General features: G+C 41.6%; 3 protein-coding genes across 10 annotated transcripts in view; 1 reads left to right on the top strand and 2 right to left on the bottom strand.

The window, feature by feature from the left end:
• Positions 1 to 16,771, top strand: part of LOC119493159 (aminopeptidase O (putative)) — a 92,273-nt gene extending 75,502 nt beyond the window's left edge. For both annotated transcript variants that reach the window (XM_037778285.1, XM_037778284.1), the window contains 4 exons: positions 83 to 199; positions 6,945 to 7,031; positions 7,139 to 7,287; positions 16,145 to 16,771. In XM_037778285.1, the coding sequence (XP_037634213.1) occupies positions 83 to 199; positions 6,945 to 7,031; positions 7,139 to 7,279 (345 nt within the window). In that variant the 3' untranslated portion in view covers positions 7,280 to 7,287; positions 16,145 to 16,771. The remainder of the gene's footprint in view (positions 1 to 82; positions 200 to 6,944; positions 7,032 to 7,138; positions 7,288 to 16,144) is intronic.
• Positions 16,772 to 24,330: 7,559 nt separating this feature from the next.
• On the bottom strand, positions 24,331 to 60,000 carry fancc (FA complementation group C). Of its 3 annotated transcripts, none has more exons than XM_037778991.1 (17): positions 59,818 to 60,000; positions 59,542 to 59,644; positions 53,866 to 54,092; positions 48,122 to 48,209; positions 47,850 to 47,944; positions 40,558 to 40,665; positions 40,403 to 40,467; positions 39,605 to 39,769; positions 39,297 to 39,444; positions 34,162 to 34,217; positions 33,893 to 33,992; positions 32,381 to 32,456; positions 31,000 to 31,102; positions 28,046 to 28,054; positions 27,503 to 27,677; positions 25,515 to 25,727; positions 24,331 to 25,085 (listed from the first exon to the last, which is right to left on the bottom strand). In XM_037778991.1, the coding sequence occupies exons 3-17, from the start codon at positions 54,061 to 54,063 to the stop codon at positions 24,777 to 24,779; spliced, it is 1,908 nt and encodes a 635-aa protein (XP_037634919.1). In that variant the 5' UTR covers positions 54,064 to 54,092; positions 59,542 to 59,644; positions 59,818 to 60,000; the 3' UTR covers positions 24,331 to 24,776. The 3 variants fall into 3 exon arrangements, with proteins under 3 accessions (XP_037634919.1, XP_037634920.1, XP_037634921.1); XM_037778992.1 differs by lacking the exon at positions 28,046 to 28,054 and adding an exon at positions 30,942 to 30,948 and having other exon boundaries at positions 27,503 to 27,679; positions 59,542 to 59,611; positions 59,818 to 59,970; XM_037778993.1 differs by lacking the exon at positions 28,046 to 28,054.
• Positions 60,001 to 78,425: 18,425 nt separating this feature from the next.
• Positions 78,426 to 141,156, bottom strand: ptch1 (patched 1). Of its 5 annotated transcripts, XM_037777629.1 has the most exons (25): positions 140,890 to 141,156; positions 135,931 to 136,341; positions 133,667 to 133,859; positions 115,792 to 115,981; positions 114,930 to 114,999; positions 114,692 to 114,783; positions 112,232 to 112,430; positions 111,965 to 112,086; positions 110,132 to 110,279; positions 108,289 to 108,420; positions 107,943 to 108,098; positions 106,732 to 106,830; positions 105,682 to 105,807; positions 101,892 to 102,010; positions 100,626 to 101,280; positions 98,949 to 99,258; positions 97,470 to 97,612; positions 92,763 to 92,946; positions 90,460 to 90,740; positions 87,538 to 87,675; positions 87,293 to 87,435; positions 82,269 to 82,368; positions 81,824 to 82,180; positions 81,187 to 81,733; positions 78,426 to 81,102 (listed from the first exon to the last, which is right to left on the bottom strand). In XM_037777629.1, exons 2-24 carry the CDS (start codon positions 136,099 to 136,101, stop codon positions 81,188 to 81,190), a joined length of 4,674 nt encoding a protein of 1,557 aa, XP_037633557.1. In that variant the 5' UTR covers positions 136,102 to 136,341; positions 140,890 to 141,156; the 3' UTR covers positions 78,426 to 81,102; position 81,187. The 5 variants fall into 5 exon arrangements, with proteins under 5 accessions (XP_037633557.1, XP_037633558.1, XP_037633556.1 ...); XM_037777630.1 differs by lacking the exon at positions 135,931 to 136,341; XM_037777628.1 differs by lacking the exon at positions 140,890 to 141,156 and having other exon boundaries at positions 135,931 to 137,291.
• Positions 141,157 to 144,179: the final 3,023 nt, after the last annotated feature.

Below are 144,179 nucleotides of genomic sequence, written 5' to 3'. Positions count from 1 at the left end.
ATCCAATAATATGTCTCAATATATTTTATGAGGTTGCATAAGTCGGCACTATTAATCTCATGAATTGTTTTTGTCTCCTCAGGTGACGTCGGAGCAGCTAGTGATGCTTTTGGAGCTTCTGCACGAGGAAGAGGAGTTAAGCGTGGCAACAATGCGCGCTCTGCAGAGAACGTACAACCTACAGAATCGAGACGCTGAGGTGAGACCACACACACGTGCAAATATTCACCCACACACACACATGCTCAGACAAGTGAGCATATGCATCCAAGCCAATCCATGATATCTTCCTCCAATAATGAAATGTAGACGGTCTCCTCTCCCTTTCCATCCCAGGGCTCAGCGCTTAGTAATGTGTAGTAAATTCTGCTGTAACAGCAGCTCTCTCCTTTACAGCCACCATTACTGACTAAATCCCACAAGTATTCGCTTCATGTTTTAGTACTGCACAAAGTTCCTTAATGGTACTATTAACAATGTTTGTGAGTGTGTGTGTGTGTGTGTGTGTGTGTATTTCTCGTCCGTGCTCTGCAGCTGTGTGTGTTGGCTGCTGAAGAGTTCTTTACCGTACAGCGCCGCCTCTCAGTACAGGAGTGTGAAAACACAGCTGCGGCAGAGCCCGTAAACTGTCCCCGCTAACCTCGGTCGTTAACACATGGCTCGTCTTGAAACGAAAAATTTGATACATATTTAGTCTTTTACAAGTTCTTATTAATTATATGAGCTGTTTTGTTGGGGCAGTCACGTATATAATGGGGCTCAGATGTTCTGCTGTACGGTTATTGTATTGAATCCAAGGACATTTTTTTTTTCTTACAAATAAAAAAAGTTGCACCCAATTTACAATTTTGAACGTATTTCTGTCAGTTTATTAGCTAGAAGTCAGTTCTTGATGTCATTGTCTTGTGTTTAATTTTAGTACGTAACCTCGCGGTCAACAACCCGAGGCCACTTTGCGTTTGGCCTCGGGTCCAGCTTTAGGTTCAGGCTTCCTGGCAGATGAAAGTAGATTTTCATCTGCAATTTCCAGGAAAAACTTTCAGTGTTGGCTAAAAATACACGGGGCCATTACGCACATAGTCATGCATGGAAACACACACTTTCTCTTTCTCATACACAAACATACACACTCCTGCGTGCACCTGTCTAAAGGCAATGGTCCCGTCCTAATGTTGGTAATCTCATTCAGAAGAGGTTAATCACCTACATCTCTCCTTATAAATGTGGCCATTTATTCTCCTCTTTCTCTTTCTCTCTCTCTCTCTCTGGCTCCTGGTCTGATTGCATTCATCTTCTCGCTCAGCTTTTCTTTTGTCTGGTACTGCATCCTCTTCAGATGAATGATCTGCTTAAAATTCTTGGACAAATGCAAGACTGACCTCACAGTTTACCTCATAGAGCAGGAGAGCTTTTCAGAGTGGATGGATATTTGGATTATAAGAGTGATTCTCATGGCTTTAAAGAATTGCAGTAATGTATTAACTCAGAATGCATTGTGATAAAACACAACATAGATTGTTCACCCTATAATAGAACTGTATTATCAGTTAAAATCTCTTCTGATGATGATTTCATATGACAGACTTTCCTGATTTAATATTTTATTAAACCATTTTATAATGTATTTTCTCATTACTACAACTTAAAGCAGCAGCAGGTATAGGATTGGGAACGTTTGTGACCCGGCAGCCATGTTGAGATCAGTTGAGGAAATACCAAGCACCGCCCACCAGCCGGAGCAAACCCTCTCATTTTACAGCTAAACAGTACACTACAAGATGTTTCTGAAAACATTTTACACCAGAAATAGGCATTACAGTAACAGGATATAAATTAATATTTGATCGGGGCTGCCTAGTTTGACCGTTGGAATGCTCTCTCTCTGAAATGACCTGTGATTGGCCAAAGTCTCCCGTCATGGGCTAAATGTTTTAAAGCTTGAAAACAGAGCCATGAGGAGGTGCAGACGTCTAGTTTTCTCTCAGAACACTTGAATTACAAAATGCTGAAAGGTTATTGTGGAATTTTTGCCCAATGATGCCAAAACCATTCTGCCTACTGCAGGTTTAATCTGGTGATAGAAGCAGTATGCTGTTACATATTGTTTCACCACCTGTTAGTTGCTGAGCATGACTCTCTCCAAGCATATAGTGATACGCTGTTCAGTGAATGTGATAAAGAAGCTTGTATCTGGGTTAAAGGTGCTGAGAAGACTGGCGTGCAAGCTAAAGATTCTGTGTGTGATTTGCGTGAGCGTGTACACGATGGCGAAAGGAAATATGTGGCTGACCACACCACTGTGCGTGCAGTGGGGACTGCTTAGTGAACGGTGTGAGTGACCATGAATATGTGTGTGAGTGTGCCTGTGAGCCGGAGCATGTGTTTGCATGTATGAGACAGGGTGCATGACTTTTCCCATTCCTTTCATATGAGCCTCATGTGATGCGAGACGCTGCGTGACTCTACGTCTGCATGTGCATGTATGTGCGTATAGGGTCTCACCTCTCGGCTAGACTACTGTAACTCTTTGTGTAACTTGTCCTCGGCGTCTGCAGTTAGTACAGCCGCTCGTCTTCTCACTGGAAAAAGAAAACGGGATCACATATCATCAGTTTTGGCCTCCCTCCACTGGCTTCCTGTACGTTTCAGGATTGATTTTAAGATTTTATTGCTTATTTTTAAGGTTTTAAATGGGCTGGCGCCACCTTATCTAGCAGAACTCTTCATACATCTCCATACTCCAGTTAGAGCACCAGTCGACCAATCAGATGCTCCTGGATGTTCCCAGAGCCAGACACAAAAACAGTGGCGACCAAGCCTTTGCTGTGGCCGCCGCCAATCTCTGGAAGAGATTACCTATTCATATAAAAATGGCTCAGACTGCAGAAAGATTTAAGTCGCTAAAGACCCACCTCTTCTCGTGAGTTGAGCTTAACCCTTTGATTTCATTTTCTGTTGTGCTGCAATTCTTTTACTATAATTAGGGATAAGACAATATAGGATTTTATTGCGGATCAACGTAAAAAACACGCACAATAAGTTGTTCGTGGTGAATAACCTCACATGAGTGACTTGAAAAAGCTGTCTAGCTCGCCATCATGGTAGAGAAGTGAAAAATAGCGCCTGATTTAAACAATACAGGAATTATCATGTACGAAAGAACAGACACAATATTTTTTTTTTATCCTTTATTTATGCAGGGGTATCTTGTGATTTATGATGACCTTATTCAAGATTGTTTGATTGTTTTTCCCTAAAAAGGATGTTCACAAAAAAAAGATGTGTCCTATCTGTGATGCAATAAAAAAAAAAAAATTTAGATTGGAAATTGAAAGTATAGAGTTTTAAGCGTACTTTGATAATTATCTGGATAATGTCAAGAATCGCAATTATTTTGCCCATTATTTGTGACATGAAATTTTCATATCGTCCCATGCCTAACTATTATTATTATATATTTTTTTATATTTTTCTTCTGTTCTTTTGTTGTTTGCTTTCTATTTATTTGTATTTGTATCAACTGCAGTTTTAAATGTGCTATATAAATGAAGTTTGACTTGATGTGTGTAGTTTCGTGAGCGCGTTTCTGATTTTTAGAGGGCGTACATGCATGCTTGTGTGTGTCGAAGGTCGTCTATCGGTCAAGCACACAGGACACATTGTCTGTTTCGTGCCCAGGTTAGGCTTTGACTCCTGCAGTGACTGGAGACTTCCCTGGACCACATCAAGTCTGGTTCCACAACAAACTGTGGAGAATTAAGAATAAACTAAGGAGTGTCTAGGAAAAAAAGCAAAAAACTCAAGTTTATTTGTATAGCCTTTCATCACAATGACATTCTCAGTGGGCTTCACAGACTGGAAACAAAAACAGCTCCTCAAGTGAACAAGAAAAACTTCCCCCCCAAACAAAACCCTCTAATGGGAAAACTTGAGAAGGATCACCGAGGAGGGAATCCCCTTCCAGTCCCAATAGGTGCCACTGGGCAAACGACTAGACAGGAAAACAATAACAGCAGCTATGATTATATAGTGTCATGGAGCACGGATATAAAAGTAGAGCCGAAACAATGAGTTCATTAATCGATTAGGTTGAATGACAGAAAATGAAAATATTTTGATAATCGTTTTAGTAGTATTTCAAGCAAAGATTTCAAACATTCCCCAGTGCAAGCTTGTCAATTGTGAGGACTTGCTGCTTTTGTTGTCTTATGTGATAGTGAATTGAATATCTTTTGACAAAACAAGCAAATTGAAGACGGCAGCTTAGGCTTTAGAAAATTACAATTGTCATTTTTCAATACTTTATGACATTTTAGAGACAAAAGGAATTGCGAAAAACAATTTATGTACACCGTTATGAATATAAATTGTTGGTTGCACCCCTAGTTGAAAGGAAAGTTGAGGAGGTTGATAAAAAAGTTAATGCTGTTTCCACTTTTTATTGCAGTTATTTTTGATTCAATACAATTTACAGTATATTTCCTCTCTTCGGCCAGAAAGTCAGTATATAAGGCTGCGTTTGGGGCGCCCAGTATGTGGACAAGTCAAGACTATACCGTAACACTGCTCTTTCATCTTTACTCACTACATGCTTTTGCGTGTCTGTCTTATCTATCAGATTCTTCGTTGGTCATGGTAAGAGCGAGCACACACGGAGTACGTTATGTGTCGGAATCGGTGGTGGTGGTGGTGGTGGTGGTGGTGGTGGTGGTGGAGGCTGAAGGAGGGGCAGGAGTGCAGTAATAAATGAAGGAATGTCACCGTGTTATTGCATGTGCTGTCAGAGAGAGAGGCCCAGCGAGAGGAAACCGAGTAAAAAGGGGGGTAAGGAGAGGTGCACCAGGCAGCTGCTCTGCCCCAGGGCTCTCCCCAGGAATGTAACCCAGCGCAGGGAACAGCTGCTGGGGCTACGCAGGCCAGAAGGGCAGGGCTGGCACCAGAGGGTACACATACTGTACACACTTGTGCACACTCCCACATTCATGAATATAGACACACACATAGCCTTGTTCCCATGTAGGCAGACGGTACCAGAGTGTGGTACACTTACCCTTTTGCTTTTTGTCATGATTTGGGATTTTTGCAGCCTTCCAGAGTAAACAGAGGCAGACAATATATGGGCAAAGGGAGATTTTAAATTTGGATGGAACTAGAAAGCCCTTCTGAGACCAATTAATCTCATGTTTATTCAGTAGGTTTGCGGAGGTAACGTGAGGACTTAAATGTGGCTGTTCTAAATGGAGCATTTCCATTGTCTTGCTGCATAAACAGGTGGAGGGCAACGCAACATTTCTGGCACAAACAAACAAAGCAGAAACTCCTATTAAGAGTGTGAACACCATCGCACAGCGCTCAGGTAGATCCATCTCTAGAATGCTACCTCAAAATGAGGCAGAAATGCCCAAAGCTTGAGCTGTTGAAAAAGAATCAATCACCCACGCTTGGTCACTGTACTCTCCAAAGGACCAGTTTATTATCCTGAGTGTGTGGAGATAGTTATAGAGGAGATTGAAATACCCAAATACCCGAAAAAACTATCCGAGGGAAACTGTCAGGCTTTAAAGTAGTGACGGTGCTTTAAAAGATTCTTCATCTGGGTTTTTTTATCGCTCTTCTGCCTCTTTTATCATCCTCTGTCTGTCTCCTCCACAAGAGTCTATCCATATACACATGCACGGTGTATCCACGCACACACACACACACACACACACACACACACACACACGTGCACGCTCATAGCAGATGATGAAGGATGATGGCTGAGGCAGGGACAGAGGCAGTCTCTGATCTCTCCTGTAACCGCGGCAACAGAGCTCCTATTGATCCTCTGGGAGAAAGGCCAGGCATTAGCTTTCACACACACAAATACACACGTACAGTAAAAACGCACCTACACACATGCACGTTTTCAGAGAATTAAATATAACGTTTAAACATGAACTTTAGATTGAGACGGTTTCCTTTCTAAAACAAAGTTCACATCTGTTAATCCTCCGATTAATGAATCTATTCGTTGTCGGCGGAGCAGCCTCCAGCTTTGTCTCTCAGCATGTCAGATGAGCCGTGACGGTGTCTTTTGTTACTGGCATTGAGGGAGACCTGTTCGCATTCATGTCTGAGTGCACCGGCCAAAAGCATAACAATAAAAGAATCAGATTATAAATCTTTGCCATCATCTGCTTTTTTATGATTTTTTTTTTTATTAGTGATATAAACTATGTTTAAGAGTAATTTATCCCTTTAACTTCTTATTGTCTGTACCAAGAGTATAGAATACACGGTGGTAACGCTTTCATGTGGTTAGCTTTGAATGAACAACATACACCAGTGACCTCATATAACTACAGACATAACATCATGGACATTTTAAAGACGGATATAGGCAGGTTTAATGTATATCTTTAGTTAGAAGTTAGGTTTTTTTTTAAATGCCTATAATTTTTTTTTCTTTGATATCTTGTCTCTATGTTGGTCCATGTTGACAACATTGTGCTTCCGTTTAGGGCTGGGCAATATGGCGATATACTGTATATCGCTAGGCCTATATTTATTACTTTGTTCTCTATAATTTCACTTAAAACTGTTTCATTTTGAACTCAAGTTCCTAAAATGAGAAAATGCTCAGTACTTTTCATTTGTCAAGTGTTTAATTCATACAGAAGTATACAAAAACAGGCATTACCATGTGGTTATTTCATATAGACTATTTATTTATTGAATTACCAGAAAGCATGCTGTATCATGATGAATATCGTTATCGACATATGGAATGACCTATATCAGGATAGAAGATTTTGGCCATATCGCTCAGCCCTGCTACCATTTTTGCTCTTAAATAGGAGATTTTTCATCTCAAGGTCAGATTTTAAATAATTAAATGAATATTTTTGTTTCCGATTCCATTAATAGTTGTTGTATATGTTTGCCTCTGTTTTGGCTTCCAGGTCCAACATAGCTGGTGTGTGTTGGTGGTCAAACACGCGTATACTCGCGCTTACGGAGACGTGGAACACTTTCTAGTTCATGGCCAAGTAAGTAGACACAACTGTTGTCCTGTATGATACACAAGAAACACTTTTAAAACTCTGATTCAACCTGAGAGAAAAGCCTTTACAGTTTACATGGCCCTGTGTTTCAGGCTATGGGTGTGTATCTGTACGGGGAGCTGATGATTCAGGAGGACCCGGAACAGCAGGCTCTGGCCCGCCGCTGCCTCTCATTGGTCCAGGAAGAAATGGACCAATCGGCACGCAGAGTGGTGGAGAAGATGGTCCTGTGACATTGGAGGTGAAGTCTCATTCTCAGTTTTTTCCTTTCCCTCGTGTCGACCATGCTGCGCCTCATGCCATTTTGTGTCTAAAGTTTCATCCTCTTGTTTTGTACTTTTACTTATTTTATTTCTTCATTCATGTCTCTGCAAATTAGTGTAACGTTGGTTTCATCATGATTCACATCAAGAGGTCTCTTAACAAGCTGAATCAGAAAAGTAAAAATACATTTGCGTAGGTTTTGTGTGGGTGTGCATGTCATGCTAATTATTGTTACTCTTCCTCCGTTCTTTACTTATTTCTACACATTAAAAGACAATATTTCTATCTCATATCTGACCTTTTAGCCTGAGGTGGCGGCCGTAAAAGAAAGCTTTGTGTTGGATTGATCCTGATTCCCTCTGCCCCAGCGGACAGTCCACACTTGAGTCACTTGGCTACCTATACTTCACATTCCTCTCTGATCCCATTGAGTGTGTGTGTGTGTGTGTGTGTGTGCATGTGTGTGTTTGTAGACTCAGAATGGGGCCTTTTCCGTGGTTTCTCAGCAGCGCCATCAGGATGTGTTTGTCAGAGAAGGAATTTGGGAATGTGTTCCTCAAACAAACGAGAGAGGGAAGAAAGAGCAAGAGAGAGAATGGGTCAACGAGCGTTTTCAGAGGGGCTCAGGCCGGTCTTTACTCGATGTGGGGTGATTTTTATACTGTTGACCCTGAAATTCCTCCTGTGTGTGTGTGCGCATTGAGCTTTTAGACGATTCAGAAGAGTGAGGGGTTTATTGGTCTCACACTAAATGAAGGGAAGAGAGAAATTTATGGTTTAGACGGACAGACAGAAAGAAATGGGAGGGGGAGAGAGAGCGGAAGGGAGGACTGGAGTGAAGACAGGTCTCTTTGAAGCTGCTGATCTTTTCATAACAGTCCTGCTATTACTGACACTAACCTTTGAATAATGAGAGCAGGCAATTAAACGGATCTTGGCTCCACAATTGAACTATAGTAACCCAGCTATTCTTCAAAGCTTTTAAACAATACAGTGAGTAATATACTGTGGATCAAATGCTACATATATAAACAAACAAAGATATTCAATTTATAATGATGTAAAACAGAGAAGAGCAGTAAATCCTCACATTTGAGAAGCAGAAATGTTTGCCATTTTTGTTTGAAAAATGACTTAAACGATTAATCAGTTGTCAGAATGGTTGCCAGTTAATTTTCGATTCATTTATCAACTTAAAGGCAGGGTGGGCGATCTTTAGAAATTCTCAAGAATACTCTAGATCTTTAAAAATGATCCAGCCGAAAAAACGAGGCCAGTGTTGCCCACTCTTTTACAGTTAAAGTAGCTAGCGGCACTAGCTCCAAAAGTCCATAAATCTAGCCAGAAATTTGCCAAGTCGGCAACATTGAAAGCCCGTCCCTTCAGGCCCCCCTCCAAAGCCACTCCCCCGCTTTTGATTTATTGATTGCTGTTGGGATGTAATGAGAATTTCAACACATGTAACAAAAAATGTCTCTAAAATCGATTATGATTCCGATTTTGCTGAACTTTGATTGATGTAGAGAAATACATTATATCACCTTTTCCAACATGAGCCAGATCTGCTTCAAACCAGTCCCAATAGCACGGAGAAATCATAAATCAAAAAAATCTCTCGCGTGAAATAACCACAATCATTATAACTTTGGCAGAAAATTGTGTTTTCACGTAGAACCCATCACTCACAGGCTCATTGAGAAAGTAAGCTTTAATTTGGCCAACTGTATCTGACTTTACATGAATTTTAAGTAAGATTTTAAGATTTTGGCTAATTTTAAGAGTTTATCAGAAGTAAGAACGTAGTCACGATATAACAGGTTGCACCATACAGGTTAGTAATGTACAGTTAAGGTTCAACTTAAAGTTTACACTGGTGTAACTCATTTCCTATTAAAGGAACAGGGTGTAACAATTAGCGGGAATTGTTGGCAAAAATTGAATATAATATTAATAACTATGTTTTCTTTAGTGTATAATCACCTGAAACTGAGAAGATGTGTTTTGGTTAGCTTATGATGAGCCGTTTATATCTACATGATGAGCGGGTCCTCTTCACAGAGTCTGCCGTGTTGCTCCGCCATGTTTCTATGTTAGCCCAGAACAGACAAACTAAACACTGTTAACTTTTCTTGCTTGGGCTGGAGTCGATAAAGTTGCTGTTGCCGCCGCTCTCTCTCTCTCTTGCTTCACCACTCTCTTCCCACATACACACACACTCTACACACTGGCTCTGCTCCAGATGGCCTACGCTACTCTCACAACAGCTGGTTCTAGAGAGGGCCATTCCCGTTTTTGAATCGGCCACCGTTGCTCTTCCACACACTTAGCATACTGGAGAGGCTTCAGTTTTAGCCCAATGATGCCAAAAACTTGTTACCTACTGAAGCTTTAGGCAAAAAGGTTTGGAACAACTGATCTAACACCCGCCCAATCCAGCATAAGTATAAGGTTAAACAAGGTGCCTGTGACCTTGGTCAACACAGGCTGCGTCAAAAGGAGCTGCTAAATACTTGTCCGCCACGTCAACCTGAGTGACTTACAGCGCCAAATCCTTTTTTTAGGCCGTGACCAAGCCACTACAAGACAGGCTTTTATCTTCAGACACACACACACACACGCGCATACACACAGACAGACAGCTTTATGCATTTGCACAGGATGTGAAAGGCTTTCTAGACAAGTGCTTGGCATCTGGCTCAGTCCTGATAAATCTCTTTGACACACACACACACGCACACACACATACAGCACACACATATGTAGCGTCTATCTGTCTGTGCCCGCCGATCTTTTGTCATCATCCTTCACTCCCTCACTACACCTCCCTGTGGAGCCGCACTACAAGTACAGGAGGACTGAAACGGAACAGCTACAAAGAATAGAAGAAGAAAGGAAGCATTTAGAGATTTATATCCTAACTTTTACTATTGCTTCCCATTGGACTGAACCAAACAAGCCTCTGTAAACATCAATGGATCACGCTGGTCAGCTGAGCTCAGGTCCAGATCTCTCTCCAATTAAAATGATGGATGAAGCAACCTCCTCACTGCTTTTTCATATTGCACTGTGGGGAGATGGATTGATGTTTTACTGCTCAGTTTGTGCGCCCCCACCATCCTTTCTTAAGTAGAGCAGTCCTCCCTGTACCCTTTACACCCTCGCACCCTCACAGACACACACACACACACACTCAGACTCACCACAGTACAGTGGGATTAGGCTGAGGCGGGCTGAGAGGGTTTTAACTGAAAACAACATGTCTGTCAAGGTGCACTCCCTGCTCTGTGTTTTTAAACCTAAAAAGCACAACCCTTTAAAGGAGAAGGGTGGTCTCCCCCCGTCCTTTTTCTTTTTTCGTTTCCCCCTCCCTGCTCGCTCCCTCGTTCTTTTCTTCCCCCGGTACATGCCTCTGGAATCCCTCTTGATCCGCTTAATGAGGGGCATATCGCCGGGTTAGCCGAGCGTGGCGAATCGGAGAGGAGGAGGAGGAGAGGGGTAACCAAGGAAATAGTGTGAGAGAGAGAGAGAGAGAGGGAGTGAGGATCTACAGGTCTGGTCTTTTCATGACTGCGCTCTGACGGCAGACGTAAGGGAGAAAGTTTGATTTCTAGGTGGCGCAGGTTAGCGCTGGGCTTGAGGATGTAGTTAGACGAAGAATGGAAAAAAAAAAAAAAGACAGAGAAGATCTTGTTCTTTCATGTCTGGGCTGTGAGGGTTCCTGGCGTGCTGATTTGTGACTTATGATAAAATCACATTGCCAGGGATTACCACACAGCCCTGACCCAGCCGGCTGCCATGGCAACCACAACCCCCTCCCTCCCCCTAACTACACACATAATCATTCATTCCCCAGAAACTTAAAACTAAAGAAGACATGATTATCTAAGAGTGTGTGTGATTGTGTTTGAGGAGTTGATGATTTGATGATTTGGAAGTGCGGAGAAGGAAAAGGGTGATGAGGGAGCCAGAGGGCCGTGATGTTTTGTAAGAGTGTATGTGTGTGCGTGTGTGTGTGTGTGTGTGTGTGTGTACATGTCAGTCCGCCAGACAGGTTTTGTATCCTCTCTCCAGCCAGGCACAGAGCTTAGCTGATTGGTGAACAGTGATTGATTTCCTCTTTGTTCACAGTGGCTAAGTTCTGCACCTGAGGAGAGCATGACCCTGACAAGCAGACAAAGGAAGACAATGAATGTGTGCGACAGAAAGAGAGGAAAACCAGAAATGTTCTTTTAACTTTTTACAGTGGGTATTTGTGCTTTTGTGTGAACACAGTTGGGTTCAATTATCTAATGTGTGTTTATACATTTCAGTCACAGAGCTCCTTCCCCTTAACTGTTTTCTCGCTCCTTAACCTGATTGTCCTGCATCCTCTTTCACTTCTTCCTCTTATCTCATTTCACTCTGCTGCTCCTCCCTTTCTCTTTGTCCGGCATTTTCCTTCAATTTGGCGTAGGTCGAAATAACTCTCCTCTCTTCCAGCCTCACTTGCATGTCTAAAAAACTTTCCACGGAAACCCTCTCACTCAGAATTAAACGCACAAGCCTCCTCACAAATTCAAAAACGCTGTGCAACATTGCTAATGAGCGCCGCTCCACGCTCTCCTGCTTTGCATGTTGTTCTTTCCCTCTTCTTTCATCTTCCTTCCTTGCTCTCTACTTCCACCCCTCTCTGCTTCCGTCTCCTTTCAGTTACGTAGTTTAAAAGATAATGCCGCAGACGGTGCCGGTTTGCACGCACTGTAGTAATTGTAGCGAAGGTGATAGCCAGGTACCACAGGAGAGAGACTGTTCTTTCAGTACTAATGAGGCCTGGGAAAGACCCAAACGCTGCTTAATGCTGCTGACAGATATTTCATCAATCCGGGAGCAGTGGCTATACCATCATCGCCCTCGTCATCATCATTGTCCTTCATCTCCACTATTCTGTCTTTCTTACAGCAGACTTCGGTGCGTCCCAAAGTTATACTGCATACAAATTCTATACAGTATGTGTTAAATATATACATAGTCATAGACCTGCCCTTGAATCCCCCGGACAGACTGTGCATAAGTGTAAAAATACTTTAGGTTCATTATGAAACTGTGGCGGGTCTACGTCATTAATGGGAGACACTGGGCTACACCAGACCAGCACACAGTCTTGAGGGGGCAGTAGACTATTTACATATTGGCCACAACATCTATGTCACTCAGAGCTGGAACCATTTTAATTGGATGACGATTCGTAGTAGACGGTAATAGTAGTATAAATAAATGCATTTTATTTTTTTTTAAAGATGCAGTTTTATTTATTTATTTATGTATTCATTTATTTCATTTATCAGCCCTCCCTGTGATCAGCGCGTATGAAACCGAGAGGACATTTTTAAACGTGCACAGTAGGATGATCGTATCGTATGTTTTTATGATTTTTAGTAATGCTTTACTGGGTTTATACAAGAAAAAAGTCAAACTATTCCTTTAACATGACTGTTTAATTCAGACACAGCAGGGTAGCTAGTTAAAAAAGGTTGACGAGGCCTGCAGCAAATCAGTGCTCAAAATCCTCCTTTAAGTACTTAAAGTGCTCCAGGTTTTAAACCTCAAATCACTTTGGCAGTGAAAAGTGCATCCCCGGCTGATACGTATTGATTTCTGATCTAATCTCAGCCCGAGGAAGATACAGAGATCCATAAAGCAGACAGATTCTCACTGAACACCTTTCCACACTGTGAAAGAAAACAAGGCCGAGGCGTCAGAGGATGGAAATCTTGCAACGACTTTCAGAGCTTGCCATCATTTAGGGATGTCAGTTTCACTTTATTGGGACAATTAAGTGTTTCTAAAGTGGATTTACTGCACGAGATATATGAGCTTCAATTGTTTTGTACCAGAGAAACAAAAAGGCTGTGATCCTGTAAAACACCCACTGATGACAAGGAAAGGCAGGAATTGTCAATTGGGTCACGCCACACGCTTTGTTTCGAGTGTTACAGAGTGTACTGAGAGAGGGTTCCCAAATTAGTCACGATAAGCTTTAAACACAATAAAACTAACCATGTAAGGACAAACTTTCTCCGAAATATTATCATGCAAGTTTCTGCAGTGATCAATCTCAGTCTGTCTCACTTGTCCCAGGATTTGTTTTGGAACTGTTACACAACAACCTCCATTTGCATGTTCCTACCAAACATGAAGTTTCTCTGAAAAACAAATTCCTACTAAGTGCATTCATCATCCGAGCTGTCAATAACTCCGGCTGGACTATATGCAAAGAATAAATCACACTTTTAAGTTTAAAATGCTGACCCATCATGACTTCCTGTATAACCTCTGCTATAATGTGGGTGTAGTCCGCTAATTGTAATGCAAAGCTATACCGTTCTGGACCGATCACTCCCTAATCAAAACAGTGACAGATGGCTGGAAATGTATTTTAGAACTGGTCTGCCTTTTTTTTTTTGGCAATCAGAATAAGAGGCGTGAGGAAGTATTATAGCGCTCTATATTCACGTCGACAAAAATGGCGACTAAACGAGGACAGATGTGTGAATTAGAAATGAGGGCCATGTGGAGCCTGCCATTTTTAGACCTATATTTAGGGCCTGTTAAAAGAGTAATGACCATCAAAGGCCTGTAAAAGAGAGGAATTGCCATCAGAGCCCGTATCTAAAAGGTGATTTATTACACTCTAATGGGAGGGAAATGGTGCTCTGCACATAAAAGGACAAAGCAACATTGTATAAAGACACCCAAAATAAACGGATTTGGCCCACAACCATCCACACCTTCTTCTCTACACACAAACTAAACTTGACTGATCGTCTCTTTAATGTCAGTTATATTTTAGAGAGCTGCTGTATTAGATTCTGTTTCAAAGTATATTGGTGGAAACGTTTTCAATTTTAAGCGATGCAGTATGTATGCACACAGAAGGTGCTGGAATGTGATTTTGATGGATTTATAGTTTGATTTTTTATGATCGGACTCCTGAAATAGTCTCATAGACTTTTTTTTTTTATGCCAACAATGCACCAATCATTTTTGGATGTCTCCCACCATCCAGCAGTGGCTGCTGACACTGTGGTGGAAGGGTTTCTACCGTGTCAACCACACCTTTCACCAGCTAGTGAAATCCAACAGTCTCAACAGTTTAAATGAACCTACAGTCGTGGGGTTTCTTGTGGGTTTGGCAAAGCGGAACGCTGCCTGACACGCAGTCTGAGTTGGCATTGCTTTTTGCTTCATTACAGACAAAAAAACAAAACAGAAAAGTATGTGTTCACAGCTTGCCAGTGCTTCGTGAGAAAGAGAGAAGCAAGATATGGGCTTGGTTTCCTGTGCCTACTGAGCTGAATATCAGTCCTATACAACCACTGGCTCAGTTCAGCAGGAACAGGAGTCCAGTCCACTCACAACCGATCCAGAACTCTCAACACAAGCACTGGTCTCAACAGACTTTTAACAGATTATACACGAGAGCCGCTGTTCTACTGGAGGTTTTAAGGGTTTTGTTTCACAATATTTCTTTTCAGGATTTGAAAAATGATCACATCCATGGTGGTACCACAGTTATCACACAGCATGTGTTTTGGTGTCAGATGAATTTCACTATGTTTCAAGAGATTACTTTGTATAATTCCCTGCATTTAAAGGATATATCTGATTATAAAGATTATATCTGTTTCTGAAACGATTTGTCGATTAATCCAGTGGTTCCCAACCTTTATCCTCAAGGGACCCCTTTTCTCTCATTGAGTAATCTGACGACCCCTGACTAAGTGACAATTGATGGATATTTCATATTATATTTAATGCATAATAATAATGGTGAAGAACAACTGATGAACTGTACAATTAACCCAAATAGTGAACACAATAACAGGAAGTTTGTGTAAAATTAGCAATTTGGATGAATGAGTTATTTTTTAGGAACTTTTAATATAATCCTCTGTAATACCTACTTAACAGGCTTTTTTTTTTTTTTTTTAACAAATTCAGTGTTTTCTTCTCCCTGACACTTGGCCATTGTTCTATTATCTCTTTGGTTGTTTTAACTGTGTACTTTTTCTAATTTTTTAAGTTTATCTCTTAAATAATAATCCGAACTTCTTCACAGAAATTAATGAAATACTGAAATATATAGGCCAACTCTATATTTAAAAAAAAAAAAAGTTCAAATCAAGAAGGCCTCGCCACCCCCGTGAAGCTTTGGCGACCCCTAGTGGGTGTCGGATCCCCCAGGTTGGGAACCAGTGGATTAATCCGTCAGTTAATTGCCATAAAATTGATTGGCAACAATTTTGATAATTGATAAATCTTTGTGAAAGTTTGTGTTTTTGTCTGTTTTCTACGACTGTAAATAAGATATCTTGGTGTTTTCAACTGTTTTACTCACAAAACATTGATACGTATTAGCATATATATCGGCAGATTAATATGTAATATACAGTATGTTTGCAGTAAGATGTTAGAAATAGTGTCGGCATTGCATAGTTTGTCCACCAGAGGGTACTGGAAAGTTTATTTTTCAACTGTAAAATGTCCTGCTCAGTTCTTTTCTTTAATTTCATTTCATTTAATTTAAGAGATCCTTATCAACAACTATATTGATCTATTTTTTTATCAGATTTTTAAACTCAAATATTGGCATCCGCCTTCAAAACCCAGTATCTGTCGGGTTCTGTGTCTGCGGCTAAACAACATCTAAACTGGATTAGTCTAGACTGAACACACACAGTATTCAGTGTTTGCATTCACATCAGGTAGATACCAACAGTTCAACCAGAGGATTGTAGTAGACACCTACTAAATGTTCTGTAATTCTCCAATCTGAACGTATCTTTCTCTTCCAGGTTGCTGACTACAGACGGAGCTGACAGTACGGTGGTCCAGAGCTCCCCTCCTCTTCCTCTGTAGGAGAGGAGACGCTGCAGAATCGCTCAGCAGTGTGAACACCAGACGTCTGCGCTCTTACTCTACAGCCAAGGCCAACTGGCAAGGTTTAGAGCACAGCAGCTCTGTCCATTCAGGTCTAAAGAAATAACCAACAACAATACAAGCTGTTCCTAGTGAGAAGCACATTGTTGCTGTGGTAAGAGAGAAGAATTACATAATTTCACCTGTTTGATAAAGACTGGGAAAAGAGAGACATTTCATGGATGGAGACACTGCACATCCATCCAGGTTTAAAGGCCCTGAGGTGCTGTGTTTAAGTTCTGTGTGTGTGTCTGTAGGTGTGACTTCATGTCTGTTTAGTCTGAAGCCGTGATCCTGTGACTTTAGACAGGAAATACTTTCAGGTGAGTCACATTTTTATACATAACAGATTACTTCACTTTGTCCCGGTGACGACACTGGAAAATATACAACCTCTCGGGGCATTTCAATATGTGTAAATTAAAGTTTTTTAAATGCTGTGTGAACAATGTTTTTTTCTTTGTATATTTTTTTTAAATAAAATATTTTTTTCTTAAAATAAATGCATGACTTTTTTTTAAGCTTATTCCATCACTGAAGGAGCAAAACCTGAACATCAGTTAGTACCTCACGCCTATTATACAGATTTTATATGCAACTTGGCACAAATATTATAGCCAGATTAATTTATCAGATTTCATAGACATCCGTCTGGGTATATTTTTTTGTTCATAAACCCAGTGAGGAAAATGTATGTTAAATTTCTGTATTAAAAAACTGTATACTACTGTGTGATACTACACTACAATTCCCCTCCAAGAGGTCAGACATTGACTGCAATATCTACTGATAAATAAGAACAGATTTATTTTTTGGACACACTATACTGACTTTTTTATGACATACTATACTATGACTTTTTAATGACATTTTTATGCCTCTGCGTGGACGACAGCTGTGGTCGGAGGCATTATGGTTTCGGGTTGTCCATACGTACGTCCCATTCTCATGAACGTGATATCTCAGGAATGCCTGGAGAGAATTTCTTCAACATCCACTGGGACTCAAGGATGAACTGATTTTGGAGGTCAAATGTCACTGTGACCTCACAAAACATGTTTTTAGCCATAGCTCAAGAAATCATAGGCTAATTATGACAATTTCACCCTAGTGTCTAATAGGATAAAGTAATGATGACATTTTGGACAGACATGGACGTAAACTGCAACTTGACTGGTTGGCGGAGGCATGCAACCACAAGGTTGTTTCATAGTTTTTATGCCATGGTATATGTCTTTTTTCAACAAACTATAACATGAGGTTTTTTTTTCAACATACTATTCTATGATATTTTTATGGCATACTATACTATGAATTTTATGACTTTTTTTTTACATACTATACCGTGATTTTTTTATGGCTCTTTTTTCGATATACCATACTATGACTTTTTTTATGACATTCTATCTGTAGATATTATTAGTTTATCAGAAAACCAAGATGTTCGAATGATGTGAAACTACTATGTAAAAATGGGAGTGCATTTAAAAACGTTTCTGTAGATGACAGCAACAGGGGGGGATTGCTTCAATGAGAGGACTACAGTGTCCCTGAGATAACCATGTCTCTGTGATGATATATATATATATATATATATATATATATATATATTTACATGATATTTAAAAGGCCAAAATGTACAGGATTGTGATTAAGATCAGGGGTTAACAGAGGTTGCAGAGGGATTTGAATTAAATTGTTCTGATTAGTAGCAGAGAGGGGTGTGATAGGAAATGATGGTGGTTATAAAAGTGAGTATACCGGTGGGTCCCGTTCAGGAGAGCTGCAGAAGTAGAGGATGGAGCTGATGAATTAACATGTTCTACCAGGAAGGACCTGTGGAGGGAGCTGTCATGGGAGTCAGTGTGCTGAGGTTGTGTGGTAGGTTAGAGGAAGGACTGCACCGCACCATGTGCTGCAGGTTAGACGATAGCATTTGGATAGGCCTAGCCGTCTTGTTGGGATGGATCCCGTCTCTTTTAAACAGAAAGACGATCCCAGAACGAGGTTAATCATCAACAAAGTCCATGTTGCGAACAGAGGAGACGAAGCCCAAGGAAGACCTCCTGAGCGTCTGATTAAGGCCCTCTTTCAGCATCTTCTGGTGGTCCTTCCCGATGGTGGAGCGAAGAGCCGCCCGATCAACGCTGGCCACAGGTGGAGAAGACTCCAGGCAGGTGGATATCATCCTGCAACGGTGAGTCAGCAAGTTTGCAGTCCACACATATAGCCATAGTAGTTTGCAGTCAAAGTGTAAAACAACACGATGGTAAAAAATGGCTGCTGAAAAAAATAGTGTTAAAAGTGGGTTTTACTTTGGCCGAGTGGAATCCATGAAGAGATTTCCTGTAGTTTGATTTGATCGATCACCAATGTCCACAGGACAAGATCAGTAGGTCTGATGATGTATGGCTCGGTTCAAAGCAGGAGTAACAATTGTCAGGATTAAAAAGACAAAAGACAAGAATAAAAGACATGACTTTTTTTTCTCGACATAGCCTACTATACACGTTGGCTGCGTTACAAATCACATACTTTCTTTTTACTCGTAGTTCATACATGTATGTACTGTTGCATGCAGTATGCATACAATTGGGACACACTACTTCCTCATAGAGGATAGTGAGTCAGAATAGCCGGAAAAGCTTCCTGGCTTGTATACTGCAAAAAGCGACTGAATGTAGTAGGACATCCTGGTATTTTTGGCATACTGCATTTGCCATACTATGTATTAGGACATACTGAATCTTTTTCTGGCAATAGTATGGTATTATGGGTATTGGAAGGCAAAGTATGACTATTTTTTAACGTAATATACTTTGACTATTTATGCTGTTTTTAAGCGAACTATACTATGAAACTTTATACGACATACTACAGTACCAAGTCTTTTCAATATACCATACTATGACATATTTATGACAGGCTATACTATGACTTTTTTGACATACTATCCTATGGCTTTTTTTTTTTTTTTTTACTTTTTCAGCATAATATACTGACTTTTTTCGACATTTTTTATGACATACTAATTAATTTTTATGACTTTTTTCGAAATACCATGCCGTAACTTTTTTTTAGGACTTTTTTCTCGATACACTAACTGTAGATTATTAAAATGATCACTGGATTTTTAGAGTTTATCATAAAACCAAGATGTAAAATGCATTTAAAAACTTTTTCTGCAGATAACATCAACCCTCCCGATGGAGATGGGTAAAATCAGGGGGGGTCGCTTCAAATGGAGGATTACAGTTTCCTTGAGATAGCCATGTATCTGAGATGATGAAAAAAATATTAAAAGTAATAAAATCATGACATGAAAAAGATTTATTATTTAGGGATCTGATATTTAAAAGGCCACAATTTACAGGACTGTGATTAAGAGCAGAGGGTAACAGAAGCTGCTGAGGGACTTGAATTAAATTGTTCTGATTAGCAGCAAAGAGGTTTGCTATTGAGCGTGCTGCAGAGAGTCTGTGAAATGATGGTGGTTATAAAAGTGGGTATACTGGTCCTGATAGCAGGAGTAACAATAGGCAGGATGAAAAGACAAAAGACAAGATTAAAAGACATGACTTTTTTCCCCCACACACTATTCTATACATTTTTTTATGACTTTTTTCGATACTATATTATATATAACATAACATAATATGTAATATATGTAATTTTTTTTTTACGACTTTTTATATATTCTATACAATGACATTTTCTTTCCATGCTATACTCTTGACTTTTTTGACAATTTTCAACATACTATCCTATGACATTTTTTTACCTTTTTTTTTTTACATACTATATTATGACTTTTCTTTCGAAATACAATACTATGACTTTTCATGAATTTTTTTCAGCATACTATACTATGACTTTTTTTTCCCAAAAATACTATGCTACAATTTTTTTTTACAACATACTATACTATGACTTTTGTGGTATATTTTCAAGTCTTGCACAAAACAGTGAGACCCCTAATTGTAAACTTATGAGTAAGAAGCATGCGTGGAGACATATGATCATATGATATGACCGGGGGCTGAAAGATAACATGTAGGACAAGGGATCCATACAGGGTCATGCGATATGTCCAGGAGCTGGAGGATATACATGTAGGACAAAGGAGCCATTCGTGGTCATGCGCTCAGCTCAAGATGTAGCATGACATGAACACATTATAAGGAGGTGCGAGAGCCCCGAAGTGCAGGACTTTCAGATTTGACTTGAGACCTCCGGACGCTCTAGACGTTCGTTATGACATTTGTTGCTTGTTTGTAATAAACTCTATTACACCAGCAAGAACAGTGTCCGCGGAGCATCCTTTCTCATCACTTCAACAGCACTGTCGCAGGAAAGATACGACACTTTTTTCAACATACTAAACTGTGACTTTTTAGCAACATACTATACTATGACTTTCATGATTTTTTTCGGCATTCTATGCTATGACTTTTTTCATGACTTTTTTAACATACTATGACTTTTTTTTTTTACATACTATAATAGGACTCATGATTTTTTTGACATACTATACTATGACTTTTTTTGACATACTACACTATGACTTTTAAAACATTTTTCGACATACTACTCTATGACCTTTTCGACTTTTTAATGACCTTATAATTTTCTTCAAAATACTATACTATGACTTTTTGTCGACATACTATTCTAGGACTTTTTTATGACGTTTTATAATGACTTTTGTTTTTTTTTAAATGCCATACTACTCGACATACTGTATTATGACTTTTTGATGACGTTTTCAACATAGTATACAATGACTTTTTTCGACATATTATACTATGACTTTTTTTTTTTCAACATACTATACTATGACTTTTTGTCGATATACTATACTATGACTTTTAAAAAAAATAATTTCGACATACTATACCATGACTTATTCTATACTATTCTATGACCTTTTAATGACAATCATTTTTTTTCAACATACTATAATATGAATTTTTTTTTCCGACATACTATAGCATGATTTTTTCTTCTTTTTTTTGCATACTATACAATGACTTTTTATTTTCGACATACTATACTATGAGTTTTTGTCGACATACTATTATATAACTTTTTTATGACTTTTTATTTTTTTTAAATACCATACTATGACTTTTTTCGACATACTATACTATGACTTTTTATGATTTTTTTCGACGTATAATGACTTTTTTCAACATATCACTGTATACTGACTTTTTTTCGACATACTATACTATGACTTTTTTATGACTTTTTACAATTTTTTTCCAAATATTCTATGAATTTTTTTCGACATACTGTACTGTGACTTTTTAAAAAGTAATAAAAAACGTCTTTCACGGTTTTTACCGTTGTATCTGTGTAACTCAGCCAAGCCAACCAACCTCGAGTACTGCAACATGGCGGCGCTTTTGTCACAAAAGATGAAAGGGATCTTCTTTTATCTTTTAAATGCTGACATTTGTCATGTTTGTTATATAATAGTTCATTGAGTGGAAATCCATTTAGTAAACCAGCTTAACGTGGTTGAACGTTTTATTTCCACCTAACGTCATGATCTGTACCCCAGGGATGTACACTGCTCTGATGGATGAAGGTGTCTGTGTGACCACGGCAGAAGGCTCCTGGCTATTTCCAGCAGACGGGCTGAGCGCATGCCGCCCTGTCGGTTGATGCACACTGCCGCTGTCATGTTGTCTGTCCTCACCATGACATGACATGTCTGTTAGCAGAAGAGCAAAGTGCTCCAGCACTTTCAAAACCGTGGCCAGCTCCAGGCAGTTTATGTGGAGGGATTGAGGATTCTCCCATTTTCTACCCACAACTTGAGAGTGGCGCAATCCACCCCATCCAGAGAGGGACGCGTCCGTGTACACTGATGTGTAACGTCACTCTCCCGAAGGGAATCCCTAACAACAGAACACAGATTTTCCCAGTATGGTCTGACTGCAGTGAGGGAGGGATGGTCAGCGTCCCATAGGGACAACCACACGGCTTGCTGACATCATACCAAGCAGACGCATCACTGACAGCCCCGCCATCACTCTGTGGGCGCAATGTGCAAAGAGTTTAGCGCGTCCAGCCTGGCTGGAGACAGCTTTGCTCTTATTGTGGCTGAATTCATATGGGTGGGGATCGGAGAGCTCTTCTGCCAGTTTATGGCGAGATCCAGTGTTTGCAGGTGCTTTACGACTTACGCTGTGTGGAGTGCAGCTTTCTCCTGGCAGGGCGGCCATAAGGATTAAGTCTTCTAAATAAGGCAAAATCTCTTTCCTGCGCAATGGTTCCAGCGCTGTTTCCATACACTCGGAGGAAGTGCACGAAGCCAGAGCATAGACAAATGGTAGGCCATTGTACGGGTGTTCTATTCCCTTAAGGAGAAATGCAGGAATTTTCTATGTTTGGGAATGACTGGAATGTGGAAATAGGCCTCTCTCCGGTCGATGTAAGTGAACCAATCGCTTGGACGCACACATGTCTGATTGTCAGCATGTGAAAAGGCTGCTTCATAATGCATCTGTTGAACAGAGACCGGTCCAAAATCAGCCTCATCCCACCTGTTTTCTTTGATGTGAGAAAATAGTGAGAATAGAACCTCTCGTTCTCCTCTCCTGGGGACCAAGGAAATCGCTCCCTTCCCCAGAAGCTCCGCCAGCTTTGTCGTCAGGGCCGTTATTTCCACCTGAGATAACATTATTCTTTGGGGGGGGGACTGGTGAACTGGAGCATGTAGCCTCTTGAAACTAGCCTTGACATCCATGTATCCATGGATAGCAGGCTGTGCTACTCTGAGGTTAGACCTCTGCTTCTTGCAGATGAGACGTGGCGTGGAGGAGTGGTCCAAACAGCCCATCGGGGGATATGGGATCATCCAGCAGCTCCCTTCTGATTTGGGGGGAAGCTGCGACATGTGGAGCCAGATCGCTGCATCATCGTCTACCATGCCATAATTCTGGATACCGCCACAGTGGAAGCCGTGTTGATGGTCAGGCGGAGGAGTGGGCTTGTGCCTGCCAAAGAAAGATACCCTTGGGAGCAGGATGGATGCCAGGATTTGTACCAGGGAAACCCCTTTTCCGTGTCCCTGTGGACTCTGTTGAGGGCTCATAACGAGACACCGGCATTCGTAGTTTTCCGGGTCGGACAAAATCTGTGTCCGCGAAGGGCCGGAGCTTTAGAAAGCGAGGCCACAGCGCAGGACGTCTAACCGGTGGCTCCTGCTAGTAAACATTTCCACGTAAGAGGCCTTGAGCAAGGGCAGGTTGTTCTGCAAGCATCACGATGCTTCTCAGATCTGCCGCTGGTTTTTATGATGCCTGGCAGGTCTTGAAAAAGCCGCGTGCAAATGATGCAGAGGAGGAAGAGGCCGCTGCTGCTGGGTTCCTGGCTGCGGTGGGGACGAAGAAAGCCGCAAGCACGAGGCTCCGTATCCCTCATCATCAGCCTTCAGTGCTCCCAACGGGGAGAAGGGAGAGCCAGGAAGAGAACCCACTATGGAGGGAGCTGAGCCAGCAGACTCGTGCCCGTCACAACGGCCCTCATCCAGGATCTTGCAGGCGAAAATGTCCAGCTTGTCCATTGGCAAGATACCCCGACGGTCTACCCAGCTGTCGTCCCCGCCACCTTCGACACAAAGAGCCGTGAGGGCTTCCGCTCGCCGCCGCAGCTCCTCCGTAGGCAAACGAACACAGGACTGGCAAGCAGCCTGCGGAATAAGTGCTAGCCCAGCGTGAACAGCGCCAAGGCAGCTAGGATGAAAGTCCGACGGAAGGATGTAGCCAACACGGCAGCCAGCAAACAGACGGACACCACTAGACCTCATCTCCCTTTACTTCTTAACTTGTTGACTGCTTGATCGCTGGAGAAAAAATGGGAGCAGAAGTAGTCGCACAGCTGTTACAGTACAAGAAATGTAAATATACAATATGCATTTGTTTATATTTCTGTCCACCTCCAGTAGTCATTAAGTATGTTATGTAGAAGCATAAGCAGGGTATTCTCAAATGTTTGGCTCCAGTGGTAACTTTACATGTCTGCACTTAAAATGATGGATCAAACACTAAAAGACAGTCAGTTTCCATTTTTATAAATAATGCAGCAATTGAAAATATACATAGATAAAGAAGTGACATTACATTTTATAGTCGGAATATGTTTTTGCATATAAACAAAATATACACAATTTAACATTTCAACACATAGTATTTATACGAGGATAATTGGGATTTGGTTTTCCTGCCCTCCAAATCTAAATGTCTTTCTGTGAGCATGTGTAACGTGAAGGATTTATATTGTGAGACAATTATGAGTGGGAGGACTCTGACACATTGTACGAGCTGCCGCTTCTTTGCAGTGTGATCTGTCACTGCTTAAGTGTCCTTGTGGGCCTGGCAGTTGTGGTGTGTGCATGTGCGCGTGCGTATAATTGTAGCCTCTCCATAATCTGTCCTCGCTGTGCAGTTTTGACACACTCCTGTCATTGCACTGCAGCATGTCTACACAAGAGCGTGGCTATTTGTCATTCTGCAAAGGTGCCCTGAAAAAACCCTGAGCCGAGGATGAACTCACTGTTGTGTGGTTCTGTGCAGTCATATGTGTGTGTGTGTATCCCTGCTCACTGTTAAATACTGTGACAATGTGTGCTTGGTTCTCGGCAGGGCTCGATGCTACATGCGTATGTGTCAGTGTGTTTTGAAGTGCCTCGATCCTGAGATGAACTCTGTTAGTGTCACTTGATAAGCAGCCTCCTTCGTTTAGTCTGAGCTCCAGTGAGTTGAGAACACACGCTGCTTCATCAACCAGACCAGACCGATACACCACCTGGACTCGCACACAAAGACAAAAAAAACATATTGCTTAACTTGTTATATGTGATATATTATGATATAAAATCCAACAGCACTATATCATTCTAGATATGTACTTTAAATTCATCTAATAATTAGAGCCCATTCGACATCCAAAAATCAAACTGTGGTGTACATAGAATGAGAAATTTTGTTTGAAAAATTAGTCAGGTAGAAAGGAGGGATTCCCATGCACCATTGATATATTTTTCTATCTTTTGTAATCCTTAAAGGACCAGTGTGTAACAATTAGGGGGATCTATTGGTAGAAATTGAATATAAAATTAATAAGTATGTTTTCTTTAATGTATAATCACCTGATAATAAGAATCGTTGTGTTTTCATTACGTTAGAATGAGCCGTTTATATCTAATTTTGGGGGGAAGAAAACAGATCTCCTCACCGTCCGTAAAATCTCTGTTGATCCGCTCAGCGTTTGTTGGAAGAAAACAGCAAAGTTGACTAAGAGGTTGAGGATCAATAATGGAGACAGTGATGATTGCTGAGGTTGAGGTGACAGCAGAGTGACCAATGACTGCAGGCGGTCAACAGGAAGTGGACGAGCTATGACCAAGAACAGGGAGTGTAGGTGGTCCCGTGCTTCTTTGGCATGTACCTGGAAACACAGATCACATGATAAAATTATGGTCAGCTGTCTTTATAGACCACACTGGAATCAAGAAGCATTGCTTTAAGTATCTTTCCAACAAATAAAAATCTATAGATTAGTAATTCACAAATGATGAACAAAGACCTATTGTCTCCCTAAGTACATGTATAAAATCATTAATGATGCCAGTTAATCGTAAGATCGTAATGGGAGAGACGGTGGCGACGACAGCGAGTCTCCCAGGGTTATGAGAGGAGGCGGACAAACAGGAGACAGGGAGATGAAACTCAGGCCAGCTGGCCAGACACTCACTGAGAAATCAATACTACATCACCCTTTTCACCCAGCTGCCCTCCCTCATCTGTATCTCTCTCTCTCTCTCTCTCTCTTCGCCCCAGTCTCTTTTTCTCTTGCTCAGATCATCCATAATTTATTTTTTAATGTGTTATTCTTCTTTTCCTGTATTTGTTCTATGGCTTTCCACAACAACACATCTGCCAAGAGCAAATAACAGACCATCCACATTGTTATGTTGTTGAGTTATGATACTGCACATGCTATAGACAGACTGAGATTATATCCACACGACTTCCTTCTCCAGTCATATCAAACAAAGCTCTGCACATCAATAGTGTTGTTCTTTACCATTTAGCTACAGCAGTGTTGCCAATGCAAGAGCAGCAACAAGATAATACGTAAAATGTCAAAATAGGTTTCCAAATTAAATGGTTATAAAATAAGATCACGATAGTGTCGGGCTGCACGATTATGGCAAAATGATAATCATGATTTTTTTTTATCAATTTTGAGATCATGATTATTAGCACGATGATTCATAGATTTTAGGGACAAACTTTTTTTATTGCATTTTCACATTTTAAATAAACTGAGCGCTGCTTTCACTTCCATGTTGTGCTACTTTCCAACTGTCACAAAATCTAAATGTTATCCTTTTACTTTGTTATTGTCATGTCATTTGATAATTAAGTGTCTGATTAAGTTAGTTGTTCCAATTTTTTTTAAGGTTGTTCCTCCACGGCTTATTTTGGACTTGCAGTTGTTACAAATTACAGCTTTATGTCTTCTTTGCTCACGCTGAAGAACTTCCACATCAACAGCACGTTATGTGTGTGTGCGTGTGACGTTACTGACTGTGCTGCTATGTGCAAGGTAAAACCATCATGTGGCGGCTGCACATGTGTGTGTGTGTATATGCAGATATATGAATATGACACTGCTGAAAATCGGCTGCTGATAGACGGTGCATCTCTAGCTGTTAGTTTAGGAAATGCTTGATTTTCTGCAGCAGAGTTTTCTGTGAGCAGAGCATTTTAAACGTAAGTATCGCAGTCGAACATGTTCATTTAATTGTGGAAAGCCAATCGTGATTGCGATTGATACTCGATTAATTGCGCTATAGTGGCTCTATGAAGCTGGGCACCGGTGTTTTGAGCTAAATGCTGAAGTCAGCATGCTCACAGTGACAATGCAAAAACATGTTGATGTTTAGCAGGTATAATGTTTACTATGTTCACCATCTTATTTTAGCATTCTAACCATTTCTAATTAGCACTAAATACATGGGAATATCATTAGGTTTGTATTTGGTCATAAAGCAAAGTAGTAAACAAGTTAAAATGTTGAATGGTTGGTGACTAGGAGGAAAAGTCAGGATCACCAAAGTCATGGGATATATCCTCTGGGGACCATGAATGTTTGGACAAGACAAAATAAAGAAAATCTAGATAAATTAAAAATAATTTCTCTTTTTAAAATCTTACCAGCTGTAGTGCTCTGTGGTGCCCCCTGTTGGTGGGGTGGTGGTAGAAGGTCAGCAGCCACAGGAGGGGGCCACAGTCCTCAGGCCCCGATGTCACCAGTAGCTGGACAGCCACCTGCACCCAGTTGGCACACTGAACCAGCAGGAACCAGGCCTCGAACACATTGTGGTGCCCCCTACAGGACAGGAGGAGAAACTGTGCTCAACACTACAGGTAGAGAGTTGTCCAAACACGTCTACTAGACACCCTGGGATCTAAAGGATTTTTCTGTGCAGCTGCTGCAGCGGAAGTTCGTAGATAAATGACACTGCAGCAAACCAGGGAACATAATTATATGAGCACATGCTGCATGAACTGCAATTAAAAAATGATCTGAATAATTTATAGCAAAAATCACCAATTATCTTGAGCTCAAAAATCAGTCTTCTTGACCATGGTGCATTGCAGTATTCTGACAAAAAAAAAGTCACAAAAGGGTGCACTGGTAGCTCACCGGGTAAAGTGTGTATCATTAAAGGTACAGTGTGTGGGATTTGGCGGCATCTGGTGGTGTGGTTGCAGATTGCAACCAACTGAGTACCACTCAGCTCATTCTTCCCTGTCCAAGACTGCGGTAACGTGAGCCGCAGAGTGCAAAGCCATGGTAACGGTGTTCGCCTTGCTCAGAGGCCTTCATTACTACTTTAGGAGCAAAGGAAGTCAGACGGCGGCTGGCGGTACCACGGTTTTGCACTCTGCGGCTCACATTACCCTTTTCCACAAGCATGTCAGAGCCATGTCAATTATGGTAGCCTTCAGGTAACATAAAAACACGAAGAGACAGTGTTTGGTTTTTCCGTTCTGGGCTACTGTAGAAACATGGCAGAGTAATATGGAGGACTCCGTGAAAAGGACACACTCCCTATGTAGATATGAAGGGCTCATTCTAAGCTAACGAGTACACGATTCTTAGTTTCAGGTGATTAAACACTAATGAAAACATAATTATGAATATAATATTCCATTTCTACTGATAGGTTTCATGAAATGTTACACACTTTTCCTTTAAGGCTGAGTCCAGCCCAGGGCCCTTTGCTGCATGTCATCCCCTCTCTCTCCCTTTCATGTCTGTCTCTCTCACACTTAAAATAAAAAGCAGAAATGCAATTGAATAATCTTTTCAAAAAGTACTGATGAAGGCCACACGTCAGCAGATGAAGTTTTACATAACCTGATTTTTTATATTTACATGACAACTGCGCAATCTGCTGAGGAAGGCTACGAGATGGGGCTGAAAACTCCAGAAAAACCAAGCAAGTGGACTTTGTGATTATGATTATTTTGTCAAGTCAATTATCTTTTTTTCAATTTCAGTTTGTAATGGTAAGTTACAAACAATGCATGATACTGGAAGTTATAAGCTCACAGTGCTTTAAACAGTAACAATATCTATAAATTAAGGTGATTTGGGCGGTCTAATTTAGTTCCTATATAGCCTGGCATTCCAAGGTATGTATGTGAACATGTACAACTTTCTCTTTCTCCAATCCCTGCCCCAAACTGTTGTTGTAAAATACAGTACAATTGATAATTGTCAGCCCAATAATTTACACTCAGGTTGTTGTCCAAACAATGAAAATAAACTAACAGCATAAAGGAGAGAAAGGGGAGGTGTTTTAATAGATTTCGACGAATTGCCTATGAAACACATCTGTGATGTTGTTTCACCAAAGTTTTCATGAAACGATCTGGTTCCCGGTGCGCCACACAAACCCTCTAATAACAGGCTGCCTGGGGTCATTTACATCATAAGAGCTTTATTAATGAGCCACAACTCTGAGTGGCTGCCAGTAATATTAGTCCTGCCCCCACTGACAAGAACAATAGATGATCAAAGAGAGACAAAGCTTTGAATTTCAGAATTAGATACCGAATCTCATTATTTGTTCCCAGTTGTGACATCACACTGAGGGAAAGCTGTGATTGGCTCTTTCTACTGGCGATACTTCATCACATAAAAAATGTATAAAACAGTGATCAGGATCAGTTTTATGCTTTTGTAGCACATAAGTAACATCTCAAACTACTAAATCCACCCTAAATCTAGACCAGTTTTTTTTTTTTTTGTCTAATACCACCTATTTACAAGCCATGCCCATTTACATTTATAATACTTATAATACGCTCTCTTTTCAACCAGTACTGCAAGATGTGGAATGCAGTCCTGCCAGAAACGAAGCAGGGCACAGAAAATGGGATAGCAGAAATAAGAACATGACTAGAGCAGAGATGATTAGTCAATGCCATGAGTCAAGATTTCAAGCAAAAATGTCCAATATTTCCTCTCCTATTGCCTGAAATAGAACTGAGAAGAACTGAAATAAAGGGGAAATCTGATAGATTTGGGTGTGAAAACCTTTTTTGTACTTTTTGGATTCTGACTGTGGTTATATGAACCCTGACTCTCTCCTTTTTTGTCTTTGGTTGAGCCCAATTGTTTCTTCTTCTACCTTCTGGTTCCAGCTTCCCAAATACAAGTTTTTTTTTTTCTTTTGTATGATAGCTAACAGAATATCTTTGTCGTTTTGACATTTTTTAACCTTTGCTCTGGGAAATTGCGATGGGCATTTTTCACTATTCTGACAATTTATAGACAACAAGACATTAATTAGCATATTAATAAATAATTAGAATAATTGTAAGTTGCAGCCCTAAAATAATAAAGGGAGACAGGGAGACTTACTGTAAAATGTAAAAACAAAAGTGTGCTAGATTGCAGGATGGACTTTAGGGCTAGAAAGAGAGTTGCGACAGAGTGAAACAGAGCCACACAGCTGCAACAACGAGACTATCAAAGGACTATCTCTCTCAAATATCCCTAATACCATCATTAGGGCTCTCATCCTCATCTCCCCTCTTTCATTTTGGCTCCCAGATACAAACAGCAGCACCCCTTTGCAGAGCCCTGGCAGCTGCATCCTCGCTCGGAGCAACACAACATACTACTTTTCCACCGCTGGCTCCAGACAATGTTTTGGGAATTTTGCATGGAGCTCCAGAGTGGAGCGGTGGTGGGGATAATGGGCCCTGTTAAAAACCGCAGCTGGAGGGTATCAAGTCAGCCGTCTCCATCTCTAGGACACCAACTTCTTTCTGCTTTTTATCTAAATCCGTACAACCAAGGCTACTCTCTGTTTTTCTCTACTTCATGCTAATATGCTTTCCTCTGTCCACTTCCTCTGGTTCTCCTTCTGCTTTCCATTTCTCACTCTTATTGGGCTTTCAAACACTTGTTTTCTCGACAACTCTCCTTCCCAAGCTAATAGCCTCTAATAAGCGCTTGGAGGAGCAATGCAGTTCACCAGGACCTCTCTGCTGTGATGCAAGGGGAAAATACCCGACTATCCACCCCCTCAATGGCAGCTAATGGAAATAAGAGCACCACACAGGCATTCAGTAGGGTGGTGGAGGCAGACACACATTAACACATTCTCTCTGTGAGCCTTCCTCACTCTAACCTGGTGCTGCTGTCTCCGTCTCCTTCCTCTTCCTCCTCTGTCAGTCTCTGTAATGAGCTGCTGAGCCAGTTCAGGTGATGTCTCAAAGCCTCCTGAGGCATCTCTGCAAGAACAGAATCAGATATACAGACATAATGATTACTTGAACCACATATATGTACTTTTTTACAATCAATTAGTATTCACAAATTTCAAAGCCTATCTAGTCAGTGTTAAAGGAATAGTTCAACATTAGGGGAAATACATTTACAGTATATGCTTTATTTCCAAGAGTTAGAAAAGAAGATTGATACCACTCTCGTGTCAGTATGGTAAGTATGAAGCTAAAGCCAATAGCAGGTTAGCTTAGCTTTGCACAAAGACTGGAAACAGAGGAACACACAAGTATTTTACAAGCAGAACTGAATTAATTGCATTTACTTGCAACTACTTTTTCCTGTTTTCAAGCTATTATGTTTTATTGCTTAAAGGGCTAGAGTGGTGTTTGTCACACGCCACATTGTTCTGTCAAAAATAACTCCGCTACCACAAACCAAATGTACTAAAACCCCACCTAACTGACAGTTCAGGTTGACAAACAAACTTTAATAAATATTCCAAAAGCTTGATAACTTGATTCAGGTGTCCCCCTCACGCTAAGTTTTAACAATGCCAGGCTAAGTCTTAATTTAGAACTTTTTCAGAGGAAGCACAAATAATGATAAGACCTCAAATCTTCTACTTTTCACAGTCCCCGGTGAAAAATTGCCCTTCACCACATGCGCACACACACATACACAGTAATAATTAACTCTGAGTTCTGGCTGAGCTCCAATGTGTCCCTAAATGGCTCCATTCATGTAAATCATTCCTGCCTACAGGCCAGTCTGGGCACACACTGATAAGCACTGCTCCACCGTGCCCCTGCACTCACCTACTGCGCATCCGTTCAACAGTAAAGATTCCCATACATAAACACTGATGATGCATATTCAGTATAGATATAGATTCTTCTTAATGAGAAGAATAATAAGGTGCATTAGTGTGTGTGTGTAAGACGATCAATGGTTTGCTATTCATAACAAATGTAGCTTGTATAAAACAAGCAACTCATTTAACCTCTGTATAGATTTCATGAGTAACGACACTAAGTATAACTTCTGTTCCAAATTATGTCAACTTTGATATTTGACATCAAACACTTAACACAGTTGTTAACTAACTATAATCGATTCGCAAGAACAAGACACACAAGAGCCCATTCACTCTGCAGCAGGAAAACTCTGTTGACACTCAGTTAAAGAATACCTGATAGACCTTTTCTTACAATACGGGGTTTTGTGCATTGTGTCAGAGTGAAATATCCACGTGCACACGGATGAGAGTGTATGTACACACTGACCTGATGGCCGGGTCAAGAGAGGAACCAGCAGACCCTGAGGTGACTGTGGGAACAAGGCCTTCAAAGAGACACTCCTCTGAAACAACACAAAGCACACATTTTCCTGAGCTTCATGAATGTAAAATCATATTTACCTTGAACTCATGCATCACTGTGCTCTGAAAGCCTGAAAAATGACATTTTGAATGGGAGTCTGTGTAACGGTGATACAGTAGGTGCTAAGGTGTAATGTAGCGTGTAATAGGTAGCGTTTAGCGCACTGTGACTACAGCCATTAAAACCGAGTCCACTTTAAATACACTGTAGCACTGCCATCTACTGGTTAATAGAGGGGAAAAGGAGTTAAGCTATATTCAGAAAACAGTATAGCAGGTAATACATCAGACCTACGTCGTGACACATGTGTTTGACAGTAACGGCTGACATGTGAGCATCAGATAATTCCCTACAGTGACACAGGATGTGTTGATGCAGGTTCCCTATATAACAACAGACTGTATTTAAGAAAATCTGTGGGGGGCTGTGAGTTTTTAGTAAAAGTGGAAAAGTACATAGTGACACATCAGCTTTAACAGCTCAAAGTGGTTTCCCCACATTGCAGGTGTTTTATTTGTACAAAGTTATTACCCGCAAATTGATGATTTAAAAGCGATTTGCATTTCTTGTCTACGAGGCAGAGGTGTGAACCGTGGCGTGTGTAGTGAGTGTAGCGAGCTCCCAGCTGGAGATCAAGTGATAATGATGTGGAGGATTCATCAAATGTTAAGTGATTTTGCCTGCAGAGGGGAAGTAATTGTTCACCGCCCTGAGTGTGCATCTAAGCCTGCGGCATAAAAGTAACCATCCTCTTACTTCCAGCAAAGACAGTGGATAAGAATAATTAGACATCTGTTTGTTACAGTAGGTGAAACTCCCGTCTTATGTTGCAGTACTAAAGAGTAATATGTTTGAATTCCTTAATCACAAAAGTTATCAGTAGTATCATTAACACTGCAGCATCTTGATAAAACAGTTGTCTCTGCTGTTTGTAACCACAGTGAACTTCAATATTTTGTATTTCATCACCTGATAAGAACTGTGTTTTTGCACACAATGAAGGCAAAAACAGATATTGGTGGAGTATGGAGACAAGAAAATATTATTTTTGTGTCTCTTCATACAATAATCAATGGATGAGACTTTGAAAAATTCTAATATTTATTATATTTCAGTTGATGATTAGCCAATCAACATAAAATGTACGGACAAGAATTCTGATAATCAACTATCCATTTTTCAAGCACAATACAAAAATTTGCTGCTTTTCTTTATTTTCCATGATAGTAAACTAAATATTGTTGTGTTTTGACGGTCATTATTCACTAGTTTATATTTTATAAACCAACAGCTTAATCAATTAATAAAAAAAGGGGAAGACTAATTGATAATTAAAATAATCGTTAGTTGCAACCCTAAAAGAAACAAATATTTAAGTCAGATTTTCTGATCTTTTGTTGAGAAGTCGAGGCCTACCTGGTGCTGCAGCAGTGCCAGCTCCCTGAGGAAACAGCTGGTAAAGGTTTGGATGAGATACTTAACAGACTTGTTCCCTTCAGCTTGCTTAAGAATGGACCTGTCGGGCACACAAACAATTATAGCGTACTCTGTTGCCACACATTAACAAACATACAGAAATACACACTTCAGTGGAGCAAAACATGTTACATCAACCAAAAACACAACACACACACACACACACACGAGCATCACAACAACCTCAAAATGACACACTCAGCTCTCACCTGAAGATGTCGTTTACAACCAAGAATATGGAGCAGTGCAGAGCACAGGCTTTAGGCTGGAACACACAAAAACACAATTTATAAACTCTGAAAAACTGGGTCACTTCATAGATATTAAAATATCAATATATTACCTATCAATTACAAACTAAATGCATGAATACACAAGTGTTAACCTCGAATAGTGTCCACTGGGTGTCACTGCTGCATCGTCTACAAACCTCCCATTGAGCCACAGTTCTTCCCTGTTCTCACTCTCTCCCCATTAACCACTCACTTTACCACTCTGTCAGTTCTTCCTTCACACACCCACACTCACTCTCTCATCTCTGCCTAATGCACACTCATCATGTGTTTTAGATTTAACACATTCTAAAACGCCCCAGCGTAAACATTTAACAGCTGTACTGTTCATGTCAGCCTCTCTCTCTACATGTTTATATATCTTCTCGTCCCTAATTATCCTCCCAGCCCCCCTCCAATTTAATAAAGGCACATACGCTTCACTATAGGAGAAGCAAATGAACCTCACAGGCTTTAATCCTGCAGTATAATACAGTAGAAGTAGAGCTGCCCCCTCTTAATCCATTAGTCAACTAATCGGTCATTTTGGTTTTAGCTGACTATGATTTCTATAGTTGTTCAGTCGTTTTTTTATGCTTTTTTCATGCTGAAAGAAAGCTATGAGCACATCTCTGGTAAACACAAGCTTTAAAGTGGTGCTTTTGTGTAATTCTTTGTAGAGAAACTCAGTTTTACAGATCTGTCGATTAAATCAATTAATCGATTAGTCGACAAAATCGTTTGAGTGTTAGATATGAGTAACCTTTCTATTTATTTGACTTACTCACAGCCATTGCAAATCCTGCCATCTGTGTCAATAGTTAACAATCTAGTAACCCATATATTACAATGCTCTTAGGACATCAATGCCGAATATGTACCAATAACCTACAACCTGGCTCTGTAAAGGGGCGTACAACAGCATTTTCCCCTCCAGTCAAGGCACACATGTAACATCAGATGTAAATGTAAAAGTGCCAGAGTAACAGACCAATTAGAGTCTTAGTGAAGTCAATAAGAACAAACAGCTCCACCCAGTGTTTATATGATGTAATTACAATGTTCCAACATACAAATCAAGTGCTTTCATACTCAGTTTTGACATGTCTGTTACTTTTTCTTGTCCTCTCAGGTCAGAAAACAGCATTAATCAAACAAAACGTGCTGTGCATGTAACCGTTTGCGTGTGCATCCGCAATACGTTGGCATACGGATTATGTGTGTCAGTGTGATTCTGCCTATGTGGGGTTGCATGCCAGTGTGCACGCATGTGTGCGGCTTTCATGGTTCCCCCTAGTGAAAACAGATGGGTTTTTTGAGCGTCCTCCTCCATACCTTACCACTAACACTTCAAGGAGGGTCAATTACAGCACACAACAAACATCCTGTTTTTGGTAGTAAGGCCCAGGAAGTGAGTGTTTATTGTTATTGGGCCTGTGTCTCTCACTGGATCACAGAGCGGTGGGACAAGCCAAAACGAGGAATGTGAGCATAATTTCATGTTTCCCATTTTTTGATTGCAGTTTAAACAAGTGAGTGAAAGGGAGGCGAGAGGAGACACAAGCCAGTAGGCTCACACGCCTTTTTTTTTTGGTTGCTCTTGCACACGTGTACACCAACGGAGACTCGCATGCACAGACACACGTGTGAAACGCACATCCAACATCCAAACAACCTGAAGGCTAAGTGAAACCTAAACGTATGCCTCCCACCCTCTTAACGACAGACACGCTGTACCAGATGCAATTTCATAAACAAAACATGGTGGCTGGAGGCATGTGTGTGTGTGTGTGTGTGTGTGTGTGTGTGTGAGGGTTTGCATGCACACATGTGCATGTGAACTAGCAAGGTGATAAAAACAGAGGTCAATCAGGTATGGATGAGAGGGTTATTAACAAATAGATCCATGACAGGAAAGTGAAGTAAACAGTCTACGATTGCCTTTCTGTTTCTCTCACGCACGCCGATACACACACACACACACACACACAGTTAGTTCAATTGTTTACAGAACTCCGCTCTCCAACATAGTTGCTCCTCAGGTGCAATCAATAGGCAGGCATATTCCTGTACATGCAGTGTTAGTAATTGATACACATGTACACCAGTGTGTTCCAATCTATCTTAATTTTTGAAAACAGTTCCTAAACGGAAAAAAGTGTGCATTGCTAGCCTGTTATGTACACAGCTCAAGTGGACCATCACTCTGGGAAAACAGGGGTGACACAACTGACAAACTTTACCCAAGTTAACATGGGGCAAACTGTTAGGTAAATTCTTTCGCTGACATTTCTTGCTACCAAAGGCAATCAGTAACCGAGGTAAATAGGATTGCATTCATAACTGTACACACAAGGTATTGCATTTCTGGGCACAGACATTCAGCACAAACAATTTGTAGAAAACATGTCTACATAGATTAATCTCCTCCCTTCCATTCCATTTTATGTCATGCCTACTGAGTGAATAATTACTCTATAGGTCTAAATTGTGAAAAACATTGCAATTTAAGTGTTTTGGGATTTTCTTGAATTGCCTAGTTTCAGTGACACATTCAATTATTTCATTGTTTTCATTGCTTCTCATAATGGCTGCACTAATATGTCAAACATGTTCCTGGGGTACCACTTCTTAAAAACCATCTGATAAACCATTGCAACACAATTCACAATGGACCTTATTAGTCCATGAGCCAGTGGGTTGGTCATGCCAATTTGGAGTGACCAAGTCTCATGGTGATTTTTTTAAAAGGTCTATGTTCCTAGTGTGAAAATGCATGATAGCATTGCAGCAATGGTAGCTTTCTATGTGCTATCACTCCTTTTTTCATCTTTCCAACATTAAAATATTTCCATCAAGAAATGCTATTATTGTTGTTAGTCATAATATATCATGTTAAAGCTCTTTTTGTGCTCTTTATGATGGGACTATCCATAGGCACATCAGATCAATATGAAGTTGGTTATAAGGGCATTTGTAGAGGCATTCAGAATTTGTCCATTTGCAACTTTAGAGGTCAAAGGTCAAAATCGGTTGTCCTCAGTGTAATGAAAATGTGACTGGTAGATACTGTAGATTATAGTTTAAGCTTTACAATGACATATGACTTCATGATATTGTGTGTCGGTTACCCTCATTTATACTGGATCTATGTAAAATGGCGAAAAAAGATGGAAAAATGTAAATGATGGAAGGATGAAAAAATGACGAAGGCACATAGAAAGCTATCATTGCTGCAATGCTAGCATGCATTTTCCAACACTAGGGACATAGACCTTTAAAAACATCACAATGAGACTTGGTCCCTCCAAATGGGCACGACGGCCAAATTTTGGGGGTTCAGGCTCATGGACTATATCTATAAACCGTGACAAGAGCGAATTTGTGCTTAAATGAACATTCCTGGCCATTTTTTACCATATCACTTTATATTATCTTGAATAGGTAAACCAGCCATGTCGAAGTATGATAAATCAAATAAAATTTAAGCAGAATTAGCAAGCTCTCGTTTTTTCCTCCCATCAGTAAAACAAACAGAATGTTCGCTAGCCTTTCATATTAGATTCAACATTATAAGTAGGCTACAATTATCTGAACAATACGAACATTCAGCCTCCCTCATGTGGCTCAAAGATGTACTGCAGATATAAACCTGAAGGTGTATTGCTGATACAAATCTTAAGACTATGGAAGAAATTCTGCAAATTTATTTGGCGACCCTAATAAAATCTCTTTGGGAATGATTGTTGTAAATTATTGTTGGATGAAAAGCAGTCCTTGGTGGCCGAGTGAGAAGAACACAAAACACTGCTGGTAATTTGATTGCATTGTAGTAATGAGGACATCATCTTCAATAGCTAGTCTTAACAACCTATAAATCAAAAATCACTTCTGCCTTTTAAACTGGGCATGATCTTATGTTATATGAAGTGAGGAGCGGCCAAGGACTCAAGTGACAGATAGTTCAGTACTTACTCAGCACAGATGAGGCTGTGTAGCATATGCCAAATGATGTGAGATGCAGTTTAGAGCTAGCCAAATGATGTGAGATGCATGCAGTGCAAAGCCAAATGGTGCAAGTTAGCCAGGCAAAAACAGTCAATAAAGATCCACCAAAAAAGCGATGGAACGCTTCCAAGAACAATACATACGAAGACATTACAGCCGCCATACGTCATAATAAATGAGCGGGCCTTATATTCAAACTGTTTGGATTCACAGTTTACAAATCAGTTCAAAGTGGAGCTAAAAACATATGGAGTGCGCAGTGATTTCTGATGTGAGACTAATTCAGGGCAGATGGGTCAAACTATGTACATAACAAACCCATTTAAGAACCGCAATATGTCACCAATTTATCAAAAATGCTGCCAGTTCATCAAAATGCCAAAGAACAATGGCACGACATTCTACACATTTCTCTCCAACTCTAACTGTGGGGCCATCATTAGTTACTCAACAGTATCACAAGTGGATGTTCAATATTTTTCATATACTTAAGATGTACTCTTGTGATTATATCACAATTTCAGCTCTCCAAATAGTATACTGCAGTACAGTATACTTTGGCCTTCAGGCCTGGCTGTCATGGACTAATTCCTTTCCATAATGATGGTGTCAAAGTAGTTGTTCAAATATATGATATTTAAATCATGGGTACCGCTGTGTACTTTCCTAGACATAACTTGTAAAAAGCTGGTTTGAAACATAACCACACATTTCACCTATAAACTAAACTAGAGCTGAAATAATCAGACGATTAATTGGCAACTATTAATATATCCACATTAATTAAATTTAATTAATTACATTTAATTTGATTTGAATTTTTAATTTTAATTTTCACAGTGTTTTGACATTCAATGAGACTATAGAATTAATCAAGAAAATCAGCAGATTAATTGATAATGAAAATAGTCGCAGCCCTAAAGAAACTGAGTATATCTGCTGATTAAACATGGACAGAACACATATTTTTGGTAAATTTGATCGTATCACGGAAGTACATGACTTTATCCTTTTGGAATTGTGATTTTACCGAGTCCTCACTCCTCAACAAAAAAAATACCCACCAGCAGTGACTGTGCCAGTTGCTTCTGTAGTGTTGACCCTGTGTTGGTGAGAACACACTCCAGCAGACTGAGCACTGCTTCCTCCAGGCTGGACAGGTTGTGATACCACAGAGAGACTACTGCCTGCTCCTCCAATGACAAGGATTGGCTGGAAAAACAAAAACAAAAAAACAACACTGACATTATCATCACATCTGAAATATTCTAGATATAAACAACATATGTGTTTTGACACAACATAATAGAAAAATATCTTGAAAACATATTTTACATCCTAACAGGAACTCAGCCCCTGTGTGTTCCCTTACCTGGAGTAGGCAGAGCTCAGAGCATCCAGGAAGTCTCCACTAAGTGCTGCCCTGACACAAGTCACTGGCTGCTGCAGCAGTGCACCAATGAGAGGAGCAGCCTCGGCACAAGTGACCAGGGGGACACAAGCCTCAGATGTGGCCAGAATGTTGTCACATGAACACCTGCACAGATATAGACAAAATCTATTAGTATTATCTGGAACTTCTTATCCTGCTTGGCCTGCAACGATAAGAATTCTTATCTCGTGGGGTCCTAAAAATGTGTATGCTTTGATCCTTTCCAGCAAAATGAACTATTCGTGTATTTTGTAAAATGATTTAAATTGACTTAAAGGGCCAGCGTGTAGCATGTAGAGGGATTTATTGGCAGAAATGGAATTTAATATGGACCTTTAAGACTTGTATGCTGACAACATTATGTACCACCCTGTATGCTAACTATAATGTTGGTGGGGAAAACTTTATCTATTGTGGAAGCTATTTTCCAATGGAGCTGCCAAATCAGCCACTATTTTCATATGTATTTTTCAAACAGAAAAGCCAAGAATTCTGTTTCCAGCATTTTAAATGTGAGGATTTGCTTTTGTCCTCTGTTGTATGGCATTGTATATGGAATAACTTTGGGTTTTGGTGTGTAGGTCAGCCAAACAAGACATATAAAGACATCTTCTTGGGATCTGGGAAACAGTTATGACCATTTTTTTCCCACTATAGCTTGACATTTCATAGATCAATTAATCGAGACAATCTGCAGATTAATCAATTATAAATATAAAAGTTTCTTCTGTGCTATACCTCTGATTTATGTCGCCCAAAGAACTGCAGCTCTTCCCAATATTTTCTTGCAGCAGTGCCACCATCTGAAATACAGGAAAGAGCATATATGTCGACATAATTATATACAGTATGTCAATGCAGGCAATAATCAAACAGAAATAAAAGGCTTATACCTTTCTCAGAACTTTGAGATGGTACTCTGTAGGTGGTACACCAATCCGCCTCATTAATGTCGACGCTGCAGCATCGTCTTCTTCTGTAGCAAGCTGACACAGCACTTTCTATGGGAGGGTAGGCAACATAATGTGCAGCAGATTATAGGCACTTTATGTGTATATCCATAACAGTGGACAAGACTTTAATACAATCTGCCCAAAACCCCAAGATCCATAACATCAAAGCTAATTAGTTAGTGGAATATTGGATGACTCTGTTGGCGTCACATCATTTGAACCACATGAGTGGAGAAAAGGCATTCCAGTAAGCGAGAATGTATGGACAGCATATGAGCAACTTCAGAAATGAACATTCTTTGTTACGGAGGGCCTTGGTGTTTTACAAGCATTTTTCAGAAGGGGCCTCATCATACACTGATAAAACTAGACTAATAAACTCGGCTGATTCTCGTTTGTGAAAAAAGCGAGTCATAATGAGGGAACAAAGGGAGGTAACACTGGACTCATACTGTAAGTCATAATGTTACAAGAGTGACTGAATTGCTTTTAAATCCCTTCAACATTACAATGAATAAGATCAGTCAAAAGCAGAAGAAAGGTTGAGAGGCAGACGTATTTTGTGTTTCAAGGTCAACATTCTAGGAAATAAAAGATGCCACACAGCATTTAGTTGTCTCATGATCAATAAACTGAATGTTTGGCAAGGATTTTGTTCATCCATATTCACTCAGAAGTGCGATGAAAGCCCAAAGAAGTGTTACTTTGAATTATGGATTGATGTGGACTGTAGAAACAGTCCTCTCCATCTGACCACAATAAGATGTTTCACTGGTACAAGTTGGAAAGTGTGATCCAACAGAAACAGCCAAGACCTCACATCTTCAGCACGCATTGGTTTTTACAACTCCAATGAACCGAAAACAGAAACAACCACACCACTAAGAGTAGTCTAAAAAAGTACGAATCCCTTTCAAACTGCAGATGAAAGGATATCAACACAAGATGAGGAGAGAAAGAGATTGAGAGAGGCACAATATGTAAAAAAACAAAAAGTGAAGGATAAAAAACAAAATACCAGGCAGAGGAGCGCTGCACTGCTGTTGGTGGAGCTGTGTGGTTTCTTTGGCCAGGCTCTACAGCACGCTAAGATGCTTACCCTCCACATAGTCTCACAAAACAACCCCAATCACTACCATCTGAGCGCCCTCAAACTCTGCACATTGAGTACATACAAAACCAATCACACTTATCCCACCCTCGGTAAGGAGGCACAGTGGGGCTGGGGGATAAGAGAGGGAAGGAAGACTGGTTAGAAGGAATGGCAGAGAGAGACTGGAACGCACTGCGATGGCTGCATTTAGAGCTGGGGGGAAAAGGGTGTGGTCACCAGAGGAATGGGATGAAGGGCAAATGGATAGATGGATGGCAAATACTTTAGGTCAAAAGTCATCTTTCTCTCACAGAAAAACAGCAACCGAGCTGGCTTTGGGGGCTTGGACATGCTGCTGCCATAGAAATTATCCCTCCATAAATCTAAAATTAAAACAGAGAATGTAGAAAAATGCACAAGGCAAAGACTTGGGTTGGTTTTGATGGGTGCCTGTTAACAATTACTAAACCATGATTGAATTCTCCCAAAACCAATGAAATACTCAAGTATAGCCTCAGATGTTCAAAACAGCAGAGACAAAAAGAGAGAACTTGAAATGAGGGAAAAGAGTTCAGAAAAGTCAGGATGATCATGCAAAAATAATGAAGTTATAAACAATGCTGCATTGACACTGTGTGCATTAAAGAAAAGTTTAATTTCAAATAGTGCCTTTTCCTCCTAAATTAAAGGCCCAATCTATAATCTTTTGAATTTTAGGTATTTCAACATACATAATTAAAGAGCAATTTGTGTGTTTCTCACTTAATTAAGATTGAAAATGTAGGTTTTACTACATTTTTTATAAATACTGAATCTCAACAAACCTTTAACGGCATCAGAGAATATCCAAAATATTGATTTAGTTTTTCACAAGTGATAGTTCAAGTATGTCGCAATAATTTGGGGTTGATGGCTGTTTCCAATCCTGTGTTTTGTCTTGTTTTTTGATTTCTTTTTAAGTGGTTGCGGGCTATCCTTTTTGCATTTGGGTCAAACATTGTGCTTTAGAATAAAAGCAAAGAATCCAAATGACATCAAATGAGTATAATTACTTTAATAATGAAAGTAAATCTCTGAGATTTAAGGAATTGTTCGACATTTTGGGAAATAGGTTTATTCACTTTCTTGTCAGGAGTTGGATGAGAAGATCAATACCACTCTCATGTCTGTGTGTTAAGTATGGAAGAGGCGTGTAGCTTAGTTTAGGATAAAAAGACTGGAAGCAGTGGGAAATGGCTAGCCTGGCTCGGTCCAAAGTTCAGAAATACATCAACAAACAGTTTATCTGTACAGCGTCTACTCACAGTAACAACAAGACTCACAAGACGATGTTCACGGCTTTTGGTAGCTAAGAAATAAAAAACACAGATTGTCATTTTTATATTTCTCTGTGTACAGCCGAGAAATAAGCAAATTTCCCAAAATGTCGAACTATTCCTTTAAGTTAAAGGAAGAAATATAAATAATAATTTCAGTATGTCAAATTTACTGAAAGAGGGATGCCACCCAAGAGGAAAAAGGATTAAGGGGAAACACTACTGTCACAAAGAGACTTTCATCTCCAAATTAAACAGTGTAGCCGCCAAAGTGAGCAAAGAGTCCAAAATATGTTTCGGAAGCATAAAGCTGCCGCAGTAGCTCCGGGGCCTACCTGTGGTTCACCCTGTTTGAGTCAGTAAAGATACACGCCAAAGATTAAGCTATCAAACCATCCATCCTCCGGCCCTCTAAAATTACACTCTCATGCTTTACTTATCTGTCATCTCCTCAAAGATCATGCCATGTTGCTGCAGCACTGTGTGGTCCCCCTGCTAGTACAGGATGTAGGGAAACAGACCAATTGAGCTAATGACTATCTGACATAGCCTGCAGCTATGTGGCTGTACCCAGCATTCATCAAACCCAGTGAGAAGACTCAGATGTGAAGAGGAGAGGCAGACAGGGAGGGGTGAAGGAAAGACGCGAGGGCAAAAAGGCAAAACACTCTGCACACCATCACAATTTAAAGGGTAAAATACATGTGGCTACTAACAGCATATACAGTAGCAGTAAAGCACATTTTTGCACAAATACATATGCAAGCACATGCACAAACTTACACTAACACGGTATTTAGGTGCCATTTAGCACCAGACCCTCAGTCTATTATGGAGGCAGCAAGAAAACAATGTTGGGGAGCAAGATCAGACAGGGCTAACAGAAAACAGGCTGCATTCTGCATTCCAGGACAGGCAGTCCAACACAACACAGACACAGGCAGAGACACAGAGACGGACCATCTCTGGTCTAAAACCATACTGCTCCCCCAGAAGGGATGAGCTGCGGTGCATAGGTTTTTTTGTGCTCCCCGCCGTTCCTGTCATTTGTGGGTAGTGGAAGCTGCTTTGGAGAAGAAGAGATGGAGAATGAGGAGAAGCTGCAGAGTTGGTCATGAGTTTACTGTACCTGTGCCCTTTGGACACTTTCATCCAGTAGTGTCCTGCATGCAATTTTAGAATGAGTGAACTCAGTAAACCCTTCAACTCTGGCTGTCGGTGCTGTACCACAAGCATTCAGCTACAACTACTATACAATGTTAAAAAAACAGTTTGAACCTGAACTGTTTTTAATGTTCATCAAGGATGAATGCAGTCATTATTTGAGTAAGGGTGAATAGAAAAGAAGATATTTTTAAGGAGTTTTATCCAAGCGGCAACCTCCGATGCTGAGAAATGAAGCCAGTGCGCAGGTGCCAAAAACAGTTAATCGAATGGCCACTTGGGGCTGGCTCCAAAAGCGAGTCAATCCCCATAGACCCCCATGTTAAAATGCCCAAATTTACAGCAGAAATAAACATGTGTACAGCCTGGTACAAAAAACTATTTTGGGTCTCTATTCTTTCACACACACACATACGGACATTTTGGGTCTTTTCCATTGATGTTGGTGGTGCTAACAACTGGTTGCTATGGATATGTACACTCACCGGCCACTTTATTAGGTACACCTTGTACCTAATAAAGTGGCCGGTGCTAGTACAAGGTGGTCTTCTGCTGCTGTAGCCCATCTGCTTCAAGGTTTGACGTGTTGTGCGTTCAGAGATGGTATTCTGCATACCTTGGTTGTAACGAGTGGTTATTTGAGTTACTGTTGCCTTTCTATCATCTCGAACCACTCTGCCCATTCTCCTCTGACCTCTGACATCAACAAGGCATTTTCGTCCACACAACTGCCGCTCACTGGATATTTTCTATTTTTCGGACCATTCTCTGTAAACCCTAGAGATGGTTGTGTGTGAAAATCCCAGTAGATCAAGCTGTTTTTTAAATACTCAGACCAGCCCGTCTGGCACCAACAACCATGCCACCTTCAAAGTCACTTTAATCCCCTTTCTTCCCCATTCTGATGCTCGGTTTGAACTTCAGGAAGTCGTCTTCACCACCTCTAGATGCCTAAATGCATTGAGTTACTGCCATGTGATTGGCTGATTAGCTATTTGTGTTAACAAGCAATTGAACAGGTGTGCCTAATAAAGTGGCCGGTGAGTTTATATGCTTTGAGTGACAGGTGGGTGTCGTATCAGGTCGTTAGCTGCTAGCTAACTAACTAGCTAGGCCTGCCTCAGCTCCACCTCTTTGCCCAAATTTGGATTAGTTGGGAGTCAAGGAGGGTGAAAAGAGGAAATACCACGCGTCATATCTTTGGGGTACAACACATGCGCAGTAAAATCTGATCTGCAGTCCCCGAAATTGAGCCAATAGCAACACACGACCGCAGCTCCAGTTACACTGCGCATGTGTCATACCCCAGAGCTCAAAACCATGTCCCAGCCTCTTTCAATAGACCTTGTCGGGAGTTAGGCTGTGTCGTCACTGCTAAAATGGTGACGGCCAGGACCACCCACTTTGAGCTTCACAGCGGCTCTTCAGAAACTTATGGGTGACGTCACAGAGACTATGTCCATATTTTATACAGTCTATGGTTTTATCTCAGTGATTTTTCAATAATCATGGTTCTCCTGCTATTTGAGAAAGTAATGTACACTGTTCATAATCTTAGCAAAGTTTATTCTCTCACCAAACCTGAACTGTTGCTGCCTGAAGTCTAAGAAACTCTTCCCTCCTACCACAATCGTCCCCTTCCAGCAGAAATGAACATGGTAAAAATAGCTTTATATGCAAAGATAAAGTGATTCACATAGGGATTGAAGTGGCCAACACCAACATAATGATATATCCCTTTTACTAAACATTTCTTGATTTAAAAAAATATATATAAATGCACATGTAATTAAACATGTAAATCTATACACCATCCCAACTTTCAGACATGCACCTCACGTGCATATATACAGACATATGCCCACAAAAACACAGACATACTGTAGACACAAACACAACCGTGCACATATGCACTCCGCTTCCCCTCCTACGGGTCAAAGACCATCTGGCAAATTCAAGGTTTACTTTCAAGGCACTGTTTTAATTAGCAAGATGTTTTATTAGATGAGAAATTAATCAAAAGAATACAAACACAGTTAATCTGGCAAAAATGTGAAGGTTCCACAGTGTTTATCATAAGCCATCTGTGTGAACCCTCTCAAAGTTGAAAATTGCAGAATCTTTTCTTCCCTCTGTTCTCTTTCCCTCCTTTGTGAGTGTGCGCCATGAAAACACAGCGAGCAAGATCAACTAACCATAATATAAAGGCTGATCCTTTTCTGGTGACAAGAGGCAGTGAAACCGTCAATTTTAATTTGCTTTGAAAATATGTTTTACAGTTTTGGGCACAGAAAGCTTAGACTAACAGAGACCCAATCTACCTCATTCATCATCCATGTCCCATTGGAGAGGAGATACAGAGGGCTGGCGAGAGAACTCCTATTAAAAGTAAATTAGACAGAAAATCTCTTCAGCAGCCCAAAAGCAGTCAAAGACAGATTCTTTTTAGTTTGTTGGAGTATTTAAGGGATGATAATCAGTCTTTATGTCCAGTCTTTCCAGAACTAATTAGGACATAAACAGCAAACAGATCAGGCATATGAAAAAGCCATATGATGGACGATTTGTCTACAGCTATATTTCAGCTTTCCTCAGTTATGATTATGTCTTTAATCTCTATGTATCCCCACTAGGTGGGTCCATATGACCAATGAAATGACACGCAGCAAGGACAGATGACTTTATGTGGCATCATAATTGACGATGTTTCTATAAGCTAGGTTATGAGTTAGCTGCCATTGTCAGAAATAATCACTAAACAATTATGATACAAACAAGCATATGTATGTCTAACAAAATATTGTTTATAATCTTAAAAAACTTCACTCTTTCATCAAACTGTTGTTGCCCAACTCTACCCGAAGCAAATAAACCTTTACTGTACCTCCGACTGTATCTAAGGCTGGGTCTTGAGCTTTAACACTTTCTTAGTACGGACCAAATTGTGTCTCTAGTATCAAATATCGAAAATGTCTCGTACCAAAACTTATACTAACTTATATAATTATTTTGTTAATTTCAGACTGTACTGTATTTAAGCAAAGTTCTTGTACAGCTCTGTTGTGTCAAGACAAATTTGATGCATTTTTTAAAACATTTGGCTTACTATAAAACATATTCTTCAGCATGAGGTGACAACAAAATGCATCATGTACCAAAACGGAGGTTTATCTATTGGGACTGGTATCAAAATATTTTAAATGATGCCCAGCCCTATTACTTCTTTTTTAAATACATATTTCATGGAAATCTTATCCTTCTAGAGATGATAGAAAATAAGGCTAAAGAGAGATCGGGAATGACGGTCAATTAAGGTCCAACCATAAACAGGTCAGGAATTTTGCGGTTTATGTTTGACGCATCAACCCCACGGGAAATCTGGGCGCTACAGCCCTATTTCTACATTGATCCTGAATTTAACTACAATTGCTGAGATGAAAAAAAAAAAATGCAGTTCAGAAAATGCCCAGTTACTGCACATGCAGAGATGAAGTGAATCATAGGGATTGAAGGTGGCATGTTAAAGCAATCACAGAGATCATATTTCTTAAAGCTTATCCATTTTTTTACATTTAAAAAATTGTTAATATTCTAAGTCTACCTGATTTACTTCAGTCTAAACTCTCTATTAAGTGAGATAGAGAAAGTACAGTCCATACCTGTATCCACTGGTTGGCTTTTCTTTCCACAGCATTGCCTGGATGCTCCGAGTACAGTCTCCACAGACACTGGAACAACAGCCTTCTGCCTGTAGCTGCAGACAACAAGACACCATGGATGGGAGATTTCTGATTTAGTATAACACCCCTTAAACAGATTATACGCATCAAAATGACTCATTCTTGTAAAGAGACTATCATTAGTCTGGACCTGATCCATCCTCTATTTCCCAATACAGATGGAGTTGAAGTTTTTCCAAAGGTGCACTCACCATCAGCAGTGACATAAGGGTTCCAGCAGAGTCGGCCAAGAAACTGGCCTAGGAGGGGCAGCCTCTTCATGGTCTCTGTTGTGGAGCTCTTAGGGACAGAACAGAGACAGATTTAATAGTTTACATGTTTTTCATTTTGAATACTGTTACACCTTTGAGCCACCTAGCTTGGACTAATAACTTAAGTGGGTTAGTTCTCTGAGACATAAACAGTAATATTTTGTTTCTTTCCATCTGGCACATAATCAGGCTCAAACATGACAGAAGTGGAGCCAATACAAAACATAAAATCTCTCTAGAGGTTTGCACGTCCTCAATTCGTTTCATCCTTTAACCTAGCAACCTTGTGTGACACAACACCAAGCATTAGAAAAAACACGAGTCTACTTAATAGCTGAGGATATTGAGTTGAATAGGAGACACATCCACAGGTGCACAGTAGTAGTGCATTACTCATGCATCACCTTTGTTTCCCCCTATTTTGGTAATGTCACAGTTACAACCATAGTTTCAATAGTGAGAGATACACAGTGCAGAACAGGGCTCTCTTCGGGGGTGCTATACCTGTGACAGTTTAAGTATGTGTGTGTGTGTTTGTTCTTCTTCATCCAGCTCAAAAAACAGACTATGCGATTTGGTTCCCCTCACAGCCAATTAAAACATCCAGAAGGTTTCAAGTCAGAGCAAACACTATATTTATGAACCTGAACAGCCTTTAATCCTGGCTTTCTATAAATTTCAGTTTGGAAAATGTGAGATTTTTGATTGATTGAAAATTTTACACTTAAGGTTTAAAAAGATTCAAATAAAATGTCAGGGCAGCTCACTGAAACCAATTGAAAACAAGACTTAGTGTGCAGTAACTTGAGTGTGACTGAATACCAAAAACAGCACAAACAAGGACCTAGTCCATGTGGAAAAACAAGACTGGAACTAATCACACTTCTTATTATTTAAAACCAGAGCCAAACAAAATGTGACTATTTAAACGTGTTTGGCTGTTCAGTAGAACCAGGACCAACTAATTTGTTGTTTCTAGTTTAAAATAACAAAACAGCATATTTGTCAGAAAGTGACTTGACAATATTTGTGCTTCTCCAGGGCTGAACACGCAAATATTCAAGTCAAGAGACAAATGCCTTCAGTCTGAATGAAGACTTTTTCATTTTTGATTCAGGAGAACTCTGTAAATACACAGTTGTACAACACTGGTTTTGTTCCATCTTATTACTTTTCTGGGTGTAATATACATGGGGGTTTCTGGGTGAGACACATTATTTTTACAATAAGATGACTGCGGTGGGACATACGAAACAGAGAGCAGATCAAAAAGGTGACATATTACTTAAATTTACATGCATGTCTGCACATGTGTGTCTGAATCATGTTTATATGCATTTACAGTATTAGTTGGTATTTATCCCATATTTAAAGATTGTATCATACATTTCACCTCTGAGCTAATTAAACTATAGAGAACCGCTTTGATGCAGAAGAAGCCCACACAAAGAAATCTGACATAAGCCAGTTGTAATTGAAGCAGTGTGCTGTAGCTCAACCAAAGATGATTTGGCTTACTTCACTGCCATGTACACACAGTGGAGTTTATGTTGTTGGCTGATCAGGATCTCTGGTGATCTTTGATCAGTGGTTCTCAAACTTTTTATGTCATTCACCCTCCTATTGTAGCCTATGCAGTTAAAATATTTCAAATAAAATAGATGGATAAAATGTTGGTCATGGATCCGAATTTAAAGTGTCACACACTATCAGGGGGTAGGGGCACTCTGTCATTCATTGTGAAGGAGACAGACTTACTCATGTGCTCGGGTATATTTTCATTTTACACAATATGTATATTAACTGTAACATTCCTAAAATAATAATAATCTAATTATATAACTTATAATATTTCGAGAAGATATTAGTTAAAATTTTCCTATGATGGTTGTTTCTTATAGTTCAGTCGGTAGTCCTAGTATGTTAAATACTGTAGGTTGGTAGGGTGGGGGTATACTTTATCGAACCACTTTTTTTATTGACGTGATTAGGATGTAATGTGTCAGCTGCCAGAGTTCTCAGACATAAAATACACACTGGTCTCTCCTCATCTCCCATCGCTTTAATTATTATTTATATTTACAGTATATACATTTTATTTATGGTGTTGTTGGATTGCTGCTAGACCGCCCCGTTACAGGTGCAGGCGAGAGAAAGGTTTTTAACTGCAGTAAAACTGTTGTTTTTGAAAGGTTGAATGATGAAAAATATGGACTGAAGCAGAATATTTCATTGGATCTCTCTTTTTTCAATACATTTTTACTTTTGGACTGAGGCAATTACAGAGACGGACGGAGCGCCACGTCGCTCGCTCTGTGTGTGTTTGAGAGAAGAGGAGGGAAGAGAAGGTGGAAGGTAGGCTAATGTTTCTGTAAGTTAAATAATAATTTGAATGTCAACGTTATGAATGAAGCTTTGAACTACTTGGTGCAGCCCTACTTGGTCATATTTTCTTTTGATTACACTTTATATGTAATGTTTTGGAGCCAGAATTGAACAGCAATCAGCAGTACTGTAGGGGGTATTTGTGAGTTAGGAATAAAAGAGGAACAGGAAAAAGGGAAGAAGAAAGTGTTTTAAGAATTTCTGAGAAGAAATCAAGATGGGAAAAAAGGTTGCTGCAATGCCAATATGTATCATTCTTGCTTAATTCACCTTTCATCAGAAATAATCAGAGAGCACTGAGCAAACATGGAGATGCCTAATTGTAGCATTGGATAAAAGGAAGACGTTAAGGTAACTTTAGGCCTATATGTTCAAAAACAGCACCAGACAGACAAGGGGATTAACTTGACTCACTCAAGTGGATGAGATCACCATTAATGGGAAGCAGAAAGGTAATAGGCCATGTAAGGTCTCTCTAAATGCCCCCACAACAACACCACCAATGCTGTCTGGAACACAGCCCTAACACTCTTCCTTCCTATCAATCCAACAACACATGGTAAACGTTGTGTGCGAGTATACATGTGCATTTGTGTGATGGTGATGCAACTAAAAAGGAATGTTCGTTTACAATAAGACCTTTAGTAATGTGTTGTGACTGCAGGAATGCCCATAAGAATGAGCAATCGCAACAGAATGTAATTATCACTGACTATCAGGACCAAATAGCCTTGTCAATGTTGTCCTTAATTATAAATGGGCTTTGAGACAATGTATCTTGACTTGATTAGGGACAGACATCTCAGACAGAAGTGACTGATTAAGTACGAGCCAGGGAGGCAAATGCGACAAGTTTATAGACAACTATGTAGAGAATAGTGAGGAAACACTTCTGTTCTTCCTGACATCACGGAAACCACAATAGCCCTAACAATAAATAGCAAAGTTACTATGGTGAGCTAATAAATAGACACTTGTTGACGTGTTTTGTCGAATTCCTCACACCCTGTGTCCATTTCACTTTGGGCAGCAGGATTTTCCAATCAATTCCCTTGAGGAGTGGTGCAATACTGCAGCAGTGAAGTAGAAACCAAACAATTAGGGGAATCCTATGGTGACTGTGCACAATCACACAGGCAACAGACTGTGTAAAATATGGACATAGTCTCTGTGACGTCACCCATAGGTATTTGAAGAGCAGCAGAGGAGACAGCTAGCAGCTTGCAACCTGATACGATGGCACCTACCTGTCACTCAAAGAAGCAACGCCCTCAGTATGCCTAACTTAAACCTTTAATATAATTTAAACAGGTGAATTGTATAAAAAAACACCTCCTGTACAGTTGTCGTGAACGGGGTATTAAGCAAAAACAAAAAAGGCTGTAAATATGTTTATTTCTTCTGTAAAGTTGGTCATTTTAACATGGGGGTCTATGGGGATTAACTCGCTTTTGGAGCCAGCCTCAAGTGGCCATTTGAAGAACTGCACGTTTTGTACTTCTGTGCTTATTTGCTTTATTGCCTGGAGTTAAGAAGATTGATACCACTCTCATATTTGTCTGTTCAATATGAAGCTGGCTCTGTCCAAAACTAATAAAATCTGCCTACCAGCACCGTTACATTTGACAAATTTACAAGTCATATCTCATTTGTTTAATCCATACAAAAACTGAAGTGTAAAAATGGAAATTTGTGATGTGCGGGAGCATTTCTTAGCTGAGTACAGTGATTTTCTGAAATTCAACCTCACAACGATGACAAAACTCCAGGAAGTTACTGTGCCCAGAGAAGAAATAGTCTGACAAAATACCCCGCCTAAAATGGCAAATAGCCATTCTACACTTCAGTTTTTATACAGATTTATCAAGTGAAATATAACATGGTAATTAGTGAGCTGTAGAGGTGCTGCTAGGTGGATTTAGTTACCTTTGGACAGAGCAAGGCTAGTTGTTTCCCTCTGTTTCAAGTCTTTATGCTAAGCTAAGCTAAGCGTCTGCTGGCTCTAGCTTTATATTGAATGGACAGATATGAGAATGGTATCAATCAAACTCTCAGCAAGAAAGCAAATAAGCATATTTCCAAAAGATATCAAACTTTTATTCTAATAAGTGCAATATTGAGAGAGGAACACACTTGTCTAACCAAGTGTAAACCTGGAAATTAATAATAACTAGAAGTATTTCTCATCTTGGGCCATAAACCACAGGAAAGTTGTTAAATCATCAAAGGATGCAAAATGCTGCCAAGAAGCAGGCTATCTTCAGCTGGTCTTTTATGAGCCCACTGCCAGTAAAAATGATTTCAACCCAATTAAGCTATATCATTCTCTTGTTTTTTCTTTCTTTGTATCCGCTCCATCATCCTACACATGCTGACACCTCTGCATGACGCATACGTGGAACAATGCTAACAGAGAAGGAGACAGATAGATAGAAATAATAGCCAGTCAATGCTTGACCTATAAAAATATATGGCTAGTTGCCGAAGTGGAGAGGAAGAAGAAAGTAACACAGACAGAGACACTGAGACTGATTCTAACCATCACCAGAGTGTTACAGTAAAACATATGGACTGTAGAATCACAAATGAAAACCTGCAAGAGCACCGTGACTGTAAGAGTAACAAGAAAAAGATTTCTTACGTGAGATAAAGAGTATTGTACGTGAGAGAGAAATGTGAGAGAAATTTGGTAATAAAAAGCAGAAAGACAGGAAGTGCTATAAGGGAAAAGAGCTGGAAGGAAGCAAGGCCGCAGTAACACTGAAATCTCACAGTCCTGCACCCCTCCTGTCCTCTGCCCCCTTCCCAAATTTGCTGGACCTGATATGGGGATACATTAGGTTAGCGCTGGAGGTCCCAATGCGGCTATTACCTGACTAACTCAACACTGCAGCACTGCCAGCCAGACATACACAGCCTCTGCACAGCACAGTGCAGCCTCTGTTAGTAGGACCCTACCAACGCTGGACTTACTATTCATGCCCTGGCTTAGACAGAGAGCGAGCGTGTGCATGTTTGTACGAGTACTAGACGTGTTGGTGTCTGAATTAACTTCAGGCGGCTGTTTAGCCAAACTGATTCACTGATCTAATTTATTTCATTAGGTAAGGTGTGACAAGACTGTAAAACAGGCCGCTTAGTGGATATGGACCATTTTATTAGACTTAACAGGCATCTGGGAAATAAAAGTGTATATCCAAATCTGTCAAGACTATAAATCTCAGAGCTTCCATTGCATTGTGACAAAGTTAAGAATATATTTGAAGCCACAAGCTCAACTTGTCACTACATCTGCTCACCACGTTGTTGATATGTGTGAGGAGTTGCTGGAGGAAATCCCTCAGTCGATTCAAGTGCTGGCAGGTGTCTTTCCGAGTGTTTGGGCTGTCAGCCTGGCCCCAAGCCACTGCTTTGTCCAGCCAGAACTGCATCTCCTGGACGTTCAACATGGGCTCTGACGTCTGCTGGAGCTGGATCAGTGGCTGCAGCTGAGACATTTAGCTGCTTGTCCAGGTGAATGTACTTACTGCAGGTGAGACAAAGAACAAGGCTGTCATCAAGCCCAAGGATAACGCACACAAAGAAACACAAATATTTTATCATCTGTCCTTAATCATCTTTACTGTACATTGTGATCTTGACTTCACATAAAATGTCATGTATAATAGCAGCATCCCTAGATTTCTTTTAATGAAATTCTGGGTTTTTCCAAAGTGTTTTATAGCCAACTCGCCTCAAACAAAGACCACCTCCGCTAAAGGTGCCTCGTGGAGTTTCTGACCACTAGAAGACTGCAAGCTCAATAATGGATGTAAACAATGCAGGATTTAAAATATATTTTTACATTCAACATGTTTGTTAGACCTTAAGGATACACGCAGTGTAATTTGGTGAGAAAGGCTGTAAACAGAAACTTGTACATACGTTTAAAAAAATACTCCACAGGGCAACTTTAACTTCAAGGAAAGAGACCAAAGGCACCATTTCACACAGTAAGTGCAATCTATGTAATGAGTGTTGCTATTGTTAAGGTCATTATCTACCAACTAAATCAAATATATGCTACTACTACTACTACTACTACTATTATTACTACTACTACTACTACTACTACTAATAATAATAATAATAATAATAATAATAATAATGGTAAAACACAATCTGCAACTCTTTTGGAAATGATTGGGCATTAGGGTAGTGTCATTAAGATAAGAAAAGTTACCCTCTTTATTGATCCCCAGCAGGGAAATTAGATTGTTGCGGCAGTATAAGGACAGAAATAAATACAGATAGGCTAAGTATAAAAAGTAACAGAAATAAATAACAGGTACTTAGACCAAAATATATATATAATATATAATATAATAAAAAAAGAAACTATACAAGAGCATTTTGAGTTTAAATTATATGTTAAAGTGACAGTGGTGTGATTAATAGAAATAAATCATCAGTCAGTACAGTCTTACCCAAAATAAATGTTATTGAACCTGCATTAACTATAAAGTGTAACCATAAATAAAAACACAATTTTACAATATTCCATTATGTGTAAATAATTATTAAAATTAAAGAAATATTTAACAATAGCCTATACAATAAAACATTTCTGTACTGACAATCTATTTGTGTATCTGCCAAAACATATCTTGATAAACCAACACCATCCTGCCAATGTAATTGTTGGGCTCTACTTTATAATGTGCATGTGTGGCCCACATCAACCCCCTTTTTCTATTAGAGCAGAAGTGGATAATACAATGGAAGCAATATTAAGTGGAAAATAAATTGAGGCATATTGTGGTAATCTTGTGTTAAACTCTTATTACCACAATCTAACGATTAAACTTTTAAGCTCCAGGCATTCAAGTCTTCTCACACACACACAAACACACACCCATGAAGTCCTACTGAGAAATAAACAGCACATTCTTCACCTTTTATGATGATGGAGAGAAAAACGTGGGGGGGCAGATCACAAGGGTGTGTGTGAGGATGTGTTTTTGTGTCTGTATATAGCCTGAGAATAGTGTGTGTGTGTGTGTGTGTGTGTGTGTGTGTGTGTGTGTGTGTGTGTGTGCGTGTGCGTGTGTGTGTGTTTGTTGTTTTTTGCCATAATGACAGGTCTGTGTGAGACACCACAGGGTTGTGTTTTATGATCACCTCGTTACACATGATTTGTTTAATGTCTTGCCATCATCTCTGCTGGAAAGCCCCTATGGCTCGCTGATGTGAATATATAAATACTCATTTTCGGGGAGAAAAAAAAGCTCAACCAAATGAGGAACAAACGCCTCTTGTTGACTTGTGTTGGGAGCTCAGCATTTAGTAAAGCAGAGGTGGAAAAGAACCGTATGTCGAATACCTAGTAACAGACAGTCACCCACAATCTCTATCACACACAGACAGTTACATGAATACACAGGCATATATACTGTACATATACTGTGCTTACACAACTTTATTGGCGCAAATGCATGTCATTCAGGCAAAAAAATATATATATATACATGCACATGAACACACATGAAAGTAGTTCTGGTGTTGGCTGAACATATTCTGGAGCAGGAACGAGATGTGACGGGTCAAATATTATCTTTGAAGATTTGTTAAACTAAGCTTGTGGACTTTGGGTAAGGGTGAGTTTGCTGTTCCAATTATGAGATTGTTGACATTATTTCAGTATAATCAAATCAGTTTAACATCACTTTCTACAAATTTACTTCAGTATGTTATTTAAGAACACCTGATTAAATGAGAGTAATGTAAGGGTTGTCTCAATAATAGCCATAAAAGGAACAGTTTTGTCCAACTAATTTGGGCTAATGTAATTATATAGTTTTTCTTCATCATTTTGCCCCTCCAAGGCAACATTTATCACATGCCCACATGCAACCACACATCAACACATACCTGAATAAATGAGTGGAGAAACAAACAGTACAGACGCATCCAAACAGGGCTTATGCTGCGGCTTTCCTAGTCGCTAGATCTCAACAAAACTGAACACCTATTGGAGATTTTTGATCAACATGTTAGAAAGTGCTCTTGATCACCATCATCAAAAGACCAAATGAAGGACAGAATGGTGTTTCAATTGTCTAGTAGAGTTACCAAGACTTGGAGAATATATGCAAAGGAGCCGTTCTGGCAGCTTGTGATGGCCCAACATCAACTAACCCCTTACTAAAGTTGCAACTGATGGATAATTTAGTCTTTAAAATGTCAGAAAATAGGGCAAAAATGCTCATTACGGAGGTTGCATATAACAATTATTTTCATTATGATATGGTCGATTTATCATTTGGTCAATAAATGTCAGGACAAAATTGTGCAAAATGCCAATCACAATTTACTACAACTCATGGTGACATCTTCAAATGTCACAAAGGGGGTGGGCGAATCGATACGAAATATCAATACTACCAATACCGATGTCTCGTGTGCATCCTGACTAGTTATTCCGACAGACACATGACGGCTGAAGAAAGAGGAGCATGTTTGGAGCTATTTCACAGCTGTGAATGTTGATCGAGGGCAGTTTGTGCTTTTTTTGTAGCTATTTGCCCTAAAAAGTTTTAAAACATTCATTATTTTCAACAAGTAAATGTTTCCACTTTGTTTATTAAAAAAAATCTATATTTAATGTTTGCACATTCAATTTAAAATAAAAAAAACAAACATATTTTTGTTATATTCCTTTAAAAGTGTCCCATTTTTTATGGTAAATGGTAAATGGACTTGCAGAGGCTGCTATGCAAGGTGCCAACCTGCCCATCAGGATCTAATCTAAATACTCATTCACACACCAATGGCACAGCCTTCGGGAGCAATCAGGGGTTAAGTGTCTTGCAATTGGAGGACGAACTGCTCTGCCTCTGAGCCACAGCCGCCCCATGCATGCATGTGATAAGTAATTAACAGTGGAAAGCAACATGAAAGTACATAAACCAATTTTACTGATAAAAGTAATTGGAAGATTGGCATCAATATCGGCAATTCTGGCCCTGTATTACTTGGCAACGGATCAAACCCAAATTTTGAGGTATCTACCAACCAACTTCAAATTGCTTGTTTTGTCTGACCAAGAGACCAAAACCCCAAAATATTCAATTTAACAACACATAACACAAAGAACACCATGAAACCGGAAGAGAATGTTTGGCATTTGTGCCTGAAAAATTACTTAAATCATTTACCAATTATCAAACTAGTTGCAGGTTAATTTCTGTCAACTAATTCCTTTAACGACTAGTAATTTCAGCTCTACTCATGGCAGCTTCCCAAAGTCCAAGGTGGAATATCCAGATTGCTTGTTTATCCAGGAAGCTGTCCAGGACCCAAATATACTCAGTTGCAGTGGTGTAAAACAGAGAAAAGCAGCAAACCTTCACATCTTGAACTTCAGATTGTTATACATTTTTGCTTGATAAAGTACTTTTTAACAGTTAAAGCAGCAGTGGGTAGAATTGGAGCAAATATGATTTTAAAAAGTTATTTTCATATCCTGACAGTGGTGCATGAGAGGTATTTTGAAAAAAATCATGTGCCTCTGTGTCCTCCGGTGCTCCTAATGGCATCTGCAAGATTTCACAGACCGGAGGAAAACAACCAATCAGAGACGATCTGGAGTCTGCCGTCTTTGAGCAGCTGCTAATCACTCCCGAACTCCAATCAAATGGTCAAACTAGGCAGCGCTGATCAAATATGAATCAATATTCTGTTACTTATTTCTCGCATAAAATGTTTTCAGAAGTATCTTGTAGTGTACTGTTGAGCTGTAAAATGAGAACGTTTGCGACCCGGCAGCCATGTTGAGATCAGTTCAGGAAATACCAAGCACCACCCACCAGCCGGAGCAAACTTTCTCATTTTACAGCTAAAGAGTACACTATAAGATGTTTCTGAAAACATTTGAGGTGAGAAATAAGCATAACAGTAACATAATATTAATTCATATTTGATGAGCGCTGCCTTTTTTGACCGTTTGATCAGAGTTTGCAAGTGATGTGCGGCTGCCTCCGCTGAATGAACAGCAAATAGGAAACGCTCTCTCTCTGAAATGACCTGTGATTGGCTAAAGTCTCCCGTCACGGGTTAGATTCTTTTAAAGCCTGAAAACAGAGCCATGAGGAGGTGCAGAAGTCTAGTTGCAAAGGAGCTGACGCTAAATGGAATTTAGCCATAATTTTTTATTTTTTTTTATTTAATCAGCCTTAAACTTTACCTTTGAATGACTGTTTTTCTGTGAAAGAAAAAGATACAAATAGTTGAGATCACAACCATATCTTAGATCATCGGAAGCAACAGGAGCCTAATTATGATGTGTCGGTCGCGAACGAGCCGGCTCAAAGAGCTGGCTATTTTAAGTGAACGATAAGAGCTGGCTCCAGTCCGAGAGACGTTTTTTTTTTATTATTATTAATTCAAGGCAGCATGATAGGACGATCTTCTCAAATCAAAACAGCGCTACATTTGGCTGAATTATAAAAGGCAGAAGTGGTAAAATGAAGAGCCTTCTTGGTGAGCTGAGCCAAATGATCTGGCTCACTAAAAAGAGCCTGAATTCCCATCCCTACCTGTTTCCCCACACTCACTAACTCACCTATATAACATAACCAGAGGAAAAGCAGCAGAATTTGAAAATGTTTGGAAACCTTTGTTAGAGTTCCTTGGACGTCAAAGGGCACAGTCAAATTGAAACTGCTGTGTGTTGCTGAGTACTGTTAATGAAATTGTTGTGTGTTGTTTTTTTTGTTTGTTTTTTTGTTCTTCTTCTTTGAGGTATTTATTTATTTTGTCTTATCTTTTATTTTATTTGTTAGATAAGTGAAATGCATGAAATGTCATGTCTCTCTTTCTTTAAAAACATTTCATTGTATAATTTAATTATTAATATTGTTAGTCTGTCTGTATGTGTATATATGTATATATGTAAAATTCAATAAAAATATTGTTTAAAAAAAACAAAAACTTACCTGTATAAAACGTTGAGGTGCAACAACTTCACCACACCACAGGATGCCAGTATTTCCTCCACTGTAGCAGCTACACAACACAGTAAAACACCATGTCAGCTCACTGTGAAGACACAAAACAACTTTAAAATACACCTGCTGTACGTCACAGTGTCGAGTTACGTCACGATTCCATGAATGCTTAGCAACCGTGACTTCAGCTGTCAGCTTGTTAGCAAGTTAATCACTCTACCGTCGTGTAAATGTGAGCTACTGTAGCTTCAAATGTGGACTTACATGTAAACAAGACGTGCAGCCATCAAACTGAAATCTTCACAGAGCAGAAGTCAGCTTTATACTTTCATTATACATGTCTCTTGAGACAAGAAGACACACGTTTGTCCCGCAGATGTGACCAAACTGAACTTCCCTCTTCTCCCGGGGTTCCGTGTATGGAAGAAGACTATTGGCTGAGAGATCGCGTCACCACAACTCGTCATTCTGGCGGTGCATGCTGGGAAATTGAGTCATATGGCTGTAAGATAGATAGATAGATAGATAGATAGATAGATAGATAGATAGATAGATAGATAGATAGATAGATAAGATAGATAGATAGATAGATAGATAGATAGATAGATAAGATAGATAGATAGATAGATAGATAGATAGATAGATAGATAGATAGTAACTTTATTGATCCCATTCAAGTTTTCAGCATCACAGTTCCATATTGCAAAACATGTTAGTAAAAAGGCAGTAAAAAAGTTAGTAGTGCAAAGTACAAAAAAAATCAAAATACAAGGAGATGAAGAAAACTGTTAAAACTGAATATAGTGCAGGGTAACAGCTGTGATACAGGACTATTAGAAAAGTGAATATAGTGCAGAAGAGACTGTTCAAAATGAGTATAGTGCATTATTATCTGTCCTGCAGAGCGTCCTCCTCGCAGTACAAGAAGAAAGTCACTGTTTCCCACAGTGTTTCTGTGTACATTGCAGAAACAATGTGTTGACAAAATGTAAAACAAGGCAATGTATAGTGTTTTAAATAAGAAATGCTCCTTCTCCAAAGTGCATGATGTAAGACAACTATTCATATGAAAATAATGTTTTTAACTTAATGGAAATGATGCACTGGAAGAAGCCTACATTGTCTTTCCCTGTGGGCACCAAGGAGAAAATGACGATTGATAAAAAAAAAATCAGTAATAATAACACTACAAAGAATGATCAAAAGTGACTATAAAGTTGAATCAAAGTAAGATATGTACGCATGACACCTTAACTCTTGAGTTCTTATTCAGATATAATACATTTGTTTTTCTAAATTTCTCATGCATACAACTTGATCAAAATAAACTGTCTCATTCTGAAATACATTTTTATTTTGTGTGTGGCTAAAACATTTTGCAATTAATTTATTGATGATTTTGATCTACAGGTATTTTATATGCATGGGATATTATAACTATCTCAGTAGTTGACCTGGCTTAAACCTTATCCTGAGCATAGGCTGTCACCATGCTTTCCAAACAGTCATGCAATCGTAATGGAATAATTAAATCTCTATTTTCACGTTGTCATTTTGTCAGAATTTTAAAACAGTTTGACTTCTCTAGCTGGCCTTGGTTGTTAAGATAAACAATCATCATTACACACCCCCGTCATCCACTCATTAGCGGTTCAAGGGTTAAAATGAAACTAGAAGTGCCTGGAATGCTTATGTTCTCATCTGTGTGAGTAAGTTAGATTTCAGCACCTTTTACTGTAAAACAAACTTACAACGTGCTTCACAGGATACAGATACAGAAAAATAAGAAACATACAAACAGGGAAGGTAAGTCGGTAGAGATGGGTTTTGAGAAGTTTTTTGAAGCAGTTTACGGACTCAGCTGATCTTACAAAGGGGGGGAGACAGTTCCAGAGGGACGGGGCCCTAACGGCAAAAGAATTGTATGCATGTGTGTGATTCATTTCGGGAGTGAGGGTCCAGAGGGTGACGCAGAGTGCATACCATGGGCAGGAATTCAGGGGTCCAGAGCATGTCCCTCTGGAACCCAAAGCAAACGTTGAGGGGTTCCCGGCCCACATGGCTCGAACTGACAAATCACCCAGAGGCTCCAGCCAGACCCCGAGCAGCCCAGCACAGTGCACCAGGAAACGCTTGTTTAAACATACGTAATGTCACGTGTTAGTTTGTGCATGTATGTGTATGATTGGGATCCCTGGCAGATCTGGAGCACCTGGGCCCGGTGCTCCACCGGATATAAAGGCCCAGCTTCCCGTGCGTCTCTCTCTCTCTCTCTCTCTCTCTCTCTCTCTCTCTCCCTGCCGGCTGCCTGCAACCCCTTTTGCTTTGCTTAGCTTTTGTTGGACTTTTTACTTCACAACACCTCACATGTCATTATTCAAGCACACCCACATTGACACTACTGATTTCACTGACTATTACACTCCATAACTACATTTGATTCTTAATTCATATTATTTGTCTTAATAAATACTTCATATTATTTGGCATTTTGTGTCTGTTCCCATTTTTGTCATGGCCCACGGGCCGCGTTGTGACAACGTGCATTGGTGCCCGTATGAGAAAGAGATTATATGCATGTAAAGAGTGGGTTTGTGAACTGCACGCACACACTTTGCTTCTATGTCTCTTGTGCATGTATCTGAGTGAGGTCAAATGTGGTGGTGGCCTGGCTGTTACATGTAATGTGCGCCTATACCACTGGGATACTGCTCAATATGCATGTACAAGCCATGGTATGTGCTGTATGTGTGCACAGTATGAATGTTACAGTGGAACAGTACGGTGTGTAAGATGGGGAATGTGTTTAAAGTAGTCTAATGGCTCCGCATTAGACATCAGAATTTTTGTGGTAGGAAAGCCTGTGCCTGTGGATGTGTGTGTGTATGAGTTAGTGGGAGTGCGTGTGTGTGTACAGGTGTGTGCATATACGGTATGTGTGTGTGTGTGTGGTTTGCTGCATGTGGCCTGCTTTTCAAATAGAACATGGAAACTGTGTCTGAACGTCTGTGAGGTGCAACATCTTTTTTAAGTTTTAAAATGAGCTCTCCTTTAAAATATTTTCCACCACATATTAGCTTTCTCATATTCATTTGTAGAGTCATCAGGCTTTTTCACCTGTACTTGCAGGCTACTTTGATTCGGGGTTCTATGGAAAAATTGAAGTGCCATTCACATCATCCCCTGCCATTATTAAGCATGTATTAACTCAATAAAGTTATGTTTAATGGTAAAGTTTCACAATCAAAAGATTGCTCTTATTTCAAAATAATTTAATGCTTATAATTCTGCCAGCGTTTGGAGAACAGAACAAACAGGGAGGTGTGGACCCATAAGCAGACAACAGGTGACAGGTGCAGAAAAAAGATTTAATAAACACAAGGCTGAGAAAACTGAGAATCCAAATGTGTCCAAAGGCATGCAGGTAACATCAGGCGGGTAACTGGCAAACAGGTAGCACGTAACAAAACTCTAAGCAGTTAAGAAGCCAATGACGAACTAACAAAACACAAGGGACATCCATCCATCTGTAACCGCTTAGACTATCACAGGGCTGACACATAGAGACAGACAACCATTCATGCTCACATTCACACCTACATGCAATTTAGAGTCAACAATAACCTGCATGTCTTTGGACTGTGGGAGAAAACGGAGTACCTGGAGAAAACCCACGCTAACACGGGGAGAACATGCAAACTCCACACAGAAGTGCCCCAAGCCGGGTTTGAACCTGCGACCCTCTTGCTGTGAGGCGACAGTGCTACACAATGGACAGCACAGAGACTAAAGACACAAGGAAAGGATGGAGATAATGAGGGACGGGTGACAGCAGGGCTGACGAGGAAAAGGTAAAACTAATAAGGGCGGGGCAGACAATAACACAGGCGGGAAACAAACAAAGGCAGACAGTAAAATAAGACAAGACGCAAGAAGAGAGGCCTTTCAAGCTAAAACAGGAAACAAAATGTAACAAAAACCCTAGGCCTTGAGAAATTCTTAAAGTAACATTTCTCTTCCAAAAATGTGTGCAGTGTGTCTTTTCTTCTTTTGCTCCTCAAACTGCTGTGAATATATCTGAAAAATGCATGGCTTTATGAAAACATTCAGGTCCCCGGCCTGAAACTGACACACACATACATGTGAACACACACTTAGCTTTAATTATACACATTTGATCAAACACCATAAAACTGTTCCCGACATTTGATTAAAGTACCGTCACGTAACATATTTATGTTGGTGTCTCCATCAGTAAATGTCCACTGAAGGCAGCAGTTAAAATCATAAGGCGCTGGCCCAGGTTCACCATCAGCTCCACCCTGGCTGCCTGCCTGGGCCAACATGTAGGTCAACCAGGGCTCTCCATGTGCAGGGTGCTGCATGTGTGTGTGTCTAAGTCTTGTAAAAACATCAGCATATGGGTTTGGAACAAGGTCCCTGGCAATACTCGAAAAAAAAAGAGAGAGAAGGAAAGAAAAACCACGGCAAAAACTTGAGAGAGTGTGGTTTGATGCCCAAAGTGGAAACCCTGATGTTTTTGTGTGTGTATGCGTGTGTTTATGTACATGTGTGTGTTTGTCCTTGTGGCTGTGCATGTGTGTGTTGCTATGCCGATGCTTGCATGGGCACACATATGGATGCTAGGAGAAATGTAGTGTAAACCACGTGTGTTTTTACTGTACTGCTACTCTGTGATTATTACAGAGCCAAGAGACGGGTTGTCACGCAGTGGGGCAGCAACTCGTCCATATGTCTGCGTGTGTGTGTGTTTGCATGTGTGTATGTGTGCTTTCATGCTTGAAGTGGAGGCCTGATCACAGCCAACTGGGCGACTGCACCAGCGTGCTGTTATTTCAATGTCCAGTTGCTGTTTTTAATTTTAAAATGAGCTGAATATGGACCTGTCAAATTTGCAATACAATACAACTGAATAAACATGAAAACACATTGGTAATTATTAGTATTACTGTGGAGATGTTAACTTTTGGATAAACTCAGATGATAATCAGTATTTCTTGAGATACTTGTTTTCTTTCTTATGTCAGTTAATGAGCCCCACTGTGTGATGGTGCTTCATCTCACTCCTGGTATCCAACTCATTTTGTCCCGCTGGATCTTTTAGGACAACATAAAAAGCACAGACTGTCACTGCCATGCTGGAAGTTGTTACCAGTTTATCATCTGAAAATGATCAATCAAACTCTTACCCCAGTGAAAGAACCCCAACTATAAATAGATTTTGGGGAAAAGGCAAAAATGTGCGATTGCTAATTTCTTTGAATTGTAGTTGTTTTTGACCTTGTGGTTTGGCCAGAGAGAGATGGAGAGCTTAGGTATCAGTCTCTGGAGCTTATCCCGGGCTCACTGAGACCAGGAGCTGCACAGCTGCTGACAAATTTGTCAGTCCTGATCCAGACCAATCCTATTACCAGTTCTGGTCCAGACCAAAGCCATTACCAACCGGGCTCCGCCGCTGTGGCCCTACGTGACCCGACGCCTGACTCAGTGCACCACATGCAGATGCTGCTCTGCTTGAGGGTCTGGACTGCTGCGTGCGTGTGTGTGGTGTCTCCTGCTGGAGACCACGAGAGGAAAATATGAGCTGCTGCGATAAGCAACATTAAGCTCTGTTTGCATGCTCTTTGTCCTTTTACTCTTGCATCCCATTGGGTGTTTTCCTGATGCACATCAACTGGTGCACAAAACCTACTTTTTCCTCTGCCCTTTTTTTTTTACACACACACACACACACACACACACACACACACACACACACACAAACACACACATACACACACAATGAAAATGTCCATGCACACATACTTTCACAAAATTTTACGACTCTGTAATGCCAACCAAGTTGATAGAAATTTGTCTCAGCGCAGCTCAGATAAAAACATGAAAAACTTACAACATACAACATCATAAAGACATATTCATGAAAAATAAGGTATTACATTACCCCCAAAACAGCACAGGATTTTGTAGATATGTATGTTTCTGACTGAATTACTTCATTATTATGGTGTTTTCTTTTCTCAAACAAATTCTTGACTCTCCATTTTGCTATCTGTCATTCCACTGGTATTGATTTATTGTTTGTAGTATATTCATTATCTATACATCACTCAACAAAGTTGTTCTCCATGAAAGCTATCCAACACTTCTCCATCACTCAGTATCAGTATCACCCTTTAAAACATTTGAACATTTGTGTGTCTGAGTCTACGTTTGTGGATATAATAGCTGTCCCTCAGCCTGAGGACAGTTGAAGCAATGGAGGGGTGAAGGAAGGAGACATTCAAATTAAAGTAGAGGAATGTGCCGTTAAAAATCTTCAGATCCGTTTGGGCTTAACTCTGAATGTCTGGCTGTTAGGAGAGAGAGAGAGAGAGGAAGGTAAAGGAAGAGCTGTCAGAGGTGTCTCCAGACGGGGGCCAGCTCGCCCTCATAAATGGATTTGTGTCTCACACAAAGTTTAAAGAAGCTGTTTTCGGGTCTTCCTGTGTTTGTGTGTGTAGTGTTTTTTTTTTTGTTTGCTTCCGTATGCTTTTGTGTGTTCATTTCCTCCTCTGTAGTCCCCCGGTGGTGGAATGAGTTAGCGAACTCCATTCGATCCGCAGAGTCTCTTTCCACCTTTAAGAAAAAGCTAAAGACCCAGCTCTTTCATGAACACCTCCGCACCTAATGACACTGATGATGTTGATGACGATGATATTGATGATGATATTGAGGATGTTGTTGATGTTGTTAATGATGATGATGAATAAAAAACAAATCTGCTCCTATCTATACACCCTATGTACTGCCTGTCGGTACCTGTGTCCGATCGGACTTGAAGCTGTTGTTGGCACTTACTCACGTTGATCCTTGCTTGTGTTGTACGGATTGTCAGATGTACGACGCTTTGGACAAAAGCGTCTGCTAAATGAAATTGTAGAATTGTAGAATTGTAGAATTAACTTAGGTGGTTAAGTTGCACAGCAGTTAATGTCATTTAAGGTTTGACACTGAACAGTCTTCATGATAAGAAAACAAGTGAAGAGAAAACAAGTATATTTTATACAATGACGACATCTAAACTCAATGTGTGCAATTGAGCTCTTTTTCAAATGGCAGTTCCATCAATTTATATGAATCCATTTATAATCATAATAAAGTAAAGAAGTAGGCAGGGTTATACCCTATGTAGGGTATAACAAGGGTATGTGGGAGTAAAAGTCCAATCTAGTTTTTTATCACAGACAATGTCATGTAACTGGCTCTTTGAGAATTTCCAACTCTTTGATGGATGTAAACATTCTCAGTTAAATCACATCAGCAATAGAAATTTCAGTTGAAAATTGAAAATTGTTAAAGCTACTGCCTGGCTGAAGACTGTGTCTTTGTAAACTGAGGTGATATTTAGGAAGACTTTTTTTATCACAATTTCCAGAGGAAATTATAGTGTAAATGCCACCTTTTGTTCCTTATTTACAGCTTACTTTAAAGAAGCCATTTTTCTTTTATATATTCTATTTTGTTATTATCTTCTCTCTCTGTAATTGTCTTTTTAAGTATTCTGACACATTCTTGTCTTTGTTTTCCTCTACTTGTTTGTCACAACCTCTCTCCCCAGGGTTATACTGGGTCATCATGCTCAACATAAAACAACCTGGTAGTAGGAAATAAAAATACAACACAGAGGAGCCTTAAAAGGAAATCAAGAGACCTACCCAGCCTCTACAGCCTTATAATGTCTGGTTTGAGCAGTCACAGAAGATGTGTGAAATTTTGCCTAGAGGAATAGATCTTACCTCACATAACCCCCCCACCCACCCTTTGTTTTTTTTTAATCGTTCACACATAAGTGAATCACTTGTAGGTCTCGTAAGGTGAAATACATGGGACCAAACAACTCTACAATCATACAAAACCACATTATTTACAGCATATTTACTTCTCTTTCATGCACAAACACATGTAGTCACAAGGACACACTTTATGGCAATGCCAGGAATTTTTAAAGTATGCTTCTTTATTGCTTTGAGAGGAAGCTGAGGATTGGCGGAGGAGAGGGAGAGAGGTTCTGTGACCAATGTGAAACAGCACGGCATGCATAAGCCTGTTCACACCGGCACACACAACACACACACACACACACACACACACACACACACACGCACACACACATACTGTATTTACTGTGAACTGCACGTTCACAATTATTAATACTATTAGGGAATGATTCATGTGTCTTTACAGTTTTTTATATGTTAATAAAGTACAGATTTATGTCCCTTTCTATGAATGTTTGTATGTGTGTGTGTATTCCACAGGTTAATCCGGTACTCCCTCTGATTACAGATGGTTACATATAACACAGCTGCCTGCTACAGTCTGCTAATCAACCAGTAAGAAGAGAACCAGCGGAGACTCCACATTTGCAATCAGTCAGTAAGAAAGTCATCGCCAATAAAATCCCAGCTGTTACGTCTAACCTCTAACTTCTAATTGTCCCGTTCACTGGTAGATTAAAACATAACTTCTTGGTGATATTCATACACAAATATGTTTCATAATTTATTTTATAAGCCCAAAAGTAAGCAAGCTTAAAGAACACGTCAGTCTCAAGTATGAGACCATCACAGGTGTCTGGTAAAATATATTAGTATAATCATAAGCAAAAATTTTATATTGCCGTGAAGTGAACGGACAAAAATAGTTTGGTCTCTCTTTGTTGTATGAATTATTACTCACAGACTTCTAGTTTAATGAAACTAATAATTTAATAATAATAATTTAATGAGCATAAGAGCAAAAAAGGGGACATAGTTTATAATGTTTCAAATGTGAGAATCACTTTTGGACTCCATTTGACCTGAAAATGGCAGCGAGTCGGCCCCAAACACAACTTTGTCTCTGTCACTCATTCATCGTCAAAGTTCAACAACCCGATACCAGAGCTGTGTGTCCATTTTTACCGTGGCATACTGTATCACACACACACACACACACATATAGGCCTAAGTGTATCACATACACTGCACAGAAACACACACACCTGCTTTCTATTAGTCCAGTAGATTGCAGGGAAATTGAGTGGGAGTGTTAAACACACACACATCCATCTATCTGCCCCTCTGTCCACGATAATTACACACTTCCTGCTCTAAAATCCTTCTCCGACAGCTTCCACTCCAATCATGTCTCTGTTTAAGTTTCAGTGTGTGTGTGTGTGTGTGTGTGAAAGAGAGAGGGTTGGTTTGCAGACCCACAAGTTTGCATTGGTTCATCAGTGGCGAAACAGATACATACCCTGAGCATATATACGACACGCATCGAGATATGAAAGAAAATAACTCACAGCACTCCTGCTTATTTGAACGGTTTCAGATGTTTCTCTATGTGTGTGTGCGTGTGTGTGTGTGTCAGTGTTGTACTCTAGGACCTAGTCTGGGCACAACTATGTCAAGAAATCATGAACTATTATTTCTATGTGAGTTTATATTACTTTACTGTAATCATTTCACAGTTTTCTCTACGTCTTGGTCTCAACAGCCCTCTGTTACGGTTCCATCACTACAAGGAGCCTTTTGGGTAAAATACATCTATTTAAGCGACTTGAAGGGACTGCAGTGTTACAGCCCGGCTCAAAGGCTGCAACAAAAATTGGAGACGAGACGAGCTTAGAAGTAGTAAAAAAGGCATATGTATTTACAAAATAATCCAAAAGAACAGAACAAATATGTAAAGTCAGTAAGCAGTAATGTAAGCATGAGTGGCTGTGTGAAAATGTCTGAAACAAACCAACCAGCAGCTGTGTTAGCAAAGGGAAGAGCAGAGAGCCTCTGTGGGACGACGGTGAGCTTTATATCCTCTGAACCACCTGACCAGGTGTGGTTCAGGAAGCTGACCACTTTTGCCCTGCAAAACAAAGAAGAGCCAGCAAGCAAAAGAACACAGGAACACCTTGTGTAGTGGAGGGGTTGTCACATGCTGCATTTAGGCCCGTTCTCATGTTCCAGGGCGATAAATAGGCCTACCGAGGCTCTGTCACGGCCATCGGCATTCGATAATGCTGCACAATGCATCCCTTTGCACACCGAGCGTTCCATTAACTACAATGTAAACTCATCCGTGGCAACAGTAAACGCTCCGAGAAAGTGTGCCGGGAGTGTGGTGACCTAGTTTAAAGAGTGAAAAGGCTTTCATCCAGGAGACCGCTGTTTCGTGTCCCGTACGTTAAGTTTCACTTTCACGTTACAATCAGCTGTTTGTGCGTGTCTCACGGTCACAACGTTCAGTGTCATTTTCACTGTACAAACGTAGTAGTTTTAAGCCTATAACCATGTTGTTCATTCCTAAACCTAACCATAGTGGTTTTGTTGCCTAAACCTAAAGTGACGCCAAGGGTAACTGTAGTGGTTTTGATACCTTGCTCAAGGACACGTCGATAAGTGGAGAGGAGGAGCTGGGATTCGAACCACCAACCCAATCAGTTCTGCTGAGCCACAGTAAAAAAAAAAGCAGGACCGCAGGGATGCTTCAGGAATGTTTTTTCTTTTTTTGTTATCTTATGTGCTGCATTTTATATTCATATTCTGTGATTGGTTTTATCTGTCTGTGTCCATTTGTTTAGTCTCTTTGTATAAATGAGCGCAGCAAGACTCCCATTATCTAAGTTGATATAGCAATGAAGTATTGAGTCTTGAATCTTCATTAACATCTAGAAAAAGAGCCCCAGCAGACAGTGGAGGTCAGTGTTTGTGAATATCGGCGACATTTATTTATTTTAGCATTCTCTCGGTGTCTGTGAATACCATATAAGCTCATCTCTCTGCATTCACATCAGGCACGAATGTGTGCGCTCATATCTGTATGTATATTTTACTGCAGTGCATGTGTCTGTGCGTTGATTCAGACTGAGGCTCCCTCTGGGGTCCTTCAGAGCTCTCCTCCAGCCCTGTTTCTCATTAGGCATCTGTCATGGTGCCAGAATCAATAAGCACAGATGGAAGAAGAAAAAAATCTCTCTCCTCTCCTCTTTGTGAATGGGCAGATCATTAGCAAATTCCAAAGTGTTTACCATCACCATCGAGGAAAGACCCTCCTCAACTTTACTGTACTTTTAGTAATTTGTACCGCGATCGTTCCTTTTATGACCTACATATTAAAACCCTCCTTTGTACAAAGTGTTAGAGGCATGTGAAATCATACGCTCCAGTTTTGTTTGGCTTTGCAGAATCATGTATTCGCTCAACACTCGCAGACACAGATGAAAATATTTAGTTGTGGGTTTCTTTTTGTCTCCGTCTTTCCCTCTTCTGCCCCCCCTTTGCGTTTTAAGATGACACATCTGTTTCCATACATTGTTGCATGTTTTCTGGCAAAGACAAACAGCATAGTTTAAACAAAGAGGTGGGTGGTGCGTGTTCATCTGGCGTGTGTGCGTGCGTGCCACCGGGACTACATTAAACAAAAGGGAGACAGGATGACAGCATCCAACCTCAGTTTGTCATCTTCAGTGTAAACGGCCATACATCATGCTAGCATCTTGCATGTGCTCGGCCCAATCACAGCAGTCACACAGCGCCGCGTCAACACGGCGGTAATGAAAACAAAAGAACGGAAAGAGGGAGCTGGGAGAGAGACGGGTATAGGGACAAAGTCAGATGGAAAGTAAAGAAATAAGGCAGAATATAAGTGAAGGAGGTGGACAGAGGGCAGGATAAATGCTTCCAGTGTTAGCGGAAGAGGAGAGATTATGACACGGCTTGGCACCGCTCCGTATAGCACTCGTCTGTAACACAAAGAAAGAGTGGGTGGGTTTTCCACCTCCACAGAATAAATGATGCGAGGGGAAATGGGAGTAAACAACATCAGTCATTATAATTACTCTCATACGGCTACTCCCATCCACCATCAACCATCCTCCAACCCCCCCCTCCTTCACTCTCTTCCTCCCGCCATTTTCCATCTGTCTTTACTCCCAATCTTTTTTCTGCCCCTTCACTATATGACTTGATTACACCTTTTACTTTATATTCTCTCTCGCTCACTTTCCATCCATCCTTGGCAATATACATTTTCTATTTTTGACTATAGTGAAATTAACCCACTTGTTTCAGGTCTTAGATGTCAAGCTTGAGTATAGGGTGGTCTGAAGAAATATGAGGCTGTGAAAGTTGGAGAAAAACACTACAAATGACAGCCCATCAGCATTTCGTTTAGAATGTTGTCTGAATGCGGCGACAACAGCCAACAGTAATAATAATCTTGGCAAATTTCTTGAGCTTTTTACTGCAGACTACGAGAGAGATACAATCTTTGGCTCTTGCAGCAGAAGCCTTTGAACGCTGCTGAATGCATAGTGAATCATGTCATCTGTTTCTACGAATTGGATGTGGTTCCTCTCGCTGTCTTGGACCTCTACGCTGCTCTGTCTCCTCCGCTCTTCTTCTCTCTGTCTTTCTCTCGTAGGATTCCTGGAGAGCTGTAGTAGGGAGGGTGTAAGAAAATGTGTTCAACAAAAGTTTTTGTAGAGAACATATCATGTATTAATAAAAGAATACTTGGCCATAAAAAAATAGTTCTGATCCAAAATGTTATAAATCCATTTTGGAAACAAAGGGATCACCAAAGGCATTTGCTACAATTCATCCTGAGCGGGACATGAATGTGATCTGTAACAAATTTCCTGGCAAACCATCTGACCCAAAGTTATCAGGACTTTCACTCAAAACCACAATTGTGAACCTCATGGTGGTGCTAGAGGAGAAATCAGAAGATCACCAAATTCATTGCAATCCATCCTCTGGGGTCCATGAATTAAATACAAATACAAAATTTCATGGCAATCCCTTTGACAGTTACTGAGATATTTCAGTCTGGACCAAAGTGGCGGACCAACCAAGTGACCAGACTGACGTTGCCATTCCCAGAGCCGTGCCATGGCTAAAAATGTAGAAGATGCAAGAAGTGTAACTGAAGTTTTGTCATGTAAATAGTTGAAATATACATTAAATGTATAAAAAGTATTAAGTGTACACTTACAGTACAGTGACTTCCTGTTACATATTTGATAACTTTCAAGCGAACACCTCTTTCCACAGCCTGCTCTCATTCTCAGGGCGTCAAATAAATGTTAAACGCTTTGTCACGGCTGGCACCAGGCTTTCAATTAACTACAATGTAAACACATCTGCGGCAACAGTAGACGTCACAGTGGTGACGTAGTTTAAAGAGCTAAAAGGACATACAGGGCAAGCGGGAGGGGTGATGGATGGGTCCAACAACACAGGGCTTTCATCCAGGAGACCGCTGTTTGTGTCCTGTGCTTTACTTTTCACTTTCACATTACAATTGGCTGTTCGTTCCTGTCCTGTGTTCACAACATACAGTCACATTTTCACTCTACAAACGTAGTCATTTTAAGCCCAACCATTTTGTTTTTTCCTAACCCTACCTAAGGTAAGTGGATTTGTGGACTAATCCTAAACAAGTGTTTTAGTTTAATTCACAACAATAAGCACGTGTTCACTGCGACCGAAAAGTTACGCCGAGGGGCGCGACAAAGCGTTGCCTTCCCAATGATCATTTCTTTTATAATCCATCCACTTAACACTCTAATCTTCTCTGATCATTAGAAATGATTTCAGAGAGCTGAATTCCAATGTTAATCAATCTCAGACAAACACATGAAGGGAGACTAAGAGAAAGAGAGATAAACAGAAGACAGATGCTGGAGTCCCTCTCGCAACAAGCAGACCCAGCACAGATAGATGCTATCCTGACAGCCGTGCATCACTGCTCTCCAATGTGTCAAATGCCGAGCATATTTCTCACATGTCATTTTAATAAGGGCTATTTTCTTGTTTTTCACCACTGCAGCCTGCAGAATGGCGTTTTAGCGCTGAGTTTATGTAAGTCTGGCCACCGGGGACCTGGACCTCACATTCTTCTGGATCGCTCTTGTAGGAAGAACGCACTCCCTCTGTGGGAGATAAAGCAGCCAGCCAAGTCAAACTGGTCCCAGGATGGGGCTGAACACCAGCACCAGAACCCGCCCAAAACCACCCACCTTGAGACTGCTGACAGAATAGAATAGAATAGATGAGAAATATTCTGGTTTACGATGTTAAAGCCTCTGTAGAGACGTGCCACATACCATCATGGTTTTCATTTTTTTTGTGCTATAAAGGAATATTTTCTTTAGTTTGACATTTTGGGAAATAAACGTGTTCACTTGCCGAGAGATAAATGAAAAAATCAAAGCCACTCTCATGTCTGTTTATCATCTTCAGTGTAAACTGCCATGCGTAAATGTGTGTGTGTCAATTGTTTTGCTATTGGCTCACAAGCCTTGTCAGAAGTGGGGACCAAATGTCAGATATCTTCCACAGAGATAAACAAAACATTCATTTTGGACCCGCCAACATTTTTAAAATGATTAATTCACAATCATAATATTTTTTCAGGAAAAGCCATACTTTTATTTGGCACCTTTCCACAGGCTCTGTAGATGTATTTTTTAAAAATATATATAATATAAGACCTTTAAGCCCACATGATACCCATAACAATGACGGATAAAACAGCAAAGTTTAGGTTTAAGTACATTAAATACCTTTTCAAAGCGAAATGTAAAGTCATCGTAGGTATAATCAGGCTAGTATTTACAATCTGAGACATACAGTTCACTCTACATTAATTTGCTGTCACTCAAGTCTGACATTTTGAAACCTCAAGCGGCTTTGAAGTAAATCTGGCAAACTTGTTCATACACATATCGTTGGACACACACACACACAGACACAGACACACGCACAGAAGCAAACACAGGTCCAAAGTTGAATGGTTTTCAAGGTGTCTGTGAGGCCTCAAAGGTAAAACCCCCTATTCGTCTGGATCTGGAGTTGTATCAACACACCATGTGATGCTTCCTGCAGATTTATTCTTAAACTCTCAGAATAAATAACTCTCATTTTTTTTATAAAGAATGTGTAAATCTGGCCTGGATCTGGCAAGAGTGCATGGGTGTGTTTGCGTGTGTCCCATGCAGTCATGTCAACAGAGCAATCATTCACGTAGAGGAGAGTATACACTCAGAGGGTTTAGCTCTGCCGGCAGGTGATGATGGACAAGCCTTTCAGGGAACGAGTGAGGGATGGAAATAGGGAGAGGGAGGGACAGATGGATGGAAAAGAAGGACTGGAACAGAGGAATCAATAATGAGAAAAGGCTTTGTTGTACAGTATGTATCCGCTCCATTGTCACCCGGTCTGGGCAGAGAGCCACGGCGGAACAGTCCATTAGTCCGGGAGAGAAAGGACTTCTTAATTGCCTCCTCTCTCTTCATCTTTTACCCTCCCTCCATCTCTCTCTCTCTCTCCCTCCGACCCCCTTTCTGTTGGCCGAGAGGACAGGTACAGGAAACACTCATTCATTAACAACCTGGAGCTTGTTAGCTTCAATGAAGCACTCTTCACAAAATGTGCAGCTCCACCTCTGAGGGCAGCTCTGAGTGTGTTTGTGAGAGGGCTAGAGGTGAGGGGGGCTAAAGGGTAAGGCAGGGCCAGAGGAGGGGGGCGTGTTGGTTTGGTGACCCGGGGTCCTCCAGCAGAAGAGGGGAGTGCTGCTGAAAGAGACCTCAACAACATTAGAACTCAGTGAACCATGGGGTGGTCACAGATATTTCACCTTTCAGCATTTTTTACACACTGCTATCCATTATTGCATTGGTTGAATGTCTTAACATGAATCCACAGAGGAAGTATTTTCTTTTTTGAGAGGATACAAGTGCGTGAAACTAGGACTGTCAAAGTTAACGCGATAATAATGCATCAAAGCAAATTCTTTTTAACGCCACTAATTTCTTTAACAAATTAACGTAGCTTGCGATTTTTAGGTTGTAGCGGGCTCAGTTTTAAAGATAGAGTGAAGATACTGACATCATATGAAACTAGAATACCTAAGGAATCCAACTTGTTTCCAGTATTGTCACGAAGAGGGGCAAAATAACGCTCCAAACTTTTGCTAAATTTTGGCGAGGAAAAAATGGCATGGTCATTTTCGAAGGGCCTCTGAATATGAAAATGAAAATGGGCTCTATGGGTACCCACGAGTCTCCCTTTTACAGACATGCCCATTTTATGATAATCACATGCAGTTTTTGGCAAGTCATAGTCAAGTCAGCACACTGACACACTGACAGCTGTTGTTGCCTGTTGGGCTGCAGTTTGCCATGTCATGATTTGAGCATATTTTTATGCTAAATGCAGTACCTGTGAGGGTTTTTGGACAATATTTGTCATTGTTTTGTGTTGTAAATTGATAAATTGATTAAATATATACATACATTTGCATAAAGCAAAGGTACATTTTGAACAGATAAAAGATGTGCGATTAATTTGCCATTAAACACAATTAATTATGGACAATAATGTGATTAAACGCGATTAAATATTTTAATCGATTGACAGCCCTACTAAAAACAGTATTTTATGTACCCAGAGATAGTATAAAACTACGATGATACATTCTTCAAATTCCCAAAACCTGAATTTGTTTTTTTTGACTGCCACATTACGATCTGTGTAGATGGACAACACCTGCATCAGTCTCTACCTTTGCTCTGCGCTCTCGTCTAGCAACAGACTAAAAATGTCAGGACCAGTTAGAAAAGTTCAAAACATGACAGAAAACATCCTGCCACCCAGCTTTCCAAACACACCCTGTCATTTGTAAGATGTCAGCCTGTTTCTTTGCACCGGTTGGACAGCACTCAGCAGAATAGTGTGCCTTTATTGGCTTTAAAAGATAATGACATGCCTAGTGCCTAAGCTAGAACCACTGAACTAGGGTCAGTGAGTTCCTCAGCCTCCTCGAGGTTCAGGTTGAGAGCGTGGTTTTGGAAAACTGATCCTCTATTCGTAGTCATGAACAACAGAAAGGACACAACCGTGGATATTCGCAAAACATAGTGTTCACCATACATTGCAGATATATGTTTCAATATGTAAGTTTAATTGTATTTTGATCAAAGTGCTTTATGTTTCCTGCACATTGGCGAGTCTAAAACTGTCTCTTACAACCCTCGACTTTGAGAATAAATAGCTGCCACCCATGCAGTTGACAAGGCGCTCTCTCTCGCTCTCTCACCATCAGTGCAGCAAGCTCAAGGCCACATGCCCTTTTTCATTACTCCGAACAGGCCAGCTGTATTGTAACTACAACCAATTTCCTTGCAGTCTATAAAGCTGTCAATCAAAATCATAAGGAACAGGGAGTGGAGGTGGGGGGTGCAGGGGCGGAGCTGGGTGGGCTGTTGGGGAGGGCTGCAGGGCTCCAGACCAGATGTCAGAGTTTTACTCTGCAGGACACAGCGGAGGGAGGGAGGGGAGGTCATGTTTACCTGTAGCTGAGCTTAATAGGGAATACCGGAAATATTTTGACATGCATGGAGGTGATGTTTGTACTGCCTGCCTGTCACTAAAACAAAAAAACAAAAAAACATTTCTTTAAATCAGAAATCAAAGGAATGGTTTCATATTTTGTGAAATATACAGTGGTGGATTGTAGCTAAGTATATTTACTCAAGTACTTAAGTACAATTTTGAGGTACTTTACTTGAGTATTTCCATTTTCTGCTTCTTTATACTTCTACTCCACCACATTTTACAAACCAATATTGTACTTTCTACTCCACTACATTTATTTGTCAACATTTGTTAGTATTTACTTTACAGATTTAGATTAATATATTATAAACTAATAATTATGATTCATTATTATAGATTAAGCTACCCAGCAGTATATAAAGTAGTTGAAATGAGGTCCATATTTACCAGCTGTAACATTAGTGAGGCCTACACATTAATGCATAAGTAATTACTAGAAGTGCACTCGGAGAGCGCAGACCTCCGCCATGGCAGGTTCATGTACATCGCTTTTTTTTTTTTTGCTGTGTAATAAGCGGGATAATGTACAGGGAGCGGGTCATTGTTGTGAAATAAATACTTTGCTTTAGGTTTATTTCACAACAATGACCGGCTCGCTGTACCTTATACCTTACGTGATATATTATATATTATTCTGAAATGAGCCATTCTGCAGTATGAATACTTTTGTTACTTTAAATATATTTTGTTGCTAAAAAATTTTGTTTTACTCAAGTAAAATGTTTAATGCAGGACTTTTACTTGTAACAGAGTATTTTTGGATGCACCGATAACGATACCGGATCAGATATCAGGCCGATACTGACTCAAATAGCTGGATCGGGTCTTGGTGACAATGGGTCCGATCTATTCAATTCAGTTCTTTGTTTATATTCCTTTATAAACTGGAATTTTAATTCTTGCTTAAGTTTTGACCAATTCTTTGCTGCATTAAAAAGGTTTACACCTGAATTGCAATTCCTGTTCATTTTGATGATTTTTTTACCAAGTTGCTAGTGCATTTATTTGTTACATTTTGTTTAACAAAGTTAGGAAAACAATTTTTAAGTCAAGCTTGATGTTGCCTTACATATAAAAGAATGATCCCAGTCACTTCCACACAGTGAGGCATACAGCTTATTATTAATTAAACACTGGTATCGGATCTGTACTTTGTATCAATACCCAAAGCCCAGGTATCGGGACTGAAAAATTCGGTGCATCCCTAATTTTTACGCTGTGGTATTACTACTTTTACTGAAGTAAAAGATCTGAGTACTTCTTCCACTGCTGGAACTATTGCTTATTCACCTTTTTTGCAGAGTTAGAGAAGGTGTGCTATATGGTAAATATGCAAACACTGCTGGCACAGAGAAGAAAGCGAATAAATGTCAAACTAATCCTTTAAAACCCTTTTGAAACAATCAACTCACAGTCAGACCAAAGCAATCGTTTTAAGTTTCCATTTATTAAAGTTATGAACAAAGAGACAAATAAGTTATAATATTTTTATTTGTTAGAATTCTATCAGTGTTTGAACATTAATATTTAGAGAGCTAGTACAATTTTCTACTTTCATGGCTAGCCTTTGACAAACCCATAGAAACAGCTGTCTCTCTCCAAGGATCGGAACATAATACTGAAGGGGAGGTGTCGATGTTGTCTCACAAGACAGTTAGCAGTGAAAGTGTGCACCTTAAGGTTTTTTTCTGTTATGGTATATCATTACATATAAACTCTTTAAAAATATACTTCTGTCAAATACCTTGACAACTACTATGTACACTACAAAAATAAATTTTCATATAAATAAATTATATGGCATACATTTATCTTTGTAACTGAAAACAGCATACATCCACACCAACCGAGACCAAAATGGCAGTCTGGAAGAACCACTGATTTTTTTTTTTCCTTTTAAAATCCTCTAAGAGCTATGATGAGACCTGTAGTGTAAAATGTTATATACTCTTTTTTTCCTATTTAACATTAGTAAGCACTTTATACAGATCAAACTCCGTTAATGTAAAAACATTAAACTGTAATAGTGTTTTTTTTTCAATAGACATAAAAATCCCTGCATTTGTTATCCACTGGCATCACAACAATAATGAAAGAAAAACAACATTTTATATTACAAAAATATAAATATCGCAATTGAACGTTGAAAACAAACAAAAAAAAAACATTTAAAAAATGAATAAAATAGTTGCCAGCTATGATTCTCTCCGCTACTGCCAATGTGACATCGGGAGAAAACAAAAAATGAAAAAACAAACAGAACAACCTATTTCATGCAAGCAGCTGACGTAACATGTTGGACAGAGAGGAGGACGACTGCAAAGACTTCTGGGAAGACCTACACGTGTTCAACAGGAAGTGAGAGTGTAAAAAAAAGTGGAGGTGATGGAGGGGGTGAGTGACGAGGTCAAAGGGGCCTGGAACTGAGGGGGGGGGAGGTTACAGATATGCATGCTGACATAGACACACACACACATATATATATATATAAACTAGCCTATTGCTGGTAGAGAGAGGGGCTGGCATTGTAAACTCTGACCCCTGAGGCTCTGGGCGGTGCCATTTGGCAGTTGAAGGGGGGTGTCCAATTAGTGTCATGGCGTTATGTTGTGGATTTTTATTAGCTGAGGTCAGTGGGGACGGCTGAGGCCAAATTGGGGCCAGTTGTCTTTACTGTCACTAAAAGGAGAGCGGAGACGGAGTGAGAGGATGGACCAAAACACACACATACATAAATGTTTATACACACATATACTGTACACTGAGACACGCATAGAGCACATTGTCAGGCCATGTAAGGCTTATCCCTTAGCAGGCTGCGTGGGCTATAGCTTATTGGTTGGACAGAAATAAAGAGCTACTTGAGGCAAGATATTCCTGCGAATGAAGTTTAAATGCAGTCAAGTGCCATGTTGAATCGGGTTCGTACAGTATACAGTCTGAGCTTTAGCTTATCCACCGGACACAGTTAGTTAGTGCCCCGTGTTGACCCTGTTCCAGAATCAGTAATGTGAATGTCCCTGTAATGGCAGAGTGAGTTTCTGAGGTGGGTTTACTGCTCGTACGTCAGTATACATATTTGAGCCTGCTAGGGTTAAACAATACATAACCTCTTACAGTAAAATGCGACCAGAGAGCAGCCTAACAAGACAGTGATACAAAGCTGGGAGCAGAAACAGGTTCCAATGCAGAGGCGAGAACTAAAAAGAACAAAACAAAAACAGCTTTTAAAAATTTCTTCATATCTGCTCGTCTTAAATAGCACGCATAGCGTGTCAAGTTAAACAGTAATTGTTTCATAACTACCACAGGTTTGTGATAAAAAATTAATAGTTTAACATGCGTACCTTTATACAATAATAAACACACACACATAAAACACGCACACATACACATGTATACCATAGCCCTGTTTGATAATGCTAACAATTCCCCTCACGTTTTAAATGAGTGTAAATGTTAGTCTGTTCTGAGGATGTATCTGATGTAGAAGCCAGAAGATAATGGGGCTGTTTCACATCATACAGCCCTACACACACACACACACAAACACACACATACACACATATACGTGGACAGATCACTTCTTTTGTTTAAAGAGACATTTGCATAGAGTTATAAATGTATATTATTTAAAAAAATATTTTGAGCAGCAACAGTGAATGCTGACAGGTATTTTTGTCTAGATGAAGCTTCCTAATGGCACAGATCCACAGATGAGTGAGCAGTAATCAGAGATCTATCTCCATCTCTCATACACACATTTACACAAACACACACACACACACACACACACCATATAAAATGGCAGCCCCAGTCTGTTAACATGAGGAGTTGTACAGCTCCTAAAATTATAGCTACTTTTTGTTGATATTTACATATGTATACATCTTTTAAATATAGATAGAAATATCTAAGACAATAGTCCACTGGGTTACAGTAAAGAATGAGCACCATGGCGGCAACACTGGCAAGTTTCTCGCTGCTTAGGGGCCAGGGGGCGAGCCGGACTGGGCTATGCTGGGCTGGACTGAGCCAGGCCGGGTCAGCTGCTTAGTAATACAGAGGAGTCCATCTTTGGCCGTTGTACTTCCGTTCTCCACAACTGGAAACAAAAAGGAGATTGTCAGTACTTCATGATGAAACAGTTGTGCAACATTTGGATGTACTGAAGTAGTCGAAAGCTCACCTCAGCTTGCCCGTCTGCCACTGTTGCTGTCAGCTGCCTCAAACTCCAAATCTTGAAGCTCCATGGACTCCACGTTGACTCCTCTGGCCCCCGCGTGGGTGTCCAGCGGCACGTGTGGGTCCTGGAAGGCAGGCTCTGGCCCCTCCGCCCCTGATTGGCAGAAACTGTCCGTTGCAGTGTATCCTGGGTAAGAGGAAGCGGGGGGGCCCTGGTTGGACAAGGGGGCCGGGTGGACGGCTACAGTGACGGAGGCTGACGCTGTTACCGTGGTGATGGGTTGGCAGTACAGGTTGGGGTTGGGGGGGTGGTGGTGCGGGAGGTGGTGATTAGGCTGTGGGTTGTGGGAAGAGCGGGCTCTGTGGCCTGCTGAGTGTTCTCTATGGCCGTGTGAGCCATGATGGCCCCCAGCCTCAGTAGCAGTTTCAAAAGCGTCCATGCGCGGGCGGGCTGGGGGCGGGGCCTGCCAGTGCAGCTGGCTCTTGGGGTCCCTGCTGCTGTTACGCTGTGTAGCCCCGGGCTGGGGCCCAGAATCACAACCCTGAGAGGACTGTAGAGCAAGACAAGAAGATATTTATTTTTAGAATGTGACGAAACGAGAGAATCAGACATGCAACGCAATGGGGGGATATTTTCTTACCAAAGACACAGTATAAGCAGGAGGGTCAGGCTGTCTCGCTGAACGCCTATGCCCCGATCCCGCTCTCCTTTCCTCCTCTGTCCTGGCTGCTCTGCCCCTGCTGGTCTGGAGGTGGTACTGCTGCTGCTGCTCCTCTGCTCGTCCTCTGTGCGAGGGCAGGTTGTAGTTCTGCAGCTCCCGGCTCATCCCGGACACCGTGGTGTTGGAGCTGTACTCCGAGTCCGACGAGTCTGAAGCTGCACCGGAGGTGGTGGCGGCCGCAGTGGTGTGGTGAGGACGGACTGAGAAGTGGACCACGTGAGGAGGGGCCTCTGGGGACGGGGTGGGTAACCGGTTACGACCATCGACTGGAGTCACCTGGGAGGTGAGGTGAAGAGGCAGCAGTGAGTATTCCACACTCAACTTAGATTACATTTTCTTGCAGGTGTATGTTTTGTGATCTTACCTCTGGATAGGGCCCAAAGTATGACAGTAATACTGGAAGAAGGACCAGTCCATTCAGCACTCCGAGAACTGTTAGGATGGCCAACACTGCAAAGAAATACCTGCAACACACCGAAAGGAACACGCAAAAGTCGTTGAGCATAGGGAATAAACTTAAATGCAACATATAAGGATGAAACACACTGCATGCTTTATATATTTTTTCCTCTATCTTCCTAAAAAAAAATTAAATTTACTAAAAATACAAGATATATACAAGAACACTTCAAAATGGGGACATGAAGTTGAGTTGCCCAGGCCAATATAGACAGAAGAGAAACAGAGCAGGCCAAGGAAACAAAGAAAATACCTGCGCAAACCACAGAGGTTTAGACGTGGGGAGACATGTGCAAGATCAACCATCACACACGCCCGAAATAATACTTCCACAAAGACACCCGGTCACTCCCCAAACACACACACGCATATTTAAACCCCCCACAGACACAGGCAGGCATGCACTGTGGTTTTGAGGAGCAAAACAGAAATGTACCTTGTGTGTTTCTAAGTCCTGCCAAAGAGGGTTAGTCTTAAAGAAGCCGCAGAGAGAAAAGAAAGGGGAAGCATAATTAGCCAGAGCTGGTTAATTCAAAGGCATGGGAGGAAAAGGAAAAAAAAAGAGGGGGGGGGGGGGTTATTGGGGGCGAGGGTACTCTCTCTTGGGTGTGTGGTGTATAAGCAAACATGGAGAAAACAAAGCAGTGAGGAATGTGAAGGGAGGGGGTAAGGGAGGGTAAAAATGGGGGGAGGAGAGGAGAGGCGGGTGAGGGGGACGTTGGAGGGGAGGTGGGGGGGGCACAAGAGGACAGGGGCCTCTCTCTCCTCTTCGGTTCTAAAAAAGAGAGAGGGAGAAGCAAACAAATGAAGTGAAGGGTATAGAATTTAAACAATTTAGTCTAGGAAGAAGAGAAGGGGACCCTCAGAGCGCCACCCCTCTCTGGTCTCTCTCTCTCCCTCGCTTTTATTTCTTTCTCCCTCTTCTCTGCCTCGCTTCTCTCTCCCTTCTTTCCAGCTAAGCCCCTGTGAAATTCCCGGCCACTCCACAATCCCCTCCGTCTAATTAAATCTCCAATGTATCAGGTAAGACCCCCCAATCTCCACTCTAAATCCCCCTCTCTCTCTCTCTCTCTCTCTCTCCCTCTCTCTCTCTCCAATACAGCTCCCTTCATTAGGGAAGGCTTTCCTCCTCACTCGGTTCTCCAGTGAAAGCTCTCAGGTTATCAGGGACACACTGACTGACACCGACTCTTGACTATGCTGTTTGTGTGTGTGTGGGGTTAAGGTTTAAGTGGGCTAACTGAGGTGTAGATGCGCTAGAATGCTATGCAGCCGGGCCTCAAACTAAACGCACATTCATATCTAATCTGTTTGTGTGTGTTTATATCAATGTGTGTGTGTGCGCGTGTGTGTGCAGGAAGGCAGGCATTGTGCAGAGGAGCCACAAGTGAGGAGAGCTGGTTCTTGTCTACCCAGCATGGGTGGCCTCACCTTCACAATTCACTGTGTCTGACTGTGAAACAGGACGGAAACTTACTAAATATGCAACATGTCTTCATTCAGGATAATTTGGGACTGCTGGTATGGAGGACACACATTTCTGCTGCTCCACACTAAACTAGGCCATGTGAGTTATATTCCAACTAGGATAAACTCAGTTTGTTATATGCCCCTAAATGCGTCATTATATAAAATTGATTGTTTTATATTTACTTCAGTTTACTAGAGAAGCGAGAGACGGAGTCCAAAAATCTGATCTAGCCTGCAGACATGATGAAGTAACTCGGTGAAACACTTCCCATGTGGAGCCCACAACGCCGAGGCCAGCTAGTCATTTTTTTCAATGTTGTTGCAGGTACGGGGATGTGACCTGAGGACAGGACTGCATGCTGTGAGTGGTAGTGGCAGTACATTGGATACGGGTCGACTCTCACAATATGAATACATTTCAGGATAGCTGGAAAAAAAATACATTCTCTGAATCAGGTCTGTGAATGCACAAAGTCAACCATGTCTAGTTGTTGTTGTTTTCCACTTAAATTAATTCATATAGGTCAATATACATTATAGCAATGCATACCGTAAATATAATCATGCTAAAAAGTGCAAACAGTTTTGTACAACGGCATATTAGGGCCATTATCGCCGGGGGAAGAGGGTAATATTCCGAGAAAAAACTCAGAAATAAAATTCTCAACGGTTGGTTTTTAGGTTTGGCTGTGCTGAATTAAAAGACATGCCTTTGTGTATTGAAAGATTTGTTCGTCTCTACTTTTCTGTAACTTATCTCTTAGAACTTATGTTCTTAAAAGAACACATTAAAGCTTCAGTATGCAACACGTTTTTGGAATCACTAGGCAAAATATCCACAATAACCTTTCAGCATATTGTAATTCAAGGTTCTGTTTTCAGGCTTTAAAAAAATCTAGGCGATGACGGGAGACTTTGACCAATCACAGGTCATTTCAGAGAGAGCGTTCCTATTGGCTGTGCTCCGGCTGGTGGGCGGTGCTTGGTATTTCCTCAAGAGATCTCAACATGGCTGCCGGGTCACAAACTTTCTTATTTAACAGCTAAACAGTACACTACAAGATGTTTCTGAAAACATTTGAGGCGAGAAATAGGCATTACAGTAACAGAATATTGATTCATATTTGATCAGCGCTGCCTAGTTTGACCATTTGGTCGGAGTTCGCGAGTGATTGACAGCCGGCTCTCATAGACGGCAGCTGGACGTCAGACTCCAGATCAGCTCTGACTGGTTGTTTTCCTTCGGTCTGTGAAACCCTGATTACCTGTCTCATGCACTACTGTCAGGATATAGCGACCGTTTTATAAAGACTTTTTTTTAATCATATTTTCTCCGTTTCTACCCACTGCAGTTTTAAGAACATGACAGAAAACGTGTATACATATCTTTCATGACCTTTGCCTTGCTCAGAGTGTTTTCTTGTAAATTTATGACTTTATAATTTTGCAAATTTCTGAGTTTTTTTTTTTATCTTTCAATTTGCTGCTTTAATCTCAGAGAATATCCACGTTTTGTTCTTGGAATATTCCTTTCCCCTGGCGCCGTAATTATTGTTGTTTTTTTTACCTACAATGGCCCTAATACGCCATCATAGTTTTGGAATATTTTCTCATGAAAGTGGTAAAGGAAGGTCAGATTTCCCCACTAGGGTTTATTTCCTGCATCATCTCATTCAAACTCCACTTTCTGGCGTTGACAGAAAAAGTCCTCCAATGGCGGTGAACTTGTGCCCAAAGTTCATGTCCAACAACGTTTGAAAACATGCCAAATTCAATTTCAACCTCGGAGTCCTTGGTAGTAAATGAGCACTGAAAGCAAGTACCTATGATTTGACCTTTGACCTGGTCTCTGGTAAAGCTCTACCCACACACATCATAAATACACTATACAGTATTTAAAGCCCACCCAGCCATCCTTCATCTACTTTATTAGATTATCTGAACTGTTTCTTTCTGTAAGTGGAACTGAAATAACCGTGTCATCGCTACGGTTAGCATGTCCATACACACCAGGAGGGGTAAACGCCACGTCACCTTTAGACACACATATATGCACACACACATCTACACATGCACGCGTGCAGCCCACATACCAGGCCGAGTGCCCTGCCGGGCTGTTTAGAGTGAAAACATTCACAGGGCTGACGGGGGGAAAGCCAGGGAAACATTTCTATCGGCGCAAGCAGAAAAATACGAGCCGGGCCTGTTGTTATTGCACCGTCTTGGGGCGCTGCTTTGTTTGCTCAGACAACAGCAGAACCTTTAAATGGAGGCCCGGGACTGAGCCAGAAACCAGAGCACACCACTGGAGGTGAGGAGAGAAGGTCTAGAGGCCTCCCTGTGTTTGTGTGTGTATGTTTGTGTGTGTGTGTCTCGGAGTGTGTATCTGTGTGTGTGCTTTCACTGGCAGGCACGCCATCATTGACCCCAATGATTACAAGGTCAGGGAGCAGGTTGGTGTGTGTATGTGTGTGTATAAGGGGGGACTATGTGTGGGTGTGCATGCATGAGCGCAGGGCCTGTGCACATGACAGAGTTTGCGTGCTTGCAGATCACATGAACTTCCCTTTTCCTTAAAGGAGCAGGTCAACCAAAATTACACAGCTACCTCAGCCACTTTAAATTATTCAGTGAGCTCACTGGAAACTTCTCATAACACTCCCGGGTCGAGAATGTACAGAATCGTTAATTTTCCTCCCGTGTATGGCGGCCGGTTGTCACCTTTCTGTGTGATGCTCACAAGAGCAGCTCACAAAAGGAGCCACCGACGCAGAGCCCCCGCAGTGTGTCGGTTTTAATTTCCACTTCTCCTGTCTTTCCACAACTGCCCTCTTGCCCTCCCCTCCCACCCCGTAACTCCTTCCCATGCTTATAAATGTCTAGCGAGGGCAGTTAAACTAGCTGAAGGAGATTACAAAAGCCAGAGGACTTTCCTGCTCTCTCTCTCTCTTTCTCTCTCTCCCCCTCCTCCTCTTTCTCCTGACCTTCAACTCTCCATCCTTCCCCCGGTTTCCCTTAAAATGTCAGGCATGAGAGACACTAAGGGGGGAGAAGAGGAGGATGAAAGAAAAGACACAAGGGGAGAGGAAGGTGGAGAAAGATAAAGGCCTTGTTTATGATGTTTCTTGGGAGAGCGAGCCCCCAGAAATCAACTTTAAAAAAAAAAGCAGGTATGTCACCGGTAGCTGGAAAAGGGATGAGATTTACAGAGAGGGAATATGAAAGGGAGATGCGGGTGGAGGACGAGAAAGAGATTGAGGGAGGGGGGGACGGAGGAAGAAAGCGAGGAGCCTTCATGCATGATTGGTGGCTCAGGTAGATTCCTGTGTGACATACAGGTTGAGGCATGGTCTCAACGGTCTACTGACGCCACATAGACACCGTGCGATAACCTTTGTACGTGCTTATATATGCGGCGAAATAGAATGTAGCACTTTCTCATAAGATTTCTGTACTCACCTGACGATAAAGTCGAACTCGGAGCCAGCGAGCATGAGGACGCCTAATAAGGTGGAAAAGGCTCCATCGAGCACCGGAGCAAACATGTGCTCCAACGCCAACACTGCCCGCCTGTGACGATCCCCTATGGCTGTCAGGAACGCCTACAATACACACAGACATACAGGATTTATGTTTCGTTCTCTAGGGGGATCACTAATTTCAAAAATATTTTAGTTTGTTTGTTTCATTATGTGTATACCTACCAGGGCTACATGGACGGTGAATTCCACTCCAATGCCCACAGAGGCGATGAGAATGACCACAGGGACAGCACTCAGCTTGATTCCCATCAGCCCCATGAAGCCAAACAGCTCCACAGTCATGAGAGAAAGCACCAACACCTGAAGGGGAAAGGGTGAGCTTATGTTAGAGAGGAAGGCGGTTGATAAATATATATAAAAGTGATTTTACACATTTAATCAAAACACAGGACAGGACAGAAATGGGTTGGATTCGGCCTGAATGGGGCAACGTGTAGGATCCAGAATTTCATCGTCTCATAGCTTCAGTTTGTACTATTTATTAATATGTGTATTATTAAATACACATACTTCTTACAAGAAGTTGATCTGTGTAAATACTTTTTCCCTTCTTTTTGGAGGAAATTCAATTTCTGTCTGTTTTCATGTCACAAATGTATTTTTCTCTTCTGTGTGAGTCCAAAAGATAATAATAATACTGTCTATCTAAAGTGGTAAGAACAATGCCAATCAATCTATTAGTATAATGCACATTTCCTAGGTGAAAAATATATGCAGGCATAGCGGATCAAAGACCATAAATGGAAACAATCTTCTACTTTATTGTTCTATAATAAACAAACTATTATTCACTGCATGTCTTACAGTTGACCTTGACTTTGAAGGTACACGAGACAGACAGGGGGCAATAATACACAAGGATGATATGTGTGAGGAGTATCTCTATCTTATAGAGGTGTTAGGTAATAACCATACATATGTGTGTGTTAGTGTGTGTGTGTGTGTGTGGAGGCTTCAGTGCAAAGCGGGACAGGAGCTGGGAGTAAATGCCATTATCAGCTGACAGGCGTCAGGTTACATGGGGCCCAAATCCTTTGAAGAAGAGGGCTGAGGTGGGCAGGGGAGGGAGCTGTGTATGTGTATCTGTGTATGTGTGCATATACAGTGAGCGAGCACAGAGTATGTGTATGTGGTGCATGTGTGTGTCTGGTACTGTTTACACTTTCGACTCAAGTGCATCTTCAGTGATCTGATCACAAGTGGACAGATGTACTGAGAAAACATTTGGTCCTGATCACATTTAAAGACTTTCAGGGAATTAAACTTGCAACTAGTCTTGACTATTTAAGTCTTTTAAGATCTTTATAGACTTAGTACTTCTAAATATCATGTGACAGACAACACAGGCAAGATTTTAAAGTCTCTAACTGTGTATTTTTTACTTTAAGTCACAGTTTTCCCACAGATATAATGTGATTTGAGAACAAAACCAGATCACTCCAGATGTGGTTGAGACCTATTCTGATGCCAAGTGTGAACAGCAATCAATATCAAGTGCAAAAACACAAGACACGAGGTTCAAAGCAGGCCTGTCTATGTGGTTAAGATGGATTTAAGGGCAAATAGCTAAGAGGGTTTGAAAGGGCTTAGGGTTGAGGGTTTGGCGTTGTGGGGCTGGCGGTGGTCTGGTCCTGGACAGAGCAAACGGTTAAACTTGACGCCTCTCCATAACTTGTCTTTTGATCTTGCTAGTAAAGCCTGAAGGATGAACACGAGGTCCCCTCCTCCCCTGTTTAAGGGCTCGGGTGGCCTGGCCACTGCCTGTCGTAAAATACAACCCACCAGAGAGAAAAACCAGAGCGCTCTGTGTATGCGCCTCCGTGTGAATTATGTACCTGCGTGTTTACACGTTCCGCACCGTATGTGCGCAAGTATATACATGTCTGCGTGTGTGTGTGAATGCGTGTTTTGCGTGTATCCTTGGAAACCCCTCTTGTGTGAGGAGGGGGAGAGGAGTGTGGAGGATGGAAATAAAATCTAACGTTTTATAGGTTTAGAGTGGGAGCGAGTTGTCTGAGCAACTTTGTCGTCCTCTCCCCATTTATTTCGGAGTTGGTGTCTGGGAGTGTTGGACTAGACTAAACAGACGGGCCCTAACAAAACAGCACAAGATAAACACTGGTGACTGAGGCTACAATAACAGAAGCCCCCTTCTCCTTTTTGACTCGGTCCTCTCTGAGATGCCTCCAGGACCACACATATAAACCAGGAATTAAAGGGTGGAGAACAGGAAAAGGGATTTTTTTAATAACTGAGAGTTAAAGGTTTCTGCATCTCTTTGTTAAGAAGTTTGTAACATAATTCAAAACAGCAAGATACTACCCTTATCAAAAGTAGGTAATGCTGGGTACACACTACACAAGCATAAAGACGATTTTGGGCCTGATTGCCCCCCCTCCAGCAGCCCCCCCCTCCTGTGGTGTGAGGTATGTTAAGAGTGTTTTTTACATCCCCAATCTGCTTCGGAAATCCATCCTGGCCACAAATATTAAACATGTTCGATATTTACGATCGGATATCCTGCTGTGTGTGAGGAACCCCGAGGACAGCCGATGATACGGTCACGCGGGATAGAACGATAGCCAAATGAGGACCAAGCTGACTGAAGCGGAAGGACAACCACCGCCGTCATGACGACCGCCTCTAATGCATAAGCTGACGCAAAAATGCAAAGCATAAAGTAGTAGTAAGATAGACCTCAGAAATGGAGGACCAGCTTGTTGATTTATGGCAACAACACAAGTGTTTATTTAACGTGTCTCAATGACTTTTCTGAGTCAGGATTCTTGTTCATGAATGGAATCAGTGTGTGGTGTGCTGCTGTTTTGGCCAAATCTTTGCTCACCACCACACACTATAAGAACAAAACTGTTAGATTTAACATAACATGTCGTTATGTGTGGGGTCTCTCACATTTTCCAAATCTGTTAAGATTTGAAAAATCTTAATCAGAGTGAGCAGGTACATGTGTATTGTATACAACAATCATCTGACAGAACATATGCTGTAGTTTATAGATATATGTCTGTTTCTCCGGCCGTGTATGTGTAGTATTGTGTCTGATTGTTTTTCTCCAACACTCACTATGATGCCGGCAGTCCAAGGGTTGAGCAGGAAGAGGGCGCAGACCAGAAAGGTGCAGGCGAGCACGACACTGATGGACAGTAGAAGCCAGTGGCGCAGACTAACATACTGTTCCCAGAACAGGAAAGGGTAGCCATTGGGGTAGGAGGGTAGGCCTTGTCGGCTGTAGTTGCTGCAGATGGCCCGCACGCTCTCGATGGCCTCCACAAACTGCGGCGTCTCTCGGAGCCCGTTGAGGTAGAAGGGGAACTGTGCGTATTCGATGGGCTCAGCAGCCGGGACTGGAGGGAGAGATGATGATTAAGTAGGTAAAACTTCATTTATACAGAACCTTTTTAAACACAGGTTACAAAGTGCTTTACAAAAACATCCATAAAAACCTACCCAAGTGCAAATGCAGGAAAAAAAAAAAAGAAATACAAACTAGCGCAACACACTTTTTACTGAAACTGAAAACTTATAGCTCAGTGTCGTCCGCGTTACCACACAGGTCAACCCTTGGACTTAAAGCAAATTATTATAGAGTTACAGAAAAGCCAACCTAAAGAAGTGGGTTTTTAGATGTTTTTTTCAGGTCAACAGATCTAACGTGACAGGAAAGTCAATTTTTTATTAGACCACATGCAGCGATGGATGATGATTTTGCACGTCGGTGCCTTGGAAGCAGAGGCCACACAGCCTTGGAAGATGATGCAATTTCAATTCAGAGAAACAGATTACTGAGGAACATTAAGGCAGTGATCGGATAAATCACCAATGGCAACGATGACATCTGCAGATGATATTTGTCTAGTCTGATTAACTAGCATTAGGTTCTGATCATTTAGTGTATCTGCAGAAATAATTTTAGACTCTTCAGCCAATATCAAGGCTTTCCCTCCCTAATCCAACCTTGTTCCAAGAGCAGCTACATCTGTGGCCGAGTGTGTGTGTGTGTGTGTGTGGTGTGGGTGGGCGGAGCAGCGTGAAACAGAGCTCCATTGACTCAAGCCCAGCCGGTCTGTGGCCCAGCCTGGCTAATGAGGGCCTATCAGTTCCAGACACAGCAGAGTGTCAGAGCTAACGTTGATTCACGGTAATTACAATGTCAGAATCACCGCCGCCATTACCACACCCCAAACTTAGCACCGCCACATAAAGCATAATATAGATGCATAAACACGCATACCTGCCTGTCACTCTGCTATGAAGTCATATTTGGCGCTGTCAAAACACTGTGTTCATTCAGATTTCTGCTCGCAGTGTAATTAAAAACACATTGCCGCATATGGCAGATTGAAAGATCTATCTACTTATCTTTTTTTTTTCTTATAAAAATACATGTTTTGGGACTGTCTGGTGTCGGTGCGAGTGTGTGTATTCCACAGTGCCTGCAGGGTCAGACAGGAGCACTTGCTAACATGGTTTGGCCCGTTATAATCTCAACTATAAATTTCCATCAGGACACCAGTTGGCTTTTGGCCAACACAGATCTGCTCCGGGGGGCACCCGCACAGCCAAGCACTTCACGCTGCTTATCCAATCATATTCCCCCCCCCCACCCTGCCCTCCGTAAAAGACTTCCTGCTTGTTATCCAATTGTGCTTCCCACCCAAACCAAGTCTCTCCTTGTTATCCAATCATTTTCCTCCCCCGTGGAGCACTTCCTGACTTGTACCAAATCACAGGCTGGAATCAAACAACAACATGACTGTACTTTTTTTTTTTATGTGAGTTACAGTCTGTGTGTGTGGCGGGGAAATGAGAACAGGGTGTGTGTAGTGTTTGGGGTCACTGAGTTTTAATAATGTGTGTGTGTGTGTGTGTGTGTGTGTGTGTGTGTGTGTGTGTGTGTAATGCTAGGGCCCCATGGTAGCCAGGATTATAGCATTCACCACAGGCACCATTAGAAGAACCACAGTGAGCCGTGTCTTGGTCCTCAGCCTTGCAACCTGAGCTCACACATACACAAATGCACACACACACCGCGGTGGTACAGTAAAGTCTACTACCTCACTTAAAGCTAAGAGGCAGACAAGGAGCAATAACTCAAAACCACAAGAGGTAAACACTGCTCACATGTAGCAGCCGCCCTATGAAACCTACAAAAAGCCCCACAAAAAATTGGGCTTAAAATTTCAGTAAATGCAATTTCTTCAAGTGTACCGTGCAGCAGGTATGAACTTTACCATTTCAAATTAACTTCATTTGTTGGAGCAAACATTATTATTGACATTTCCTTCCTTGCGTTGAAGCAAAACTTCATACCGTTACACAATATGGCTTTTTATTTCTGGCATATTTAGTTGGACATGCTGACTTACTGCTGAGGCGTGTCTCGGGCATGGAGTCGGTACGGTCGTGGAGCCACTCAGGAGGGTGTGGGCGAATGTTGGCCTGCGAGGCAGCGTAGGCCACAGGATCATTGCTGACCCAGGCGGTTAGGTAGATGTAGAAAGCCCCGGGGTTGATGATCCCATCTGCGTCCACAAGCCTCTGACGAGTCAGCTAGAAAATACAGAAAGGACATGAATTAATGATAGTACCGTAATTAATAAGTTCTGTTGTATTCTCTTTAAACATTCATACTTGCATGCATCTAAATGAAATGAGGACCTTCACATTTACATTGGGTTAAGCTAAATTTTGAAATTCAAAAATGGAATAATTGGCAAATGGAAAAAGTGCAATTAAAGTAAAATAAAATTAGGTGGAGCTCGCATAGGAAATCATTAAGTATATATTGGACACGAAAAGGTATTGTGGAAATCGGACATGTTTAACCAAAACATTCTACAGGTGAGCCAACCACAGAAATGCTTACTTATACACATGCATGAGTGCAAGAGAACGGAGCAGCTTTCAAAATAAGAGTCAAATATTAGTCCCTCTCTCTTTCCAACCAAGAAAAATCAACAAGTCAAACACTGGTCGTCTTTCTGAAAATTCCCGTACTTCTCATCACGGCTTCCCAGAATTATCATGCCACATTAAAACATGGAAAATGTTGAATCAGCTTCTCCCTTTACATACAGTAGATATTGGCTGGCCAACCTCAGGCCCAATGTCCTGACCACTCTGAATACATTTCTGAAGGAAGCCTTGCAGCGCTTTTCTTTCAAGAAGCAGCTGCGGAAGATGAATGTGTTATCCAAGTCTTAATTCTAAAAGTGGGAAATGTACCAGTGTATTGATGTATGAGACGCTCTCTAATCCGGCATTATGGTTCCTGTACTGTAGGCTTGGTTTTATAGTTTTAACTTTCTCTTAACCAGTGGTTTTCAAAGTGGGGTTCGGGGACCCCCAGGGGTCCTTGAGGGGGTTCCAAGGGGTCCCCAGCAAAAAGGGGAATCATTTATTTTCACTATAATTCCATCCAAATGTAACACAATGACAGAATATGTGTCATGTAGGTCATGGGTTACATACACTTTCTGTAATAAAGCATCTAAAAGCAAAAACCGAGGATCTGAGTAATTTATCACTCGGCAGTCGCGCCATTTCTGCTTCATGTGGCACTGAGCAACTTTCATATATCGTAACATCAGTATACTACCATGGTACTTTTGTCAAAACTATATTAACTCCAGCAATACTGCTTAACTCAGGTTTCTTTACATTGTAGTTACTCTCAGTCTTAGAAACCAGAGCTGGGTGATAAAACACATGTTCCAAAGTCTCTGTTAGCCTGTGCCTAACCTCCTGACATCCACCCACTATGAATCAGACCAAACCCACGCTGACTGGTTCTGTCTGGTTATTCCCAAACTGTTTCAGTCGGTGTCATTTGCTGTGACGGCTGTGGTCAGTAGGATGACAAGAATCGGACTGTCTCGCTCGGAGCCATTACTTTCGCCCTCCCGTGTGGAACCGGAGTATCTGAGCACTGCTACCTCCTGAGAGGTAAAACCATTACTGCACACCGCTCTGCCACTCTCCCTTCTAGGAACCATAAATCCCTCCTTCACCGAGGCAGGGAGAGCTTTGGGGGTGAGGCTGGACTCATGGGGTTAGGTGGATGAAGAAAAGAGGAGGGTTTTTTTTGTGATGGGGTAGGGGGGGGGGAGGAGAGAAAAATTGCATGAGTTAGCGTAACAATAAAAAAAATTGGCTGGAGTCCCTGAGCGCGTCTGTGTGCAGTTAACCTGGTTGTTAACACTGAAGGAAATGCCACCCAGCAAATGGAGTAGAGCTATAAAAATAACACAACATCTGTACAAATGTTGCTCACACTTGCTTCTCCTGACCCCTACGGGTACCCAGAATGCCCGGCGCCACGGACCAACCCGGCCCTGAGAAGAAAAGAGCTCTTGATAGGGTTAGCATGGCCTTCCTGAGCACTTTCAAACTTTCCACATCCTCCTTCACTACCTCCGTCTGTGTTCACCCTCTAACGCTTTTTCTTTCTATTGCCATATTTTCAAACCACACACACACCCACACACACAGACAGCCAGCTACCATATGACTCCAAGGCAAGGCCATAAGGAACGAATGGTCGCCCAGCGCAGAGGGAAATGTCAGCAGCAGCAGCAGATCAAAGCCAGAACACCTTCTGCACAGATCCATGGAGTGGCATATCAAAATAAAACATCTAGCTTTGCAATTTGCCAGGGTTGGAAAAGATCTGGTCCTCATTTTGAGACACAAGAAAAAACAGCTACTGCTGTAAGTGCACGCACAACAGACAAAAGCAGCACACACACTCAAAACATACAAGTGCACACACGGAGCCGCCTCAACGAAACCACGTGTTTCTCAGCTCCCCTCATTGAAAGAGCACAGCAGTGGAGCACGGAGGGAGGGAAAGGGAGGGAGAGAGAGAGAGCAGGCATGGTAGTGCGAGCAGGACTTAGTGAAGGAGAGTTGGAGAGAGAGAGAGAGAGAGAGGGGGCAAGAGCTGGATTCCAGAGGATCTGGATTGAATTTAACAGCGGGATACGCAACAACTGTATGTCTTCAAGCTGTCACGGGAAGCCCAGGCAGCTCTGCTGGCGGCCCCCACGCCTCACGGCAAATACACTTCCCTCACAGGCACAGGAAGTGATGTCACAGGGCCGCACACCAGGCATGCCTCAGCTTCCTGCCGGCTAGTGGAAGGGATGGGAAAAGCAGCATGCTGCTGCAATGGAGCCTTCATACCGTAGACATGCACAACTTGAGCACAGACTTGCACACAAATCATAAATATAAATAAACACAAGACACAGTGGAGCTATATGTCAAAGTTAATTATCTGTGAGGAAAATGATCTCAGTGTTGAGAAGGACCTGGCTTGTTTTGCGTTTGGAGTTGTCAGAAATCCTAGACAAGAATTTTGTTTTTAGATTTCTCCGGTTCCTTATCTTCTGTTTTGTGCTGGTTTCCTGCCAAAGAATGCAGCCATGCATCCATGTGTGTTGTTGTTTTTGGAGGTGGCACTAAAACTAAAAACAGCGTTCCATGCCCTGTTGAAGCTGAGCAAGTTTCCTCTGGACCTCCCTGTGAGGCATCAGCTGCTCACTAGCTTGACTTGTGTCATTGTTGGATGTCAAACACCCATCTGGTTCCACACTGGAGACGGGGCTCACTTCAACGGTCAGATGATTAAGATAACTACCTCTGTTGTATACGCATATCGCATTTACAGTGGTCTGTACAGTAGTGATGAAATGTGTTTTTTACCCAGAAAGTCATGTGTTGCACTGAAAACACTGGACAGCAAAATGAGTTGTAGTCTCTCTACTGAACCAGGGTACACAGACATAGTGAGCAAATAACACAAACAATACCTTTTGTCCCACGATACGATATTATCGCGATACGTATTGCAGTTTTAAACATTTTGCGATATGCTGAGTATTGCGGTAAGATATATTGCGATTTATTACCTTTTTTTCAACTGCAAATTATGCAGTTTGTCAACATCTGATTTATCTAATAAGAAACAGTTTTCACTCCGTTCATCTCAGAGTTTTCACTCACATAGCTTGAGGTCCGAGGTCAAAATTTGAAAATGGCTATGCCAGTTTTTCAGACACACAGCCACCTGACGTTAAAGATCATCACCGTCATCTTTTCTTGTAAAATGTCCTCACCGTTCCATCCCTACCTTTTCAGGCATTTTTTTTGTATATAATGCGACAGGTATATCACATAATACACTACTGCTGTATGATGGTGTGGAGCAGAGGGAAAAGAAGAAGTTTTCCTCTGCATTCGATGGATGATTCATTTGAACTTTATTTGAAGCCCATTTGAAACTGTCTCATTGCCATTTTTGTGAAATTAACTGTCACATTACTTTCTGATGTTTAAACGCAGCAAATGAGCTTTTCTCTGACACGCTAGTAAACCTAAAACGTTCAGCTCATTTACGCATAGTGAGGCCAACCAGCTCAATTTATCATCTGTCAAAATATGCAAAACATCTTTTAGAAATCCACTTCAGTACATTTTGACAATTCTATTTTTTTTTAACCACAGGGCTGCAGATTCCAGGCAAATTATTTATAGACCCGTTGGGGCCTTCATGAGTTTCTCTGTTGTGCACCGATTTCTTTCAGCCTTCCAATTTCTCAAACTATGAACTGCGTCTGGAATCACTAACAAAGTGTCAAACTCAAAAGGCTTGATGGTAAGAGAAGACATCTCACTGTCAAGGCCCTGCATGCACACACACACACACACAGACACAGACAGAACTACCAAGTGGGACAAATGGTTTAAATGAAGAGTTAATAGGTTTTTCAGAGGCAGGCTGCAGCCCCAGTGAGAGCTTTAAATTCCTCGGCTCGGTAAAGTCATCACAGAGAGAAGATGAAGACAGACGCAGGGAGAAGGAGACGCATAGAGAGAACCACTTTTTAAGCCGGGTGTGGCTCTTCCAGCCCCGATCACACATGAAAAAACACACACATGCACATACAAAAGGATGAAACAGCTTCGACACTGGTGTCAGTATCTTCAGATTGCAGTCTGTGTACACTTCTTCCTCACTTTGTATCACTTTTAATCGTGGGAATAACTGGTAACTTAAATCGTGAACATACCAGGTTGAAGTTGATGGGCTTTTCCCTGCGTCCCGTCTGCACCAAAAGCTTGTACGCCAGGACGCCATCATCGGAGCCATTCCTGTAGTTGGTGGAGGTGATGCGGCCGGCCTCCCAGTCTTTGTCAAAAGCTTGCTGGAGACCTGCAGGAAACCACAACAAAACAGACTGGTTAGATGTGGATGTTTGAAAAGGTTACGTGCCCTGTTATCTTCATTCTTCCTGTGCAACGCTCTAATAAAGCCGAGTTCAAAAGAGAACGCAACACATAACAACCCGGCTCAGTACAAGACAATCTAACACAACACTGCAACCTAAGCCTAACCCTGTAATAAGCCTGATTGATTTAATATGATAAACTCGGTTCCATTCTCAACCACCAAGCAGGACTTCAAAAGCCGAATAAATGTGCTGCTCTTGATTCAAAGCCATCATTAGGGGAATATATCAGTAACATGTGTCTCCTTTTCTATACTACTCTCTAATCCATATGTGTATCACTCCCCTCCTCTCGGCTCTCCCCCAAGGCCCATGCTGTGGTCCGTCTGTGGGAGATGTTGTTTTGGGTCTCGTTCCTTGGCCTGTCTGGCTCCAATTTGTCCCACCATTGCAGAGAGCAATATCAGACACAGTTCTCTCTCTCTCTCACCCACACACTCTCTGTGTGGTTCCCAGCCGGCTCACACACAGACTCACACAATGTGGTTTATCGTTACGGGCAAGTCAGCGCTTCCTCGCTGGGAATGAACCCACCCGTTCCCGGATTCGGGTTGACATGTGGAAGATAAAATTCTTGTTCAGTGGTACTTTAGAAGCTGTGCTGGGTATACGACCAGCATACATACCAGCATGCAAAATTAACTCAAGGTCTCGTTAAATTAAAAAAGTGTGGTTTGGTGCATGTTATACGCCAAATATTTCAGATTTTCAAGTAATAGATTTTAATCAAACTAACAGGAGCCGCGCTAATATGAGTTGGATGAGCGCATTCGAGTGTCAGTTTGCGCCGTCAACATCATCTGTAAATTTCTTCGCTGCCAAAGGTTCTAACATCCTGTAGATTGCCTCAGGCCAAGTATAAAAATATGGCCTCCCACTTCGTCCTCCTCCATCAACCCCACTTAAGGACGACACAAGTGATTTTAATCAGGCTACTGTCAGTGTCTATTTTCAAATCCCACCTACTCCTGAACTCCAGCCCAACATCTTGTTTCTTGCAGATTCATGTCAAAACACAGAAGAACATTACGATCTCAAGACCGTTTCATGAGAAAGAAAATTATTCCCATGCATGAACTATCTTGAGGCATTAATAACAAAATCATCTGTGACATCAGTATTAGGGGTAAAACTGTAAGCGATCTAAAACGACTCTGAATCATACATCTGACCCAAAGAGAGTTTTTTCCTTGGTGTGACCGGATCGACTTTTGGTCCGGCTGGGGTGGTAATTACACTGTACATGAAGCTTAATTTTACCTTGCAGCCATTCCCTGAAGTAGTGGAGCCACATGCGAGGCAGCTGTCCGTTGTCCTCCTTCAGCACGTAGCGGATGGTGTGGAACCTCTGGTGGAGCTGGTGCAGCAGAGGCTGCTTCTGGGCGTATTCGGCCCGCTGCGTCACCACGTACATGTTGTAGAAGGAGAAGAACTTGAATTGGGCGCCGATGAAGTCATACTCGCTGGTCTCCCTGGGCACGATGTCCGTCAATTCCAGGCCGTCCCTCACCTGGGTGGTCCCGTATAGACTGACTACCAGCAGGCAGAGGAACAGCACAATCACAACCACCTGGAAGCAGAAAGGATCAAGATGGAGACTCATCAATCAATTCACTGCACAGAGAGCGATGGCACGACAGCTTCAGCTCGCACTAATTACTGCTTAAAGAGGACCTTTTATGATTTTTGTGCTTTTTCCTTTTCCTTTAGTGTGTTATGTACTTTTTAGTGTATGTAAAGGGTCTGCAAAGTTGCAAAGCCCAAAGTCCACGCCAAAGGGAGTTACTCTCCCCCGCAGAAACACTGCTCCTGAACTGCCTGAAATGCCTTGATTGAAGTCCCTCCTTTTCTTCCCTAACGTGGTGATGTCACCAAGTAACATATTTGCATAATACCTGCTTAGCGGACAGTTTTTCACGCCCTCAAACAAAGCTAGCTAGAGCGGAGCTGGAGCGGAGTCCAAAGAGTTTGGTTCGGTTGACCAATCACAACAGAGTGGGCCAGCTGGCCAATCAGAGCAGACTAGGCTTTTCAGGAGAGAAGGAGATCAAACAGAGCGTTTCAGACAGAGGATGAAAAGAGGTGCTGCAGCACAGCCGGTATGAGGTAGGTCCTCTTTAAACCATGATGCATATTCTGAATGCGTGAAGAGCAAAAAGGTGGATAAAGTACATAATCTAAGGTGGATGTTAGCAACATATTCCAAAAGTTCGCAGGAGGAATTGCTCACAAAACTCGCCAGAACAAAGAAAGCCTACATTAAAAAATAGCAGGAAGCAAAGCACTTACTTAAAATTAACTACAACAGTAACATTGCTAAAATATCTCTGAAATGGCAAGAAACACAAGGAATTTAAATAAACCTTAGCCACATGTATTTGAAAGAAAAAACAAAGATGGACGGTAAAATTACTATCCAAATTGTATGTTTTAAACTTCCTGGTTTGACTTTGACCTTCTGCATGCACACAGTTTCGTTGCAGCAAAGTTGCCATGATGGCCCAAAAACAAGAAAATGAGACATAAGTTGTAATAAACCAGAATTTTCCTTTAAGTCATTCGGCAATAAGGGGAGTATTGGATTAAGAGGAGTGCATGAAGCAATTTGGCAACATGGTGAAACATCTGACGAGTGTTATGAAAAAAACAAGCTTTTCTAATAATGTCAAGTACAGGCCACCAGATGATTTCAGCTCTGGAAGGCTTTGAGACGACTGGCCACCCACTAGACTGAGGTCAGACTGTGTGTGTGTGTGTGTGTGACTCAGATAGGACGTGACCACAACCTCCACCCCAGATTTCCTCTTACCATTCGCTCTGGTGACTAACCCTCCCTTTCAAATTATCACCACGATGAGTCAGCACGGCTTACCTCACACAGAAGCTTTTCCCCCCACTTCCTCTACCTATACAGAAACACAGAGAAACTGAACTCACCTTGGTGGTGGGCTGCAGAAGGAATGGAGCGTAGTGCCTCTCAGCAAAAGAGGACAGGGTCCAGCGGGAGCAGGGAGGATCGAGGCAGCGCAGGCCCAGTGAGCCTTCTCCGTGCTGGGTCAGCAGGTCCCGTGTGGAGCTGTTGTTCTCTGGTCCCTGGCCAGTCGACGTGGCTGCATCGCCCTGAGGAACCGAGCTAGCAGGAGGAGGTGCGGCGTGATGATGGGAGAAGGTAGCAGATCCCCCCGTAGTTCGGCTTCCGCTGTTGTTGTTGTTGAGATTGCCGTGGTCGCTGCTGCTGCTCCTGCTGCCGCCGGCGTTGCTGCTGTAATAGTCGTTGTTGGGGTTGCTCCTAGTCGGAGCCGGGTTCATGGGCTGCACGGAGATCTGGGATCTGGGCTCGGCCGTGGTGTAGAAGGCCTGAGTCCGGGGGTCGTACTCCGTCCTGAGCTGCACCGTGGACTGCATGGTGATTTGTGTCTGCTGGGCAAAGCCGTGGCTGCTGTAGGAGGGAGGGGGGCTGCTGTAGCTCGGGGGAGGCGTGCGATATGAGGGAGGAGGGGTACGGTAGGATGGAGGAGGGCTGTAGTGACTCCCGTCTGCCCCGTCAAGGTACGCATGAGGCTCGATCTGGATCACACGATTGGCACATGGGCTGAAGAGATGAAGACAGTGGAAAAATGTCAGAGTGAAGATATGAAGGGACTAAACAAGGGACATTTTAACAGATACATCATCAGATTTTAAACATTATAACTTTCAAGGTTATGGTATTCTAGAAAAGTCTGCAGAAAAATGTACACATTTTCTAAGATTAAGTGCATTAAATCTGTTACAAATCTTTTATCAGCACCATGTTATTATGAATCTTTTCTCTCGCTGCCAACAGCATGAAATATTGAGCTGAGTACCAACAAGGGAATTTAATAGTGTTTGTGTGTGTGTGTGCACGTCTATATGGTCGCCGTGCCAACAAGCCTGCCCAGACTGGCAGACTGGTTGAGTTTAATAAAGACTGTGACAGATAAACAAAGTCAAACAACCAAGCAGCCAGACAGAAACAGACAACTTAAGCAGTAATTAGGTTGTGACTGTGGGGGATTAAGGTGAAGATAACTCAAGAGATAACAGCGCGTTAACGTTATTCATCACCAGATCAGAGATCAGAAGGGAAACATAAAAGGAAGAATTAATGAACAAAGAGAGCAATAACCTTAATCAGACATGAAAGAACGTCTTTGTGTTTGCGTAAGTGTGCACACACACCTGTAGAAGCAGCAGAAGATGTCGAAACGTCTGTCTTCTCGTCGGTAGAGGTCCATGCTGAGGATGGCGGGGAAGATGAGCAGCACCATGGCGAAGTTAAACACCACCACCACCGCAGCCTACGAGAAGCACAGAAAACATTGTTATTTTATGAGAAACATTGCTTTTTTCAAAGAAATGGACTGGGCTGTTGATTGATTTTTAGTCATTTGTATACAGTTGAGAAGTGATGGAGGAGACAGAGTAGCTGACACACAGTAGAGAGAGTTCTGGTGGGATAAAGTCTAAAGCAACTGGTGCTTCAAAAAGTTGATACAAAAGACCTTTTTTTTCCCAGACAAAATCCCAAGGTAAAAATGGAATTAAGTGTAATGAAAGGTATTTCTCAATAAATATCCCTGCATCTCCATTCCTGCGCAGGTTTAGGGCAGCAACTAAAGATTGTTTTCATGGTCAATTCATCTGACGATTATTTTCTTGATTAATCGATTAGTTGTTTGGTCTATTAAATGTCAGAAAATGGTGAAAATTGTTGATCAGTGTTTCCCAAAGTCCAAGACAACATCCTCAAATGTCTTACTTTGTCCACGACTCAAATTCATTCAGTTTACTGTCATAGAGGAGGAAAGAAACCAGAAAATCTTCACATTTAAGAAGCTGGAATCAGAGAAATTTGACTTTTTTTTCTTTAAAAAATTACTCAAAACGATTAATCGATTATCAAAAGCAATTAATTCAATAGTTGACAATTAACTGATTAATCGTTACAGCTCTGCACAAGGTCCAAATTGCGAAAAATGAAGATGTTGCATGGCCTCAAACAATTAATGTCTCTTAACACTGGGAAGCCTTAAATACACCTTGAAATAACACAATCTGAATAAGCTGCCGTCGAGGCCAAAAACTGCCTTTCGACACATTTTCAATTCCTTTCAAGACAAAAACACTGAGTGTGCAGAGAAAAAGCTAGGCTTGTGTGTGTGTGTGTGTGTGTGTGTGTGTAATAGAAGCCAGTGCAGTGTTGTGGTTAAGTATTTGAAGGTGGTGCACTGGAGCAGAGGGTGGGGGTTGGGGTTAGGTTGGGGCCCTGCCCAGAGTACAATCTGGATCTTGCGTAGTTGCCAGACCACTACACACACACACACACACACTCACACACATATACACACAATCCCGTGTGTGTGCCAGACCACCCAAGGAGCTGGAGGCCCGCGGGGCCCGAGGTGATGAGCAGGCGCTGCGGCTGCACAGACAACACACACCCTTTACACACTCACTCAAAAAAATGCACACACATCCACTGCCATCTAAAAAACTGCCTCCTACTTAAACCACACCTTAACGCCAACCAGACACACACACACACACACACACACACACACATACACACACACACGCATCCTCGCCCTCCCTCATTCCTCAGCTCAGTCAACACGAGAGATAAAATGTGCGAGGACGAAGCCTCTGTAAAGCAGAGTAGAACAATGAATTCTCAACTGGCCCACTAACGTCCAGACAGATACAGTACGACTCCGCTCGCAATCACACGCACACACATAGTGACCGCCAGCTGACCCCCAGAGCGGGGAGATTTATCATCACATCTGTCCTCGGCGCATGAATGTGTGTGTTCCTCTGCGTGTTGTTATCTGGACCAGATTCCTGTTTTGCTCATGCTGAAGGAAGGAATGAGAGACATAACGGAGGAAAGACAGAGATGAATCCATGGAGAGGTTGACCACAGGAAGCGCTTAATGCTGATAAAGAAACACACACATACACTAACACACATCTCTATACGAGGCTGAGAGATGAGTATCACTGATTGTGGTTGTGATGTGTGTGTGTGTGTGTGTGTTTGTGTGTGTTCCATAATAAAAGATGGGTATCGGCATGATTGTCTGCCTCACTGCAAGTCTGCCCTCCACCAGTCACAAAACCACAAGTGTAAAGAATGCATGCTATGTGCCGTTTGTGTGCATAAAACGAGGCTGCATGGATTAGACCCGTGGGGTAAATGGATCATGTTTGACAGACTCGCTGTACTAAAGCCATCCATCCACACATGCTAATATTGTACGCACTGCGGCGACATCGTGCCTCACTCTGTGGGTGTGTTGTGTGTGTGTGTGAGAGAGAGAGAGAGAGAGAGAGAGAGTGAGAGTAAGAAGGACAGGGGGTAGTGAATAGAGTACTTATAGTGCAGTTTTACTGCAAATAATTGCATACATGTATTAATCAGCACTCTTCCTACCTCCCTTTCTCAAAACATTTGTTTAACCCTCTGAGACTCGTGGGATCCTGGGCGATTCAGACTAACTTCACAGTCTTTCGAGGCTCTAGTGGGTTTAGTTTTAGGGCTAGAGTGAAGACACAGATATCATATGAAACTATAAAAACCTAAGGAATCCATTGGTATAACCTTGTTATGCTACCATGTCGAGAAGGAGGCCAAAAAATGGTACAAAGTTGGGCTAAATTTTTAGCGAGGAAAAACTGTCATGGCCATTTTCCTTGACCGTTGACCTCAAAATATGAGACTGAAAATTGGTTATTTGGGTACCCACGAGCCTTCTCTTTACAGACATGTACACTTTATGATAATCACATGCAGTTTTGGGCAAAAACCATGCAGTTTTTTTCATGCAGTATAAATGTGTTATTTTTGCCTATTTTAAAATGATGTGTTTGAATATTTCTGCATACTGGGGTCCCTAAACAGTCTTGGAATTGCATAAATTGGGTATCACTGTAAAGCTGAGACTCTTGTGGATCCAATGAGCCCGATTGTATTCATATTACTAGAGCCACAAACTAGAGACCTAGGACATTCAGAGGATGGATGGCTTTCCTAGGTAGATTGACAATAAGGGGGTTTCTGAGCTGTTTCCAGAACAGAAGTGATTGCCATCAAATTGCCGAAAAATGCAATTCTTGCAGAAATCTCAAAATGTCAAAACTTTTGATACTAAATCACCGAGCTGATTATGACCTGTTTTGTGCAACTCTTATTTGTTTATATTCAGTTTTTATATATTTGTTCTGTTTTATTGCTCCATCCTTCTATTTCTTATAATGCTGCAAGGACTCAGCCACAAAAGTCTGATACTGTCTTCTCTTTACAGTGTGTGTCGCTGTGACTGAGTGAGCGTTAGTATGAATTAACAATTCAGTGATTATTGGAGGCATTTTGTCAGACTGACAGACCTCTCTTTCTGTCCCAGTTTTCACTGTTCTGGTGACGTCTATAATTACTGACAGATGTTAGAGAAGTCAGAGCTCCCCTCTGGATCCCCTCCACCTTTACACACACACACATACACACAGATTCAGACACACACACACACAAACAGCTAGCCCATTGCTTTTCAAACCTCCCACACAGATATTACAACTCACCACGCTCACACATGCACATGAGCGTGAGGATATGCGAGTACACACACGCACATGCGGAGGGATTTAGTTACATGGACCTCAGCCACAATCTGGACAGACACCGGGCCCACCACTAAACAGCCTCGAAGAAGGAGGGAGGGAGGGAGGGAGGGAAGGAGGGAGAGGGCTGGATGGCTTTAACTAAACACACACTCCTCCTCACACACACACTTTCAGTTTGATGAAAGGAATCAATAAAACAACTGTCTGGAGAAATCTGGAGCCAATGAGGACTGGAACAGGACTATTAGTGAGAGAAGGGCCCCACACAGACACTCACACACACACACACACACACACACACACACACACACGCACACACACACACACACACACTCACTACCGGGCATACCTGTAGAGAAAAGGCTCTGAGTGCTGGGATGGGGATGAGGGCTGCCATGAAGAACGCTGTGACGTTACTGATGGAGGTGAGAGCAACACTGGCCCCGGTCCTCTTCAGACACTCCCCCGTACGGTCCTGACGGAGATAGACAGAGAGACAGGTTAGATGAAAGGGAAAGCAATGAAACTCAACTCTTTTGATCCGATCGTAGCCAAAGGCAAACGTGTAATACTGGAGATTATGTACAATTATCGTAATACTGATATGACTGACAGTGATTGTGATGTTTCGTGAAGCCCTGAAGTGCTCTTAAATAATCCACCTGGGCCTGTCTATGTCTGTTATGAGAATAAAGGTAAAAGTTGAAAGAAAATATATAAATTGTAATCAATCATGACTGCTGATTGACGTTTTTTTTTTGTTTTTTTACTATTTAGAGATAAGCATGCGCACACCCCCGGCAGGTTTTTGGCTGCAATTGTGTGAAGATTTGAGGACATGCAGGACCACACAGGGTTGTATGAGTGTGTGTGTGTGTGTGTTTCAGACAGAAGAGATCAGGTTCAGCTCTGTTTAGTTTTCATCTCAGCCACACAAAGGAAGTTGGGGGATGAGGGAGGCATGGCTAGAAGGAGACGGAAAGCAGGGGAAAACAAAAACAAGCAAATACATGCCTGTGTTTCCCCCCCTCTGGAGATGAAAAGCCATCCCGCTCCACAAAAACATACACACGAGGCTGCAGAAATATACACTTTATTTACACTTTTGTAAACTTTGGTATCTGCCAGTTTAATTCTGGATGTGCCTCTATGTGCTTGTGGGTAAAATTTTTGATTTATGATCTAATATAAACCGCAATGGCCGCCATTCTGTTTTCAAAAAAGGAACATATTTAATATGGAGCATTGCTTAGATAAGCGGGGCTGAGCGTGTGGCACATGGGTTGTTAGATTCTACATCACAGGCACAGACAGGCTTTCACACATTCCTCTACGGAGGAGATAAGACAGCAGAGCAGAGGGGGTAGGAAGGAACAAACAGTGTGGATGTTTGCCTCACCTCGAATGGGATCCTCTTGTTCTGTCCGGTCTCACTGAAGGCGTGAGCGAGGAGGAAGACGTCATCCACTCCAACGCCCAGAGCCAAGAAGGGGAGCACCTGTAGCACACACAAACACTTCATGAGCCACAAAGAGGACAACAGCCAGGACAACCAATTTGGTAGTTTTTAATTTCTAGTATATAGAATGTTACATGTTGTAAGTATTTCTCTCATCATTTTGCATATTGCAGATAGCTAGTTGTGGAAGAAGTACTCAGATCTTATACTTAAGTCAAAATAATGTGTAGAAATACTCTGTTAAAAATAAAAGTCCCGCACTCAAATTTTGACTTAAATAAAAGTACATAATGATTAGCATCAAACATAATAAAAGTACTTCAGAATGGCCATTCTGAATTCAGAATGTTAAATTATTATATTGATTCTAATTATTGGTGCATTAATATGTAAGCATCACTATTGTAGCTGGTAAAGGTCGAGCTACAGTAGTTTTACTTTACTGCCAGGTAACTTAAGTAAGGGATAATGTACAGCAAGCAGGTCATTGTTGTGAAATAAACCCTGACAGGGCGATGCCGCACGCCCCGAAGGGGTTTATTTCATAACAATGACCCGTTCGCTGTACATTATCCCGCTTATTACACGGCTACTTACTTAAGAAATCAATAATTTGACACAAAAACGGTCCGCCAGAGTCCCGACATCAGAAGTGCGCACATAGCAACGGTCTGTTATACATAGCAACGGTCTGCTATAAAGAAATAACAGACCGTAGAACACTGTGATTGACCAATCAGAATTCAGTATTCCACAAAGCCTTGTAATAATCTATAATAATTAAAAGTTCATCACTGTTGAATATTAGTAATAATTTGTATTAATCTGAATCTGTAAAAAGTGACTAGTAACTGAAGCTGTCAGATAAATGTAGTGGAGTGAAAAGGACAATATTTCCCTTTGAGATGAGTAGAAATATAATGTTCAATAAAATGGAAATACTCAAGTAACGTTCAAGTACCTCAAAATTGTACTTAAGTACAGTACTTGAGTAAATGTACTTAGTTGCATTCCACCACTGGGGGTAGAAACTAAGTGCAGAGCAGCCAAAACCATACATCACCGTTGACAATATTTCCGATTCTGTCTAATCGAGGGATGTCAAAAATAAACATTTTATCTCATTGTGTTAATCATGTGTGTGAGTTTACCTGTGTGGTGGCGGCATTGAAGGAGATGCCCAGGAGAGAGCAGAGGCCCAGACCGGCTGCCACAGACAGCGTCACCAGCAGGACACCCGCCAGCCCGACAGCCCCCTGAGACTTGGCACAGTCCCACCGTAGCATGGTCAGACACGCATAGGCCAGCTGGGCACAAACAGCAAACAAGCAGTCCATTCATCAATCAATCTGTTAGTCAATCATTAAAACATCTTCCCTTCCTATTTTAACTTCTGTTTTCTTCAATCCAAGCCTAGACTTTGGTTGCTCAAATGAATTGCCCAAATATAAAGTGAAATTTTAAAAAGCCTTTTTTTTCTGGTTGTGTTCTTCTCACCATCAGCAGGTATCCACTGGCCACACGGATGACACTGATGTCAGAGAAAGACTTGAGAATATCTTCCAAAGTGGTGGAGGTGAAAGACAAGACCTTCTGAGACGAGTTAGCTGCCACGCTCTGCAGCACCGCCTACAGATAGAGAGAGAGAGAAAGAGAGAGACAGAAACAGGTAGATAGAGAGGAAAAGCAACATTAAAAATGACTGTAGAGGAGGAATCACTGATAGAGGTGTAAGGAATCTTTGAACAAACTTCCAAAGCAATGACAAAGATTTGGAATGACCTAAAAAATAACCAGCTGGAAGAGATTGCTTATAAATAAATAAAATCCATACAACTTCCTGTTTAAAACGGTTGATTATTGTGTTCATTTATAATGAGCTCTTGCTCTTTTTTCTTTCTAAGAGGTTTGTTTTTCAATTAAATCAGTGCAAGTCTCTACAGAAATAAGGCCAATAAAATGCTTTCTTCCTCACCGCATTCTTCCCTTAATATACCGGTATAAATTTGCACCAATTTTCCATGCAAATTGCCAGATTACAGTAGCAATTAACCCCTTCTTAACCCATTTGTGCCTGCAACTGAAATTTTAAATGTCCTTTGGTGTACATGTTCCTTGGGCGTGCAGCACAAATGTGAAGACATTTTCAAAACGGTCAAACTGTTGGGCTGAAAAGTGAGTTTTTCCTTATCATACTATATCTAGTCTTTGGGCACATGGGGCTACTGTTTTTGCAATTGACCACATTTTATTTTAGGGAAGAAAAAAAAAAGTTACACCTCAGATGACATCCAAACTGTGCTTCTAATCTGTTTTCTGTTTGATCAATAACATGTAATATACAGCATGTCTCAAGGTATAGAATAAGCACATCTCAATCTGTGTGTCTTTTGAAAAAAACAAAAAAAAACAAAGAGAAATCGCAGCCCTGAATAATGAGCTCTGCCTCTGTTTGTAGGAGGTATCGGGAAGAATCTGCAGACGGTACCATGACCCATCCTCTCCCTCTCCCACTATCAGGGCAGACAGATGGCTTCAACATTGAACTGCGGTTACTGCTCAGTGGGGAGCAATGCTGGCTGACACACATTAGGAAACACGCACTAGATCATACACACACTCGCACCCACGTGTGAACTCGCACATGTGTCAGGCACATACCGACATGCGTGCACATGCTACTCTCGCAGACGTGCCGAATACGCGCCGCAAAAACACGCGCACGGTGAGACTATTTGCCATCATTTATGATCCCCATTGATAAAAACACTGTATTCGAATAAACAGTCGCACCTCTTTTCTATCTGTCGGTGATCTCTGGGCCCCAAGACGGATGGCGCGCACACACACACACACACACACACACACGGTCACACCATGTCGAACAGAGGTTGGGGCCCCCCAAAACAAAGACCAGATGATGTCACACATGAGCCACCAATGGGGCCACAGCTGGGAAAGCGATTGTGTGTGAACTTTTGAGTGTGTTTGCATGTGTGTTTGTACGCGAGTTAAAGAGAGAGAGAGAGAGCGGGAGAGAAAGAGAGAGAGAGATATCCAGCTCTCCCTTAATGTATTCCAGACATGCTCACCCTGTTGCTCTATTGCTCCTCTCTACTGAGCAGTAAGAGGAAAGCTTTAGCCCTTTACCACACACCAACAGTGGCTCTAGTATCTATCAGGGGCCCGGGCTTTGGATGGGGCCTTCCCATGTTCACCTGTATCCGGTCGCTGATTTACAATGTGGTTGTAGAGGATTTAGGGTAGATTTCTTTTCTCTTTCCTTGCCCTCTTTCCTGGATCTCCCTCTCTCTCACTTCTGAGTGTCTTAGCCCTTTACCTCAGAGTATCTCCTCTGCCAGGCTTCCAGTATAGCTGCAGCCTTTTCTTCATTCCAGTTGATGTGGGAAACCTCCTCGTAGCCCCGAAAGTGCTCAAACATCTGCTTGGGAGTCATCAGCTGGAACATGGTCTGTAAGGCCTGGGCACTGGAGAGGAGGGAAGGGAGGGAGGGTGGCAGATTGAGAGAGAGGAAAAGGGGAGGAAAAGATGGAAAGGATGAAAGAGAAAAGAAAGGTCAATGACAACATCATGTTTACAAGAGAAGATCAGCAAGGTGATGAGCTGGCTTCTGGATTGTGCCAATAACACTGAAAAAAGGGTTGAAACTTGGATTTGGAAATGTACAAGACACACCAATCACTATTTTCGTTTGATTCCCCACCACCGACTAGCATTAAGAGCTTTCGTTATTAGAACTCAGTCCATAGACAAGGAGTGCAAATACTGTATCTCGGGCAAGTTTTGAACACGGCTCTACACTAGTTGACTCGCCCTTTCTTTGGTTTTCTATAAGAAAAAGTTGTGGATGGTACCTGGTTTTGGTACCACCTCGAGGTTTCAAGCGATCTGAGCCGATACAAGAACGTGGAGTTAAAACACTGCAGACCACTGACTGGTCAGAGAGAATCGTCACTAGTGCGACACAGGACATCCTGCACAAACCCGCCATTTTTAAATAGCCAAGTTGCTGTCAATAGCAACCACAATTTTTTTTTTTTAAATGTCAAGTGCACAATTTACGAAGTGCAGATGTTCCTCTGTTTGGTTGCGGATGAAAGGATTCAGTGAGTGTGACGTTGAAGATAATCGTGTTTCGGCGTCGCTACGGCGATCAGCTGAGAATCCTGCCTACACTGAGGGGGTACTATCCGGCAGTGGAAAACGAAATAGAGAAAAGGACCTGGTACCAGTGGCGAGTTGAGTCGAGTCGAACCGTGCAGTGGAAATGAGGCATTAGTAAACAAGATGTAGAAATGGAGTGCCAGCAGTAACAGCCCAATGGACAGAGCAACTAAACTACATACACACACACACACAGGCAGGCAGGCACGCACAGACACCCTAATGACCCAATCTTGCCAGGAAAAAACACAACCACAAAACAAACAACGCACCCCACTGTACTCTGGGACCAGTATGCGTGTAAATGTGTGTGCGTGTGGGTGGGTGTGGGTTTGCCTTTGTGTGTACATGCATGTGCATGCACCATCCGAACTGCAATTTCACATTAAAATAAGTGGTCCATTAGCAAACTGCTGGCTAATTTGTGTAGCTTTCCCCTGTTAAAGGAAGCTTCTTATTGCTTGATAAAAGGTGCATGTTTTTAAGTCCTGTGTTTGTTTTATATATTTACATAAAAATCATACAACCGGTAATGTGATGTGTTCTGTTGCGGAGGGAATACAGCTTATTGCACACATAAAAACATGTATATTATATATCCATATGTACACTACGTAATCTTTAAGCTTTTTCCTGGTGCTTGTGCTGGAATTAAGTCTGTGTACCCCAAATCGCCGTATATTTGCACAAACTAGCCAGGCTATAGATCACTCTGTGCACATGTGTGTGTGTGTGTGCGTGTGTGTGTGTAGTGTCCAAGCAGAGCGGCCAGAGCTGAGCAGGAACAGCTGGAGCTCTAAGATTTCACTGGAATCTGCTAATGACTGCAAGATTTACAGCACGCCGCGCACACGCACGCATGCACGCGCCGTTTCGGAGCGCATAAAAGAACAAAAAACACACACACACACACTCTTTTCAGAATAAGCCCTGCAGTGATCACAGCAGTGTTTATGAGGGTGTGTATGTGTAAGTGTGGGTATGTTACCTGAGCAGGGGTCCGCTGCCGTTCTTGGTGGTCCCTCCTACGATCAGCTCCTCCTGCCAGTGCATGTACTTCCTGGACAGACCATGGCAGCCGCCGCTCAGGGCCCGCGCCACGTCGAATGGCTAATGCAATAAAAGCAACAGGCGAGAAAATAACTGTCAGCAGCTAGTCTCAAACCAAAGACTTTATGTTTTACCAAAACATATAAAAATGTTGCACAGTGTTGTGTACACAGATATTCCCAGGCCTGTGTGTGTGTGCATCTACCTTAGTTGAGTTCTTATTGGGCGCAGTGAGGGGGCAGTCGGGGTCAGCAGGGTTCAGACAGGGTCTATCCATGTAGCCGTGTCCAACATGTAACTTTTCCAACATGTCCTCAAAGCCTTCAATGGGAAAGTTCGCCCTTCGCAAATCCTCAAGGAACTCCTTAGGGTCAAAGTTGGTCCACTGCAGAGGGGCTTTACCTCTGCGGAGTTAAAAGTAAGAAGGAATACCGTTAAACCATGTTTTTAAGATGCTGTGTTTCTGTTTCTCGGCACTTTCTAGATTTATTTTACGGAAACGTTTATTTGTACTTTTTAAGGCCGTCCTCGGCCGAGTTTCTCCATTAAGAATCGAAAAAAAGCACCACTTTAAATCTCGTGTTTATCAGAGATGTGCTCATAAGTTTCTTGGAGATAAGTCATTCAACTTGAGAAAAGCATAAAAAAGGTTTAATCAACTAAAGAAATCTTAGTCGACTAAGACCAAAACGACGGATTAGTCGACTAATCGACTGAGAGGGGGCAGCCCTAGCACTTTTGTTCATCCTTCCTATTGGTAATAAGACTTATTTGAAACAGAAAACCAATGCAAACTGAAAAATGATTACCCAAGCTGTCCATTCTAAACATCCATCGCAGTTTACAGACCGACTTCCTGGTTCAACTTTGACCTACCAAACCAACCACAGATCATTACCAACATTTTGGTTGGGCTCACTTTCAGTTATACCTCCCAATAAAGTGGTTTAAGGTCATTTGGTTTACTTGTTTACAACCTGTCTGATTGAGCACTATTGTTTCTTGTTAGTTAGTTAGTTATCATAACCAATGGAAATGGTTGCCAAAACTGTATAAGTAAGCCTTTAACCTCTTCCACTCCGGCCGACTTTACTGTCTTTCAGAGGCTGTAGCAGGCTCAGTTTTAGAGCTACAAGGTACTGGTGTCACATGAAACTACAAGACCTAAGGAATCCATTGGTACCAACTATGTTATGCAGCTGCATCTCAAATTAATCTGTAGGTTTCCAGCTTTCAGATGATGTACACCACTTCTATATGACAAAAACTGCTGACCTCTTATCTCACCCCAAAGAACCCCTAAAAAAGACCAAAACGTGTCTATGGTAAAGAGGGGTGGAGTGGAAAAGGTTAAGAGCAAACGCACTAGATGCAAGAAAATATACATGTCTAATCTAATGAACTGTTTTATCTACAGTAGGTCTTGTGCTTCTGTTCCTTGTCCAATTAGATTCTAGAAAATACCGTTAGTTCTTGTTCTGTCGCCATTGTGTGCGTTGATGTGTATTTCAGGACATCATGTATGTATTCAAGGCTCCGGGTTGCATTTGTCAGATGTTTGGGTGTAATTACCTGCACATTTTTACCTCACAAAACAGTCACATTTTTTGAGAGCAGAAAATAATCCCTTTCTTGCTAGGTGACAGAAAACAATAAATGGGAACTAATTCCCATCATGCAATGTGGACAGTGCTGAATTCCTGCTCCAAACCAGTCCTTGTCTCTCTATGCCTCGCACATTCCAGTCTCCCTTTCTCTGGATCTTTCTCTCTCCGTCATTCAGACTACATTGTATGTGCTTAACCAGGCTTGGGTTATTATTCCCAGCCTCCCAACCAGAACATAGTAAAAACCTTATTTACCATCTGAGACCAACGGGCAACACACACACACACACACACACACACACATTCACATACTCTGATGACACAGACTCAAGCTGATACACTTTCACGCGTCCACAAAACACACGTATGCACTGATGGCAATGGTACACACTATGTGCATGCACACACGCGCACACACACACACACACACACACACACACACACACACACATGCAGAGGTAAAGGTCTGCTGAGTATTACTGTAGCAGCAGGCCATTAGCAACAGAAGGGGCAGACAATGGTGTGAGGCCCAGGGCTGGAGAGAAACTATCGGCAGCGATACGCATGCCAGCAACCACTACAATAGAGCCTTCAGAGGGGACGACACACACACACACACACACACACACACACACACACACACATGCACACACACTCTTGTTCCTCTGTGGTGTCTCTTTGGATGGGTTGAGCGTGTTTGGGCAGCTTCTACTAAAAAGGGGTAAAAACAAGATCTCCTCCGGCTCGCTCTATCCGTCTTGAAAACAATCTGAAACTACTGTCACTATAATATACACTAATAATTCCATAACCAGCACTCAATGAGCTCAGCGTTCAAGGCCTTGTTGTCCCCAAACATCATTTGAATCAGTTTGCCTCACAGTGGAGGAAAGCCCTATGTGCGCCCAATTAGGATTCTTGAAAATAGCTTTTGATCATTTGACCGTAATAGCTGTAATTTGACCGCGAAAAAAAGACCAGGGAATCTAATGATGATGCTGCGTTGGCATGTTGCAATTGTGCTGACACAACATAAAAGAGTAGTTTTGTGTACTTACGGGAGATAGACCATTCCAGACTGGAGCTTGGCTCCCTCCCAGAAACAGTCCAAAGGGGTGATAATGAGGCAGGGATGTAGCTTTTCTATGATCTAATTGGACAAAGCACATACAGCAGGTTTGACACAAATTGACAACGGGAAGTGAATATGGGAGAAAGCATCAGAGACAACAAAAAAAAGAAAGATATGGATATGATCCAAAGTGTATGAACCATACTGAAGCATTTGTATCTTACCTGATCCATATAATGAGTTTCTGTGACTAGTTCTCCTGATTTGTAGCATAAGTTTTCTAATTTCCATTGTCTGAAAAGGAGAACAAAAGAGTTTCTGTTCAGTTTTTGTCACGGCCATATAACGACAAGAGCCCCATCAAAGGATCATAATAAATCTTTCATCATTATGAGGTAGTGCTAGCCAAAACATTGCTAAATACAGGTATACAGGCATGCTGTATATAAAATATATACTGCATACATTGACATGGATAGAGCATAGAGCAGGGTTATTTCAAAGTCTGAGACCTTCCCTCTGACAAAGCTTGGAAAAACGCACCCCCCCCCCCACCCCCCTTAGTTTATTTGCTTAGTTTCACTCAATTACTGGATGTCTAGGGGATCATGATTATGTTATTTGATCTCATAATCAGTCAATAATTGATCCAAGATAGCTTAATATTGCTGTTTGACATAACTTCAGACTACACCAAATACATAAAAAAGGTTTGTCCTGGGGTATTTATTAGTTTCTGACTGGGAAAGTAGGAAATACTGAAAAATTTCCCCGAACTGCTGTATCTTTTTTCACCGAATCACACACATTTAGAATCTTCTACGTAATCTTCTTTTGATAACTAATGTAATAGCTAATGTCATATTTTCATACCTCGATATAGAGCAATCCAATGAAATACAACAAAACCATAAACTGGTAACTTAAAGCTTCACATATTTGTCGCAGGGCTGTTGTTATGTCATTGCATTGAATTGACATGTGAGACAAAATTGTGATTTTGGTCAAAAATTATGATTATACGATGACAACATGCAGACAAAGAGGCAAAACTGGAACACAGGCAGACGTGGAATAGTTAGTTACCTGTTATAAAGGTAAACATGAACTCTGCTGGCTCGGATCGCTGACTCCAGGTGCTGCAGGAGCGCATCCACCGTTAGAACGTTGGCTCCGTCCTCCCGCGGCGTCTGGATCATCAGCTGAGGGTTAAACATGGCCTCCTCGCCTATATTCTGCCGCGTGTAAATCAGTTCCCGGTTCACACGCCCACCAACTGGACAAAAGGAGAGGAAATGTGTTTAAACATATTTCAAGCCCTTTGTGCAAATATACAAACACTCTTAGATTTTTATTTAGTACATTTAAGGCTCATCATTTTCACCCAAATATATATATATATATATATATATATATATATATATATATATATATATATAAAATGAAGATGTTAACTGATTTTAACTTAGGTTTCATGTCCCTGTGCACACAAAAAGTTAAGTTTCTGCTGCAAAAATACACTGACTACCACAGTTTGTAGTAAACCAATTATTCTCTTATTTCCATGGTGGTCCTTGATGTAAAGACAATATAGCTGCAACGATTAATCAATTAATTGTCAACTATTAACTTAATTGCAACCTATTTTGATAATCAATTGATTGGTTTGAGTAATTGTTTAAGAAAACAAAGTCAAAATTCTCTTATTCCTGCTTTTTAAATGTGAATATTTTCTGGTTTCGTTACTCCTCTATGACAGTAAACTGATATCATTGAGTTGTGGACAAAACAAGACATTTGAGGACGTCATCTTGGGCTTTGGGAAACACCGATCGACATTTTCTGACATTTTATAGACCAAACAACTAATCGATTAATCGAGAAATTAAAGTTGCAGTAGGCAGTGTATTTTTGGCATCTCTGGGCAAAAATTCCACAATAACCTTTCAGCATTTTTTAATTCAAGTGCTCTGAGAGATAACTAGACTTCTGCACCTCCTCAAGGCTCTGTTTTCAGGCTTTAAAAAAATCTAGCCTGTGACGGAAGACATCGACCAATCACAGGTCATTTCAGAGAGACAGAGAGCAGATTACAAATTACCTGTCTCATGCACTACTGTCAGGATATAGTGACCGTTTAATAAAAATAACTTTTTTTTTAATCACATTTGCTCCATTTGTACCCATGCAGCTTTAATCGACAGATTAATCGACAATGAAAATAACTGTTAGTTGCAGCCCTAAAAGACAGCGATGATGCAGGAGCATGATTGTCTAAGGCGACATCATACTACCATCAAATCTATCTTAACCTAATCTCACCTACAGTATATCACACACTGAAAATAATGAGCCCTAAACACATTATGTTGCAGGTACAAATATCTTTCCAACACTGGACAGAAGGTGAAACATCCTGCACACAATCTTACCACTCACACACACACACACACACACACACACACAAGCAGCATCATGTGCTAAAACATCTGTGACTCAAACCCAAAGACATCTCAGCCTGGCCCTTATCACACTCGTATCTTAAACAAAAGCACTTCGCTTACAGTGAGCTTGTACCGCTACAAAGCCAAACATCCCAACTCCTTTGAATCCAGGAGAGCAACATCACCCCAACAAATCCACATTCCATGTTTCTACTCAAATTTGCTAACAAGCCAGCAGTGCCAGACCACGTTGACTACATGTGTGTGTGTGTGAGTTTGATAAAGAGAGAGAGAGAGGCTCTCTTTGCAGGCTTTGCTCCCAGTATCGTGGTGGGACTAAGCCCTGTGCGTGCGCTCTGAGCTCTCAGCTAGCCCGATCTACAAAAGCAGCCTTTCAGGCCCTTTAGCTGCCCCGCTCCACCCCAGGACAGCCAAGGCAAGTCTGGCAAAGTTTCTCTTGCAAACACACATGGACAAATGCAAGGCAATTGCTGTCATGCAAGCATGGGCAAAGTCTCAAATTTTCAGTCAAATGCAAGAGTAAACAAAAATCAGGCCCACACATTTTAAAGCTATATAAAAGTGCATGTTTTGGTGCATGTTTCATACTCCATTCAGCCTGAGATTTGTGTGTGGTGCGCCTGCATCCTCAGTGTATCTGTGTCTGATTTATGAGCAGAGGATTTGAGCCCTTCCATCATCGGTGACTGAACGCTCGGTGAAAGCTCGGGCAATTTATAATCATCTTCTTTCACTTGCTCTCTCTCTCTCTCACACACACAACATGAAAAATGCCCAGTGAGAGAGCCGACTGTGTGAAAACTCTGTAACATTTTATTACGCCTTAATCCAATTTAACAATTCCGCTCGATTCGTGCAACAGCAGGCATAGATTGAATATTTTCGGCCCATTGTAATGGCATTAAAGTTGAACATAAGCATGCCTGTTCTGCTGAGCCGGACCACCCAGTCAGACCAATGGAACGGGGAGGGAGGGGGGCCGTGTCTTGGGGCATTAGGAAAACACACTTGATTTCTTTTTTTCTGGACCCAAACAGCATTCCCATCTGATCCTGTCTGAAGGCATGTTTATAATACTCATCATTAATAGCAGGCCCGGGCTAACCGGAGTGACATGCTTTCCGCTGCTACACGGCTACGTTACACCAGCCCTCCCTTCAAAAGAGCACGCATGGAACTGATTTAGACCCTACGCACGCTGACAGTGCACTAACAAGTCGACTTGTCTGGTGCACTCAGCGCTCAAAGGCAAAGCTATAGCCCGAGGCTTGGTTAAGGTGCACCGCCGAGGGGGAAACACAGGTATGGAGAAGAAAGAGGCGTGCAAGGAGATGAGTAAAAGGTCACATGGGAGGAACGATCTTGAGTTTGTTGTGAACACACTCCGAGTTGTGGACTGCCACCCAAAGACCTTGAGTTTACAGCAAGCAGCGAGGAACGGGACAAGTCAAAGGAATGCACTCTCTCTCTACAGGAAACAGCACATCACGGCCTCGGGCTTAGAGAATTCCACACTTCACGAGGTAACAGCGTTTTGGGGTCAACACTCACACAGCCTCGGGGTGAAATTAACACCCCAGCTGGACCAAGAAAATGTGCGAGTGTGCGAGTGTGTGAGTGTGCGCTGACGTACTGGCGAGCATCAGCGTGTGTGTGAGTGTGTGTGTGTGTGTGTGTGTACACACAGCTGTGTTTCTTCAATGACACATATTCCCATATTCCTTCTCCTAGGAAAACTGGTTGACCCCGGCATGTGTTGATATCCTGAAGGTGTCCCGCTACACGCTCAGCTGCTGTGACCTAAAACAAAGTGTCGCTGACTTTTCAAACGCTTCCTGCACCAGCTCAGTTTCTCTTTCGCTCGCTTCCTTTCTCCTCCTTGGTCTGTCCTTTGTGCACCACTGATTATTCACATACAATACCCATCTGATGCTACCACAGCCCAAAGTGAGGCCTTAAACATGCTCATATAAAATCGATTGACAAACCAATTTACAGCTTGAATGCTTAGTAGGGGTGGGGTAAAACATTGATACAGCATAGTATCGCGATATTTTGTGTGGCAATATTTTATCGATACACGGATGTCAAGTATCGATCTTTCATTATATGAACTGGGGCTGACCCGAATGCTTCGAAGCTTCGACCGTTGCCATGGTATTCAACGTCCAAATCACTATTCGAATACTTTGTTATTTGATTTTTAAAAAATAAATTATTATTAGTTATTCTCAGACGGATATCGCTGTTTGTTGTGTGTAGAGGTGCGTGTGTGTACAGTAGTGCATCAGCGGCACTATCCAGGGCACTGAAACGGGGGACATGGAGACAGACAGTCAGAATAACATGGAAAATCTGACATGGCCATTTTCAAAGGTGTGCCTTGACCTCTAACCTCAAGATACTGTATGTGAATGAAAACTCTGAGATGAAGAGAGTGTCAACTGTATTTTATCAGATAACACAGATGTTGTTGACATAATTTGCAGTTTAAAAAAGGTAACAAATCGCAATATATCTTATCACAATACTTAGCATGTCACAAAATGTTTAAAATCGCAATAAGATCGTATCGTGACTTAAGTATCGTGATAATATCATATCGTGGGTTCTCTGGTGATTCCCGCCCCTAATGCTTAGTCTATTAATCGATTAGTCGATCAACTAAAAAGCACCCAGCAACAATTTAAGATAATTGGTAATTGTCATTGGAGTGCATCACTCGTTACAGTTTTCTCAAATGTGAATGTTTGCTGGTTTTCTTAGTCTTCTGTGATAAGTCCCTTGGATTTTGGACAACAAACAATTTTAATATGTCAAGTCAGACTCTGGCAACTTGTGATGGGCATTCATCGTTCTTTTCTGACATTTTTGTAGACTAAAGAATTAATCCAGAAAAACATCCGCAGGTGAATCGATGATAAAAATAAAAATCATTGTTAGTTGCAGCCCTAAATCAATCATCCAACCAGTCATGTCAGCAGTGCCCTCCACCAGCCAATTCACACACACCTGTGTTAATGTGTGTTACATCTGCATATACGGTATATGTTGCCTAGTGAAGGATCAAAAACACTTATAAAGTAATCAATGCTCAAAAATAAACATGAGCTTCGTCCGAAATCGCATGCTATGCACTACATACTCAACATGTGTACTATCGTTCAACATACTTTTATGTAGTATGTATCTTTTCGGACGCACTGAGTAGTAATTTATGTCTATGAGACTCTCCTTTCCGGTTGTAGATGTGTAACCATGGTAACCCGTGCCAACCTCATGTAACCAAAACGACGGTTTGTGAGAATCAAAGTCTGAATTAATTTAAAATATATATTACACCTAGCGAAGTGAAATCTTACAGTTAAATTGAAGCGTTATTGATGTTACAGAGCTGCCCGCCAACATCTGTCATGAACAGTGTTGTCACTACCGCATTGCATTTTGGGATATTTATGCCGCTGTAGTGTCCAGCGTTGCATACTGTAATATTTCACCGGAAATAGTATGTAATTCGTGTACTATTGGTTTCGTACTGTCGGTTTCGTACTGTCGGTTTCGTACTATTGGTTTCGTACTATTGGTTTCGTACTACGGTTTCGGACATACTAAAATATCTCACATACTGTTTTAGCATACTAAATAGCATGTTAGTATGGAATTTCGGACGCAACCCTACACCGAATCGAAGTGAGAAGGGAAGAGAAGAAGAAGAAAAGAGAAGAAGAAGAGAAGCAGGCCTATGTGTGTCACTGTATTGGAGCGCTCAGTGCGGGTATTCAGTGTGTTGCATAACATTAACCCCTGGTCCCCCCTATTCTCAGAGTAGGGGAACGGGGGGCGGCGGGGACGGAGGGAGAGAAAGTAGGTTTCTAAGGAACTGACATCACCCCCCCTCCCTCCTTTCAGCTCTGAACTCCCCCTCATCTTTATACTCTCATTTTCTCTCTCTTTGCTCTATTCAGCTCTACTCTGTGATTGGCCAGATCATGATGGCAATCAGCCCGGCCCCTCTGTCAAAGCCAGCCCACCCCCCTCTCCCCTTCGCCAACTTTCTCTCTTTTCCATGCAACACACAACAGCACGGCCCCACCCCCTGCACATCTCTTACTCCTGACAACGGAAGCATCTCTCACTTTCAGGGAAAACACGCACCGGCGGCAAACAACTCCCAACAAGTGTGATGCTGTTATGAAAACACAAACACACTTTGCTCGTACTGTACGTACAAACCTCCCACCAACAGAGACGGGAATTACCTCGCTCCTGTCACTTTCACCACCACTAACTAATAGAGATCTGATATAATATCTGACCTCGCTAAAAGATGCTAAATGGATCGTTTATGTGACCTCATGCATGCATATATGAATATGCTATATGTATGTGCATGCGGCTAAACACATCTCTGTGTGTGTGCGTGTGTGTGTAGAGAGAGGATTAGCTGGATTAGGCCCCCTCTCAGCAGGGACCCCCTGTGGTGAGGAGGAAGCCCCCCAAAAAACAGGTCATCTCTCTGCCACCAAGTGTACGGCGACCTCCCATACCCTGAGCCCCCTATACCGCCACAGGAAACCAAGAGGACGACACAGCTCTACATGAGGATGGGATCTGGAAAACCATTCCCCCAAAAAGTACAAAAACAGCCAAAAGCTACTTGAAAAGATAATTAAAAAAAAAGCCAATATATGAAAATACATGATCCTTTGATGCAGATGAGTTTATACATTTATCATACGTTGTCAGATTTACACAACAAGAATGGATTAAAAAAAGAGACTTCACATGGGAAGTGGCACCTGCTGCATGAGGAAAAAAAAAACATGTAACAAAAAAACATACAATTTATTCACGTTTTTATGCAACATATCCTCATACAACGGTTCGTATGATATCTTATGAAAAGTTATTCCTCATTTTTGTGCGTTTTCCCACAAATGTCCAGCAACACGTGTCAATTTCTGCTCATTACAGGCATAAATTCTTCTCAAAATAAACTTTCGTCTTCACAGGAAACAACTTGCTGAGGTTTAGGGAACAAAACTACTTGGTTAGGTTTAGGAAAAGATCAACTTGGTTAGGTTTTTGGCAACAAAACAACTTGGATAGGTTTAGGAAAAGATCAACTTGGTTAGGTTTTTGGCAACAAAACAACTTGGATAGGTTTAGGAAAAGATCAACTTGGTTAGGTTTTTGGCAACAAAACAACTTGGATAGGTTTAGGAAAAGATCAACTTGGTTAGGTTTTTGGCAACAAAACAACTTGGATAGGTTTAGGAAAAGATCAACTCGGTTAGGTTATGGCAACAAAACTACTTAGGTTTAGGAAAAGATCAACTTGGTTAGGTTTTGGCAACAAAACTACTTAGGTTTAGGAAAAGATCAACTTGGTTAGGTTTTGTCAACAAAACTACTTAGGTTTAGGAAAAGATCAACTCGGTTAGGTTTTGGCAACAAAACTACTTAGGTTTAGGAAAAGATCAACTTGGTTAGGTTTTGGCAACAAAACTACTTAGTTTGGTTTAGGAAAAGATTGTGGTTTGAGTTAAAATAACTCCAGAAGTGGCATAGCTTAAGTACGGAAGTTACGTGACAAATAAATCACCGTTGACTTCTGGTTTCACACGGGGTACGAACACCGGTCTCCTTGGCGAAAGTCCGCCGTTTTTTGATCCACCCATCCACCCCGACCTCCTCCCTACAGAATGTTTGTCACTCTTAATACTTCCTGGTTCACGATTACATAGATTACATACAAATTGATTTCGTGGTATGATTTCATAGGTATAGCTACGAACAGTGTATGAGAACAGCCTGCTTCATGTGACCATTTTAAGATAAGGTAATTGTTAAGATAGAAATGTCATCATTTCCATATACAGGATAAGATCAAACAAAGGGCTCTCGTTTGGAAAATCCGACACAGCTGCTTATGCTGAGGCTGGTTTTCAAGTTACTTCAGAGCTTTAGCAATGAAAAACAAATGTACAGAAGGCATACCGTAGATGCATTTGTGTTGTTCCTAGTCGCATCATTCTCTCATAAATCTATCATTTGACCTTGCTACTGGTCAGTCTGTTCAGGTGGAGTTTCCCACGGTAAGTCCCCACCTCACGTCACCACCTCCTCTTTTCTCCTCCTTCCTGTTTGTCTCCTTCTCAGCTGCTACTGCCAATCATCTTGATCACTGAGAGGAACCCACCTGTTGCCTTCCTCCACCATTCATCTGCTTTTATCTTCTACCATGTGTCTGTCCCTCACTCGATCTTTGCTTCTTGGATTTCCCTGCCAAGTAAATATCTGCTGTTTCATATTATTGCTGCAACAACTTGCTGAGTAAATGTCAACATTTCTCTGTGGCCTTGAGGTATGCCTGAAGATATTGAGAACTTATGTTGTGAAGATGACATGTGTGTAGAGCTGCAACAATGAATCAATTAGTCATCAACAATTAAATTGCCAATTGTTTTAATAATCGATTAATCGGTCTAAATATTTTTTTTAAAGAAAAAAAGTAAAAATTCTCTGATTCCAGCTTCCTAAATGTGAATATTTAGTACAGTTTATGACTGTAAACTGAATGTCTTTGAGTTGTGGACAAAACAAGATATTTGAGGGCATCACTGATCAACATTTTTCACAATTTTCTGACATTTTACAGACCAAACAATTCATTGATTAATCGGGAAAATAATCATCCGACGGATGGACAATGACAATAATCGTTGCAGCCCTAGATGTGTGAATCACTTATAACTGTGATCAAAAGCAGGTGACAAAATGTGCCACAGTTTCCTGTCAAAGTAACAACTATTGACAATCAGCTTGTTTACAAAATGTTGTCTTACGACTTGGTTTTACTTAACCAGTGAGCAAATTTCGCCTTTTTCTGGAATCAGGATAATATCTCCTTTTTAGCGTATGCTGGATTGCACCAGTTGAAGAGCAGATGTGTGACTTCGCCACCCAGATTTTTTTACTATGAATTTCAGCCCTTCTTCTGTCCCTCATCAGAAATTAATTGCATTCTCTCTCCAGCTGTTGTAGCAGCATTAGTAAGAGTACCAGCAGTAATAGTTGTAGTGGTTGTGGTAACAGCATGCGCAGTAGTATTAGTAGTTTTGAAAAGCGAGCTCTGCAATGCAGGTGTGCACACAGCCACAAATATGTGATGAAAGGCCTCACTGAGAGCCGAGACCCTATCTGACCCATGTTGAGCCCCCCCTCACTCTCTTGCTCCCCCCTCTCTGTCTTTCCCTCTCTCCTTTCAGCTTTCAAACAGGAGGGGGCTGCCACACAGAAGAAGAAGAAGAAGAAGAAGGGTAAAACAAGCAAGGTAAGGAGTGGGTGACCACAAAGAAGAAGAAGAAGAAAAAAGTGAGAGGATGACAGAAAAAAGAGAGAAGAAGAGATGATAAGAAACAGAGAGTTGGAGAGCTCTGACACGCAGCTGTAGCCAAGTGTCTCCTCATGCAGCTACACACCCCCGAGCACCCCGACCCCTGACACAAATGTGACACCCCAGCTGCCAACCCCTGCACCCCCCCCCCCCCCTCCCAAACCTCCTCTCCGAACCCCCACCCATACCACCAACCCTCACCCCCCAACTCCAGCATTACCATATGTATGGCTCCCCTCGCCCCTGATTATGCTAATCACCTGTCCGGCCCCTGCAGCCCCTAAAATGGGTGTATTTAGCAGTCGGCTGGCTCCCAATGCAGCTTCCCCTGGGCCCGAGGTGTACATTCACACACTCCTCAATGGGCAGATTCTTCCACGTTGCTGCCTTCATTCAGGTCCCACTCTCCCCTCCCAACCCCCCACCTCCACCCCCGAAAAAAAAAAATCCTATTCAATGCCAATGGATTCACAAGAGCAGTGGAAAGAGTAGTAGGGCAAGAAAAACGCTGACAGAAAGTCTGTGTTTGGAGCATGTGCGTGCATGTGTGCAGTGGTTGTGGTTCAATTAAAAATACCCACCACATGACGTATTAATTGGTGTATGCAAAAGGATGTGAGACACTGCCATTATAAGTGATGTAAAAGTGTTCTCTTTTGTTAAGTCAAATAAGAGACGTTAAAACAATAAACTCTTCCATCAACTGCAGCTCTGTTGGAGAAAAAAAATTCTCATCCTGTATCTCTTGGCCGTGTCCGTCCAATGCAAGCCAGGTGAGCGATCTCCCCCCTGCTGCATTTACTATCCTTCGATTGGCCCTCAGCCCAGCCATAACAGACCGTGACATGAGCCTGAGCAGCCAATCTCAGCTAGCCATCTCTCTTGTCATTTCCTGGAAAGATGGCCCGTGATTCCAGGTATCCCAAAATCACACATTCCAACGTGTGGAATAGAAGACACAGAAACAGAGGGAGTGTGAATGGAGGAAAGATGAAAATAAACAATATTTCTTTTCTAGTTACTTCATTTCATTATGTTTACCTTTACACTTCATTTTATGGTCACTAGGGCTGCGTATCAATTGAAAATGATCAATATTGATGCCAATACAAGGTCTCAATGCCGGTACCAAGTAAATACTTTATCTAATTTTCTTTCTTTTTTTAAATTTAACAAAATATCCTAAACTGCTCAATGCATCATTGTTACACCTGCATTAAATATTTTTTCGGCCACTTGAGGGCAGAGCAAAAAGCTGTAAACACAACACTTGCCACCTTAAAGAGTTGATATGGTGAACGTGTTAGCGAACAGTTTGTTTTTCTGTCGACTCCTGAGGGAAATGTCAGACTTTTCAGCTGCTAAATGCTCCACGATGTTCACCAGTTAGTCGCTAACTTATTGTAGTGTACAGTGGGTTTATGGAGAGCTTGTTTGCTTAAAACATCTGCCTGCTGCGGCAGAAAGCGACGCTGATGAGAGAAGTTGCAGTCTGGGAAACCAAAACAACGAGCTGAAAGACGCTAAACGCTCAGAAGAGCTGATGGGAACTACAGAGTTGGGTGATTATTCTCTCTTATATCGTGGGTTTGTCTCTTTGAGCTATCCCTATTCCCTATTACTGAATTTATCATCCTGCATCTGGATGTATCTGAAAAATGTCGATCAGTGTTTCCCACAACCCAAGATGACGTCCTCAAATGTCTTGTTTTGTCCACAACTCAAAGATATTCAGTTTACTGTCATAGAGGAGTAAAGAAACCAGAAAATATTCACATTGAAGAAGCTGCAATCAGAGAATTTAGACTTTTTCCTTAAAAAATGACTCCACTGATGTTTTTTTTCTTTTCTTTTCTTCCTTTCCTCTTCTTGCTGAGAATACTGAGGAAGAAATGTAAGCTCCCTTGGTTCTAATGTATATAGTGACATCTTTAATAGAGTGTGCGATAGGCATACTGTATGTACATAAGAAATCTCAATGTAACTGCTGACAGATGACGGAGAAGTATGCATGGGTAATTCAATTGTTGACAATTGATCTGTTAATCCTACTCTATTCCTATCCTAATCTATTTATCGTTGCAGCTCTAGTTCACACAACTACCGCTCCACACTCGCAGTGAGCAGCCCTGGACAAAAATGTCTGATGTAAATGTCTAAAACAGAAAACCAGGGAGACAATAACATTGAAAATTGAGGCATCACTGTACTTAATAACACAACAAGTCGAGTCACAAGCTCCCAACGTCCTCATGCTTCAGCCTCACTAGCAGGGCGGTCTCAGCACAGGAGACTACTTCACTCTGACGCATACTGACTCAATCTGGAGCTCCGAACCTCTCAATCATCTGAGAGAGGAAATGTTTTATATCGCTGTATCTTTATGCCTTCGCGTGTGCATATGTGGTACTTGGTGTAATTGCCGCTATGCTGCCAGATTCTATGACGTTGCGCCGTAGGAATTGCAATGAACTATATACTGCTACGGACGTAACCCATGTGTGCCAGAGGGGCTAAAAAAAAAATTCCAACGACACGCACAATTTGGAGATGTTTATAATACGTTTGCATGAAAAATGTCTCTGCGCTGCAGTCTGAAAAGCATCAATCCACACCCCAAATCTCTCTCCTGGTGTACGGTAGGCACCGCAGCCAAAACACAAACACACTACCGCTACTATACTCCTGCTTCTTCCCTCGCTCGGTCTCCCCCCTCAACACACACACACACACACTCTCCCTCTGCTGTTTTGTACTTTCTCCACCCCTCTGGCAGTCAGCGCTGTGAGGAAGGGAAGAGAGGAAAGGGGAAGAGGGAAGGAGGGAGGGATAGGAGGGAAGGGGAGGGAAGGGAAGGAGGGAGGCCAGACCACCCTGCTCTCATGGCAGGGCTGAGTGTTTACATTGCCGTGGCTCACTCTGTAATACATCTGGCATTCTGAGGCCACTCTCTCTAGCCAGGGACGGGGGAGTGGTGGTGGTGGAGGAGGGAGGAGGCTCGGGTAAAGAGAGAGACCTTTCTGGCAGAGAGGAAAAGAGAGGGATAGAAGAGAGAGAGAGAGAGAGAGAAGGAGGTAGAGGGGGGAGGGTAATTCTCTCCACAGTCTCCTGTGGTCGGTCATTCGCAGGGCTCTGGTTTTTGAATAAGAGCGCCTGAAAGAATGCAAAATGTAAACAGAGAGCTTGGAGGCATCTCAGGATGTCGTTTGTGAATGGGAGTACGTTCGCCTTGAGAGCACACACACACACACACACATACAGCATAGTTAACAAGCAAATTTTTTAAAAAGTTATTTCACTTTTCGTCAGGTAGGGGTAATATACACAAAACTGCTTTCAAACGAGGGCAGGCCAGCTTGAGAAAACAGCGCTGTTAAGTCTGTGTACAGTACCAGAGGCGCAATGTTTCCCCACACTAAATCCCTCACCAGCAGGCCTGCACTTTTCATCAACTCGTAAAGTTTAACACAACACGCTGGAATGTTATTCCTTCTATAGAGGTTTAATCCTGTTTGTGGTGAACTGATAAACACAAAATTAATTGCAGTTTGTCCAGTTTGGAAAATGTAACGTGCGTGTGTGCGCGTGCACGCTCGCATTTGTGTGTGTGTGTGGAGGATGGAGACGGGAAGATAGATGACTCTATGTGGTGTATTCTGTGCAAACGAGGAAAAAATATTGGGTGTGGGCGCATTTTGCGTGTTTGATTGCTCGCGGCTGCTGAATGAAAGCAGTTGGGAGATGGAGTGTGAGCGACAGAAAATGAGAGAAAAAAGGAGGAAAACAGATGAATAAAGAAGAGAAAATAGCAAAAGAGAGGCCCATCAAAATAGCCTGCCATGCCAGCCCTGGTCAACCACCTACTCATTCACACAACCAAAGCCTCTCTCTGCACATGTGAATGTGTGTGTATGTGTGCGCGCGTGCATCCATGCATGTATCAGTACTCGCATACACATCAAAAGCTGGATAATTCAATCATGCAAACCACAATCCTCTCAGCGGAGACGCCACATTCGGGGCTCTCCTCCTCCTCCTCCTTCTCTTCCTCCTCCTCCTCATCTTCGTCCACAAGAAAGGATGTCATGGCTTCTTCCGCATGCACTTAACATTATACCGCTCCCTTCTCCGCTGCCATTACCAGCAAAACAACAAAACAACCACCAACTCTGTCAACTCAGCTCTTAATCACACTAGATACAAAACAGACATGGAAGGGAGAGAGGGAGTTGATTTTGGAAAAAAAACAAAAACGTTTGGTCCTATTAGACTGGATTATGAAACTTTAAATCAGGTTTAGGATGCACACAAATGTGGATTGGCACCATTTGTAACTGTTATTAGGAATTGATATTAGGAATAAGATGAAGGCAGAGGGGGCAATAAACAATCAACATTTCGGGGGACTTTGAATCGCCTCCTCTTTGCCGTGTCATTAAAGCAGGAATGATGACTTGCATTAATGTGAAAGTTGAATATTTGTTTTAGTTAGGATTATTATAAAGTCATTTATAAAGTAATTCAGAGACTAAAGCAAAAAATGATATCTGATTCACTGCCCTCTGCTGGAGGACAGATGTCAAAAGGTTAAACAAAAATTCAGAAAATGAAATACTGATACAGGAAAACTATGCTCCTATAACAACATCTGGCTCACACGAGATGCACTCGTACATAAATGTGTCGAGATGCACACACATGACCATATACAGGACACAAACAATGCCTGGTGACAGCTGCGACCTCTGCTGCATATCTTCCCCCCCTTCCCATCCTCCACCTCCCCCCCCCCACCTCCCCTCTGCTGTGAGTCTTCACTCTGCACCCAGGCCACAGGGTGAGTATCAGGTGAGGTTTTAAATAGCGGGGGCCTCTACTAGATGACCTCAGGGTCCCCAGGGTCTACCCCCGTGGCCCCTGGCCTTTACACTTATGTCCCCCCAAGAAAGCTGGGGCCTCCCCTCAGGCTGTAGCCTTGAGACTACAATCCATAGCCCTATGCCCCCAGTCCGGGGCCATAAATCTGGGGGGACTATAAAGTCATTTCAACTTGAGTCACTCACACATATCTCTGTGTCCATCCATGATGAAAACAAAAGGCATCCTCTGAACGCTATGGGCCCCATCCTCTCTTTAGTCGATACTAAAGCTACAGGCTGACCGCAACTCAGCCCAGATTACAGTACAGCTCCACCTCATCTGTTTAACCCTCAGTTTCAACTTCAACCCTTCAACCTGGAGCTTCAAAAGCCCCCATTTCCAAATGTTTCTCCTGCCTGCACCCTCTCCCACCCATCAACACAGACCCTTAAGCACGGGCCTACATCTCCAGCTCCTCTCTCAGCACAGAAACAGAGCGAAGGAGTCGAGGGGCCGTCCTACAGGAAGGCCAATGTTTACGCGATACTGTTTTAATTAGAGGCAGGCGGCGCTGCTATTTTCTTTACAATTTGGCCTATGTTTGCCTTAACCCAGAATGCCAAGGGATGGCTCCGTTTTCCACTTGTGGCCAGGAGGGAACTCTAAAGGGGTCCTATTCCTCTCTCTTCTCTGCCTCTGCTGCCTGAACGTGGCTTATAGTTAATCATCGCAAGATCATCTAGAATCATCTGCAATTTGAAACTGAGGATGGATCTGGAGTCAAACACATGTGTTTCTGACGTCGAGGAAAGCGCGCAGAGGGCGGCGAGCCACATTTGTCCGTGCGGGAGAGCAAGATAGGAGGCCACAATACTACAACTTCCTGTTTGAGCTAATAATTTCCTGTGAGCGTCACAGTGGACATAAACACAGCGTTTATCTGCAGTGTGGATGCCCTAAATACATGCCGTTGTCATTTTTATGTGGTCTAGGTAGGAAAAAAAGACTTTCAAAAAGTATTACTATCATTCCTTAACCCCCCCCCATACATCCTCACTGGTTTGACACAATCGCCTCTTTGTGCAGGCATGCGTCTCACTCCCAATTGGTCTCTGTCGCTTTGTCTAATAAACAGAACTTCCTGTGTCTGAGTGTTTATAAACAGTGCTGAGTGAGCCCTGTGAGAAGAGACAATCCCTGCGAAAGCTGCGGCACGTGACCGCGTGTAGAATAAACACCAGCTCCGGTACGCAGCTAATGGTGGTCCGCTGTAGACCGCGGCACTAGCAGAAAGCAGGTGACGACAGACGCGACATGAGATCACAAAAAAATGCAGCTCCAGTCAAATTGTAAAGGAATTGAGAGATCTAATATGAGCTGGGTGTATTGTGTGTGTGTGTCTGTGTGTGTGTGTGTGTGTCTCTCTCTGTGCGTGCGTCCACAGGCCACACAGCTTCCAGGCGGGGTCGTCCATGGGTCGCCTGCGGAGGGCAGTTCCAAATGAAACATAAACAGCCGCTCTGTCCTCTCCTCCTCTCTCCTCTTTTTCCTCTCAGACGATGGGCCAGTCCCCCAGCACGGCCCAGCACAGCGTTCCACGGCCCAGGCAGAACTAATCTATCCCTCAGCTGTGCAGTCTAATCTAAACAAACAGATCTCTCCCTATCAACATCTGGAACCCCTCACGTACCGGGACCTAGGAAACCACCGCAGCCCCGACTCTTTGTCAGTGTCTGTGTGTGTATATCGGTGTGAGCCAGTGTGAAACCATGTTGTAGATGTCTACCAGAGGTCACTACTGTCAGGTTCAACATAAAGCTAGCCTGTGCTGCCAATACCACAACCTCTATGGTGCAATTTCAGTGATATATAACAAGTTAAATCATCAGTTATACGCCACAGCAAACAATACAATAGTGCCAGTGGATACTTTTTTTTTTGAATACCTGATTAACCTTTAGTCCAAACAAGAATAATACCAATCACAAGTTAGTCGACTAAGATTTCTTTAGTTGATTAGTCGCTTTTTTTATGCTTTTTCATGCTGAATGACTAAAACGCAAGATCTAAAGTGGTGCTTTTGTGATTCTTTGTGGAGAAACTCGGTTTCACAGATCTGTCGATTAAACCAACTAATCAATCGGTCTACAAATCGTGTGAGTGTTCATCGACTAAGAACTTCTTTGGTCGAGGACAGCCCTAGAATCTTCATATTTGAGAAACCGCAACAAGTCTACTCAATAAATCACTTCCTAAAAATGCAATCAATATACTGTATGTAGATGTTTTTGAGTATGAGACATTTCATCCCCTGTATACTTGAAATGTGGCTGTAAAAAAGGTTTGCAGTTTGCTGCCTCATGAAGCAAAACAGCTGCTGTCAGCTTGAATTCATGACAGTTACGATGTGTTTCAATGGCGAAAAGTGTTCAAAGTGCCAAAAAGTATCAAAACATCCATAGAAACTCAGACAATAACTGCTGCATAGGGCTGGGTGATATGGAGAAAATCAAATATCGCAATATTTTTTTTTACCAGATACCTCAATATCGATATGGTAGGGTTGCCTATTGGTGCTTTCACCAAATATTTACACATTGAGATTTTTTGATAAATAATCATCAGTAATGTGGATATAATGACTAAGCGGGTAGAGGAAAATAATAGAACAGCTAGAACAGTCTGGTACTTTACTGTAATGCAGCCTTTAAAACCAGGAACACCTATCACGATATTACGATAACCAAAATCTAAGACGATATCTAGTCTCATATCACGATATTGATATAAGATCAATATATTGCCCAGACTTACTGCTGCATAATGTATTTCTCTGCTGTCCTTCAGTATGTTCTGAATAATACAAAATATGGCTTCTTCAATATCTAATTTTGTTTTGTTGTCAAAAAGATGTTCTATTTACAACGATATGAAACAGGAAAAGCTGACAACCATCACAATATGGAGAATTTTCCCAGCGATATACGTTTCATTCAGTAGTGAGGGATGCCTGGTCGAGTCTTTAACAACATTTAGTTTCATGTGGTGCCCCTCACCGTAGTATACGCATGACCGTGGTCTGACATGTAAAAAAGGGTGTGAAAACAGTGTGTTCCTTCCTCTGGCTACAATCAGGAGTCCTGTACTGAGGAGGCTCCCCTCCGCCTAAACCGCTGCCAAACTGCGCCTGCGCCACAGATTAGAGGAACACGCTGTCGGTCAGACCCCTGCAGCAGCACGCAAAGGAGAGAACAGCCAAGCCAGGGAAGGAGGTGGGCTGTTTGATCTGTGCAGTCTGCTTTAATGTTTGATCTCATGAGCTATACGTTTTGTTTTATTTGAGGGGTTAAAATGGGATGAAACCAAAAAAAGGGCAACCACACAGATGTGACAACAACAACTAAGCGTAAATACTACTTTTATTCTTTTTTTCATGCACAAAAAAAAATACTTATTCAGCTTCTCAGCAGCTAAATCTGCTCCTCCATTCATGACTCCTCCAGCCGACTCCAGCTCTAAGTGCAGGAATGTGGATCAAAGGGGAAGGAAAAAAGCACAGCCCCTTCTCCTTTACCCCCTCCCAAGCACCACCCATACGCTTAGTCCCCCTTTTTCCCTTAAAAATGTTCAGTCTTCATAAGGTTGTTTCTGAAAAAAGACAACAACAAGTGAGCTTCCTATATCCACTCCACAAACACCAGTTCCTGTCCTCGCTCCGCTTTTTCCCTGCAGCCGGAGACAAATCTTTTTGGAAAGTTGAGAGCTGTCCAAAACGGGACCACACACAGTCTCTGAGCATTCAACTGCTGGGGGCAGACACACACTCACACACACGCACACACACATACACACACTCTCACAAAATGGCGGCTTTGACAAAAATTTCCTCTACCCCAAAAGCTGCTTATAAACTTAATTACAACCTTACTTCTGCGTGCAGTTGCAGTCACCTCTGGCGCATCTTGTGTGTGCATCTGACACGCTTTGAGAAGTATGTGAAGATAAATTGAATTATTTTCAAAGTTGCACTTGGACACTTGCCAGGGCCTAAACAATAAACAATCCCCCTGGCTTTGTTTAGTGGCACCCACCAACCCTCTCTTCTTCCAATCTAAACAGTTCCAAACATGCAATATGAAATAGCTTCAAAAGGATATTCCCAGCATCTTACATTCAAACACACACACACACACACTATAAAAACAGGTACAACTTGTCAAAATCAGAATTGTCTTACCTTCCACCCAGAGTTTCTCCACGTCCGTCTCCAAATTAGCTGCCCTTAAGCCCACAGCGAAAGCTCCGAAAATCATAAGGCCCACAACCAAAAACTTTCCGCAGTTCTTTTGTATGTAACAGCCCAGCCTGAATAAAAGTCTCTGGAACTTCGCTCTCAGCCATAGAGGTGCTTTCCTCCCGGTCGCCTTCCCCTATAGAATGAGACAAGAATCCTGATGTTACTGTCAATTCAAAAACACAAAACACTGCACTTACCTGGACAGGTATATCTGTAGGAGTTAGAAGAGGAAAAGGTTTGATGCTATACAGGCAAAGAAATGACAGGTGGTCCCAAATGAGTTTTCAATTTTGGACCCAAGGAACCTCATCTGATTCCCTTTCAGACTGCAGATATCCCCTGTAATGACTGCTCTGAGGGAAACGGGAGCGTGATCAAAACAATAAAACCCACTCACTGTCCCCACTCTGCTAACCTGTGATGATTGAAATACACACATCTGCTGAGGAGAAACCACTGAGTGAGGACTCCCCAGAGTGAGAGACACAGGTTCTGTCATATCAGTAACACATATAAACTGTAACCTTATAGCAGGAGACATGCAAAAAGGAAGAGATCTTCATCCCCTGCAGGTCACCCACACACAAACACACACACACTGGTCCATTTCTGTCATATCGCTGCTGCTACAATGATGAGTTATGAAGATGCTCATACAGACAGACTTGACATTAAGGTGTCACACAGGTTCTTCCAAAATAGGTTTGCAGCCGGACACTGGGCATCTGGAGCAAGCATATGGATACCTCTGTTAATGGTGAGCAGACAGACCATAATTCTGCAGCCTTTCGACGGTGTCTTAACAACAATAAACACCAATTGTTTTGAACTGCAACTAATACTTAATGAAGTAAGAGAGGATAAAGTGATGTAATGATTGATGTCCAAACTCTTAAAAATCTTTGTCACTATGCCACGAACACACACATAGTTGTACCGATTTAATAATGCACATTATCTACCTATCCATCCAGAAAGGAGGTCTCACATTTCTACAACAGTGACAGTAGTAAAATCATAAAGATCCTTTCACTTTTGCCAGTTCAGCTTTGTTCTCCAAAATAGGTTTGCAGCCGGACCTCCAGGGTGGATGGAGGTAAATAAAAGGAGACACATTTATACAGTAGGTGGCCTTTTTAATAATAATAAGTCTCTATTTTACACAGAGATGCAAAAATATAGCCTGCTGGAATCCTTCTTTGGATGCATAATAATCCTGCAAAATAGCACTCCCTATGAATGAATAAATTGAAAAATGTGTCATAAGAAAGTAATCTATATTGGGAGTCATTTGTCATTATTAGCCTGCATTAAAAACACCCACACATTTGATATTTTTAAAAAAGTGCATGTACAGTAGGTGGCCTTTTGATAACAAGTCTCTATTTTACACAGAGATGCAAAAATATAGCCTGGAATCCTTCTTTGGATGCATAATAATCCTATAAAATAGCACTCCCTATGAATGAATAAATTGAAAAAATGTGTAATAAGAAGGTAATCTACATTGGGAGTCATTTGTCATTAGCCTGCATTAAAAAAAACACACACACATTTGATATAAAAAAAAAGGTGCATGTGGTGAATACCACCACACACACACACACACACACACACACACACAGCTCCAGTCCTCCGTCCAGCAGCAGCCCGTGTGTTCCGGCCTGCATGTGGGAGTGGAGGAGCCATCACAGAGGCAGAGGGGACTCACAATATTTGTGAACGGAAGAGGGCAGCCACATGGAGGAGCTTTTTTTTTTTTTTTTTTCTCCTCCTCCTCTTCTTTTACGCAAGTTTACTGTCACACAAACCTCCGAAAGCCCTTTTTCTTACGCAGCACATGAGCTGCAGCTCTCTGGCTGTTATGAAACACTCACTGGTCCTATGGGTAGTGTTGACTGGGATGGTGAAAAGCTGCATGTTTTTGAGACCGGTAGAGGTTTTGGGGATGTTGTGTTTTGGGGAACAAGTTGTGTTTGCAGATAACAACTTGTATCCACATCCTAAAGTACAAGAAGCCGGTGCGTAAAATAAACTCACTATATCCAACCTTGCCCCGTTACCTAGCAGCCCCGTTACCTAGCAGCCCCGTTACCTAGCAGCGACTGGACATATAGTTTGGACGCTTATTCTCCGGGTGAATACAATGAAACTAAGACCACCAAGTCTGTCTCTCCACCGGGTTAAAGATGATATATAAGCACCTGGGTTATCTGCTCCAAAGCGAAGCCCGCATCGCAGTAACTCGGCCGCTGCAGATAGTCCAGATCCAGCGGTGTGCGGCGGGTAAAGTCGCCCCGGTTCCTCCGCGTTATCCTCGGCCGGTCGGGGTCTCTGTTTTCCTGCTCGGAGGTTGCATTAGCAGCCGAGGCCATGTTGCGGGCACTGCGAGACCGTTTTCAGAGTGTTTTTTTGTCCCCCCCGACAGCAGCGCAGTGTAGCAACGATATCCCAAGGCAACAACAAAGTTTCCCTCTCGGAGATCTCAAGTAGGACTTCATACTCCTGTTGGAGACGGCGAGTCAAAGTCTGCGCCTTCCATCCCAACATTTCGCGATCCGGAGGTCTCCACCGCTTCTTTCACACCGCATTCACCGAGTCTCTCTCCCAACCCACTGAAACACCCAACAGAAAAAAAAAAAGAAGGTAAGTTTCTCTCTCAAAAGTGTTTCCCATACACGAGACGACAGCTCGATGGTCGTTTTGCATTCTGCTCGAGATCCTCTGTGGTCTTCCCCCTAGGGCCGCGCGTCACGGCCAACTCTGAGATTCAATAGAAGAGGAGGAAAAAGACCTCTCTCCATTTGGAGGCAGAGGAGGAGGAGGAGGAGGAGGAGGAGGAGGGGTGAAGAGAGGAGGAAAAAAAGAGAAAAAGAGTCGAGATCCCGCCTCTGGGGCTGTCAGATTGCAGGACTTTCTTGCATCTGATTGGTTCCAGAAGGGCAAAAATTACTCAGCAAACACGACTATTATTAGCTGCTTAGCAACAGCTCACTAAAGTAGAGAGAGAGACCACCCAGGCAGGCAGGCAGGCAGGAGGGGGAGACCTCATGTGTCTCATGCATCTCCAACTTCAGGGGGTTTGGCTCTCATGGGGAGAGGACAAACCTGCCCGGTGCGTGCGTTCTGGTGTTTCTTTTGGTGTTTCCACATAGAAAGAAGCGCTTCCCAGATGAGGAGCTGAAGTCTGAGGCATTTTAAGGTACACCACGGTCTGTGCGACTGAAGGGGGGGATGAGGAATGTCAGAGCTTCCACTTTTTAACTTTGATTTTTTTTTTTTTTTCTCAGATTACAGAGGTGGTGAAGGGGAGGTTCTACTGTATGCATGTCAGCACCACTATAGGCTCTATAGTCTTTATAGTGTGAAATGTATACTTTTATGTCATTATTCATTTATTAAGCTGTTTGTACAAATAACAGGGATAAATACATTTTTAAAAAATTATATTTTTGGATTTCAATAAATTTATGATCACAATGATCAAACATATATAATAGACTTTGACCAATCACAGGTAATTTCAAAGAGAGAGCGTTCCTATTGGCTGTGCTCCGGCTGGTGGGCGGTGCTTGGTATTTCCTCAACTGATCTTATTTCTCATTTTACAGCTAAACAGTACACTACAAGATGTTTCTGAAAACATTTGAGGTGAGAAATAGGCATTACAGTAACAATATTAATTTATTAAGCTGTTTGTACAAATAACAGGGATAAGTACATTTAAAAAAAAATGTTATGTTCATCTCCAACTACATTTCATCGTATAGAAGCTGGCAAAACAAGCCTGTTGGTCCTGGAACAATCTGCAGGCCAAGCTTAAAGCTTCAGTAGGCAACAATTTTTTGGCATCATTTTGGCAAAAATTCCATAATAAACTTTCAGCATATTGTAATTCAAGTGTTCTGAGAGAAAACTAGACTTCTGCACCTCCTCATGGCTCTGTTGAACCAGAACGGTGCAATTGGACTCCTTATATAAGCTGTTATTCTTTAAACCCTCTGCAGTCCACTCAGTGGATAGATTGAATAGGTTTAAACTGTGATTTACCAGTCCATCATATGTTCAACTCATATTCCCTGATCCAATTCCAAAAGCGCTAACCCTAGACTAACCTTCTAATCCAAAGTTTTAAAGCGAGGGTAGGCAGAAAGTTTTACCTCTGAGAGTTAACTAGACTTCTGCACCTCCACATGGCTCTGTTTTCTGGCTTTAAAACATGTAGCCTGTGACGGAAGACTTTGACCAATCACAGGTAATTTAAGAGAGAGCGTTCCTAGTGAGTGTTCCTATTGGCTGTGCTCCGGCTGGTGGGCGGTGCTTGATATTTCCTCAACTGATCTTAACTGTTTCTCATTTTACAGCTAAACAGTACACTATGAGATGTTTATGAAAACATTTGGTGATCATTTGGTGAGACATAGGCATTACAGTAACAGAATATTGATTAATATTTGATCAGCGCTGCCTAGTTTGACCGTTTGATCAGAGTTGGCGAGTGATTGGCTCGTGGCTCTCAGTTAGTCAGCCGTTGGGAACACCGGAGGACACAGAGGCACGTGATTTTTTTCAGAGTACCTGTCTCATCCACTACTGTCATCGTTTTATAAAAAATAACTTTTTTTAATCATATTTGTTCCATTTCTACCCACTGCAGCTTTAACCTTTAATATCTATGAATTTAAATCTGTCTAGTTTTGATTACCATCGTGTTGTCTAACATTTGAAATCGTTGTCAAATGTTAGCTTCGTTGTTTCTAGCCAGTTGGGCAGCCCTTGTCATGGGTGGTACGTTTGGGGTCGATTGTAACGTTGTGTTACAATCGACCCCGACACCATCAAAATAGTTTCCGACTTAGTAACAACTTCAAAATAGATGATTTTTTTTAAATAACTGGAGAAAAGTGTTTTGTGTTCAGTTTAATATCTATGTAGACTCTATTCATCATGTATTTTATGGCAGAGTCCAGTGGTTACGTCTCTTGCCTCTCAATCTGGGGACCAGGTTTCAATTCAATTCCAGGCTTCATAAAGAAAGGGCTGCCATATTGGCTGCACTATTGAAACTCAGTAGTATTGAAACTCAGATTTAAAACCTGGTTGGATCCCTTTAATTTTGACATATTTTAAACAAGTGACATGTGTAACATCTCAAATTGCCCCAGTGGGAAACAAGACAGAACCATGAAACACATCATGCACATGGTCTGTGATGATGCCTGCCAAAGGACAAACTGATGTCTCACACTTGTTAAAGTGTTTCTGCCAAAACTTTTTTTTGGAGGTATGAAAGTAATTGATTTTTCAGTTGATATTAAATTGTTTTAACTATATGTATATTCTTGGTAGTTTATTGTGGTCCTTGGTATTTATATAAAGGTATTACTTGTGTTGTTTCAATTGCCCTCATATGCTGTAACAATCGCCCCTGCACGTGGGGGCAGATGTACCATTTGACTTTTAGTGCTTCAATCAATATTATGACTCTAACATTGCTCGTAAAAACATTTGATGACTGTTAACAAGTAGAACACAAATACAAGTTACCTACAAAAAAATGTTACAATTGCCCCCGGTCTCCCCTATTAAGCTGTTTGTACAAATAACAGGGATAAATAGTTTAAAGTTTAAACTTGAGACCCTTTTCTCTTTAAATGATTTTAAACTTAAAGAATAAAGGAAGTGGTCACTGCAAGCTGCAGTTGCTTCAATTAACTAACAAACACATGACCACCATGCTGCCCTGTTAATGCACTGTATGATATCATGTATTTTGTCGTACCTATTGTTCCTGCCGTGATTCAATGGTGTTGTCTTGTTATGTGTTGGATGCTGCTATTTCACCCTGTCTTGGCTAGGTCTCACTTGTAAAAGAAGTTCAATCTCAATGTGACTTTAGGGCTGTGTATTGGCAAGAATCTGGCGATACGATATGAATCATGATACAGGGGTTACGATTCAATATATCGCAATATATTGTGATACTGTAGTTAAGGCGATATATTGCAATTTCTTTATCAAATTTTAGGAAAACTGTCATAGTATAAAGAACACACCACCATATGCATAAAATCAGAGTAAAAAAAGTTTACTTTTTTATGCAATCAGAACAGTGGGATCTGCATTTGCATCACAGTCCTTGTAACATGTGCATCTCTATGCAAATTGAATAAAGTTGACTGAGTTAATCTTTGCATGTAAACTATTAATTAAAAATCGATAGTGTTTTTGAGAACCAATACAGTATCACAAACATAATATCATGATATTCGATTTTTTTTCTCGATATTTTCTTACACCCCTATGTGACTTCCTAGTCAAATAAAGGTTATGATGATTTCAATCTGTAGACAAAGTCACAATCACACAATTATTAAACACAAATAACTGAGTAAAATGTTGATGACTTTTTTTTTTTAATCACAGTGTAGACTATTTATCCTTTTTTTTCTCTGTATCAACTTTATGATCCACTTTATTGATAAAGCCTACTATTATCCACTGCTACAATATCATAACAATGCCTTTATGTAAATCTAGTTCAAAATAAATAACCTCGTATTCCAAATAGACCAGCTGCAGAGACAAATAGAAATTCAGCAACACAGGCCAAATGCCTATACATTGTTGATTTCACCAATATCTTTACCAATAATCGTCTATATCGGATTAATATACTGCATGACTATGTCTCCTTGAGCACCTATTATCAAGTGACCTAATGCCAGATAGTTTTTTCTGTGTCGTGTTGCAGACTTCTATAAGTTTCTTCACTATGCCAGAAGATGCGTAATTGCGCACAAAATAAGCGCATAGAAGGGTTTAAAGGCATGAAGAAATAGACATCAATAATATTAACATGTTCAAAACAACATATGTTTCTCTATATGCCACTTATCTTTAAAATAAATGGGAGAAATTGAAGAACTGGCCTATTTTAGCCATGACTTTTCCTTAAAAAAAGAAAAGCAAATATCACCTTATTTAACTCATAGACTACTAAACTGTCTTAATGAATAAGAAGGATAGAAACAGGCTTAACATAACAGATGAATTGCCACTTGATGGACCACAGTATCAGTCAATCAGCAGCCCACTTTTCACACCTGAGTCTGTCTGTCTGTCTGTGTGTCTGTCTGTGTGTCTGCCAGCCGCTCACTTACCATCTCCCGTCCAGGTGTGGTAGAGCTCTCAGAGAACAGATCCGGTCTTTCCGCCCCCCGTGGAGTCCGAGACTTGTCAGTTTATGGTGAACAGAAGAAAAGGAACCGCTTTATTGTTGCGAGGAGAGGAAAAAAAATGACGCATTGTAATCCGTCTTCTTGGTTGCAGGCATCATCCTGCTCTGCGTCGGAGAAAAAAAGGTTCACTCACAATTAATGTGGCTGTTCCTCTTTTTGGCCACGTGGGTGGTCCCGGACTCTCTGACTGTCACGTGATTATAGCCCCAAATTGTAAACAGTACCACGCACAGCAGCATCTCGTGTCTCAGTCTAGTCACACACGATCAGAGAGAGAGAGAGAGAGAGAGAGAGCACAGAGGTACACGATGTGCAAAAACACACCTGTAGGGTGAGTTGCCCTAAAGTGGTACAACTGCCTAATGTGGGACACCTTTAAGCTCCAGTGGGTGTAGGTCTTCCTCAAACAAATAAAAGTCAATAAAACTATTGATATGTAATGTCTTTTTTAATATGCACGAATCAAAACTATTATAGTCTTTATAAATGATTTATTTGTTATCATTTATACTCTTATTGTTTGTTTGATGTTGTTCGATTCTCTATGTAACATCCACATATAAGCCTATAGGTTTTGTAACAGCAATAACATTGTGTGTGGTAAAATTACTGAACATGGGATTGCAGATTTAGCCTTGAGTGTTTCCTAAGGGACTGTTTGTAAGAATCAGAAATGCTTGTTAACAGCGATACCTGTGGCCGTTAAGTCAACAAAAGTCAGCGTCGGGCTCGCGCTTGTGCTTTAAATAGACATGAACGCGCATCGCTCAAAACAGTGAGGCGACACACGTCAGCTAAAACCACAATATCACTCTATATTTCACCTGCTTGGCAGTAATGTTAGCTGACCAGACAAAGGTCTCTCCATGAATCAATGCTGATCCTAGTGTTGGCTTTTCCTACCTCAGCCTCCCGGCCGCGGCCGGAGGACACAGGGGAAACACCGGAGTTTTGGTCGGAGACGATAACGTTTCTCGCTGCGGAGCCCCGTCACTTCACAAGACACGGGAAACCTCTGTTGGTCTGGAGGAGCTGCAGCATTTATTTCTGCACAAACGTCCACTGTACATTCACTAGATATTCTCAGAGCTAAACTAACTCTTCTGCAGTGTGTAGTGTGCGGGCATACATGTGTGGAGCGAAATAGCGAGAACGAGCGCGGTGTGTGACTGAAGGCAAGCAGGCAGAGGAGCAGAGGAGCAGAGTACAGCAGAGACTCCGACCATGGAGACCAAAGCTACGGTCTCCTCCGCGTCCTCCGACCGCGGCCAACACTGTTTTCCAAGACGAGCTTCACTAGATATAACTTTTCTGAAAAAAAAAATCATGTGCCTCTGTGTCCTCCGGTGTCCTCTGGTGCTCCTAATGGCATCTGCAAGATTTCACAGACCGGAGGAAAACAACCAGTCAGAGCTGATCTGGAGTCTGCGGTCCAGCGTCCGTCTATGAGAGCCGGCTGTCAATCACTCGCAACAAACGGTCAAACTAGGCAGCGCTGATCAAATATGAATCAATATTCTGTCACTGTAATGCCTATTTCTCGCCTCAAATGCTTTCAGAAACATCTTGTAGTGCACTGTTTAGCTGTAGAATGAGAAAGTTTATGACCTGGCAGTCATGTTGAGAACAGTTTAGGAAATATACCAAGCACCGCCCACCAGCCAGAGCACAGCCAATAGGAACGCTCAATAGGAACACTCTCTCTGAAATGACCTGTGATTGGTCAAAGTCCCTTGTCACGGGCTAGATTGTTTAAAGCCTGAAAACAGAGCCATGAGGAATCAGTAGGAAGGTTTGGCTGCAACAATAATATAATTTCATCAGATATCATCATCATCAGATATCCCTGGTGTGGTGTCTGAGTGTGAAAAATCCTCTAAAGGGGGATGAAGTTAGGCTGCGATGCCCCTGAATAGAGCCAGGCCTGTCTCAGTGGAACAAGCAGGAGTCCTATAACTGCTGCACTATATCTGTGCTAGACATGTTCGAGTTGTTGTCATGACGGTAACGCTGCAGGACTCCATCAAGGTGCCGCAGGTCATCGGGGAAAATGGTCCTCCCCTTCAAATATACTGTAGTGTAGAGGCTGTAAAGATATGCCAGTAAAAATGCTCTGGGAGATTATACTGCAAGCATCTGTGTGAACTAATGAAATACATATGCACATAAGATGCCAAAACACCCCTGACCAAACATGAGAATATTTCCTTTTTTTTTTCATTTACCATCATGTGCTAACATGAATCAGATGGACTAATTGTTCACGTTAGGATTTATACCAAGCAGGGAGAAATGTATTAACTTCTTTTAATGTTGTGGTTGCAGGCAATTAAGAGCTTGGATTTCAGATGTTTGTGTCTGTTGTCTTTGTCTATTCAGGCCTGTAAGTTATTGTCCTTTAAATAAAAGCAGCACGATATAAAGATTCAGTAGCTGCCCTGTGTGTGCTTGTCACAGCTTTCGTGATAGAAATATACGCACAAACTTCCATGTTAAAAAATATTTAGAAAAAAAAAGAAAACTGTATAAGAGACGATAAAATGTTTGGTAAAAAAAACAAAAACATTCTCAAGTTCCAGCCTCTCCTTTGGGAGTATTTACTGCTGATATGATACTAAACTTTTTACATTTAATGTATATAGTTATCAAAAGTCGGTTATAGTCCATCATGTCAGACCAACACTTTGATTCCTAGCAAGATAAGTTGACAGCAGTTGATTGCTATGAGCAATGGGTATAGCTATAACTTCCAGAGGATGGATTTTAATATTGTTGTTGATGTTCAGACCTTTTCTCTCGTGCCACCATCAGACCAAACTCTCAACATTTTGTCCTATGTCTGATAATGTGGAGGTTTTTCATGAAACTTGCAGAGCACATAGAAGACTCACTATAAAGCATTGGCTTTAATGACCCTATGACCTTTCCTCTAGCGCCACCTTCAGGGAAACATTTAAACTCCACTGTCCTTAAAGCTCTGACAAATTGCAAAATCTTCAGTAATCTGAGTAATAAACTTAGAGGCTTTTTGGGGCCGATAGCAATAATGATGATGATTATGATAATAATAATGTATTCAAACAACTACATCATGGGTTCTCAAACTATTTTTCAATAATGTTCCCTCTTTGAAATATTTTTTTTTCAGCCTAGTACCCCTTAACATTTTTGGTATAAAAATGATGTGTTTGCTGTGGTAGTTGACAGTTAAT

Source organism: Sebastes umbrosus, chromosome 8 (assembly GCF_015220745.1).
Source record: "Sebastes umbrosus isolate fSebUmb1 chromosome 8, fSebUmb1.pri, whole genome shotgun sequence".
NCBI lineage: Eukaryota > Metazoa > Chordata > Actinopteri > Perciformes > Sebastidae > Sebastes > Sebastes umbrosus.
This window is presented reverse-complemented; position numbering and strand designations above follow the sequence as displayed.

Coding starts and splice junctions, on each gene's coding strand:
- fancc (XM_037778991.1), bottom strand. CDS start 54,063: ATGTCTCAGCTGCAGCCACTGATCCAGCTCCAGCAGACGTCAGAGCCC. Junction 40,666..47,849: donor AAGCCAACCAGTGGATACAG/GTATGGACTGTA, acceptor ACCCTCCCATAG/AAAGTGCTGTGTCAGCTTGC. Junction 33,993..34,161: donor GTTGTAAACGACATCTTCAG/GTGAGAGCTGAG, acceptor TGTGCCCGACAG/GTCCATTCTTAAGCAAGCTG.
- ptch1 (XM_037777629.1), bottom strand. CDS start 136,101: ATGGCCTCGGCTGCTAATGCAACCTCCGAGCAGGAAAACAGAGACCCC. Junction 101,281..101,891: donor ATCTTCTGCTGCTTCTACAG/GTGTGTGTGCAC, acceptor TCATCTCTTCAG/CCCATGTGCCAATCGTGTGA. Junction 87,436..87,537: donor TCACCGTCCATGTAGCCCTG/GTAGGTATACAC, acceptor TGTGTATTGTAG/GCGTTCCTGACAGCCATAGG.